Source organism: Rattus rattus, chromosome X, assembly GCF_011064425.1.
Source record: "Rattus rattus isolate New Zealand chromosome X, Rrattus_CSIRO_v1, whole genome shotgun sequence".
NCBI lineage: Eukaryota > Metazoa > Chordata > Mammalia > Rodentia > Muridae > Rattus > Rattus rattus.
The window spans coordinates 69,227,625-69,371,803 of NC_046172.1; the positions used below are offsets into that span (position 1 = coordinate 69,227,625).

At 36.4% G+C, this 144,179-nt stretch overlaps 2 protein-coding genes across 2 annotated transcripts; one reads left to right on the forward strand and one right to left on the reverse strand.

The window, feature by feature from the left end:
• Positions 1-10,147: 10,147 nt before the first annotated feature.
• On the forward strand, positions 10,148-74,076 carry Pof1b (POF1B actin binding protein). Its single transcript, XM_032890022.1, is given in 19 exon segments — positions 10,148-10,257; positions 10,340-10,674; positions 23,047-23,121; positions 31,252-31,332; positions 40,208-40,265; positions 40,268-40,308; positions 44,380-44,553; positions 49,552-49,682; positions 52,518-52,545; positions 53,802-53,876; positions 62,826-62,918; positions 63,734-63,847; positions 64,642-64,774; positions 64,777-64,793; positions 65,083-65,202; positions 67,490-67,618; positions 68,406-68,488; positions 69,706-69,820; positions 72,067-74,076. Coding segments are annotated over 18 exon segments (1,758 nt in total). The 5' UTR covers positions 10,148-10,257; positions 10,340-10,389; the 3' UTR covers positions 72,073-74,076.
• A 3,579-nt stretch (positions 74,077-77,655) lies between these two features.
• Positions 77,656-109,771, reverse strand: Znf711 (zinc finger protein 711). The gene is made up of 10 exons (XM_032889769.1): positions 108,720-109,771; positions 107,597-107,850; positions 107,139-107,243; positions 94,568-95,110; positions 86,836-86,991; positions 86,027-86,164; positions 84,195-84,329; positions 83,400-83,444; positions 80,985-81,128; positions 77,656-80,350 (listed from the first exon to the last, which is right to left on the reverse strand). Exons 3-10 carry the CDS (start codon positions 107,215-107,217, stop codon positions 79,173-79,175), a joined length of 2,418 nt encoding a protein of 805 aa, XP_032745660.1. The 5' UTR covers positions 107,218-107,243; positions 107,597-107,850; positions 108,720-109,771; the 3' UTR covers positions 77,656-79,172.
• Positions 109,772-144,179: the final 34,408 nt, after the last annotated feature.

A 144,179-nucleotide genomic window follows, 5' to 3' on the forward strand; every position in this document is an offset into this window, starting at 1 on the left:
TTGATTTCTAGAGTGGTTGTACCAGCTTGCAATCTCACCAAGAATGGAGGAGTGTTTCTCTGTACATCCTTGCCAGCATCTTTTATCACCTGAGTTTTTTTTTCTTTATTAACTTGAGTATTTCTTATTTACATTTCGATTGTTATTCCCTTTCCCGGTTTCCGGGCCAACATCCCCCTAACCCCACCCCCTCCCCTTCTAGATGGTTGTTCCCCTCCCCATCCTCCCCCCATTACCGCCCTCCCCCCAATAATCACGTTCACTAGGGGTTCAGTCTTAGCAGGACCAAGGACTTCCCCTTCCACTGGTGTTCTTACTAGGCTATTCATTGCTACCTATGAGGTTGAGCTCAGGTCAGTCCATGTATAGTCTTTGGGTAGTGGCTTAGTCCCTGGAAGCTCTGGTTGCTTGGCATTGTTGTTCATATGGGGTCTCGAGCCCCTTCAAGCTCTTTCAGTTCTTTCTAAGACTCCTTCAACGGGGGTCCCGTTCTCAGTTCAGTGGTTTGCTGCTGGCATTCGCCTATGTATTTGCTGTATTCTGGCTGTGTCTCTCAGGAGAGATCTACATGCGGTTCCTGTCGGCCTGCACTTCTTTGCTTCATCCATCTTATCTAGTTTGGTGGCTGTATATGTATATCACCTGAGTTTTTGATCTTAGCCATTCTGACTGTTGTGAGGTGGAATCTCACTGTTGTTTTGATTTCCATTTCTCTGATAACTAAGGATGTTTAACATTTCTTTAGGTACTTCTCGTCCATTTGATATTCCTCAGTTGAGAAATCTTTGTTTATCTCTGTACTCCATTTTTAATAGGGCTATTTGGCTCTCTGAAGTCTAACTTCTTGAGTTTTTTGTATATATTGGATATTAGACCTCTATCAGATGTAGGATTGGTAAAGATCTTTTTCCAATCTGTTTGTTGCTGTTTTATCCTAATGACAGTGTCCTTTGCCTTACAGAAGTTTTACAGTTTTATGAGCATAAGCCATTGGTGTTTTGTTCAGGAAGTTTCCCCAGTGCCCATGTGTTTGAGGCTGTTCCCCACTTATTCTCCTATTAATTTGAGTGTATATGGTTTTACATAAAGGTCCTTGATCCACTTGGTCTTAAGTTTTGTACTGGGTGATAAGAATGGATCGATCTGCATTCTTCTACATGCTGACCTCCAGTTGAACCAGCACCATTCCTTGAAAATGCTATCCTTTTTTTCACTGGATGGTTTTAGCTCCTTTGTCAAAGATCAAGTGACCATAGGTGTGTGGGTTCATTTCTGGGTCTTCAATTCTATCCCACTGATCTACCTACCTGCCTGTCTCTGTATAAATACCATGAAGATTTTAACACTTGTTGCTTTTTAATATAGCTTGAGGTCAGGAAGGGTGATTGTTTCAGAAGTTCTTATATTGTTGAGAATAGTTTTCACTATCATGGGTTTTTGGTTATATCAAATGAATTTGCAAATTGCTTTTCCTAACTCTGTGAAGAATTGAGTGGGGATTTTGATAGAGATTGCAGTGAATCTGTAGATTGCTTTAAGCAAGATAGTCATTTTTACTATACTATTCCTGCCAATTCACAAGCATGATAGGTCTTTCTATCTTCTGAGATCTTCAATTTTTTCTTAAGACACTTGAAGTTCTTGTCATACAGATTTTTCACTTGCTTGGTTAGAGACACACCAAGGTGTTTTATGTTATTTCTGACTATTGTGAATGGTGTCATTTCCCTAATTTCCTTCTCAGCCTCTTTATCCTGTGAGTCAAGGAAGGCTACTGATTTGTTTTAGTTAATTTTATACCCAGACACTTTGGTGAAGTGGTTTATCAGGTTAAGTAGTTCTATGGTGGAACTTTTGGGATCACTTAAGTATACTATCATATCATCTGCAAATAGTGATATTTTGACTTCTTCTTTTCCTATCTGTATCCCCTTGACCTCCTTTTGTTGTCTGATTGCTCTGGCTAGAACTTCAAGAACTATATTGAATAAGTAGGGAGAGAGTGGACAGCCTTGTATACTCCCTGATTTTTGTGTGATTGCTTCAAGTTTCTCTCCATTTAGTTTGATGTTGGCTACTGGTTTGCTGTATATGGTTTTTACTATGTTTAGGAATGGGCCTTCAATTCCTAATTTTTCCAAGACTTTTAACATGAAGTGGTGTTGAATTTTGTCAAATGCTTTCTCAGCCTCTAAACAAACGATCATATGTGTTTTTTTCTTTGAGTTTGTATATTATATAGTGTGGATTACTTTGATGGGTTTCCGTATATTGAACCATCCCTGCATGCCTGGGAAGAAGCCTACTTGATCATGATGGATGATAGTTTTGATGTGTTCTTGGATTCAGTTTGTGAGAGTTTTATTGAGTATTTTTGCATCAATTTTCATAAGGGAAATTGGTCTGAAGTTCTCTTTATTTGTTGGGTCTTTGTGCGATTTAGGTATAAGCATAATTGTGGCTTCATAGAAGGAATTGTGTAGTGTTCCTTCTCTTTGTACTTTGTGATATAAATTGGACAGTATTGGTATTGGTTCTTCTATTAATGTCTAATAGAGTTTTGCACTAAATCCATCTTGTCCTGGGCTTTTATTTTATTTCATTTTATTCTGTTTGGAAGACTTTTAACAACTGCTTCTATTTCTTTAAGAGTTATGGAGCTGTTTAGATGGTTTATCTGATCCTGATTCAACTTTGGTACATGGTATATGTCTAGAAAATTGTCAATTTCATCCACATTTCCCAGTTTTGTTGAATATAGGCTTTTATAGAAGTATCTGATGAATTTTTGAATTTCCTCAGATTCTGTTGTTATACCTCCCTTTTCATTTCTGAGTTTGTTAATATGTATACTGTCTCTCTGCCCTCTTGTTATTCTGAAAGGGTTTATCTATCTTGTTCATTTTCTCAAAGAACCAGCTCCTGGTTTTGTTGATTATTTTTATTTCTACTTTCTATTTTATTTCTACTCAGGATTTCAGTCCTGAGTTTGATTATTTCCTGCCATCTACTCCTCCTGGGTGTATTTGCTTCTTTTTATTTCAGAGCTTTTAGGTGTGCTGTCAAGCTGCTGATGTTTGCTCTCTCCAGTTTCTTTTCGGTGGCACTCACGGTTATGAGTTTTCCTCCTAGCACAGCTTTCATTGTGTCCCATAAGGTTGGGTATGTTGTGCTTTCATTGTCATTACATTCTAAGAAGTCTTTAATTTCTGTCTTTCTTTCTTCCTTGTCCAAGTTATTATTGAGTAGAGGACTGTTCAGCTTCCATGTGTATCTGGGCTTTCTGTAGTTTTTGTTGTTACTGAAGACCAGCCTTAGTCTCTGGTGATCGGATAGAATGCATGAGATTATTTCAGTCTCCTTGTGTTTGTTGAGGCCTGTTTTGTGACCAATTATATGGTCAGTTTTGGAGAAGGTACCATGAGGTGCTGAGAAAAAGGTTCATCCTTTTGTTTTAGGGTGAAATGTTCTATAGATATCTGTTAAATCCATTTGGTTCTTAACTTCTGTTAGTTTCACTGTGTCTCTGTTTAATTTCTGTTTCCATGATCTGTCCATTGGTCAAAGTGGGGTGTTGAAATCTCCCACTATTATTGTGTGAGGTGCAATGTGTGTTTTGAGCTTTAGTAAGGTTTCTTTTATAAGTGTAGGTGCCTTTGCATTGGAGAATAGATATTCAGAATTGAGATTTCATCTAGGTGGATTTTTTTCCTTTGATGAATATGAAGTGTCCTTCCTTATCTTTTTTAATTAGTTTTTGTTGAAATTTGATTTTATTCAGAATAATGTATTTAAAAGGAAATATAAAATTCTGTGTTCAACTGAGGGAAAAAAGAAAGAGAGGAAAAAAGAAAGGGAGGAGAAAAGAGGGGAAAGAAGAAAGAGACACAGAGAGACAGAGTCAGAAATAGATTTTTCTTGAATGTTTAATATTCTTGGGTGTTTTCGCTGTGCAAAGGTAATAGCTGTGATTTCAAACTGTTTTCCTATATTTCATTTTGTCTAATTTGTACTACTAGGTGATTTCCAAAGAATTGTTCCTTTCCTGAATTACACAATGTATATGAATAGAGTTGTTCATAGAATACCTAATTATCCTTTTAATTTCTGTAAGGTCAGTAGTTATATGCCTAATTTCAGTGTGTGTGTGTGTGTGTGTGTGTGTGTGTGTGTGTGTGTGTGTGTGTGTGCATCTCACCAGAAGTGTTTAATTATTAAAAAGGCTTATTAAAACCAATGTTTATACCATAGCTCTGGAGTCCGGAGAAGCTGGCTTTAGGATAAGGCATTAAAAGTTCTACAGTGAGATTGATGTTTTTGGCCCCAAAAGATCTCTCTTTAAGTATGACAGATATGCTTATATAGATGATCAAATCTTCTTTGATATGCTTTCATGATATGGTTAGAATTAAAAATCAAATATAGAATCTCATTTACTTTCTGAATCCATTAAAATATATCCAGAATAAAAAGTCATACAGAAATGAACACATACTATCCCATAAATAATATATTAGATATATTATACATAAAACATGTTTCATTATCAACAAAAGTTCGATAAATACCACACACTGTGGATCCACTTGAAGATACTATAGCAATAAACCTATTCTACAAATTATATATAATCAGATACATATTAAACTTAGTAGGTTATGAAGCATTATTTGTACAGCTGGTATTGTTTTTGACACACACTGAGAAATGCATCAATAAAAATCTTCCAGAATCATAAAGCCTATACCACTGCATTTGCACACACAAGAAGTTGGATAATCTGTCCAGAACCCAGGTCTTATTTTCTTTAACAAGGCAATTAATTTTAGATAGAAATGTATCACTAGTACAATGTATTTTAGGAAGAGAAATTGATACTCTGATGCAGTGATTCTATAAGTTTTATAAGGGAGTATCTATTTTCTTTTTGTTTATAAGTATTTGTTAGACAACTGGGACTTTGATATAGAATTTTAACTTGAACACACTTCAGATTAAACTTGTTTTAACAGATTTAATCCATGTCTAAATGCTGGCTTTAATTTTTGTTCAAATTAAAACAAATATCTTTTTCATACCTCATATCCTGAAACATTGCCCAGGCAAAAATTTCCCAACAGCAGTTAAACAAGATCCGTGTTAAGTCCTGTCAGAAGGCTGGAATGGAGTTCTGCCAGATCAAATGAATTGGGCTTAGTTCATAACACACACCTGCTTTCATAGAATCATACAATGGTCTCACCTACTTTGGGATTTACCTCCTTCAGACTCATGCTTGTTGACCCTTTATAACATGAACATTCTTCTCTTGGTCATAGAGAAGACAGAAGCAACATGGCTTAAGTAACTTTGTGTTAAATCTGTCTGTTGTTCTTGTATCATTAGCCCGAAGCTATGAGCCTGGGCTAGAGATAGATCTAAGCATCATTCTCATAAAACAGAAGGTGGAGTAAAGGATTAGTAATACATATAAAAACTGCTGATGCCGATGAAATGTATTTGGTGACAAATTTATAATTACTTTTGCTATTTAATTGTTTAATATAGCCCTATATGTCAATTTTGATAAATTAATTGTTGCTTTGTTTCATCTTAATGATTTCAGGTAGCTAAAGTTTCCAAAAATTAAGACCATACCTCACTGGAACATCTAATTTTATTTCCAAATTGACTAATTTACAAAAACCACACTAAACTCTATGAACAATGTGTTTTAAAATTCTATGCCTGGGCAGTATATTGCAAGCATTTATAGTATATATAGCAAGAATTTTCATATTGAGCCTAACAAGTTTATGAGATAAATAAGATATGTCTAGCACACATATATCCACATTTCTTCCTCTTTTCCTAGCACATAATTCCTAAAACAATCTTTGTTTTTGAAATGCTTAATTCATTGATTAATCACTGGCAGCCCTTAAGCAGCTACATGAAGATTGTTGGCCTCAGGAAATAATGAAATATAGAGAATAAAGGCTTTCAGACAATCTTGTAGGATTGAGCTTCCAATGTCAAAATTGATTAAATTAGAGGGCTCCCAGGTGATATCCATGGAAGAAACTACTTGCTTAACATGCAGGAGAAATCCCTACCCATCAACACACACACACACACACACACACACACACACACACACACACACCACACACCACACACCGGTGGTGACATGAGTGTTCTGCATTGTGTGACTGTAAAAGACTGAGTTTTCTGAATTTGTTTATCTCATATCCTCTATAGAGCAATATATTTAGCTGATGTTTCAATCCTTATGTTTACCATTAATATTGGAGTTTCAGTTTCTACTTTGTACATGTACTCTCTTGAATTTTTAACTTTTTTCTCTTTTATAAGTTTTAAACCATTTTATTTAGTATGTCTGAGTCTTTTCCCTGAGTGTATATATGTGTACAATGTGCATAGTTGGTGTCCTCAGAGGTTGGAAGAGGGCATCAATAACCCTGTACTTGTAGTGAGCCACAGTGTGGGTGCTGGGAATTGAACCCAGTCTTACTGCAAGGACAGCAAGTGCTGTTAACTGCTGACCCATCAGCCCAACTCCTTCAGTTACATGCTTAACGAATGAAATGTTTTTATAGCTAGGAACAGTGAATAAAAATTTTAGCTCTATTGTAATTAAATTATCTTCTAAGGGAATATCTGTTCTATTCCCCCAAATCAAACATTCTAAATTAGTTTTTTTGGTGCCAAATATAAAATATCGATATTACAGAGAAAGGAAAAAAAAGACTGCTGGAAATATAATCAAGAATTCTCTGAAAAAGCCTAGTGATAAAAATAAGTAATGAACTCTTATTACCCCATATACCATAGGAAAAAGAAGTACAATCATGAAGCTTGTAGAATACATTGTCAAAATCCATTGGATTTTCAATTGTGACATGGTGCACGTACCATTGTTACATAGATAAGTGCATGTATATTTATTTATCAATACAAATATTAGGCAGTGCAGATCATGACTTCACAAGGGAGTTCTCAGAGAAGAAATTGAATCTTTCTTGAGAATGATTGATTAAATTCTTGGCCTTGAACAAGGATGCTCAGTGTCTGCTTTGTAGTCAGATGTGATCTGTCTGTCAGGTAGTGCTTAAGTTTATTTTGTTCTTCTCCTCTGCTTCAAGCTGTATTCCTTATACCCAGGGATGGGAAGCAGTGATGTATGACAAAGATTGAAAGAACATATCTATTTCACACATTAATTGGAGCCCAACTACACCAAAGTTGATAGCCTGCATTCCTAAGAAATGGAAAAGGCAGATACAGTCAGCGTTTTGTTGGAACAATACTTTTCACTTTCCCCTCAACTTTACACAAGTTACATATTGACTGGCCGCAGACACTAGCAACAGTCTCTCTCTGTGTGTGTGTGTGTGTGTGTGTGTGTGTGTGTGTGTTAAATTCAGATTTCAATCAGTGTTAACTAGATAACACCATTTATACCCAGTCCTCATTCAGACAAAGCTTTGGCTAGCAATGAGTTATGGATCTAATATCATACTTGGTTACTTGGTAGGCTATGTATTTCTAATTTATCATTAATTGTTTTTTATTTTTGGCTTTTTGAGACAAGGTTTTAAGCTGTAGCCCAGATTGGACTGGAATTCATTGTTTAGCTGGTACTGACTTCAAACTCATGGCAACCCTTCTGTCTCAGCCTCACAAGTACTGGAATTACATACTACTAGGTCAATCTAATTACATTGATTTTTGTAGAACAACATCTAAATGGACAAGCAATGTGCATGATGAATACAAGATGTGTAATAAGAACAAGTTATTTTAAAGTGTTTTTAAAGGTTAATTTTCAGGTGTTTTGCATATACCTTCCATCCATAACAATTCAGCCTAGTTTTAAAGTCAGTTGTAACTTGTCATTTCTAGTATGTTTTTTTTTCTTGTCACCTAAGAGACTTCTTAGATGGCTATGTGCTCAAACACTAAAACTTTGTCAGTATTACTTAGTTCATAAAAGCTTACATTCTGATGTGAATCTCCCTATATTCAGATCCCAGATCCATGCCCCAACATATAACAAAGACACAGGCTCCACTATGTTCATCGCAGCCTTATTTATAATAACCACAAGCTGGAAAGAACCCAGATGCCCTTCAACAGAGGAATGGATACAGAAAATGTGGTACATCTACACAATGGAATATTACTCAGCTATCAAAAACAATGACTTTATGAAATTCGTAGGCAAATGGTTGGAACTGGAAAATATCATCCTGAGTGAGCTAACCCAATCACAGAAAGACATACATGCTTTGCACTCATTGATTAGTGGATATTAGCCCAAATGCTCGAATTACCCTATATGCACAGAACACATGAAACTCAAGAAGGATGACCAAAATGTGAATGCTTCACTCCTTCTTTAAAAGGGGAACAAGAATACCCTTGGGAGGGAATGTGGAGGCAAAGTTTAGAATAGAGGCTGAAGGAACACCTATTCAGAGCCTGCCCCACATGTGGCCCATGCATATACAGCCATCCAATTAGACAAGATGGATGAAGCAAAGAAGTGCAGGCCGACAGGAACCGCATGTAGATATCTCCTGAGAGACACAGCCAGAATAAGGCAAATACATAGGCGAATGCCAGCAGCAAACCACTGAACTGAGAACGGGACCCCCGTTGAAGGAATTAGAGAAAGGACTGAAAGAGCTTGAAGGTGCTTGAGACCCCAAATGAACAACAATGCCAACCAACCAGAGCTTCCAGGGACTAAGCCACTACCCAAAGACTATACATGGACTGACCCAGGGCTCCAACCTCATAGGTAGCAATGAATATCCTAGTAAGAGCACCAGTAGAAGGGGAAGTCCTTGGCCCTGCCAAGACTGAACCCCCAGTTAATGTGATTGTTGGGGGGAGGGCGGTAATGGGGGGAGGATGGGGAGGGGAACCCCATAGAGAAGGGGACAGGGAGGAGTTAGGGGGGTGTTGGCCCAGAAACCAGGAAAGGGAATAACAATCGAAATGTAAATAAGAAATACCCAAGTTAATAAACATAAAAAAAAAAGACTTATCTAACTGTGGGAAGATTTTCAACTTCTTTATACCTGTGCCTCAACTCAGCTTTTCACCCAGGAAACCCTTACAAAGTTGTGAACAGTGTAAAGCTTCCTGCAAAATTTCTTGAATGTGCCCTGGCACACAGTAAGTGACTAGTAAATTATTACCCTTTGTTTACTTACCCCAAAAAGATGGCTACCCAGGTGAAAGACATCACATTCTTTCTGAATTAGTGGGTCCTAAAATCCATACGCAGATAAGGAAGACACCCCTTCCCCTTAATATTAAAGAAGCATCAGGTAGGATTTTGTAGTTGAGTTTCTTGCGTGAGTTTCTTGCCAGGCATTACCTTGTGGGTAAATACCATTTTGATTGGATTTTCAAGTAGTTGTAAATAAGCGCTGAACACATTTAGATCTCATTTTGTCTCAAAAGGCACTATAAAGGTTTACAGTGCCTTTAACAACTGGAGATTAAAGAAGCAATGGAACTCCATGTTTCCCGAGGCAGAAAAAAGTCAGGGCAAATTCCTTTCTAAAACTGCAAGCGATTAAAAGCAAAAACCAACCAAAGGACTTGTGGAATGGTACCATTTTCCTCAGCCGTTCTTTTGGATACATCTCTGTCAATGTCTTTCAAAACACGTACTATGACTGGAGCCAGATAAACAGGTTCACAAATTAGAGAAAATTTCTTGGAGTCCCCGTGGCAATCTGCTTTATCTGCATTATCACCAGGGGTTTGTGAAGAATGCAAATTTATCTTTGAAACTGAGTTTGTCCCTAGGCTTTAATTTGGTTTGAGATTCTGGAATGAGTACTTAGGCTTGAAACCACCTTTGCTAAATTTACAAGCCATGGGAAAGTCGAGTTGTTTGCTCTAACAGGTTTTGACACTGGTATCTTTGTCTTGAAATTTCCAGTCCTAGGAGCTGGCTCCTGCCCTGAACTTCTGTCTCTGCTTTTTCTTGACTGCTTTACCTACTGGGAAGTCCTGTTGCTATCTCTGTGGCAAGGCAGGGCCTCTCCTGGCACGCAAACCTGCCAGGTGAATCCGCCCCTGAGGGGCGTGTCGGTTCCATTTCCTGGAGCAATCTCCCAGGGTGGCTCCTCTTTTCCTTTGAGCTCAAATACTTTGCTGTGTACTCGCAGCTGCCAGACCTGCTCCTGCTGCTGCTCGGGTAACTCATCTTTTAGGCACCACCAGGGATAAAAGGTGGTTGATAAAGGCCTTCTTTGCATGTCCTCGTGCCTGGCTTCGCTGTTATCACCTTTTCAACGATTTTTTTTTTCCTTAGGGAGAGCACCTGGGGAAACTCTGGGGAAACTGTTTCTGACCACCGAGAAGATGATGAGCTCAAGCTATTGGAGTGAGACCAGCAGCAGCAGCTGTGGGACCCAGCAGCCCACAGAGGTCCTGCAGTGCCAGCCTCAGCATTACCACTGCTACCATCAGTCAAGTCAAGCCCAGCAGCCTCCAGAAAAAAATGTAGTGTATGAGCGAGTGAGGACCTACAGTGGGCCTATGAACAAGGTGGTGCAGGCCTTGGACCCCCTCGGCTCACGGGAAGTGCTCTCCCCTCTCAAACCAGCCTCCTCCTACCAAAATTTGGTTTGGAGCGACCATTCTCAGGTAACAAAAGACAGCTATTTCAGATTATCGTGAAAAAGGAAAGCAAATCTTAAATCTCACTTCTCTTCTTTTCTGCTTCTTTTGCTGTAATCGACAAGGATAGCTGTTGGTTGGTTTTGGTTATGTATGTGTTAGACAGTCTCCCAAATTCTGTCTCTCAGCTCTTTTATTTTTTGTTTACTACGGCCTGTGCTTGGTTGGTTGCCATCCCGATGATTTACGTAACCTGACCAAAGTATAGGAAGGCACATTTTAAAAATTGAAATTGATTGAAAGATGTGTTCTAAATGGCAAGCCATTTTTGCCTTTAACGACAAAAGTAGTCATCAAGTTGAATGCAATAGGTTTATTTTTAGAACAGTTCCCCACTAATTCACATCATATCACTAGCAAACAGGTGTTTCGTGGCAAATAGAGTGATACAGAGACAATAGCACATATGGAGTGATGTGTAGTTATTTGCGCTCAGCTAATAGTATGCTGATCCCAGATAAGTGACAGGTGCACATGTCTTAGAATTATTTTACGTGTCAAAATGACACATTGATTCTTATACATACTAGCTGAATAATTTATGGAATGTTTGGGAGAAGAAAGGTTATAGAATTTGAAAAGCAAGAAAGGCAAGCAGGCAAATGCAAGTTACAAAGGAAGAATCTTTAAGAAACCCTTAGAAGTGAGATAAATTGTTTTTTTTTTCTTACCACCGATACCTGTGCTAATAGTCTTTCAAGAACATGAAAAGTAACGTGGAGAGATAGTATAAAATGACAGCTTAATGTCTGTTTTGATTCTCTAACTCCCTTTATATTAAGTGTACATACCGTTAAGCTTTCTGTGAGCTTCTATCCAAACTGAAATTGTATTTTCATGATATTTGTACTGTGAAAACCTCATAAAGGAATGACTGGGTCTTATCCTATCTTATATTATTATACCAACTGGAAACAGTACATGGCTTTTATTCTAAAACCCACAATTCGAGTAGAATATAAAGTAGCATCCTTAAATGTGCAGTGAAACTTTAAAAAATACTTCCTCAAAGATAGAAATGGTTTCCAAACTATAAGCACAATTATTTTACTATTATCTTATTTAACAGTTTAAAAGCAGGGAAAATACAAAACATTTAATACCAGTAATTTTCTGATTTTTCCTTTAACCCCTCCCCCCGCCGCCTCCAACTCCTCCCAACCAAATCCAGACCTTCTGTAGGTAGGAAAAACCTTCACCTGTATTGTGTTCAAAGGGTAGAAAACTATAAAGGTTAAAAAAAATCCCAGGTTGTATAAGTCATCATTCCAATATTCTAATTTACATCCCAATATTGCACATTAGCATGTCAACGAACAACAAACCAGAGACCATCTTAGATCCTTACTGCCTCCAAAACAATGGTTAAAAACGGCAATTACAATCATCATAGCAATGCTGAAGCCATGCTACTTTTCAGTTATTTCAACCCACAGCCTTCTTTTTTCATGTGAACATGCTAGTAAAAGAAGGATAGGTACACACTTAAGAGCAAACTTCTTTTTAAAAAGTAATACTGAATATAGGACAATTTTGAGAATTGTGTTTTATTTTTTTTCCCTTGGTTCAACTTTCATTCTTAATAATAATGTAAGGCTCAAACTAAGATGGTTAAGCTTTTTAAAAAACTTTCCTTCTTTTATACAGAATTTGCCAAATTGATCTCTTTAAGACTCTTTCCATCCTGAAACTTAGTTCCTTGTAGCAAAGCCACATATACTCTTATGGCCTAAAAGTGTGACTTTCAAAGTAGTTGAGATAAGAGACTAGAATGGAGTTCATTCCGAGGAATGGGGTTATTTATGACTAGAGAGAAATAAAAGTAATGAATGAATGGACATGAGAGAGGTGAAATTCAAGTTATATTATAGAGGGGAAGAATGAACTTTATTTCCTTGGTAGCAAACATAAAAAGAAACTTTGACTATAAAATTTCAAATGGATTTGGAGATAAATTACACTAAAAGGGACCACGACCAAACAGCTTTTAAAGACAGGGACCACAATGACGATGAATAGCAAGCTCATCTATTTTGTTTTCTACCTTCCTCTTGTTGCTAGGATGATATTATGGCAGTCACATAAAGTAGTCCTAGATGTGATTAAAATGATCTCCCTGCTTACAAAGTGACTCCACTGGGATGGTACCTTTCCTACATACCCAGGCACAAGGCAATAGAGATTACTCAAAACTCCTTTTACAGTTTCAATAAATTTTTTCTTAATATGTTGTGTTTTAGATGAGTTGATATGTGGCAATTATGCTAATTTCAGCATTTACTACAGGAGAAGGCAAGACAATGAGGATTAGCATTCAATTTCTGGCCACAATGGATTCAATGAAGCCTTTTACTTTGTTTGGGTGAATGTACGATGCTTAGAGAACTCAGATTTTAAAATAAATCTTGCCAGTTATAAAATATATTTCCTTTGGAAAACAATTCATGCTACTCTGCTTTGTTTCTCAAATCTTATGATTATTTAGTATTTTCTATCTCTGGTGTTTTACAATATGTTTTCTACTACTCTTCTCTTGTGTACTAAGATTCTGTTGATAGATGTAAACCTTTTTATATATCTATATGATATATAATGTTTTCATTTTCACCTATAATTGATGAAACATACTTATGGTCTTCTTGGTTATTGTTTTTGCCTGATTAATAGGGTATTTCTCAAATAAAATTAAATGTAGATACCAGTTTTACCCACCTTATCTGGATTAATAGTAGAATTTAAATTATTAGGTTTACCCACAAGAACAAGTATAGTCATACAAAGCCAGAAACACTTTTAAGCCCAATGTGGTTTTACAAATAAATGAATAATGTTCTCAAAGCTACTTAAAGCCAAAGAAAAACAATAACAACAAAACCCTTTAGAATTCAATCCTTAACGCTTAAATATTAAACCACCATAATTAACTCAAAATGGCATACTGCCTTAAATGAACAACACGGGTGTGAATTATTCATTGGACTTATATTTTTTCCTTTGGCTAATTTAAGTATTCATGAAGGTCAAGATATTTTCCATGAACACTGAGTTTTGAGAAAGGAAAATAGATCAAAATTAAATATGTTAAATTCCAGTCATTCAGTGAACAGATGCTTCTTAAGTGCTGGTTTTACAGGAAATGCTATGATCTGGATAAATACCATTTGCTTATCCAAGGAAAGTCCACTTGGAGGATAAACACACAGAGCCTGGATGTCAATGCCTATCTTTATAAAAATATTAGTTTATATGTTGTCACGAGGAATTTCTTAAATAAAATATTGGGTTTTAATGTATGACTTTTAAGGTTTGCCATTATTTTTAATTTGAAAACTTGCAACAAAAAAGTCTAACCTCAGAGAGTAGCCTAGAGGTAAATGTGAATTTGTAAATGACCTTCATGGCCAATAATTATTCACTCAGTGTATAGTTTTGTTTACATTTTATTTTCCATTGTCTTTGGTTGCAAAGACTGAGAATGACTTCCCTACTGTGGTAAAGTTTCTATTTACTAGTAGAAAATTTTCCTGTTCTGTGTAAAGGGGTGTGTTGCTTTGAGAAATTGTTGTTCAAGGGTGTGGTCAGTAAAGGAATGATTGTTCAGGGAAGTAGGTTGCCTGAATAAAGAATGAGGTCATGGGATAAAGGGGCTGGTGTTTTCAGAGTTGGTCATCCCCTTTGTGCTTACAATTAAATGAAGCTTTAGAAATTGTTAGTGCACCTAATTGCTGGGTGAAAATGTTCATGGCACTTGTCTCTTGTTGAGGCAGGTCTGATAAATATCTGGGCCAGTTTCAGGCTGCTGTGACACTCACAAGTTGTCTTTGTGATGTGCTGTTGGGCAGGGAATATAGCCAGTGGAAGGAGAGAAGACATTGTGTCAACTGTTCTTTCTTCACAATTCCTGGTGAAACTACTGAGATATTTGTAATGCTCTGAAGCTTCATTTAAGAGTTGAAGCCTTTCTAAATATATATATTTAAACTGACTTTTCACATCATCAGCTATTCCAGCAGAAGCTCTTTTTTTTTGCTTTTCTGGAGCATATATCTTAGTAAAAACTAAAGACAGAAAAGACAGAGAGCATACACTGAAAAGAGAACTGTATATTTTGTTCCCTCTCCATTTTATAGCTTTCTTTAAAAAGAAAATGAGCGAGCAATGGAGAGAGAGACAAAGAAGAGACTGAGAGACAGAGAGAGACAGAGAGAGACACAGGAAGAGACAGAGAGAATGACGATCAGAAATAAGAATCTTAAGTGAGAGATTTGGGTTTGAGAGAAGAAAGGAATGGAACCACTGTTTGTTTTCCTTTTATGAAAACACAATAATAGACTTCTAGTTTAATTGAATGAAGTGTTTGTCTCCTCTTTTAAAAAGATGCTGTTAATTTACATGTTTCTTATTTTATAAAGCATTGAAAAACATCTCAACAACAACTTAAGGCAGGTGTTTGATGATGCTACTGAGTTTGAAATGTTCTAACAAGTGTTCTCCACACTATTCAGGGACTTTATTCAAATAATAGTTTACCTTGTGAAATTCCATCAGAATAAATGTCAGGTAGTTTTACATATATTATGTTTTCAGACTTTGTGTTTTTGTGCTGGGTATGTGTTCCTAATCTTCTTATTTTGTTTTTGTACTTTAGTTTGTTATTTTTTAATTATTTTTTGGCTGTTTTTTCCAAAGGGAGAAAAAGAAAACCTGGAATTGGGTAGATTGGGAGTTGGGGAGGATCTGGGAGTGGATGGTGGAAGGGAAACTGTGATCCAAATATATTGTGCAAAAGAAATTATTTTCTATAAAAAAAGAACTATAAACATAAAAAATACTTCCTTTGAAACTATTGTTCCTATACCTATTCTAACTCAATATTATTACCTTCAGTGATTCTTGTAAGTATTGGGACTAGCAACAGGACCCATAACACTCTCTTAATCTTGGTTGGGAAATATCATATATTAGTCTTTAAGAAAAAAATTAAAATTAAAATTATGAAGCAGTTCCATATTTATTACAATATACTTCCAAACATATAAAGAAAAAAATCCATCCACTGTGCATATAATATTCTCTACTACCCAATTCATTTATTTCTTCTCTGTTGATTGAATATTTTGAGCTCTACAAATGGAGCCACCAAGAGATAAGTGAAAACCAGATATAGATCCTTGGAAAGGTTCAGATTTGACAGTCTAAGCAGCTGTTACAGAGAAAATCTATAAAATTGCTCTCTGTGGGGTGTCTTAGACAGAGTCCTAGGTACTAAATGTTCAGGTGGACTGTGGTAGAATGGAACTCTAAAACAGTGTAGCTTAGATTTGAAACGTGAGTTTAATACCTGGTATAGGAACTCATTAGCTGTATATGTCATTCTTCTCGTCTATAAAGTGGGACAACAATAAAAAGGAAGTTACAGGTTATTGCTACAGTTACAGGATTACATATAGTGGGAAACACATAGTTCAATGCCTGACATATAAGTAAGTGTTAAGTACTGTATTACATTGAATAAGTTACTGGACTTGTTAGAACCACTGATCATTTATTTAGAAAGAAAAACTAAATGGCTTTCAGATTTTAGTGATTACTTAATGAGGTAAATGTAAAGGTATCCAGTAAATGAAATTCTATTTCATTTCTATTTTTTACAGCTCAGGTCCATGAAGTGCAGAAATGTAATATAACCTTTGGAATACAGCTAGTGTATACTAAAACTGGGATTTAAATCTAGCAGTTAGTTGCAAGTCTACATGTGTATGCAATATGCAATATTCTTGGTGTGTACACTTGACTCATTAACATTACAAAGTTTGTGCTAGCTGATTCATTGTATTTCATCACCATTTTCTGTATGTACCCATTTTAAACCACCTAAGATAATGTAGATGAACATTAAAAAATATGGACTTGGTATAGTCTCCTCATTCAGGAGGCTGAGGTAGGAGGATCACAATGAATTTGTATCCAGTCTTACCTACATAGTGACTTTGAGGCCATCATAGGCTTTGTAAGAAAATATATTCTAAGAAAACATAGCATGAATGCCATTTCGGTTTGAAATATGTTATTTCTCGGAAACAAAAATTTTGTTGTTTTTAGGAATTAATTTTTAAAATATTCTTCATTAGTTTTGCTGATTTTTATCAAAATATATGATGATGCAAGAAATTAAATTTTATTTATTTCAAAGGTCCAATTGCCCTGGAATAACTTTGATGGAAATACTGAACCTTTACCTTCATTTGAAATTTATCTAAATGACAGAAAATGTCTTTAATAATGCCAAAGGAGCATCTAGGTACCTCCCATTCTGCTCTTTAGTCTATGTCCCATTTGCTCCAGCTTTGCATTCAGTTGCAGATACCCATATGACTGTTTTCTAAGCAAACTCACTTTGCCGTCCTTGCAACTTCCACCAATGTCATTTCTACTCCAGGTTCTGAAAATAATTCATCATGATTCAGATCTTACTTATCCCAGAAAACTGCACCCCAAAGTCATTGTTAGGGGTTTTTTTTCTTACCCTGCTTCCTTTTACCTACAGCCACTCCAGCTGTAGACTACTTTTACACCTAATAGTAGTTTGCATTAGCTAGAGGGTGATACACGTGTATTGCGTACTATAATACTTCTTTACTCTCTTATTCCACCCAGGCTTTACACCTCTTAAAGGTTTACACATTATTTCTAAAATCAAGACTCAATGACAAATGGAAATAAATGTTCTGACAAATAGAATGTGTACACTTTTTTCTCTTTATCCTGCTTTTCTGCTCCCTGCTTTCCTACCTTTCTCTTCCATCCCCCTGGTTTTTCTTCCTTTAATATGATTATGGCTTCCCTAAATTCCTGAATATGTGTTTTTTGTAAAGACACAGTTCTTAACTGGAACTGTTTCAGACTGTCACTCTTGCGCAGGCTCTCTTTGAAATTAAACTAGAAAAATCACATATTTTCTTTAAAAAAGAATCGAATGCTTAAACTAAACACAATAAACATTCGAAGTTATTCGATGAGTCAATTAGTTTTGTTTTCCAAGTCTTAGGTCTTATGAAGCATCTGAAATCAACTTGCTTATATTTGGCTTATGGTTTTGATGGATAAATACTTGTCACAATTGTTATGGCCTGTGATGTTAAACAACAGGTACTTTGACTGGTCATCACATCAGTTCCCTGAGACATTGTTGCTTGAAGACATTAATTACGTTGCTTTTAGATATGTTCCATGTACTTGTCCTGATAATGAAATTCTGTCGAGGTGAAGTGCTTTCATTTATTAAATTTTATTCCATAATCCTCTAATGGTTTGACATACTAGTTATGTGCCCAAAGTTTCTCTTATAAAAACTATTATAACTATTCATCCACACACACACTCCAAACTATATTTGTAATTTTCTAATGAAAGCTTTCTGCTTCAAATGGAGCACTTAATTACCCATTTATCTTCTTCCACAAACTTTAGCTTGGATATTATTGTGGCTTGATTCTGAAATAGCAGCCACAAGTTCATGTTGAAAACATCTATTCCTGCATTGGTAGCACTGTTTTTGAACATTCTAGAAACTTTAAAGGAAACGTGGCCTGCCTAAAGAATATGGTCCTTTTGGATAGGTTCTTCAGTGTATATTATTCCTAGTCAGTTCCTGAATCAATCTCTCTCTCCCTTCCCCCTCCCCCCCTTCCCTCCATCCCTACCTCAATTCTCACTCCTCCCTGCCCCCCTCTTTCCATCTACCATAGTGTGATCAACTTTCCTCCACCACAGGTTTTTCCACCTCGTTCTTCTTAATTACACACAACCAAGCATTTGTTAGCTTTCTGAAACTGTGAGCCAACATAAATAATTTTTACTTTAGCCTCTGTTTGTACTTGACCAAAATGATACAAAAGTGGCTATATCAAGTGTAAAACTTACAGCCTAAAGTTGTTTCAAATTCATCATAAATCAAATTATACCAAAAAATGTCTTTTCTAGAAATTTTCCTCAGGTTTTCTACAAATACCTCATCTCAAGCTTCTCCCTATTAAACTCTTGGTGATATTCAGTCTGTAAATTTCTTTGTTTGAGTTTCAGATCTGCTCCTTATGGACCCATTTTGTTAAAATCTTATTCTACTGCCCTGTGCTACAGACCATTCTCTAAATAAGGCCTCAGTTACCATACTTCTCACCAATACATGACAAAGCTCTAGAGACATTTGTTATGTTCCTCATATGTTTCTGTGTGAGCCAATCTTTAATTATCCAAGGTTTACTTTACCTCTTAACTCTTGAAGCTCCTGTAGTAACTCCTTATACTTCTTACTTCACTGTGATTTGCAAATTTTTATCAGCTACCCAGTTATAACTTTGACAAGAATAGAGAATAGACTCTGTTAATTCTTATACCTCTCTGTTATTTAACAGGGAATGTACTTTGCATGTATATAAAGAGGACTGGAGATATCGCTCAGGTGGTATAGAATGCTTGCCTAGCATGCATGAATCCCTGTGTGTGATACCCAAATAAACTGTGTGTGGTCCATGTGTACATTGGGGATTAGAAGTTCTAAGTTATTCTTGGCTCAGTAGGAAGTTCAAGACCAGCTGGGGTAACAAGATACACTGCTTCCTGAAAAAAATTCAAATTAAAAAATCTAGTATTCCAACAGTCCAAGACAATTTTGTCCAAGTTAGCATAGATCTTTTAAGAAATCATGAATCATTGAATTTAGAAACTTACTTTTGGGATTTTCATTATATCAATTGTCTATTTTAGTTCATTTTAATTATATAATAAAGTGTTTCACTTTAAACATGTTTCTATTTTTATTATAAGTCATTCGCTGACTATTCTATCTTTATCAACCTAGAACAGCCCAAAAAGATATTAGAGGTCAAAAACCTATCTATTCTGATTTTTTATTTCATTTCTCAACTAATCCTTAAGTTGAGAATAGAACCTATGTTTGTAGGTTTCTTATGTGTCTAGAGGGAAATAACAGCTCGCCAGCTTCTGATTTTCTTCCTTTTTCCATTGTACTCTGATGCTGAAAAGCACTGTGATTAGAGTAAATAACTGAGAAGCTTGGACCATTTATACTTCAACTATGTAACTCTGAAAACCACATATCTATTTTAACAGTTGAAAATGGATACATTTTTGTGAATAGTGAATTCTCTACTGGAAACCAAAGCTCTTGGCTCTGATATAGCATATACTAAGATGCAGAAAATTGTCTTGAGTGATGTGGTGAAATTCTCTCAGAAAGCCAACTGATTTTAACCCACTTTGATTTTAAAATTGCCAATGCCGTGCCTCCTTCATAAAAAGTAAATGGGGAAGAGGAAGAGGAACATGGGTACAACCGTAAACAGCAAAAAAAAAAAAAGCAATACTCATGACAAAACATACCGGGTTTCATACAAGATCTAGCCTATAATGATGAACATTGATTTTTTTACCAGACTTCTGTGTAAGTTAAGTTGAAAGCAAAGTAATGCTTATCATTTCTAAGGAGAAGACTAGATGACTCAATAATATAGTGTATATTTTATATGAAAGAGTACAACCATCCTGAAATATTAAGGGAATTAACTGACGTAAGTGCTAAAGAGAACTGGAGTGTGTTACTTGATTTAGGGCCCTGTGGCTATACTCTGCAAATACATCATGGAGCCTACAGATGTCCTTTGTTGAATTGAGAGCAGTTTAAATCATTTAATCAGGGCTGTCTCCTCATGTGATCACGTTTAAATAGGTGAGATGTTTTCAAAAGTTGCTTTGGAACCAGACACCTATGCAGCATGCTGTAATTAAAGCAGGGGGATCATGAGGCCAGCCTGGCATGCATACTCAACTTCTCCCACAGAACACAACAGCCAGGATACAGCTTAGTGGTAGAGCACTTTTTCCAGCATGCACAAAGACTCCTACTTATTCTCCAGTAGCCCAAATTCTAAGTGTTACTTTTCACAAGGACTAATTTGAAAGAGAGAAATAAAAATATATTTAGGCTCCTCATATAAGACCTAATCACAATTTATCTTATAAGTAGATCCTACAATTTGTCAACTGAAAATATAATCAAGCAAGTTATAAATGTGGCAAAATATAGAGTGATTACAAGCATGATTTCTGGAGTAATTGCTATTTTTGTTGAATTCTAGCATGTAATAATACCTCTATAATTATCATCTATTAAATTAGGCTGTTTTGTATAAAATTACTTATAATGTCTGGTAGAGTTATACTGGTACCTTCTTTATGAGGTTGTTTTAGGTATTGAATTTCAAGGCTCTATTAAAGATGTTTGCTGTAGGAAAGTCTTAATATTTGTTTGCACCATCATCGGCATTAGTAACATTCTCATCATCAAAGGAAAACAAGGTTGACAAGCCTAAAGAATTTAAAATTATTTTCTCAATATAGAACCAAAATGCAAAAATAAGTTAAAAATTATCTCCTTTGTTTATATAATACCAGAAATAGAACAGAGAATAAGGGCTGTCTAAACCACACTTACACACAACCATATGTAATTTCCTGCACGGAGAAACTGAAGCTCATGGAAGAGACATGAGATAACCAATATTACAAACTGAGCAGTACTATAACTAGGTTCCAATCCAAGGAACCTGACTCCTAGCCCAGGCATTAGTTCTACCATGATAACCAAGCACCTCATCTGTGCCTTACACTACTTATCAGGAATGAAAGGCTATCGAATTTAATGATTCTAATATGAATGCTCTATGTGATGTGTGTGTTTCTGTGTGTGTGTGTGTGTGTGTGTGTGTGTGTGTTGGAGAAACAGAGAGAGAGAGAGAGAGAGAGAGAGAGAGAGAGAGAGAGAGAGAGAGAGGTATTCAAAGCTAAACACTTAGAAAGTTTACTAAAAAAGAAATCCTTATTCTTGGTATGACCTTAAAATTATGACATGCTCTTCTTTGATTCTTTCATAAACATTTTCACTTTTTATGGAACAGGAAATGACTGCTTCCAGGATTAATAAAGGGGATAAATATATCTAAGTGCATTCTAGGCATGTGACTATCATGATGACATCACTTACTTTGTATAGTTAATATGCTAGTAAAACATCTCAGTAATCTTAAAAAGACAAAATTATATTCATGTAGAACAAAGCACAAAACCAAAAACCTCACTTTCTCTTCATGATCTGTGGACCTGATCCATTAGCACATGGTTGTATTTGGAATCATTTTTTTCTGAAGTGAAGGATATGTGCCTGTTTGCCTTACAGTCCGTAATTGTCTGTAATTATCTGAAGAGTTTTTAGCTTCCAGCAGGAAATCCAGGAACCTATTTAGAGGCATCCAGAAAATACCAGATCTATACTATTCGAAGTTAAAATTAAAAAAGGGGAAGATGACAAAAATAGTGCCCAAGTGTCCAGAATATTCTACAGTTTGAGCAAATATCTTGGTTTCTTATAAACCTGCCAGTGTTAACCTTGTATACCTGTGATTCTGATTTTAAGTACCCCTTTCTTAAAAAAATTTTTTTCAGTTTGTGGGAAAATATCCTGGAGGCATGTCAATCCTTTATAAATGATAGGAATGTGTGAAGAGCTTGAGTAATACTATCAACTCTATGCAGTCTAGACTTGGGGAAGTTGCTCAATGGTAAGCGCCTGAGTAACATATGACATCTTGGATTTGATCCCCAGTACCATGAAAAAAAAATCTCTGCACACACTAATGAGGCAGTACATCTTTCCTAACTTGGGAAGAAATATAAACAATGATAGCATAGTAATCATTTTGACTAATTGTCATGAATACCACCTTTATTCACTTTTGTGAATGACTTTAAAACAGTCCTGCTGGCTCCGGAATTAAGCTGGTAGCAGGGAACGTAAAGTATAAAGGAGTCAGCTTTAAGGAAACTAAGAGTAATAGTCAACTTTGCAAAGGTAGCTTCATCTGTTAGTTTGATAATATTTTCTTTGCTTTTGCTCAACAAAATTTTCATTTGCTTCACAACAGACATATTATACTATTGTGGTATATATTAGCACACTTGTCAAAGAAGGGAAAAAAAGAAAACTTCATAATACAAGATGGTGTGGCTAGAAAAGTGCCCTAGAAATTATTTTATTATTAGGTTACTTAAAAGTTGTCCAAGTAATTCAGTAAATGTGTCCTTTGGATAGACATCATCAAAGAAAGCCTACGCACAATGTTCTTATTTGTGACTAATAAGATTATTATAAAAATAAAGGGCACCTCATCCATTCAACTGAATGGGTTAGCAATCCCAGTAACTGAAGACTTTCAAAGTGCAGTGGTCAGAAACAATTTCTGAATGTTTTGTTTTTCTCAACAGGAGCTCCATTCTCCAACTCTGAAAATATCTACTTGTGCACCAAGCACTCTCCATATAACACAAAATGCTGAACAGGTAAACAAAGATGTGTGTTACATTAGACTTAGTTTTCTTCTTTTTACATTAAGTCTTGTTCATATGTATGGACAATCTTTAAGTCTTTATCGAACTACACTGCTACGAAATGTCAGTGCTCACAAACAAAGAGGGTATTCTCATCTGTGAATATAAATCCTGCCTATCGAAAGGTTGTACCGCAGTGCCATGAATTACATTCTGATATCCATTATTCTCTCACTCATAATGTTTTTAGTCTAAGTGGAGTTTAATTTTAGCTGACAATCTTCTAGCGAATGCAGATATTTTAAGGGTCCTTGCTTTTAATTCCAATAAAATACGTGAAATTGGATTGACAGAGGAACTGACTTTGTGAGTGATAGTACTTTAAAATGTATACTTAGGGGGCAAGTAGTCTTATTGTGAGTTTATGGTTTCAATGGCACACAGACACTTATTTCCTTTCAACTTTATGGCCTAATAATCCTAGTTATTTTATGAGGTTTCAATGTAAGTATTGTATATTCAAATGTGAGTTATAATAATAATTACTACTGTAATAAAATATGTTTAGTTAATTGGCATGTGTAAAAAATTAAATTCCAAGGGAACAAAATATAAAGCATATTAAATTTGTAGTTACATGGGAGAGGAGCATACAATTTAGGGTATTGACAAGAGTGAAGTTTATGGAAAACACAAAGTATTTTGTAGTTGTTAAACTCTAATTCCTGGGGTTGGGGATTTAGCGCAGCGGTAGAGCGCTTGCCTAGGAAGCGCAAGGCTCTGGGTTTGGTCCCCAGCTCCGGAAAAAAAAAAAAAGAAAGAAAAAAAAGAAAAAGGAAACTCTAATTCCTACTTTGCTTGAATAATTCGAGGTTTATTAACCATTTCCTTTAGCGTCATTTTTAATTGAGAATTTCATACTGCGTATAATGTGTTTTGACTGAATCAGCTACCTATTCCTTCCCCTTTCCTCGAAACACCCCTTTCTCCCACCTTCATATACTTTTATTATTCTTTTACACAGAGACCTCTAGGTGTTTTCTGTATAAGCATGGGTATTGAGCCCTCTGCTAGAGCCCAAGTAGCATTTTAGGGGCCACATCCATGACAAAAACAGTCTGCATCCCCAAGCATTATTCAGTTCCCGGTAGATCCTTAGATAGGGGAGGGACATCATGATTCCAACCATGTTGGTGTTTTGGCCAGTTTGATTTTGGACAGATCTTATACATGCAGTCAAAGCCACTGTGAATTCATGTGTCCAATGATTTTGTCATGTCCAGCAAATAATGTTCTGTGGCAGGTACCCATGATTTTTGGCTCTTATGATCTAACCACACTCCTACCTTTTCTTTCAAAATCCATGGCCCTTACTTTATTAAAGTATGCATATATCTGATCATTCTCCTATGAATTTATAGATCTTTTCTCATTGATGTATAACAACACATATTAACAATGTTGACTTTTTTCATTAAAAGTTCACAAATGACATTGTTCTAATGTTTTCTCTTTCTCTTTTTCTTTCATTTCTTTCTCACTTTCTTTCTTTCTTGATAGGACAAAGTCTTGTTTTATTCATAATTTATATATATATGTATATATATCAAGCTAACTTGGAAAACTAGATCCTCTTGCTTCAGTCTCCTAAGTACTATAATTACAGGCCTGCCTCACCACATACAGGTTTTCTGTTTCTTTTAATGTCTATGGCTCTCCACCTCCAACCCAAGGAATATTTAAAGGTGTATGCTACTATGCCCAGATACAGTTCAAAAAGTATGGAGAGGCACCTAGTCACCAAACTGCTGCTGTTGCTTTTGGAGTTACTCTTGATCACACTATGTGACCTCCAATGTGCCTGATGTTGCCACATCGGATATCTTTAGCTGAAGAGTAACCTTATTCTGAAAGTGACTCCACATCAGAAAAGGCTTTCACTCTCCCCAAAGAAGCACCAGAGGACCATGTGACCACTGGGCAGTCACCATCATCCCTTCTCTAGAAAGCAAATCAGACAAGAGACTCTCCTTGATCTATGAAACTTTCTAGATTTTTGAAAAGCTGCTATCAGTGGGAAGAGTACAACTATGCAAGTCATTGTAAAGATTTCAAAGTCCTTCCTTGAAAACCTTTAAATATCCCTATCTGGGACCTAAGATAGCCAGTCTCATTCTTTGAGTGGCTGTGGGAGTCTCTACAAACACCATAGCCAGCAGGATGTCCCTGTGAGAAATTCTGGTTAAACATGACTCAGTAGCTCGTTAAGATTCAAACTTTTAGAATCTGACAATGGACCGTTTATTTTAGACATATTTAAGCATAGCACAGTTTGAAAAATATTTCCTGGTGATAATTAAACCCAAGCCCATGTGTCCAGCAAAGCTTAAAACATGATTACATTGAAACTCTTGTAAACTACAAGTGACATCTGCCATAAAGATGGGTTCTATAAATTAGCTAAGGAAGAGGGCTCAAGGTAAACAATGCTTGTGATAAGGGTCTCTGGGAAGACAGCATCATAGATGGACTGAGATAAACATAAGTCTGTGGGAGCCAGTGTTGCCTGGCCATACAGATAAAGCAGATGTCGTCAGGCTATTAACCACATCCGTTCCCAGCCTTCTGGCCTAAAAAAAAAAAGGCTATACATCTCTCCTTTTGAAAAAAATAACTCTGCATTTTTAACTGACATTCCTGGTTCCTCTAGTGCTTATCTGTGAGCACAAGTACCTACGTGCTTCCTACAACTTGCAAGTCTGCTGGCAGAAGCCCTTCTCCTTGGTGAGGGAAAACAGTGGGGGCTGGGTCTGTAAGGAGGAATGATAATTGTTTACATACCTTATATTAGTGTTATTTGTCTGTTGCTATGAAAAAAACAGGCTAACCAAAAGTGATTTAGAAAAGTGTCTTAATTAATATTACTATTGCTATGATCAAATACCATGACCAAAAGTAATTTGGGGAGCAAAGAGTTTATTTGGCTTATGCTTCCCCATTACTGTTCATCATCAAAGGAAGTCAGGGTGGGAAACCAAACAGGGCAGGAAGCTGGAAGCAGGAGCTGATGCAGAAACCAAACTGTGGAGGAGTGCTGTTTACCCTCTTGCTGCACTGGCCTGCTAAGCCTGTTTTCTTATATAACCCAGGACCACCAGCCCGAGGGTGGTCCCACACCAGTCAGTAGTAAGGAACATGTCCTACAGCCTCATTTACAGCCCGATGTTATGGATGAATTTTCTCAATTGAGTCTCCTTTCTGTCTAATGAATCTGACTTATACCAAATTGGCATTAAACTAGCCAGCACAATGGACCTCTTGTCAACTTGAAACATAAATAACTGTTAAGCCACAACCTTCCTTTTCTTGTCCATCCCCAAGACCACACATTAATTTGATATTATAGTACTAAACATTTTACAAACTTAAAAAGTCCTACAGTCTTTAAAAAATCAAACCCTTAAACAGTCAATTTAAAATACCCAATCTCTTTTAAAAATCAAAAGTCTTTTAACAGCAAATGTCTCTCAATTGCAGGCTCCTAAAAAATAATAAAACAATATGTTAAGTACTTCCTTACCTCAAATGAGTATAACCAAGGTATATAATGACTATCTAAACCATGCAAAAACAGCCTCCAAATATAAATAACTTGGTCTTCGATGTCTGGGGTCCACACATCATCTTCAGGGCTTCTCCAAAGGGCTTAGGTCTCTTCTCTGGCTCCCCTGTCTGCACCACACATAGCTGGAACATAGGTTCCAGCTGGCTCAACTCCACTGCTGCCTCTGTTCTTGGTGGTTATCCCACAGCACTGGCAACTCTAAAATGCGGGGGTCTCTTGCTGCAACTAGGTAGTATTTTCACCAATAGCCTTTTTGAGGCTCCTCTCACAGTGCCAAGCCTCAGCGTCTTTTTATGGCCACTGAAATTCTGTGGCTCCAACTGTTACTAAGGCTGCATCTTCACCAACGGACACTCCTGGCTTCTCACAGTGACAAGCCTCAGCTGTTTTCTGTGACCCCCCTCCATGCCTTGAAAACCAGTGCTACCCTGGAAAGTCTTGTACCATACTGTCAACCTAGGCCACGTCTAAAGCACAGCTTCTCTGTGCTGCCTCTTAGGGAAACACTTCCTAGAAGACTTCTTATCAAAGATGCTGGTCTGTTCTTGATCACAGCTGATTCTTCAGATCCAGCTGACCAGCATCCATTGTCACAACAACGTAAAGGTTTTACCATAGTAGTTCTGGTCTCTTGTTTAGTCACAGTTGATTAGTAAGCTCCATCTGACCAGATACCACAGATCCTTCTCACATATGACCTGATAGAAGCTTTGCTTTTCTCTGAGGCCAGGCTTTCATCATATGCACTGCTCTCAACATTCTTATCATTCAAGTTCTGGCAGAAGAGCTCACTGAGCTCTCAACATCCAATGACATTTCTAGCCTAAAGTTCCCAAGTCCTTCCACAATCCTCCTCAAAACAATACAGTTAGTTCTTTTGCAGTAATAATCCACTATCCTGGTACCAACTGCTGTTTGTTTTTTAGGGTTACAATAACTGTGATAAAACACCATGACCAAAAGGAATGGATTTATTTGGTTTTCATTTTCACATCACTGTTCATTATTGAAGTATGTCCAGGCAAGGACTCACACCGGACAGGAAACTGGAGGCAGGAGCTGACACAGAGGCCATAGAGTAGTGTTGATTATGGGCTTGCTTCCCATGGATTTCTCAGTTTGCTTTCTTTTTTCTTGTTGTTTTTTCTTTTCTTTAAAGACCTATTTATTTAGTATACTGTGTTCTGCATGTATATATGCTTACGTACCACAAGAGGGCACCAGATTTCATTATAGATGGTTATGAGCCACTATGTGGTTGCTGGGAATTGAACTCAAGACCTCTGTAAGAGCAGCCAGTGCTCTTAACTCCTGAGCCATCTCACTAGCCCCTTAGCTTGCTTTCTTATATAGAACCCAGGACCACCAACCCAGGGGTGATTGTCTTAGTTAGGGTTATATTGTTGTGAACAGACACCATGATCAATGCAAGTTTTATAAAGGACAACATTTAATTGGGGCTGGCTTACACGTTCAGAGATTCAATCCATTATCATCAAGGTGGGAACATGGCAGCACTCAGGCAGCCATGGTGCAGGAGGAGCTGAGTTCTACACCTTTACCTGAAAAAACCCAGGAACAACAGACTGAGCATCCTAGGAGGAGATAGGAGGAGAGTCTCCAAGCCCACCCCACAGTGACTTACTTCCTCCAACAAAGTCACACCTTCTAATAGTACCACTCCCTGGGCCAAGCATATGCAAACCATCACAGTGATGGTCTCTCCTGTAATATACTGGGCCCTTGCACATCGATCACTAAGAAAATGTCCTAAAGGCTTACCTGCAGCCTGATCTTAAGGAGGCATTTTCTCAGTTGAGGCTCTAATGACACTAACTTGTGTCAAGTTACAGAAAGAGTTCATTTGGCTTATAGTTTCAGAGGGAGAGTTTATAATTTGAAGAGAGCCATGACAGCAAGTTGCTGAAGGAGGAAGCTGAGAGATCACATCTAACCACAAACATGTAACATAGAATTTCCTGGAAGTACAGTGAGGCTATAAACCTTCAAAGCCCATCTCCTATGAAGTACTTCCCGCAGTATGATTCTTCTATCTAAAGATCGTGTAACCTACCCAAACTGTACCATCAATTAGGCACAAAGAATTCAAACACCTGAGTCCATAGGGGAAATTTCTCATTTAAATCACCAACAACTCCCCAAGATTGAGTCATCTACAATCAGGCCAACAGATCTTTGAAAGCAAAGAACATCCAGAATATGATCCCACAGGCAACCAACAAGTGTGAATGCAGTTTTTGGTCTGTCTGTAGTATCACCTACAGTAGTTGCAACCAAAGACATCTCACGTCTGATGTGCAATGAAGACATTGCAATGAAATTTAGAATTTTGATGATCTAGCTTGTTCATGAAATGAAAGCATTTTGAATGGAAATGGACCCCAAAGTGTTAGATTTGGGAACTCACTAACATTTTGACAAAGAACACAGCTGTAAGTGATAGATGACTTGAAAAATTCAGTTCTTTTTTTTTTTTTTCTTTTCTTTTTTTCGGAGCTGGGGACCGAACCCAGGGCCTTGAGCTTGCTAGGGAAGCGCTCTACCACTGAGCCAAATCCCCAACCCCGAAGAATTCAGTTCTTAAAGAAGTAAGAATATATAAGTCTAAGCATATAAAGTAATCAATGAGCTCCCAGTTGCCCCTGATCCTTTCCAAGCAAGTGGCCAGCATGGGTCTATTGGTATCTTTGACCATATCAAGCCTGAAGACCTCCTCTGAAGGATGCTGTGAGGGACAGTAAACACAATGGAGATATTCATGTCCATGGGCCAAGACTGCATCAGCTTCGCTTTGTTCAGAGAGAGAGTGTCAGAGTGGCTGCCTAGTGCTGTTTCTGTGGTAGCAACATGCAACTCACAATCACAAAGCAAGTAGGTGAGAATTCCTAACCTCTTCAGCACCGAGTTCTCCACTGAACTCTCATACACAGTAAAGATTCAGGTATGAAGTATCTGGAAGTAAACCAAAGCATGTATGTACAAGCAGGTTTGACTTCTAACATTAGACAGAAACATAAAGAGACTTCTTTAGATGATGACTACATTGAACAGTTCCAAGAAGCCAGCAAGTAATAAGTAGTCTGACTTTTGGACATAAGCACGCTGTGCTATTCTGATGATTAGCCCCACTTACATTTTTGTGTATATTTGCATATAGTGCATAAGTTAACTTTTATTGATTACATTATGGGTATGTACTAGACCATAGGGTTTGCCACATGGTGCTATCCTTGTGATGTATGAAGACTGTCTATATCCTTGGAAATATTCATAGTAGCCAGATGGGCGGTGCATGGAAACAACAACAAAACAAAACAAAGTAAAACAAAGCAAACAACAACAAAACAACCTTCTGAAGATCCTAAAGCCATAGCTGTTTGATTCATACCGAGATCCTACATCTCCAAGAGAAAAGCAATTGAAGTCATAAGAATTGAGTAGTTTTTATATAGAACTTATTAATTCTTATTAGGCAATTTATTTAAGCTTAACTTTTTATCTAAACATGTCAATGTAACACTAATCACTCTGAGAAAGTCTAGAAAGAAAGGGGTTAGTAAAATAAAGGAAAGGAAATTACATAACAAATTCCTTAAAAATAAGTATGCCCAGGGAGAAACCCATGTCAAACAAAATATCATGTAGATTCAAGGCATCTTGCTGGATTTTTTAATTTTCCAAATTCTCTTACCCCAGCGTGGGTAGGAGGGAAGGATGCAATTGAGGCCATTTTAGGGCAATTCTGAGGGTCTTCTGTATAAACAGGCTTTGAAAGAAAACAGAAATAATCCAGTGCTATGATTCTATTCAACTTTCATGACCAGGAGCATTTTTGCTTGTGTATCAGATGGTTCAGAAGACTTTGGAAAACTCCAAACTTAAAAATAAAAACAAAGGGCAACAGTGTTCCCGAATGGGGAGCAAGAAGCACAATACAAGGGAAACTGCTGTATTTCATTTAATCTGCTTTAGCACAATTTAAGCAATTTTTCTCTACTCCAATATATTCTCAGTATGAAAATATAAAAATGAGTTAAGAACTTGAATCTTGGATATATTAATTTTTGATTATTTATGAAAGAAAAATAGTTACATAATTTTTGTATTTACTGAGTAAATGAATCTAGAGAACTAATCAGACTCAAGAGGTAGAATAGAACTTGAAAACAAGTAAACTCTGTCCTTATAGAGTTTTTACTTACCAAACTTTGTTAAACACGAATAGATAATAAAACCATAGTAAAATGTGGAAAAGTATGGTAAAAATAGAAATTAGTATAATACAATTACTTACAATAGAGCTGAGCAAATTCTGCTTTGCAAAAGTACTTTCAATACTAACATTAAATGAATTATAAAGTCATATATCATTGTTCACAAAAATGACTTTATAATGTTAATGATGAAAAATGTTCCTTATTTTTATTTTTGATAACTCCAAGCTACCAAGTAATGATAGTTTTATGTAGTTATATGGATTTAATTTTTCTTCACAGGAACTCCATTCTCCAACAGTGAAAGTTACTACATATCCACAAACCACCATTAGAAGATACATAGTACAAAATCCTGACCAGGTAAGGTATCACGTGATCTTTTTTTCCAGTAGATAAAGTAAGTTAGTTATCAGATCCTTAAATGCAGATCACTGGCCTATCTTCCAGTTGGAAAGTGCACCTCTAATCATTAATATAAAACTCTATTTTTAATTTCAAGGAGCCATATACCCATACAGTCTGACAAAGAGACCGAAAGTTCCAAGCGGCTTGGCTGTTATAAAACTTTCATTTCTATAGCCCCACCCTGTGCACTGTAAGGGACTTTTGTGCACTTTGAAGCAGAGCAAAAAGGGACAAAGGTTTCACCGGCTTCCCATAAAATCTACCAGCCATCGCATCAGGAGTCAGAAGATTTAGATTATTTGGATTTGCCTTTCAGATGTGGACTAGGAAGAAGAAAATTAAAAGTTAAAAGTTCAAAAGAGTTTCATTTGCTTGTAGCTAGTGAGGTATGAATTACATACCTACAAATAAGCTTTTAAAAATTTTACATTGTTATATTTTTACAAAGATAAATAACTATATGTTTTTTTTATAAAGTATGTATTCTTGTCTATCTAATTTGAGAAGATTATTAAGAAAACATTTTCTATAATAATAAACCTTCTTGAATGTACACACATACATGTGCATGCACACATATATCTATAGTGGCAACAGAACGGGTTTGTTTTGTTGTTGTTTGTTTTGAGGAATCAATCTCACACAAAAAAGCACTGTGGTGTGGATAAAGATGTGACATTTTTTCCCTTTACCCTTTATTGCTCCATTACAACAGGAAACAATCTTTCTGCTGAAAGATTCTGTACTCCAGCTGCAGAAAGAAAACAGTTAATCCGAAGCCTTTCTCATTTGCCACTGATCTAGGTGGTGTGGGGGATCTACTTCTACTACTACCTTTTCCACCCCTTATTTTTTAATTTACTTATTAAAATCATGTTCCCAGGCCCCCTTAGCTGGGGAAGCTGCTAGTTGCGAATGCATGTCTGTGTGAATCTGTGTACACAGAGGATCTGAGGAAGGGGATGATTGCTTTGGATATTTGCTTGAGTTTTCATAAATTTGTGTAAACATTGAAAGAGGATGTGATTATAGCTAAAGCAGTTGCCTGCTCCTTCTTTTACATAATCAAATATTTAAGCAGTAAGGCTGAAAACAGGGGCAAGGTGGCTGGACCAGGAGCAGTGAGGAGAACCGTAGTAGGGAACATATATTTCCTTACCTTTGTCCTCTACCACTCCCCATCTCAATATCACATGTGATGGGACTTGGATGCCTTCTATCTGAATCCAGCCTGTAATATTGACTTCTTACAAAGGCAGCATTTCTTGTATGTTTTGTACTTACACACATTTTATCTTCTGTTTTTTTTATCCACAGAGTTCTCCTTATATTTATATAAGTACATATCCTTGTACATGTGTGTTTATGGGTATTCATGTATGCAAGTACATGGGGAGGTCAGAAGTTAACATCAGGTGTCTTCTTTAACCACCATTTGCCTGTCTTTTTGAGACAGTCTCTTACTGAACCTGGAGCGCATGTTCAAGACTAGCCGGCCTGGTCAGTGAGCTGTGGAGCCTGCCTGCCTAGTGAGCTCTGGGAATCTGTTTGTCTTTACTTCCTCAGGGTTAAGATAATGGATAAGATAACAGAGCCAGAGCTCTACTGAATGTTGGGCGTCCATACTCTGGTTTTTATGTTTACACAACAAGTGCTTTATCAACTGAGCCATCTCCCCCAGTCTGGAATGCGAATTCTTTAAAACATGTTTTCTTAAGTCTTGAGAAAACTTAAATTCTTAAGTGCTGTAGGAACACAGAGCTACAAAGTGACAGTGTTGGAAATGGATTTGAATAATGCAGTATAAGAAATAGCAAATTAAGGGCAATGCACAATGGACCTTAAATGAATACCAGATTAAATTATGCAGCTACATATTGACTTATACACTGTGTTGTGTACAAAGGCAACAAAATTAGAAGTGTGTGTATAAGTAAGTACATGTTAATAACACCAGGCCTGCTCCTCTAAGAACTCATTATCTCAGGCTATTTTGAACTTCAAACATTTTCTCAGGAAGATCTAACAGAAGAATGAAGAAAAACAGTCATTTAAGGATTTGAACTCTGTCCTTTATTGAGCAAGTTTCAAGCCACATACTTTGTAAACAAAAATAACCTAACTGGTTTTGCAAACTATTTTCATATAAATATATTTATATAATATATATATATGTGTGTGTGTGTGTGTGTGTGTGTGTGTGTGTGTGTGTGTGTATTCCTGTTTTCTTTTTAAGTGTATTTCTTTTGTATTTTGTACTTTTAAATCTCCCAGGGAGAACTCTCAGTTTAATTGCAATGTTTACAATAAGTTGAACCTCTTAAATTGTAACCTTGCCCTCTTTTACTTCCTAGCTAGCTTTTCTAAGCTTTACTTCTAGGAATTAAACTGAACTCAAGCCACGTCTCTAATTATGATTTCTTCTATCAGTATTCAGTCTTTTTATTTGAAGTTGCTGCTAATTTTCTTTATTCTCAATTTGTCTTTGTAGTCATAGGTTTTATGAATGCTGATTTACTTTTTTATCCAAAATGAAGAAAATACACTCATTTCATTAGTGGATGAAATCCAGCTGATATTTATCACTTTCATTAAGTTTCTCATTGTAATACTTCTGATGTGGAGAAGATACTCAGTAGCAGCGGTTCTTAACCGTCTTACTTCTATAACCTTTAGTTCTGGGTACCAGTATGTGAGTGTATTTGCATGTGGGCAGTCCCACCTGGAGATGGATGGAGGAGCAGTGTCTCAGTTCCCAATACATTGGAAATATATGTTTTCTGATGTTCTCAGGTGACCCCTGTACAGGCCTACAGTAGTAATTTTATGGGGGGGTTGCTACACCCCTTTTTGGTCATATATCTCCCAAATTAAAAAAAATGACTTAGAAACCTGCTATTTTTATTAACACACTGCAAAACTAAACTGGATAGATCTGAGCTATTCTAACCTACATCCCAGCCATAGACCCCATGAAACTTGTCAACTGAGTTTTGCTCTGTTCCATGTGTGTCCTCAGGGAGAGCTTCTCTCATGCCAAAATTCTCCTCCTTTGCTCTTTCTTCTCCTGGTCCCTACCTGAGACCTCTTCTACTGGATCTAAAGTTCTAACTTCCTCTCTCCCCTGCCCAATCACAGGCTCTAACTTTTTATTTGCCAGCCAGAGATTATTGGGGAACATTTTTACAGTAATCAGTCAATACAATGTTCATATTTAGACTGTAACCTGATGTTGGGGTATAGAACTAAGCATCTGAATACACAGCACACAAGACCAGCAGGGGTCATAACCCACAGGTTGCGTCAAACCACTGCTTTATAGCCTTAAAATAGGAATAGGGAAATAAGACATTTTTTCTAAAGCAAAGTTGCTTTCATTTTTCTTTTGAGAGTGTGAATGAAGTAGGGTATGATCATAAATAGCTGTGTAAAATATATTGCAAAATACATGGTTGGGTAGGTGATAGATACTAGTTGAGAAATATGAATTGTCTTAGTTTACTGTTGTGACAAAATACCTTAACCAAGGCAACTTATAAAAGAAAATATTTAATTGGTGGCTTTAATATAGTTTCAGAAAGTGATTCCATGACCATCTTGGTAGGAAGCTTGGCAACCAGCAGGCAGGCATGGTGTTGGAAAGCTTATAACTTGCTGGGGTCTTACCCTGAGGGTATCTACCTACTTTTATTGAATTTCTCCATATCTCCCTGACATCAACTTCTGTTTTTGTTACTTTTCCATTGTCATGATAAGACATTATTACCAAAGCAATGGTAAGAGAAAGAGATTAGTTTGGTGGCTTATAGTTCCAGAGGGTGAGTCCATACCCATCAAGTCAGGAAGTTTGGCAATAGATAAGCAGTTATGGCAGTGGAATAATAGCTGAGAACTTACAACTTATCCACAAGCAGTAGGCAGAGGGAGGGAGAGAGGAGGAGAGAAGAGAAGAGAAGAGAAGAGAAGAGAAGAGGAGAGGAGAGAGGAGAGAGGAGAGAGGAGAGAGGAGAGAGGAGAAGAGAAGAGAGAGGAGAGAGGAGAAGAGAAGAGAAGAGAAGAGAAGGACAGGGACAGGAAGAGAGAAAAGAGAGAAGGAGGGAAGGAGGGAGACAGAGAGAGAGAGGGAAAAGAAAGGGAAAGGGAGACAGAGACAGGGGGAGACAAGGAGACAGAGACAGAGAGACAGAGAGAGACAGGGAGAGAGACAGAGACAGGGAGAGGGAGAGACAGACAGAGAGAGGCAGGGAGACAGAGAGCACTAACAGGGAATGGTGTAGCCTTTTGAAAGCTCAAGGCTCATCCCCAGTGACATACCTCCTCTAACAAGGTCACATCTCCTAATCATTCTCAAATAGTGCCACTGACTGGGTACCAAGTATTAAAACATATGAACCTAGGGAACCATTCACATTAAAACCACCACACTACAGTTTGACTATAGATAACAAATTTGCTGTGTGTGGAAAATCAAGGCACGATTTGTTTTGACATATAATGTATTCGTACAATTAACATGTTAGAATCATTATACTTATAAGGAAATTAAAATTCAAATAAGCGTGCTTTGTTCAAATCTTCACAAATTCTTTTCTTTTCTGACAGCTAACCTGGGAATAGTTTTAACAAGATTTAAAAACTTACTGGCTAAGGAGGCTGGCAGAAGAAAAGTTAAATGGGGGCCTAAAGGATTGATAGGCGGGGTTATGGTGGCTTGAAGGAAAAGATTAAGAAGAGATGTGGACTAGTTGGTTTATTAAAGAGAAATAGTGTGAAATTGGCTTGAGCTAGTGGGATCTGAGGTACATAATGGAGTACTAGTAGATATTTAAAATGACACCACCAAAGGACACATCTGAGATAGAAGTAAGAGAGTTGATATCTAAATTTTATCACCAAGGATAAAGGCAGGAGTAGGATTGCTGTGGGGTAATGGAGAGAGTTAAGGTCAGAACCTTGAGAAATGTCTGTTTCAAGTGAATAGAAAGATGGACCCACTGAAAGAAAATGTCTACTCAGAGAAGGTTCTAAAAACAGAATAACTGAAGCAAATAGATGGAAGTATGACTAACCATATGAAATTAACATAAAACCAAGGAGAACAGGTATAAGAGAGCTTTGACAGTTAAGAAAGTGACAGTGGTATTTAAAACAACAGATTTTTTTTTTACTTTTCTTGATTATTTTATTTATTTACCTTTCAAATGTTATTTCCCTTCCAAGTTTTCCCATCCCCCTGCTCTATGAGAGTGCTCCCTCCCACCCACTCCTGCCTCATCACCCCAGCATTCCCTTATGCTGGGGCATCCAGCCTCTACAAGATAAAGGCCCTCCCCTCCCATTGATGCCAGATAAGCTGGATCCATGGGTCCCCCCATGTGTATTCTTTGTTTGGTGGTTTAGTCCCTAGAAGCTCTGGGCAGGGATGGAGGTAGTCTGGTTGGTTGATATTGTTTTTCCTATGGGGTTGCAAACTCCTTCAGCTCCTTCAGTATTTCCCCTAACTCCTTCACTGAGGTCCCCTTGTTCAATCTGGTGTTTGATGGTTGTCTGTGAGCATCTGCCTCTGTATTTGTCATGCTCTGGCAGAGCCTCTCAGAAGACAGCTATATCAGGCTCCCGTCAGCAAGTGCTTCTTGGCATCAGTAATATTGTGTAGCTTTGCTGACTGCATATGGATGGATCCCTACGTGGGGCAGGCTATGGATGGCCTTTCCTTCAGTCTCTGCTCCACTCTGTCCCTACATTTCCTTTAGACAGGAGCAATTCTGGGTTAAAAATTTGAAGATGGGTGGTTGGTCCCATCCCTCAACTGAGGGCTCTGCCTAACCTCTGGATATGGTCTCTACTGGTTCTCTCTCCTCTTTGTTATTTCAGCTAATGTGATCCCTGTTGATTCCTGGGAGCCTCTTGCTTTCCTGGTATCTGGGAAGTTCTGGTTTGAATATGCTTGTGGGAGCAAAATCCAGCTGCAGGAATTTTATTGGTAGACTTCTTAAAAGGAAGTAGAGGAAATAAGTGGGGGATGCTTTTCTGAAAAGCATAGTGGTCAAAGGCAAGAAGGAAGATATCACTAGAGGAGAAAGCTGGATCTTAAAGACCCTGGAAGACTTGTAGATAGAATGACTCAGTAATGGGGAAGGAAAGAGACAAATGAGATAACATTGTAAAAGAGAAAAGAGGGGGTAAAATTCAGGTACATATAGAAACACAACTTTAGGAACTTAAAGGTATGAATTCCTCTTTGAGGAGCTGGAAGGAACAGAAACTAAGGAGTAGTTTTTGCAGTGTAGAGAAACATAGTGAGATCACATAACTAGGTTTTCTTGATTTCCTCTGGAATGAGAGGAGCGGAGGGAGCAAGCTTGAGGACAGGGGTTGTGGAAAATAAAAGGCTTTAGAACCACAGTTATGGAACTTGAGTAATCCAGGTATGATCACAAAGTATGGAGGTGATGCTTGAAACTGAATAATTTGAGCTCGTAATCAACAAATTTTTATTTTGGTTTCAAAAAAAGTTTCTCTATTATAGCTTTGTGGCCTGGGAACATTGCAATAGATGTTGTGAATTACATACTTTGTTAAATGTGAGAACTACTGCCAGGGGTTTTGAAAGTAACAATTAAAGTTATAACATCAACCGTTTGGAAAACACCTGCTAATTTTTAGGGTGGATTTGGCAGCAAATCAAATGTAGAGACTGAAGAAAAGAAGATACCAAAGCAGGAACAGTGTTGAGCTCCTCAGATGCTAAGAACTCTAAAATGCTTGATCAAAGTTATTTAGCTGTTTTTTTCGACAATAATTATTCATGTGAATATTTTTACCTTATAAATTTGGTAATGTAATAATCCAAATTTAGTTGAATTCTTATTGTCGTTTTAAGTCTTGCAAACACTTAGACAGATTTAAAATGAATGGCATTTCACAGAGAAAAAAATCTTATATTTTCATGAATTCATTTTTATGTTTTAGAAAATTCTAAATCACCAAGATCAGAGTAATTACCAGACCTTTTCACTCAATAATCTGTTGTCTACTATGAAATATTTAGGATTAATAATTTCTTTGCCTTTAAAACAGTCTATATTGTATAATTTAAATTGATTTCCTAGAAATATTACAACAAGTTTTCCAGAAAGCATTTTAATGCATTAAAATATTGTGATACTACATATTAAAAAAAATCAATGTACAAAATTTGATGGTACCTTAAAATTATTTCACTTGATCCAGGATACTGTGTATATTATCCTTGTACACTTAGCTTCAGAGACTGTTAATGCCTTACATGAATCCACTGCATCTAGATGGAGAAAGAACTGTAACTTTTGTTTTATGACATCATACCTTCCTTTTCTAATTGGCCTGCTTCCACTGATTTTTTTTGATGGCAGAGTCAACTAAAATCAAATCTGCTTTGTAGTTCTTATCCACTGATGTTTGAAGTATTTTATGTTCAATCTCTTACTAACTTGCTGAAAATTTCTCTCTCTGATTTTTATGGCATTTTTTTCTGTCTTGATTCTAAAACTTCTAAAGATTTCCCTAGTTCTTGGCATTTTTTCTTTTTGTATTCCCTCATATTCCGAGCAGTTGTATGATTACTAACCAGAACTTCTAATCAGTTCATTGAGAAATCTGGGTCTGCAGACTTGAGCTGCAGAATTTCTTCCCTTCATAACAGACTTTTAGGTCAGTTACTTTAAGAACTGAGAGTAATTGCAATATTTTCCAATAAACAATATTTGTCATATATTAGCAGTTTTATCTACTATAGATACATTAAAAATAAATTCATACATTTTGTTTTGTATCAAATCAATGAACAAAACAACCTCGTGACTCAAATGAAAATCAGAAGAAAGGAAAAAATGGGAATGGTCACACCTTAAATTCCCTGGTACTTGGAAGCAGAGATAGGCAGACAATCTGAATGGGAGGCCAGGAAGATCTAATGAGTTCTGGGGCAGCCAGGGAGGGCTATAGTGAAACCCTTTATCAAAATGAAAAAAAGGGGGAGGAAAAAAAGAATGTGATGTACATTACATTTATGTTAGACTCCTTGTCTGATTTTTCATTAGTCTTTCAATCTAAGACACATCACAGGCCTTTATTTCATTGACGGACATCTTCTAAGCACTTGCTTAATACTATAGCAATTTAGTTGATTATATGGAGATACGGTGGCTCTTAAAGCTTCTGCCCTGTTCTCAGTACTCAAAACATATGTTGTACTGAGAATCTTAGTCTTGATTATCATCACAAATAGGGATTGTACACTTCAATGACATGCAAATTGAATCCTAGAGAAAATAGTTTAATGTAGTTCTACCCACTTTATGGTTTAGTAACTTCTATGGTTTAGACTGAAATCTATTTATTCTAAATTTCTCCAATTTCTTTACATAGAAAGATACCTCCTGCCTGTGACCCCAATTTATATGTTGTCAACTTCATGCTAGACTACCTTAGAAAACAGATATTTTTTCTCGTGTCCTGCTTTAGAGCCAATAGGGTTACAGCAGCTCAAGCCCAATCTAATTTCTACTTCTCACCTGTTTCCTACCCAGAAAAATGAAAGTTATCTTTCCTACTTCCTTTAGATCTCCTCTTGAGAATCAATAAAAAATAGGAGGAATTAAATTGTTCTCACTGATGGACTATTTTTAAAATTCTTTCTTTCTCCTTGAAGAAACTTATTGATGAATCCTTCCATTATCTTCCTAAAATATGTTACTACCTCAGAGTCTAGTAGATACCATGTTTTTGTTGGAGTACCTATGGAAACCACACCTTCCAAATTAAAACATATTATTTAATCTCTTTTTAGGAACCATTGTCCCCTTTCCTAAGAGGAGGTCAATTCTTCCCAGGAAACAATGTCATTTATGAAAAACAATAAGAAAAGTGGAGAAGCTAAACACAGATCAGGTGAGTAATATTTATTTTAAAACTTTAATTTATAAAATTTTGAATTATGAATATTTTAATAGAATTGAAATGATACTTAATTATCAAGTATCAGGCAAAACTACTATGAGTTATAGTATGTCATCTTGTCTATGGTCCTTCATTCTATCCTTAATAAGTTTATGTTTTATTATGAACTCATTGTACTGAAAGGGAATCAATCTGAAGTCTCATAAAAAGTTAATAGTAGAAATTGAACCTAATATATAGTATATATTTTCCAATATATATGATATCCATGACATATGTCATATATATAATAAAACTTTAAAACTAGTTTACAAAAAAGGCTATAATGGGGGCTGGAGAGATGGCACACTGACTGCTCTTCCAGAGGTCCTGAGTTCAAATCCCAGCAACCAACCATCTGTAATGGAATCTGATGCCCTCTTCTGGTGTAGCTAAAGACAGTGACAGTGTGCTCACCTAGATACATATAATAAATAAATAAATAAATAAATAAATAAATAAATAAATAAATAACATCTTTTTTAAAAGGCTATACGTTCTCTACATTATTTTAATATGTTCAGATTTAAATTAGTAGTATATATTATCAGGTATGTAAAATATTCTGAAACATGTAGAAACCTGAAGCTCTAAGTCATATTTGAATTAGTTGGTTCAAGGTTAATGAATTGTGTTGTCTTACAATTTTAAAAAGCAGAAATCAAAAACTACTGTGTGGGACAGGACCATCATCATCCTTCTGGAACTGTCAGGGAAGAAACCCTTTAATTCTTGGTTTATTTAGCTTGTGGCGCCCTCAGGCATTCTTTTGACTGCATACTAACATTCCAAACCCCCTCTTAGCACATAGTGCTCTACACGAGCATCTTCACTTCAGCATCTCTCTCTGTATGGCTGTCTCTGTGTAAAATCTCCCATTTTTTAAGGGACATTGCTCATATTGAATTGGATCTCATCCTAGTAGCCTTACTCTAAATGGATTCTATCTGAAAAGACCATATTTTAAAGAAAAGTAAATGCTATATTTCTAGAACTTAGAATACCAGCATAAATTTGGAGTATGGGTAAAAATTTAGGGTATAATAAGTAGTGAAATATTACAAAATCAGTCTGGAAAAACAAAATTATCTTTCTCATATGTAAAGAAAACACACTGAAGATATGTTGGATTTTGCTTTAAAACTTCTTGGCATGAAAACATGCTCTATTTTTATAAGCACTTATTGGCAATTGTTAGTAGACTTGTAGGAAATAACTTGTCATATATCAAGTATTCCACATTTGATGCCTAGTAAAGATGAAATGACATAAATTTTCAGAATGATAACACCAAAATGTTTTCCTTTTGTTTTGCCTGTTATGCTGAATAGTGTCTAAAGACCTGATAAATTAAACAAAAGTGTTTTTGAAGAACAATCCAACATTATGCTATCAAGTAGAAAAAAATCACTGGTTGCTTTTGATCTTCCAAATAATAGTTTCTAAAGCTATTCATTTACATTTACATTTATTTAACCAGGCTATCAAAAATGATGTTTTGTACTTTTAAGTAGTATGGGAAATTTTGGGGTACATGCTGCTTTCAAGTTTCTGTTTTAATGATAATGAATAGTTTTTCTACTTTATAGCCTCTAGAATATAATATTCACTATAATATAGATTGTGTTACTATCCACACACTATAATATAGATTGTCTTACTACCCACACAGCTTAAAAAATTAAGGAAGAGATCTTATTAAGAACACTGCTTTTGCTTACTGTTGACACTAGTATTTATTTGTGCTAATGTTTTTTCACTAATGATTTTAATCATTTGGGAGTTTTCTAACTACCATGTATGCTGTGGAACAAAGCACACATTTTTGTTTTGTTATTTCCTCAGTGATAGGGGCTTTACCAAGCATGCTAGATGAAGCCAAGGTCCATACAAACCAATGTACTGACACTTGTCCAAGAATAAAGAGGCTTCTGTAGTAAAGTTAGTAAGGTAGTTCTAGTAACAAGTTAATTATCCTTTCAAACTATTTATATTTTATATTTTTCTTTTTCTTCCTTTATCTAAAGGAATAACACATGAGACATCATAACTGTTTGATATTCTGTACTTTTAGATTTAAATTATGATATGCTTCAAAATATGATCACAATATGAATATTTTCCTTTAAAACAATGACTTCAACACTTGAGTATAAGCTCAAAAGTGGGCACTTGCGTGGATGAAGCTCTGGGCTCTGAGACCTTAACATCAAGACTAACAGTAAATACAATTCTTTTTTAATGTCCCAACACTACATAATGACATTTTATAACATAAAAGAAGAGATAATATATTTATCTGTTAATTTGTAGTAAAGTTGATTAAGGCATATGGTTAGTTTTCTGAATTTTAAAGCTCTCAGTGCTATCACACTGGTAAAATGAGTCATACTTAGTCTAGAGAAAGGAATGCCAAGAACTGATTCTATGGCCTTTATATATCTACAGAGGGAGTTTCTAGTCATGCTATATGCCTCTTCATATATTTTTCTTTATTCCAAAATATTTCATGCACATAAGATGCAATTCATATAGAGTAAGAAGTTTCAGACTACAAAAAGAATATTTAAAACAATACAAATAATATTAATGGTAATTAGCTTCTTGATTTGGGCCTTCATGTCTCTAGTTTCTTTTTGCAGATAACCACTCTTAGAAGGTTATCACTCTATTTATATAAAAGGAGATATATATATATATACATATATGTGTGTGTGTGTGTGTGTGATGCTTGTCATATATACATGTAGATTATTTTACATGTTAAACCAAAGGGGGGATACTGTATTCATTGTTCTGCAGTTTGGTATTGTTTTCATCTGACATAGTTTGAAAAATGTTGCATCTAAGAGTCTAAACTGTTGAATTACATTACTTTTCAATAAAAGTCACTTTTTTACAGTCAAAAAAGAAAATTTACACTCAATTTATACTTTCAAACTTGACTATATGTAAGCGAATGTAACATTATGACTAAAACTTAAGTGTTTTCTCTTTGAGAGCAGGCTTTTATTAGCTGTCTCTTTTCAAAGCAGAATAATAACAACATACTATAGAAACATTCAAGCATGCCTGAAGCCCTCCTAATGGATATATGCAAATGTTAGTTCCTCCCTGTTCAGTAAAACAAAGACCTGACATAAACAGGCAGGTAAAATAGATTGGGTTTAAAGGAAAGTTCCAGTTTTTCCTGCAGTTAATATAAATGACCCTTATACCCTTAGATTCCAAGGAACAAATTATGAATTCCAGTCACAATTTTATCATTATTAATTTTTTCATTAGAAGTACATAATCTGACTTTTGTCATCTTTGAGAGAGTACTAGTTTTATGTTCAAATTTAGTGAGATAAATGACAATAAAATTAAAGTTTATTGTGACAGCAATGTTATAATAATACTAATATACATTTCTTACAGACAGTTCATTTACTCCACATAAAAACTCTATAAAAGCAGTATTTGAATAAAAGTATCTGGTAGAATTAGAGTAAGGGTTTACATTTCCTGGATCAAAAGCACCAGTCAATGATTCCCAACGTTTTTTAAAAAGCCTTTTCTCAAGTTTCATAGGCATGAGTTCTTTGCCTCCCCAACAGGAATACAAACCTGCTTCCTGATATTGAAAATCACTGTATTATATTTTTCCTAATGTTGAGTTCTTTTTCACCTTCAGCATCATAGAATTTTTAGGTAATTAGGTAGTACCTATTGAGCTATAAAAGAAAGCTTAAAATATTCATAATAATTTTAGATTTAATTACAACTAAAATATCAATTTAATTAGAACATGATATTTTATGGCTTATTTGGGTAAGTATTTTGATGGCCTTAGCTATTGATCAAATAAAAACAAATTCTAATAAAGTTTTCTTAATGTATAGATTAAAAATATCACTAGTTAAAATTACAAATTATACACCTAATTCTTTGTTGTGGTTTTCAAATCTGTTTCCAATCTTGTCTTGATTTGTAGTAGTTCTGATTTTAGATGGCTCTTTTTGACAAGTATATTTGTTTTAGGAATGCTGTCCTCAAATTCAATGCCATCATCATGTCATCCAGCAACCCCAGATCATCCACTCACCACATTGTCAGCAGTCCCATTCTAGCCATCAGATCCAATGTATAACAGAAAATGATTCAAATGTTGGGCATGAACTCTGTCATGGTGGGCCAAGCCAAATACATGAACAGGTAAGGTCAATCAGTTCAATACGTACTGAATTAAGTTCTTAAACATGTCTTACTCCACTAGTCTAACACTCACATTCAATTTTAATCCAAACATTGGAGAATTATACCATTGATATTTGTGTTTTTACAACATTTGGAAAACAACTATCCAGACTCCTTTCAAAAGATAAAAATCGTGCAGGTTCATTAATTAAATGGATGAAGTTATGAGTCAATTCATGAATATTTAATTGTGACTGATAACTGATCCTTATAAATGAGTCCAAAGGTTGTTCAGCATTACACATTTTCACGAGATATAATATTCAAATGAACAACAAATTAGAAATGCTGTCATCTGAGATGATTGTTAATGATAGCATTTCACCAGCTTGTAATTAGTTGCTGTATATATTCTTTGAGAATATATTATACTAATTCAAGTCAGACTATACTTATACTTTATTGTGCATTATAGCAAAATAGAAAGCAAAACATAGTTGCTAAGGAGAAACCTCCCTGGATACAATCTTGAGTGACTAATTTATGTTGTGAAGACTTCGGAGTCTTGTAAACATCTGCTACACAAGTGATAATAGAAAAAACATGATTTTCTTCAATCTGGTAAAAGCTAACAATAATGACTGAAATAATGGAGAGTCAAACATCATTTGTACTTACTCCAATTTCAAATTGACCTCTCTCATAGACTTTTCTTAAAAGATAAAAGAATAAGGAAAAAGAAAGTAACTTCTAATACAGGAATTTGTATTGTTTTATATTAAATATCCATGGTATTATTTCTCAGGACTGATGCTTAGAAATACATATGTTGGTCATATTATTTTCTTTTGGTTCCCATGAAGAAACTAAAACTTAAAGAGGCTATGTTACTTAGAGTCTTATATAGCTAGAATGTTTTAGATCTAAAGTTCATACAAAAAGTAAGAACATTCTGACGCATGAGATATATTGGTGATATAATCGACTGGATTCCTTCTCCAGCACTTTATCTCCTAAGTTATTTATCTTCCTAAAATCAAATATGTCTGCAGCATTCTCTTTAATTAAATTTTATTAGTTATATATACCTCACAGAATTGACAGAAAGACTAAAAGAAATATATGAGGAAACATTTTCATAGAGATGAAGACATATGGGGAGGGGAACACCCATATAGAAGGGGAGGGGGCGGGGTTAGGGGGATGTCCGCCCGGAAGCTGGGAAGGGGAATAACAATCAAAATGTAAATAAGAAATACTCAAGTTAATAAAGATAGGGAAAAAAGAAAATGAAAATAAAACTCTTACTAACTCTAAAAAAAATGAAGACATATAAAAATATCATAAAGGAAATTTTTGAAAAGATAAAACCTAAATTAGATTATTGATGATACAACTACTAGAAGAGACAATTTTCAAAGATAGAAGCAGCATTATAAGATTCAGGATTTTGGCTATGAACAACAGTATTACATTGATATTCATTTACTCACCATTTAACAAATAATATATATGACCAGCTGCTATTATTATCTACTTAGAAAATAGCCATCATATTTAGGTAACTAATATATCTCCTTCAGCTTCATTAATTACACCATAGTTTACAATTTCAGTATACCCTTGTGAAGATATCGAGTACATTTTATAAATAGCTTTTCTGTCTGATCACAACTTTATGAGGATAACCATGAGATAAAGGAAAAAGGAAGGTCTTGATACTCACATGTCCTCTGTAGGTGTGATATATATTTGGAAAGATCTCCTGAGAGCTTGTGTTTGGAATCCCAGCTCTCGGGAGGCAAAGATAAGAAGATATATAGGGCTTTCTGACTAGTATTCTAGCCAAATTAGTGGGCTATGGACTCATTGAGAAACTCTGTTTCCAAAATTGAGGTGCAGAGTAATTAAGGAAAACATATTGATTTCTGGCCTCCATACACACATGCTCACCCCCACATACCTATGTGCCTGAACATACACATGCACACAAGCATAAATAGAAAATTTCCTACAAATGGGAAATGGGAATCATGAGGAACTGAACTCTTTTCTGTTTACCTTGAGCCTTCTGAAAAGCATTTTTGGAGTCATGGCAGGTTGTAAAAGGAACAGGCCCATTCACTTGGACAGAACTTTTATTAAAGGAAAGTTACTCTATCTAGGAATGCATTGCCTTTAAAACTTCAACTTTGCTTAACATCAATTATAGCATGTCTTAGTGTTTATATCCTTTGTCTGAAATGTCTTGAGGAAGCTTTTATATTTTTATATAGAGTATTATTTTCATAGATCCAGGTATATAATTTGTATATTCTATGACATATAAGCATACTGTGCTATATTAACATTACCTGTTAACTTATGCCCATAATGACTTAATATAAAAACTTTACACTGTTAAACAACTTTTACTTCTCTAGGGAAGCAACTCAATAATGTATATTATAATCAAAATAACTAACAAAATAACTAACATTGTGGATTATTCATCCAGACTTTTTTTGAGCATGTATTCATTTATTTACTTATATGTAGAGGAGGGCATACACATGCCTGTGGAACATATCTAGAGGTCAGAGGGCAATGTATAGAAGCTCACTCTTCTTCTACCATGTGGCTCCTGGGGATTGAACTCAGACCATTGGGCTTATAGGCAAGTGCCTTTAACATTGAATCTTCTCAGTGGCTCTGACCTCTTTCTTTTTATAAGAGTCTTGCTGATTTCGAACTTGAGACACCTGAGTCATTTGCCAACCCCCCACAAGCGGACTTTTCAAAATAGGAATGTATATTCCTTTTAAGGAAATCCTGTTAAGGAAAAACGAGAGGTCACATGAGTAGGAGAAACTCCAAAGAAGAGCTAAGGACCATTAGTATATATTATTTATAAAAGTATTTACAATATACTGTGATTGATATCCAGAATTTAATTTTTGCTGATCAATGTACCATAAACAGATTTTCACTGTATGGGTGTAGTACTGTATACCCATTCTTACTTGCTTTCTAGTCCTTGCACTCATTTCATAAGCGTAGACCTTTAGTGTATTCTTCAGAGGTTGAGAAGAAAGTATCAGTCAAATCTGATCCATTTATCGCTTTAATCCATGTTCAATATTAAAACGGTATAGAGTATGACCTAAGCTATTGCTCTCCCGGCAGTGAGTCTTTGGATAATAGACAAGATAGTCAACAGTATTAGAAAGATAAATGTCAAAGAAATGAAGACAATGAAGTATGTTTGAGTTAGGACAGTAGTCATAATAAATTGTGTCAAAGAGTTTAAATGTCTTTTAGGTGTATAATTTTTTTCAGTTGGCCCTGAGCTACTTTTTTCAATGTCTGGTTGACTAGATATTCAATCCAAACAAAAAGCAAAGAATTGGACCAAAAATACATAAATGACATTATATTGAATAGTTTTCTTCATCCAACCTTAGTATACACTAACAAATCAAGTGGGCATTCATCAAAGTGATAGTGATTTTTCTACAGTCAGCATAATTAAAGTAATTCACATTATATTTACCCACAGCAGGCGTATAGCAAAGAAATGTTGTGCTGTTCTTGTAGAAGACCTGAGTTTGATTACCATTACCCATATTAGGTATACCACAACTGCCTGAAATTCCAGCTCAAGCGATGTGACAATGTCTTCTGCCTCCAAAGGCCATGCACCACCTTTCCCCAACACACACACAGATAAATTATAAAATTAAGAAAAAGAAATTGAGTAATAATTGGAAACTCAGTTTTGTTTGTTTGTTTTCCTGTATCATGTAAGCAACTATATTCAAGACTTTACTCCAGAGGGGTTGGATTGCACTAAGGAAACAAGTCCTTCTAAATAGAGTAGTACTGGCATACACATGAACAGAGAATGTAGCAGCATGCACATGGCCTGCATAGGTCTACACCAGATGGGATGCCGGTGCTGAGAGAAGACATGGATACAAACCCCCATCCTTAGCCCAGAAGCTATGTCCAATTGATAATAACTCACAAATGAAAATAAATCAGTTTTCTCCAAGGGAGTCTCAACAGTGATACAAAACACTCTTAGGGCCAGGATCCATGCCTAGCAGTAGATGGCCAACACAAAATGAACTCAGTAGCATTTTTGAAGGTTCTTTGTAACATAAGATATATATATATATATATATATATATATATATATATATACACATATATATGTCTTATAAGCATTCATATATATACATATGTATATATATATATATGTAAACACATATATTATAGTTTTAGGGGATTCCTATGTGTCCACACAAATGTTTCTCTGGATGTACATATACTCATGTTTTCCTTTGACTGTTTTTAATTCTGTTTTGTCCTACTCCAGTTGGTTAGTTTTTAAAAATTATTATTTATTTTATTAAATTATTATTCTTAAGATAGATGTTTGTTTTCTAAGGAGAGACAGAAAACATGTAGATTCTAATGGGAGGGAAGGTGGAAGGAATTTCAGAGGAGTTGGGGAAGGAACAGCCATGGTCAGAATATATTGTATGAAAAATACCTATTTGCAGTAAAAGAAAGAAAAAGTAATGTTTTCGAAGTTTTGCATTCATTATATCATTTAAACTTGAGTGAAATTAAATTGAAAATATTTCAATGTTGATGTTTCCCTTAAATTCTTTACTTGTTGAAAATATGCACATCTAATGCATAAAAAATTTGGTGACTTGATTCAAGGGATGATTTCAATAGTTTTTTATTCTTTAAAATTTCAAGCTTCAGTGAGAGAAGATACACCCAACTCTTGAGAGACATGAGGCTCCAGGGAGTTGGGACACCTGGTGGGATGGGTGGTGGGGACATCCTCTTGGAAATGGGGGAGAAGGTGTGGGATGGGGAGCAGATGGGGGCAGACCGGGAGAGGTATGAAGTCTGGACTATAAAAAAGGATTAGAGAATAAAAATAAATAAATTAAATAAATATATCTATGAACTTAGAAAATCAATATTGCTTATAATTGTATTTCATATTTGCTTCAGTTGATAATTCAGGATGATGGCCCTGAAAAATTGGATCCCAAATATTTTGGAGAGTTGCTTGCTGACCTAAGCCGCAAGAATACAGACCTATATCACTGCTTGTTAGAACATTTGGAGAGAATTGGAGGAAGGTACTACGAATGGATTTTTTTGTGTTGATGTTGCAGTTGTCAAATATTTAAGTTCAATTTTGTAATTTTACAAATAGACATTTAAAGATTTATGTGCATATGTATGTGCCTCCATGAGTTTATGTGCACCACGTGTGTTTGGGTGCCCACACAGTCTAGAGGAAGTTCAAAACCTGGAACCATGGAACTTGAATTACACACAGTGGTGGGCTTCCCAGCATCATTTTGAGAATAAAACTTGGGTCCCCTCAAAGAGCAGGATGTGGTCCTAACCACTGGGAAATCTCTCTAGCTCTTAAGAATGTCATTTTGAAAGAGTACATTCAGGTACACAGCAGAACACCAGTACTCTTAATGAGCAAATAATGTGATTATATGAGAAAACTGAGCAAATGTTTCTATAAATATTATATTTTATACATCATTCTCAGTATATTAATTTATATAGTATATTATATATATATATAACATACATTGTGGAGGATTATGTATTTGAAAATAGGAAACTTTGCATATGTATATATTTATATATATTTACCTTTTTATTTGTACATGTGTGTCTTCATATTATATGTACTGCATGACTACAGGTGTCTACACAGACAAGTAGCATACTGATTCCCTGGAAATCGAGGCTATTTATTTGTAGATGACAGCTCATCCTATTAAATGAGTTACTTGACGCTAGATAGTCAAAGCATGGACATGACAACAAATTCAAAATAATCTAGAAGCTAAAGGAATGTCAATAGAGTTTCTTTTAATTCAAAATTCTCACTGACTACATTCTTTGGCTTCTAGATAAATATTTTTATTATAGAGCTTATATAGTATATAAATATGGAGTGTATGACACAATATATACATTTTTGTATTTTTTTAAGTTAAAGAAGTCATATGTTTTCCAAATCAATATTTAATATATTCTTTTCATCTCATAGCTATCTCTTTTCTTTAAATTTTATTATCTTCTTACAGCCATTCTCTTACCATTTTCCTCAACTATTTTCTGTTCTTATCTAATTGTCCATCCTACTTGGCAAAATGCTAACTTGAGAAGTATAGTCCTCTCGTTTGGCTCTCCATTCCCGACCTCTACTGCCATCTGTGCTATCCACCTTCCACTGTGTACTAGCCATAGAATTTACAGTTATACAAGGGCCATTTTATATAGTTCGGAATTCATGTTACTTAATGCAGGACTCAATATCTGTTGACTAAATGTATGCCTTCCATACTGTTAATTCACTCAAGATACATCAGAGCAAACTACAACTAATTATTTAAGTCTATTCCATTATAAATATGTGTGTTTTCTCTTTTGCTAGGTTTTGATCATTATACCTAATCAACATCTTCTTGCATTACCAGAAAAACTCTTCTCTCCTATGACCCAAAAAAAAATACTTCATGCATTCAATTATTTTTACACAAGTCTGCTATCTTAATATATTTCTCTTCCCCTCAATAGCCTATTGAGTGACCATAATGTGCCAGAAACTGTATGCTTATCTATATTATAAACTTTGAAAACTAACCTCAGAAAATTTCAGATAAAGTAATTAATTAAGAACACATAACTACCAAAGACTAGAGAGGTATTCAAACAGTTTTGGGTATTCTTTTACATACATATAAACTATCATTCGGCTTTTCTACGATAACATTCTTCTTTTGTTTTAGTTGTACTTTGTGGATATTTCATTTCCTCCCTAGGTCTGTCCCAAGATATCTATTTGGCACAACACAACAAATACCACATACATACATTCAAACTCTTTTACATGTATTAATCATGCCTTAGGAATGGGACCTGGAGTTCTTTTTCCATAGTAGCATGCACATTTCTATAAATGTATGTAAGTGGCTTTTCACAATGACCCATTTATCTCTATAAGCAAAATTTTGCTCATAAGCAATTACATAATGGGTAAACGTAGGGACTAATGTACTAAAACTAATAACTTAAAATACTATTTCTGCCTTCCTGTCAAACATGTACATTTCTATTTGTTTGACATGTCCACCATACATGTTCATATCTCATTCTTCTACTGTGTGGAGAGAAGTAATTAGACAAAAAATAAAAGGTTGGTCTGTTGCCCTTGACAACACAGTAACTGTATTTTTTCAGTGTTCACAATTCTTACAGCAGCATATTTCAGACTTGTATAACCACTGACAATCCCATAAGATTTGCCTTCTTAATTTGGCTCTACAAATACTCACTCAACCTCTAAGTCCAAATACTCATCTTGCTGCTAAAAAGTCTATTATGAAACTAAAATTTTGACTGTATTGCTTTGTTCTGTGTAGATTCAAATCCATTCTCCTCCTAGCTTACATAGATTAAGTGAGTTGACCTCTTTTTAAAAGCTTTTCTTTTGATAAAATGAAATAAATACCATGAAAATAGTAATAGAGAGAAACTAGCTCAAAACTGAAAGTGAGACCCAGAGAGGGAATATGGAGGAAGAAGGAGAGAAAACCTGTAATTGTGATTTGGTTCACCAAACACCACTTGCTGTCAATCATTTTTACATCTACCCTCAGATGGACTGGTGAAAATGGATGATGTACTATTTCTGCATATATTATTAATTTTTATCTAGATGTTACTCATTTTACTATATCAACTAATTCCAGAAAAAAATTATTTTAGTCAAACTAAGTGAAATTTCCATTTTTGATATTTCAATTTCTTTATTTGTGATTCCAATTTTCATCAGCACTATTATGATATGCAAAGTCTAAAATAAGTAGAACAAGAATGTTTGTATGTGGTTACTGAATAGATTTTTTCTAAAACTGTTTTTTTTTTTTGTCATTTTGCAGCAAACAAGATTTTGAGTCTGCAGATACAGTAAGTCCAAAAGTCATTCAATTAGAGAACAATGTACAGTTTGATTGTGGTACTAATACTAACCCTTTATTTCGTTTATTTATCAGACTGGAAACAGAAATTAGTGAAAAAGCTAATGTTTATATCATCGTAATGACCCTAAAAGTAATAATCACAAAGAACATTTTATGACTATAACTAGGATTTACATTGTAATTGTTTAAAATACATTTAAAATTTACCTGATAACAAACTGTCTTAAAAGACAAATTTATACAATAAAAATAAATGTTATCTAATGTTTCAAAACCATGTGCAACCCTAACTTGGAGTTAAAAATATCTTTAAGTATCAATTCCATTACATTTGTAATTTTGAAAAACAATTTTAATTTAATAAGCAATCATAATTTTAGCACATAAAAGGAATCAAATCTTGTTTATTAATTCTACCATTATTTCCTATGTATTGCTATTATGTATTCACTAAAGTAGTTTGTAAGTTCTAAATTGCCTACGAAAAGCACTTATTTTGGCTTCTCTCTTACATTTAGTTGAAGCTTAAAAATGTTGCTGTGGTAACATATAATCTCTCAAAAGTCACAATAGCCTCAAGAAAAATTTCTTTAAGTCCATAATACCTATAATTTTATTTCACAGCTTTCACTATTTAAAAATTAAGCTTCTCAAACATATCTACCATCCAATGAAATTTAATTTTGAAGGATACAATGATGCTATTTCAAGTAAAATTTGAATCCCATATTATTGTTTTCTCCATCATCATTATTACTTGTTCTTATGAGGCAGGAGGTGGCTATATATCATGTCTTAGTCTTGAACTTATGTGGCACATGCTAGCTTTGATTCCCTTACTGTAGACACTTAGGTACTGCGAATATAGGCATGTATTACTACATCCAGGTAAGTAATCACTTTGTTTTAAATTGCTATTGCACCCACCGCCTTGATTCTGGAGTTCAGACAGGATGTAGAATGCTATGCAAGCATTGTGCCTCTCAGCCTTAGCCCTAAACTGTTCTTCTAAAACAAGTGGAATGTTTGACTGGTTGCCCAACTCTTTTCTCTAACAATCTCTGGAATTTAGTATTATTTCCACGTCTATGTATTGTAAGTGAGTATTTAAAGGTGGAAACTATTCTTTGAAAGGTGATTTAATCTGATGTCCTCCCAAAATACGTTATCTGTACACAAACGTCTATGAAGTGCAGCCCATAAGATCAAAGTGCTGATGTTATAAATTCCATTTGCTTACAGTCAGAAGACATTGAGTCATTGATTCCCAAAGGACTGTCAGAGTTTACAAAACAGCAAATTCGTTATATTCTGCAGGTAAGATGGGATCAGTGTCCAATTTCGATATAATAGTTTTTGTTTCATCGTATTATATTTCATTTTGTCATGTTTGGTCGTTATCTCTAAGAAGCCTGCTGTTTTATAATGAGAGATGAAAGGAAGCAAATGGAGAGAGAAGGGAAGGGAAGGAGGAGCTAGGAGGAGTAGAGGGAGAGGAAACTAGAAACAGGATGCATTGTATGACAAAAGAATCTATTTTCAATTAAAAAAAAATTTAAAGTAGTAACACTACATTTCAGATCATTTTATTACATGTATTGATTTTAAATATTTCATAATAATCTTAAAATGTGTTTTTTAAAAGTAATCAATCCTAGGAAACTGCTACTTAGCATGACTCTCCTAAGAATGGATAGCTTCAAATAAAAGCCATGGTCCACAGGAGTTGATTATATTTTAATTAGATAGGATCACCTTTTAGCTCAGTCACACCACCAAGACTTGAGTATCTAGCATTCAGAAAATCGACCTTGAAGTGTTGCCTGCCGTGAATTGTTCTTATCGACTCTTCCGCACTTTAGTAGAACCTGATTCTAAATCAGTCTTTCTCTTCTCTTCCTCATGCACATTTCATACTCTACTTCTCCATGTTCCAAGTTCAGGTGTTGCCTTCTCTTTCCAGTGTTGTGCAAGGATAGAATCCAGAGAACAGGAAATTTTCCTGCAATAAGGAAGCCAAGGAAATATGACTGAACATAGTATGTATATATCTAGAAAAAACAAATGCTAGCCAGGATGCAGAGGAAAAGGAACCCTTATATATGGCCTATGGGACATGCAAAGTATCCAGACACTATGGAAATCACTAGGAAGGTTCCTCAGAAACTAAAATAAAACTACTCGCAGTTTATTTTACTGTGATGAGGCTGAATTACACTTTGCACTTCCAAGTAACAATCCATCTTTGTAGGAAGTCAGGGCAGGAACTCAAGCAGATGACACGAACAAATACTGCTACTGGCTTACTGCCCCTGGCTTGCTCAATCTGCTTCTATTTCTTTATTTATTTACATCTCAAATGTTATCCCCTTTCCCAGTTTCCACTCCGCAAACCCCCTATTCTATCCCCCTGCCCCTGCTTCTATGAGGGTGCTCCCCAACCCACCCACCCACTCCCTCCCACCTCACTGCCCTAGCATTCCCTGTACTGGGGCCTAGAGCCTTAAATCTGCTTTCGTTTTTTTTTTTTTAATTTAATCTTTTTTTGTACAATCCAAATATTATCCCCTCCCAGGCCACATCCCATGCCTCCTCCCCCACCCCACTCCAGGAGGATACCCCCATCCCTCCATTCCCTACTCCACCAGACCAGCCCCCTCCCTGGGGCTTCCAGCCCCTTGAGGGTCAGATGCATCTTCTGTGACTTTTGCAGTCCTCTGCTGTCTATGTGTCGGGGGCTCATCTCAGCTCCTGTATGCTGCATGGTTGTTGACTCAGTGTCTGAGAGATCTTGGAAGTCCAGGTTAGTTGATACTTCTGGTCTTCCCTATAGGGTCAGCCTCTTTCTCATTCTCTTCCAACTTTTCCCTAATCAACCAGAGGGGTCAGCAGCTTCTGTCCATTGGTTGGTTCAAATATCTGCATCTGATTCTTTCCAGCTGCTTGTTGGGTCTTTTGGAGGGCAGTCATGATAGGCCTGTTTTTCTGAGCACTCCATGGCCTCAGTAATAGTGTCAGGCCTGGGGCCTTCCCTTGAGCTGCATCCCAATTTGGCCTGTGGCTGGACCTCCTTTTCCTCAAACTCCTCTCCATTTTTGTCCCTGCAGTTCTTTCAGACAGGAACAATTCTGCGTCTGAGTTTTTGATTCTGGGTTGGCAACCCCATCCCTGTACCTGATGCCCTATCTTTTTACTGGAGGTTCCCCATTGTAGGGCATTTCATCTAAGGTTCCTCCCTTTGAGTTCTGAGAGTCTTTCACCTCCCAGGCCTCTGGTATATTCTAGAGGGTCCCACAACCTTCTACTTCCCAAGGTCACCTGTTTCTATTCTTTCTGCTGGCCCTCAGGGCTTCAGTCCTGTTCTCCCACCCAATACCTGATTATGTTCCCCTCCCTGTCCCCTTTCGCATCCAGGTTCCTCCCTCTCTCTCCCCATCCTGTGAGTGATTGCTTTCTCCTCCCTCCCAAGTGGGATTGAGGTGTCCTCACTTGGGCCCTTTAGCTTTTTAACCTTCTTGAATTCTATGGATTGTATCCTGGGTATTCTGTACTTTTTAACATCAATATCCACTTATTGGTGACTACATACCATGCATGTCCTTTTGGGTCTGGGTTACCTCAATCTTCTTTCTTAAATAACTCAATATCACCATCTCAAGGGTGTCACTTTCCACAGAGATCTAGGCCCTCCTACATCAACCATTAATTAGTATCCCACAGACTTCTCTTCTTTTTATTCTTTGTTCTGGTTATTTATGAAATACATGGCATTACAGAATTCCATTTAGATTTGTTATTATTATTTTCAGGTACATCCGTTTTAGTAGTTTCTTTAGCTATCAGATTATATATCCATTATTTAATCTCCTGTGTAGATCTGAGCGCATTTTACCAGTTTCAGAAGCTGTAGAAAGCTTTGAGGGTTTTATGCCTCTTTACCATTATATTTATATTATTCTGAAACCTTTCTTCTCCAATCATAAACAACATATTTGTACCATAAATTTTGTTTCATCTATCAAATATAAATAAAAAGTTCAACAAAATTATAGCCTGTTGTATTTACCCATATAACTTTTTTCCTTCTTAATACCCAATTGCTTTAGAATTTTATTCTATTTAGAGAAATTCCTTTAGCTAGTCTAAAAGTAGGTCTAATAGTTATTTGTTATTTACATTTCCTAGGCCTGAAAAATACCATGGTTTGTTCTCTTCATCTGAAAAGGAACTCTATTTCTTTTTTTTAATAAAATTCATAGTTGACATTTCTGTTCTTTGAGCATTTTATGAGTTTTTTCCCTCTTTTTAAGTTTTATTTTTAAAAATTGTTTTATATATTTACATTCCAAATGTTGCCTCCCCATCCCTGTCCATGCTCCAAGAGTTCTTCACCACACCCACCCCTTTTCCTCTGAGAGGGTGCTTCCCCACCTGCACCCCAACATCCCTATTCCCTCGGGCATCAAGCCTTTAAAGGATAGGAATATTCTCTCCCACTGAGGCCAGAGAAGGCAGCCCTCTCATACGTATGTGAGGGGTGGTGGGTGGGGGAAGAGGGGACTACAGACCAGCCCATGTGTGCTCTTTGGTTGGTGGTTTAGTCCCTGGGAGCTTTGAGGTGTCTGGTTGGTTGATGTTGTTCTTCGTATTGGGTTGCAAACCCCTTCAGCTCCTTTGACCTTCCCCTAACTCCTCCAGAGGGGTCCCTGAATTCAGTATCTGCATCTCATTGCCATTATTTCTAGGAGAACTTGCTATTGTTTTATGGTTTTCCAATAACTAAGGCTTTTCTTACACTTTTCGGTTTTTGATTTAAGTAGTTTTTATTTTGATTTCTCAAGGAATAGATTTCTTTGAATATATTCTGTTTGGTATTCATACTTTTTCTCCACCCCCCTCCACCCAACTCTCTCTGTATATACAGATATATTAATGAAGATTGCTAATACAGAGAACTTATTAGCCACTACTTCTCTGAATATTCTTTTAGTTTCTGCCTTTAATTCCAGGGTTCTCATTATGTGGCCATTAGATATGCATAAAGGCATAGAGGACTCTTGGATCAATTTCATTATAGTAATACTTTTTTACTGTTGCTTATATTATGAACTTTCCTTTGTATGTTACTTTTCTCTGTCCTTTCTCTTCATTTTTATAACCCATTCATTACGATTTTTCTCGTTGCTATTTTCTTGTTTATTGGGATTATTCTAAAATTTTTGTTCAGTTAATCTTTTTATTACCCATTTCTTGCCAAGATTCAATGGTCTGTTGTAGAATAATCTGTTTTAAGCCTCTTTTTCTTTTTTTTTAATTATTATTAACTTGAGTATTTCTTTTATTTACATTTCTAATGTTATTCCGCTACCCAGTTTCCAGGCAAACTTCCCTAATCCTCCCCTCCCTTTCTTTTTTATGGGTGTTCCTCCCACCTCCCCCATCATTGCTGCCTCCCCAACAATCACGTCACTGGGGTTCAGTCTAGCAGGACCAAGATTGCCTATTTCTTAATTTCTTTTTTCTTTTTTTTTATTATGTTTTAATTTTCCAAGCATTTAATTAATGAAGAAAATAATTTCATTAGGAAATTTTCTTTTCTTTTCTTTTCCTCCTTTCTTTCTTTTCCTCCTTTCTTTCTTTCTTTCTCTCTTTCTTTCTTTCTTTCTTTCCTTCTTTCTTTTTAGCAGTACTGCAACTTATTTGATGTTAAACAGGTTCATTTTCATCCACATTGACCATCTGTAGAGTGTTGAATGTGATAACAGGCACGTAAGTTTCCAATGTGAGCTTGTTTGGTGAATCCTCATCCTCATTATGTTTTCTGGACAAACCTACTCGGATGCGATATAGAACATTCCTTATTTCCTTGGCCCAGACAGCTTTATCGAGCCTGGTGTCAATACACTCACTTGGATTCCCCATTTCCTTCAAGGGGAATTTCCGAATTTCTTAGAGTTCCCAAGGAACATGCTTCTTGAAGCCCCCAATGGATGCACTTGTGAATGTTGATGGTGTTTTCTCGGGTCACCATCTCATTGATGGCAGAACGGTCCTTCTTCTAGCCACCCTTCTTTGTGGGAGCTATTCTACTGGGCTCAAGTTGGAAAGGAAGGGTGCAAGGGATTGTGGGATGGAAAGTTGTGCAGGCCATACAACTTTCATTAGGAAATTTTTCCGTTTATCTGCCATTGTACATATTTATCTACCCATTCCTCACTTTTGTCCTTGATCTTCCCACAGGTAAACCTTCTACAACGCCCCAAAAAAACCCTACTTCTCCTTCTGATATGATTCTTTTTTTCCATGTTAGAGAACACACAGACACACACAGACACACACACACACACACGATATGTACATACATTTTTTCCATGCATAAGAGAAAAAAATATAAAGTCTGCCTTGTTTTGCTTAAAGAATCTGCCATTCTAGCCACTGCTCAAAATAGCAGTGTTAGTCTTTATGACTAAATAAAACTCATATATACATAGTATATACCTAGGAGTATTGTGGCTGGATTATATGGTAGTTTTTTTATAATATTTTGTGAAATCCTCCATTGATTTCCCTAGTGGCTACACAAGCCACACTCCTATCAGAAATATATTTACATCGCATCCCCCGCATCCTGGTCAGAGTCAGTTGTTTGTATGATAGTTTAAAACAGAAATGTGATAGAGTAATTACTGGATGCAGTAATTAAATTTTATAATTTGAAATTTATTGGATCATGATTTTCTATAGTTTATATTATTTTGTTTAAAGAGACAATATTTTTGAATAGCTTTGCTTCTGTAAGTTAAATGTCAATATTCTCTTATGGCTTTTAATATCATGAGAACTACAGCTTTTGTGTTTGTGTATGTCTGTCAGTCTGTCTGTCTATCTAGAACTGATATTCAGTCACATATTTTGTCAGGCATTCCTGGTTTAATTGATGGAAAAAATCTGTGACTTTCTCTTTCTCAATTTTTGTAATTTCTTGCTAAAGGATTTTATGGTTGCTTAAAAGCTTTTGTTGGGAAATTCTAAAAATTCCTTGTATCTTGATATTGATATCTATCAATTGATTTTCCTTATCTACTTGAGACTTCTTTTTAGTCTTTCAGTGAGTATTGAATCTAGCTGAAAACCTGAGCACTTGGTTACTGTGTTATGAAACTTTTAACACATGAAAGTCTTATTCTGATATCTTGTTTTGGAAGGTTACCTCCTGTGGTAAACATTCTGAGGAAGTGGGACAGTTTCTATTAACTGCCAAGTTGAAGTGAATGTTCTTCTAATTGGCCTGATTACATATGATACAACGGAAGGCTTTATGATGTCACTTGATATGACAGAGCTTGGGGTATCATTTTTGTGCTGTTAGAATGAAAGTTTCATCTCTCGACTCTGCTTTTCCTGACACGAACCTAATAAATAGTGTTGGTGTATCTCTTTAAATCCAGATAATGGCAGAAGTCTGAGCTCATTTCTCATCCTTTTATCCTTACGTGAGATAAGAGTCAGAATTTCCCCAAACCAACCTGTTGTGGAGTTTGGTTTGAGTCAAATATTGTCTAAAGGTTTTGTGCAGTATTTCTTTCATCATCTTGAGCTTTCAGTATGTTTTATGTATAAATGTTTGTGATTTTTCAGTCATACGAAGAAACCATTAAACTATGAGATCCAAAGAAGTCTAAAGGGCTGAGAGCTTATACAAATGCAATGAGAGCCATTTGAGGTAGTTAGGGAAGATATTAAGAAACTCTGTCCTGAAGGAGTTTTGCATGACAAAATCTCTCCAAATTCTACATGGTTAAATGGGTATTCATGTCCTACTAAACTCCATATGAGGCCATCACAACTAATATCAATGACATTCAAGCATGCCAGGAAGATAGGACTATTATGAGCAGTAGTTCTCAGGTCAGATCTGAAAGTTTATCATTTGTTGATGACATGATGCATATACCACATGATCTGATGATATGTCAATAAGCCTGCACCCATTAGTGTGAGGTTCACTACCTTTTATATGTGTCCATTGCATCATTATTTAACCTGGTGTGTATGATAGCCATTTAGACATGGGTTTTGTTTTATATGGTTTTGATATGTCTATATTTCCACGTATTCTTAATTTAATTTTAGTTGTAGAAGTTCATAGGTGGTAATATTTGACTCATCTAAATAAGTAATTCTGAACCTTCCTAAAGTTACTTTGTTGCTACTTCATAACTCTAATTTTGCTACTATTATGACTTGTAATATAAATGTCTAATATGCAGGATATCTGATATCCGACTCCCAAAGGGATCACAACCCTAAGGTTGAGAACCTTGACAGATGATCTTGTCCCTTCATAGTTCTTTTTTTTTTTCTTTTATTGGATATTTTGTTTACATTTCAAATGTTATCCCCTTTCCTTGTTTCCGGTCCATACATACCTATCCCATCCCCCTCCCCCCGACTTCTATGAGGGTGCTCCCCAACCCACCCATCCACCCACTCCCTCCTGCCGCCCCGCCCTGTCATTCACCTACACTGGAGCATCTAACCTTAATAGGATCAAGGGCCTCTCGTCCCACTGATGTCCGATAAGGCCATCCTCTGCTACATATGCAGCAAGAGCCTTGGGTGGCTCCATGTGTACTCTTTGGTTGGTGGTTTAGTCCCTGGGAGCTCTGGGGGTTCTGGTTGGTTAATATTGTTTTTCTTCCTCCTTCAGTCCTTTCTCTAACTCTTGTATTGGGGACCCTGTTCTCAGTCCAATGGTTGGCTGTGAGCATCTGCCTCTGTATTTGTCAGGCTCTAGGAGAGCCTCTCAGGAGACAGCTATATCAGGTTCCTGTCAGCATGGAACGTCTTGGCACCCGCAATAGTGTCTGGGTTTGGTGTCTGTATACGGAATGGATCCCAAGGTGGGACAGCCTCTAAATACTTTCTTTCAGTCTCTGCCCACACTTTGTCTCCACAGATTCCATTAGTATTTTGTTTCCCTTTTAAGGAGGAGTGAAGCATCCACACTTAGGTCTTTTTCCTTCTTGAGCTTCATGTGGTTCTGTGGATTGTATCTTGGGTGTTCCAAGCTTTTAGACTAATATCCACGTATCAGTGAGTACATACCATGTGTGTTCTTCTGTGATTGGGTTACCTCCTCCTAGCTCTTGCTGGGTAGGCAGGTAGTTATGTGCTTGCAACAAACAAAATGGTGTAGTTGGCATCAGGGTTTGCATTCAAAATGCAGCCATCTCGTTCTGTTCACTACTCTGCCTCAATAGCCTGTGTGATTTTGAGGGCAGCACAGATGAACCACTATTTTGTATAGTAGAAAACCAAGGTTGAGTTCCAAGCACCAACATAGAAGTTAAAAACATTCAGTAACTACACTCCCAGGAGATTTGATAACTTTTGACTGCCTCCGAGAGCACCAAGCACTCATGTGATGCATATCTAAATATGCAGGCAAACACTCATACACATGTAAAATGAACACATCATTTTAAGAATTGTGTTTGGGGATAGCCTACATTTCAAACTTCTCAACGAATTGGGGGATGGGGTGGTGGTAGTGTCACTCAAGGCAAATTACTGCCTTAAAACTCCAATTGGAATAGCTTGGGGCAAAGTGCCTTGTACTCCACATAAAACTTAATTCTTCACACCTCAGGCAGAATCCATGGCCATCACAGCACACTTAAGCAAGTTCTTTATATGACTTGAAGATTAAGTGTCTCATATTTTCCATAATCATTTAAGTAAAGAATAAAATCAAAAGTGAAAATTTGATGATACAATTCTGCCGTGTGCAGGAAATAGTACTGTTTTCACACAAATGAAAAAAAAAATGTTTCCAAAGGCTTAGTTAAAACCTTTGCAGGAATGTTGCTTGACTTGCTTAAGAGCATAGTCAGAGGGGTTCTAATGTGAGTACAGTGGAGGGTCTAGAGGGAAGGAAAAGGGAAAGTGATCGAATTCTTTTGATTGGAAACATGTATAAAATGCTGGGTGTGGTGGTGCACAGGCCTTTAATCCCAGCATTTGGGAGGCAGAAGCTGGTGAATCTCTGGTGTGTTCAAGGCCAGCATGCTTTATCTACAGAACAAGTTCCAAACCAGTCAAGGTTACACAGTGAGCAACTATCTCAAAGCATTGTATTAAAAATAAAAAAATCTAAAGTATTTTTGTAACAACAGAATAAAAATACAAACAAGCTACACTTGCTAGTGTTGCCTATTTTGAAGCATTAGTAAAAACAAACCCTCGATCTTTATCTTCCTTCAGATGAGGGGTATGTCTGATAAGTCCCTGCGACTAGTGCTCTCCACATTCAGCAACATACGGGAGGAACTTGGACATCTTCAAAATGATTTGACAGTAAGATTTAAATATTTTAAATATTTTGATATTTCTTTCTCCTGTATTTCTGATAATTAGCTTCTTAACACAGAAATGAAAATGTTCAGTATACTTTTTAAAAATATATTGTAAAAATAGCAATATTAGCCAGATCCATATACATGAATTATTTTGTGAAACAGCTAATTAGCATCAGATGAGAAAGGAACTGTCCCATGAGTGCATGGAAATGTTGATATGCACAAATCATTTAATATCCCACTAAGGTAATTTAATGCTTAAAGCCAGAGTTGTCTACAAAATTAGAAGAACTATAGTCATTTAATAAGAATTTCCTTCTTTATTGTAATAATAAAACATATTTTGAATTTCTCTTTAAATAAAACAACTTGAAGACCCCTTTCTCTGATAAAATTTCACTCTACCGAAAAATACTTTGAGGGCTTTGGAATGTTTCCCCCTACTTTTCTAGTTAGTTTCTGTAGTCTCATAAAGGTAGCTGGATTTTAATTTGAAGATTCTCCACCTGCTGAGATTAAGAAGTCTTTGTAGATTGAAATAAAACGTAAAAATTATTCAGAGCATTCTGCTTCATGGCAATTGGCAGTAGCCAATCCATCAAAATAGTCCTTTCAATATAGGTTTTCAAAGTCCGTGTGTTTGTATTTTATATTTCTCTTGATTTTGAAGAATTCTACTTTGTTAAGCAGTTACAGATGAAACAAGTTTTTATTTAAATTTTACAACATAATCAAGACATTACCTGTAACAATTTTATATAACTCTGAATTATTGCTAATTAGTTATTACTAATAAGTAATTTATGCCTTTAGTCACTGGAAAATGACAAGATAAGACTTGAAAAGGACTTGGCATTCAAGGAAAATCAAATAAAAGAGTATGAAGAACTCTTGGCATCAGTGAGAGCAAATAATCGCCAACAGCAAGTAAGTTGATTGTGTTTTGTAGGTGATGCTCTAGAATGATAGCTTTCCATATGCACAATTACTGACACGATGAAGTCCTGAGAAGCAATTCAAACGGTATTACAGTGTGACGGAAGAATCTGGCCATCTGAGAATTGGACAGCTTTACATATTTTCAACAACTGAATATCCTCTCAAAAAATAGGCAACCTTATGTATTATAAAGCATACAAAGTACACAGTTCTCTATATTTTGGGACAACAAACTTGTCACTGAAAATCTAAGTTGACTCAGTCATTTAATCTAATGATGTATTAAATGGGAAAAATTGTACATCTTATGTTTGTGCACAGAATAGACAAAGGAATGAACTTTATAGGCATTCTGTGTTGTTTGAGCAGAGATGGTTCTAACCAAACTATGATGAGCCTTCAGAGTTCATTCTCTCAATTTGGTCTCATGACTTTCCCAAAGTTTTTACAAAGTTAATCATCTTACCACAGTGAAAGGCAAGCTCATTTTAGGGACTGCTAGGATAGTATGATATACTCAGACAAACAAGGATCTAATAACTAAATTGGGACTGAAACTTTTACATAAATGTTATTCCTTTTTACTCAAGTTAGACACATAAGATTAGGGAAAAGATCAAAACGTAGTATGATGTTTAAAATATCATCTAAAGGCAAGAATTTAAAAGATTTAGTTTGAAATTTTTTTTCTCCATATTTCTCTATGAATCTCTAGTGTAAAAGGGCACTTACTTTGTAAATTCAAAATGCATTCTTCTTATGGACTTGTACTTTCTTTACAGCAAGGACTTCAAGACTCAAGCTCAAAATGTCAGACATTGGAAGAAAATAACCTTTCTCTTCGACATACACTGTCGGACATGGAATACAGACTAAAAGAACTAGAGTATTGTAAACGTAATTTAGAGCAAGAAAATAAAACCTTAGAATACAGGTACTATTTTTTTATCGTATTGTCCTCGTTATATAGCCATAAAGCTACCATTTTTAGTAGAATATATAAACTTCACCTTGGGACATATTTGGACGCCTTTTGGTTGGCCTTCAATGAAAGTTGTGTTATGCTGATACTTGAGCTTTATCAAACAGCCTGTCAAGATCATTTTTATTATTTCAATATCTTATTTAATCACATGGTATTCATGTCTTAATAAATCCTGAAACCTAATATGTATTTCCTTCATAACAATCCAATTACAGAAAGTTATTTTGGTTTTGTGTAGGTGTCTGAGACTTGCACGGGCTCGATGCTACAGGGTAAAATGGATGAGATTGGCAACCATTATATGGAGATGGTCAAAAACTTGAGACTTGAGAAAGATAGAGAAATCAGCAAGCTAAGGGTATGTTGATCCTGCATTGCATAAAATTGTCTACAGAAACTTTTTTAAAACCATATTGATTGTTGGGCCTTGAGAGATAACTCAGAGGTTAAAGAGAGTTTGGATACCATCAGCCATGTAAGAAGCCATGCATGTCCTCCTTCAAATGCTTGTAACTACAGCTCTCTTAGATCTATTACCTCTTTCTGGCCTCTGCATACACATACAAGCTTGCACATTTATCATGAATGTATGGACAAGTTAATAAGACAATTTTTTATTAAAATATCATCACCATCACCACCACTCCTCTACTCGGCCACTATTAAAAAGAAAAATAAATTACGGTTACAATTTTAAAGTACTAAAGGAAAAATAAATTGAAGACTTTAATATTTTCTAAAACCTTTTCTTATAAATAAACTTTTGTATCTTAAAAAAAAACAGTGAAACTTCTAACTGGTACTTCAAGTTAAAAGATTTTTAGACTTTAAGCTATTTTTTTCTCAATTGGCATAAAAGATATTAAGTTCACTGTCTTGATTTTTATTAATTTTTAACAGCTTATGTTTGGGAGATGGGTGAAGGATCTTTCATAATATTGCTTAATGCATGTTTATTTGCAGAATAATAATATATAAAATTGTATAACTAAGCCATAGTTTATCTGGGTGATATTTTGGTTACTTTTTTAATTAAAAATTAATTATACCATTCCCCCCTTTTCTTTCCTCTCTCCAATCTCGCCTGTACATCCATTCATTGCTCGTTCTCCAGATTCTTGCCTTTTTTCTTTAAATATTATTATATATTTTTATAAATGACTAAATACATAAATACAACATGCTCAGCCTATTTAGTGTTACTGTATAATTTTGAGGCTAACCATTCAGTATAGAATAACAAATTAGGGGATGTATACATACAGAAAGCTGTTTCCCCCATTCTCTGCATTCCTAAGTTGCCTGTAGTTGTTTGTTTACAGTTTTCTTTCTGTGTTAGCATGCTGATTGACAGTATCTTTCTGCAGGTCTTGTTTAGGCAGCAGTATTGAGGTATCGTGGGTGAAATTTCCCAGTCATTGATAGAAAGGTCAATCTCACAGCACATTTACTTGTCTTGTGGCTTGCTTGCTTGCTTACAATCTTACTGTCCCCTCTTCCTTGATATTCCCTGAGCCATAGGTTCAAGAATTGTGTTTTACATGTATTAATTGTGGCTAAACATATCATGATCATTTGTTCTCTGCATTTTAATAATTACACATATTAAGAATTTTGTCACTCCTGATAAATTATGACGGACTATGCTAATCTATAATGGACATCAAAATTAGGATATTTGTTAGAGTAAATACATAGTATCTTGCCTTATAAGTCTATGTTGAATTGATTTAACTGATCCTTAATTTACTGTGTCCTAAAGGTAGAAAATATATTTAAATAGCTTATGATTTATTTATTTTTAATTTTTGTGGATTGTTGTTTTGTCTCCATGAGGATATTGAATCCCCTGGAACTGGAGTTTAAAGACCTTTGTGAGCTGCCATGGGGGTGCTAGGAATTGAACCTGGGTCCTCTGGAAGGGCAGGCAGTGTTCTTATCAGCTGAGCCATTTCTCCAGCCCTGACATTTAAATATCTTGATGGATGAAATGGCCAATTATTTTTCTTTCCTAATATTAGTGATTTTTTCTAAAATAAATTTTAAAAAAGTTTGTTAATGGCCTCCTGATCATTTCTACCAAATTCCTTTCACTGGTTTCTTTTTTCCAACCTAATGTTTAATAGCACTTTAACCTGGCAGCTTCTATGTCCACATATGTGGAAGTGAGGAAGACGTCTGCCTCCAGATCTTCCCTTTGAGTTGCAGCTGTTACTATATTATTCTGGATCATTTCTGAGATGCTTATCTCCCTGGAATGCTATGAATATTCAGTAAAGACATGGATCAAAAGTCATTTTGTGAACCGAAGGCCACTGTATATAACATTAAGATTGAAGGTGCCTTAATTTGTTTTTGATTGAATCTGAAGTGCCTCTTTTCTTAGCTTTATTTTATTGCTATGGCCTAAAGCAGTTGACAAGATACTTAATCACAAATCTCAAGCACAGATTTTTAAGATGAGAAACTTGAAACTGGCATTTCAAATTATGTTTTATATCAATAAAATTCTATAGACATTTATAGAAATTGATATATTATTTTTCATTTAATGACTAGCTATGTGGCTTGACTTAACTATGCTATATTAGCATTAAGTTGTATTTTTAAAAGCATGATAATTATTATTATTTCTAAATCCTTAGTCTCAATTAAACCAGTACCAAAAAGATGTTTCAAAAAGAGAAGGAAGTTGTAGTGATTTCCAATTCAAACTTCATGAATTGACAAGTTTGCTGGAAGAGAAGGATTCTCTTATAAAGCGTCAATCAGAGGTAAGAAAAGGGAGAGAAAATGCAAGGTGAAGAATGGTACAATTATGCTCTATATAATAAATAATTCCCATGGATTAGGAAAGGACACATTGAGAGGGAGCGATGGTTAAAGGCTCCTAATGAAAACACCAAGGAAAGGACACATCTCCAAGATATAATTTACTATATATCAATGTATGTATATGAATTTACCCATAATGGAATAAAAGAAGGAATTGAAGTTATAAAAAAAAGACAGGTGCTGTACATTTACTATTTCTAAGACACTGGATTTTTATTTTATTACAGTGAAATTCTCTAAAGCCTGTGAGCTCATTCTTAGATCATGAACTCCTCCTTCACAGTAGTCCTTTAGAACTTAGCATATACTAGATTTATTGTGTTGTATTGGTACCATGTAGCCCAGAATCTAGTATATACTAAGTTCTAAAGGAACTACTATTATTTTAAAAATGGCACTCACAGTAACATTCATAATAAATTTGTTAGGACTCTGAATTTACTTCCTTATGGAAATTTCACCATTATTATTATTATTAATTTGCCTTCATTTTCAACTGCTCAGAACAAAAAATAAATCACATCTTCATACTGACAGCCATGTCCATCCAATTGTCAGCATCCTACCTCAGTTAGTGGGGTTCTTAAAAGGCATGTATAAGATTTTGGCTACTGTGGATAAACATTAGTAGAATTACAAAACAGGAGGCATGATGGGGTTTCTTAGTAAACATCTTACCTAATGCTTATATTTCTATTTAAATGATTACTGTGCTTTATTTGCAAGGAACTCTCAAAGTTGAGACAAGAAATATATTCATCCCATAACCAATCCTCTGGGGGTGGAAGGACTACAATCACCACAAAAAAGTAATGTACTTTAAAATGACGTTCTAATGGGCCAAGTTATTACAAAATTTAAGTTATTATTCTCCTAGTCGATGTGTGTATTACTAAAAAGGGTTTGTATCTTTTATTTGTCAGCAATTTTACTACAGAATGAATGTTCAAAAAAGGCATTGATATCATGGTCAGGATAATTGTGTATCATATTTACAGTATGTTAAATACTATAAAAATAATAACAAATCAGCTTTTTTATGAAATTGGGGCTATCAGTTGATAGATATTTAGTTGTACTAAGTTGTGGAAAGCAATCTTTACCTTGCCCTGATTATTCAAATTGAGATTAGTAACCCTTTATGTGAAAAGCATGTTTCACTAATTAAAGTTTATGCCTGAAACCTTGGATAATATAAACTCTTATATAAAACTTTGATTTTTATTTGTTTTTAAGCATATATTATCAAGGTCAGCATATAATTTTTCCATTATTAAGTACAGTTGTTTTAAGTATGTTGACTTAAAGAATATATACATCTGAACTTTCAGCATCAGTAATTTTGTGCTTTAGGAAATAAAATGGTTATGTGTGCTATCACCAGTTGAACTGATAGTGAAGAAGGCTGAGTCAGTGACTGAGTAGCATGTAAAGTACGGATACATTAAGGAATAATTTGCATGCTGATTGTAGGACAACAGCACAAGGTTTTATTAGCCTACTCAGTGTATAACATTTGTAACTTAAGAATTATTTATTTGGGAAAATTTTAATTAGTGTTTTAGAATGTATTTAGGAAAGAATATCAGGAAGTGTTGGTAATTAAGGCAGAGGCAGGATACTGCTTTTTTCTATGTATAAAAAAGCACTATAGAGTTCTACCACACAAGATACGACTGTGACATACATTACTGTGTCACTTTAATAAACTTTCTAGAATCCAGTTGATTTTTCTTTCCCTATCCTGTAACCATGAAAACCTCTGAGTGGTGAGCTCAGCAATTATGGTACTTACTTTGTTTTTATCTTTTCTGTGTATTATAGTCCTGTGCTACCAGTGACCCATCATAATCAGAAGCGCGTGTTCCTCCCTTTATTTAACATAAAATATGCACTTTCATATTTGGGAAGGCATTTCATTTGAAGTCATTCAGTGATAAATTTATTTCTGCAGGGGAATAGGAATGGGAATGACTACAAATGAAAGTTATTTCATACTACTAGTAACTCTGTTTTTGGTGTATAGGTACAGAACACAGTATCCAATCCTAGGTCTCCTGTACGATGACTATGAATATATACCACCAGGTAGTGATACACAAACTATTGTGATCGAGAAAACAGAAGACAAATGGACTTGTGTAAGTTTATTTGGGTATTTTTAGCCTATTTTAATTACATATTTATAGCTTTTAAAAATGAGGTAAAATATCAGATGTCATAGACAATTTGAAGTGGGACAGAACATGAATGTGAATGGATCAATAGAATTTATCTTGTAACCTTCAATGAGGATACTTGTTACCTTTTATTCCTTTAAAAATGGAAAACAGATTTGTGTCTATTTTCTGACTAAACTGTAATATCTTCCAGTTTTAAATTCTGGGGTTTAATCTGAAGCCAAGTAACCATGCGAATAACATCTACTCAAAAATTTACTTTTGTCAACTACCTTCTCTAACATAACCAGATAACATAGATATCAACGCCATTCTAAATAATTCAACTCATTACTACAGGGCTGATTGTTTTACAATCTCTTCTTGTACATGGATGCCAGCTTCTTTCTTCAGATGTTTACTGCTTTCTTTGTTAACATTTAGAATAGTGATCATCAAAGAGGAAGTATTTATTCCCCAGCACAATAGTTCTCTCCAGTGGCATCTACTTTCCTACTCCAGAATTTTTACTATATTTGGACATTTTCAGTTTTCAGTATTCAGAGGTCAGCAGTATTGACATCAACTGGGTATAGACCAAAGTGCTGCCATACATCCTATGGTGTGCAGGGTACTCTTTACAAAAGATCATATGATCCCAAACTTTAATAATGTTGACCTTGAGAAAACTTGCTAATATTAAGAAATGCTCTTGAGTTTTACTTAATTATATACTTCTACAATCTTGTAAGATATTTTAATAGTAATTCACTGATCATGAGTGCGGGAATGTGAAACTTTCTTCCTGCACAATCGACAGAGAAATTTCAGAATCTCAGCTCTCGATCCATACATAATTTTATTCAAAACAGCAACTTTAGTGTTGTTATCGTCTACCTGTCATATGGCTTATATAGTAAGATGAAGAAAATCCATGGTTAGTAAACCCAAGAAAGTGCTTAGTCTGAAAAAGTAGAGGTGGATTGAAAGAGAGCATGAGGAGAGCATTCAGTTTACTAATAATGCTTTGTTTTCTGAGATTTGTGATTTTGAACGCATGTGTGGAATTTGGAAACAAAGGTTTAGAGTATATATGTTTTGCATTTTTATTGTACTTTGATACATATATGTTGAAAAAGAATATTATACCATAAAATTACAGGGCTACATAGTGTAACCTTCTCTTGGGGAAAAAAAGGTGTGTGTGTGTGTGTGTGTGTGTGTGTGTGTGTGTGTGTGTGCGTGTGCGGGGATGAGGGGACAAAAATAAAAGAAAAATATATATCTTTTGGCCAAACAAGCTAAAGTACTTCAGTAGTGATAAAAGTCATGATGGTTTCAGTTCTAATGTTCCTTCACAGTAGTAGGCATCCATCTTTTAAGTAATCAGTGAATGTAAGCAGTATGAAGTAAATCTCCAACAAAAATACAAATACATGAATAGTTTAACCCTTTTAAAATCATTTTCAGACCATCAACTTGTTGAGAAATATTACTAATTATCAAATGAAAAAAGTACTAATAACTTAAGTATCAGATTCATAGCAAAATTATGTCTGCACAGGATACAAATTTTCCCTAAAGGATAATTTGATCCTAAAAGTTAAGAGTCAAAAAAATTGCTTGATGGGGTTGGAGAGATGGCTCAGTGGTTAAGAGCCCTTAACTACTCTTCCAGAGGTCCTGAATTCAATTCCCAGGAACCACAAGGTGGCTCACAACCATCTGTAATAGGATCTGATGTCCTCTTCTGGTCTGTCTGAAGATAGCTACAGTGTACTCATCTATATAAAAATAAATAAATCTTTTATTTAAAGGGTCTAGTGTTGTAGCCATTTCGTCTGTCTCTAATGAAATATATAATTAAGGTGGGAAAGGAGTATAGAGGAAGAAGTTCCAAATATATTCAAGTAAGTTCATAAATGATAGGACTGTATTTATTGGCTGACATATTTTACCATATATTTAACCTCTAAATATGACAATAACAACAAAATGTACCCAATGTCCCCACTCTTGCCTTACAGTCATTTAAAACACATTCCTTAAGCCAGAGATTATCATTTTATTGAGTACTCTATAAAATAGTATATAAAAGTGTGATACATTTCTGTTAACAGTATACATACCCAGCTAAATATTTTTAGTAACTATGTACCTGTAATAATGGTAGGATTTTAAAAAATAATTGTGAACCAATTTTAAAATACATATTTTTTCTTTTGTAGCCATGAATGGATTCGTTCTACAACACTACAACCCAAAGGAAATTTTCTTTGTCTGCATGAGTATTTTAATTGTCATTCTTCTATTGCTAAAGTGTAATCAAATTGTGAATCATGGTATGGATCTAATGGAATGATTTAATTCTGGAGATGAGTTTTCCCAGTCATTAAGGAGACCTGAGTCCTTCTTTTACACACTGATGTATTTGATATGACACCATGCAAATGGGAGAAAAAAACCTTTGTGTTTAAACTCTGATTGCAGACAGTATAGACCCGAACTTGCTATTTTTATATAGGGCGCTTCCTGTATGTTGAACTTATTCATACAGTAGAGTCTTTACAAGTTATTCTGTTAAATGTGCAACTCAACTACAGGATTCAGTCCTGTTTTTTCAGCAAAACGGAGACAAAGAACAATTAAATGTAAAAAATGGGTTAACTAGAACATGAAATAGACAACCTAAATGTACTTTTTTCACATTAAGCTTGTGACTAAAAGGAATACGGCAGTGCTAACATATCTTGGAAACAGCTAAGTCAAAGGTGGAGGTTAATTTTGTTAATCATGGAAGTGAGCTAATATCTTTTAAATAAATGCATTAATTAAATTATACATTGTGCAACTTGGTTCTAAGTACATGTCAGTACCTGGGAAAATCTGTTCTTTTAAAAACTATTTTCTGCAAGTGACCCCATTCACTTTGCAAAAACCATATAATACTGTACTGTAGTAGTGGGGCAATATGAATGTAGAATTTTTCATAGTGATATACAAACATATTGCATAGTCATCTTAAATAACGCAATTAGCAGTAAAAGATACTTGATAGCTGTTTCTTACTTGGAGAATATTTCATAATAGAGTCTGATATATTTAGAAATTTGTTAGTTGAATAACAATGACTTTACAAAGTGATACAAATATTTGTTTATTACATTACAAAAATGAAATTTCATAATATAACCCAATTAAAGGTATAAAAATTTGTTCATCAAATTAGGATTAATGTAACAAATTTATTCAGGTTACATGTTTAGTTCATAGTTTTGTAGTAAAATGTCTACAGAAACCTTTATAAAATTCTTCAATGGTTTGTAAGCATATTCTAATTTTTCTAAGAAGCAGTTAATACAAGCATGGCTGTGGCACTGTATGAGCTAAAACTATGAGTTAGAAATATTTAAAAGTCTTGATATGAAATTAAGAGTCTTATTTATATTCTTATAACACTTAAGATAATCATTAAGTTCTCTGACATGAATGTCTAGCTTATCAACATTTTATGATATAAAATGTTAATGTTTCATATTCTTACAATTCCCCTTTATTTTATGATCAAATAAGTTTCTCCCTCTGCTACCTACTCTTATAAGCAATTATGGCAAAAGTATATTGTTTTCCATCTATTACAAAAGTTACAATGGAATGCTTTAATTATCTTAACAGAAAATGCCATAATTACAGTTTGAAAATGAGAATTAAGTCTTTTTCAAAATTACTGAAAGCTAATGATATCTAGAATTAAACAGCAATTAAGAAGACAGTTTGTTTGATCTAAGATAGTGAATTAGAGTCATATAAAAGTTTCTCATTATTTTTACTAACATTTTAAGATCAATAGAAATAAGAGGGGAATGTGATATTAATTAAATTATACATTTAAATCTGGAGATGTTTTCCCCGAGTCGTTCAGGAGACCTGAGTCTGTTTTTTATACATTGATATATTTGCTATAATGTCATGCAAATGAGAGGGGGAAAATAACCTTTGTGTTTAAATTCTGATTGCAGACAGAGTAGACCCTAACTTGCTATTTTTATATAGGATGCTTCCTGTATTCACCAATCCCATGTAGTTACTCAATGCAAATTCTTGTGGCCTCAGGTGAAGATGTCTGTTTATCTCATTTCTATTTCCTTATGTTTTCACTTTAGATTTGTCAAATAAAATGGAGACTGGAGAGTGTCATGCAAAATATTCTTATGTCTAAATAAAATATGTTAAGCAACTGTATTGTCTCTGTGGAACTTCCAATAGGAAAGGCTTTTTAGCTTAACTTCCCATTTTACTGGGAACTTTTTTATCCTTTGATAATTTGCTTACAAATTTAGTTTTCTAAGTCCAAACATGGTTTGATATTTTCTTCCCATCTTGGTATTGGTGCTTTAGCCATATTACTGTTTTTGAACTTGAACTGTATGAAAACAGCAAATTTTTAAAAATTATTTAACTCTCAAATTTACATCAATTTAACAAAAGTCTTTGCATTTCTTTCTCATTATTGTAGTTTATAAAGATTGCATTTCTTTGGAAAATAATGGAATTTTGAAAGTAAATGTTTTCAAATTATTTCCTCAAATGACACATCTTTTCCATGATACACTACTACAAAATTTACTTGATTTTGTAGTAATTTTTGTTCAACTGAAAAATGCATTTTTTTCATGCTTACTCTAAGATTAATAGTAAATATAGTATTTCAGGGAAGAGCAAAATAAGCACATCTTTCATTGATAAAAGTACCTAATATTTACTCCAGAACAACAGACCTAACTCTTTTTATTCTACAAAGGAATAATGGGATTGTTATGTGACACAATTACATGATACCCAGTATCAACTGTCATTCTCAGTAATTTTCTTGAATTCATCTTATTAAGAATGTGTTTATTATTCCTGCTTAAAATATTCTGTAGTCTCTTGGTAGGTTAAACAGGGCTTTGTTTCTTTCTAATTAAAATGGCAAAGCTTTCCACATTCTTATTGAATTTAATTCCCAGAATATCCTATTAAATAGGTGGCTTCCAATTCTGCAAATGCGAAGAAGCAGGTACAGTGAGGTAGACAGTAGAAGACCAAGTCATAGAGATAGTGATTAAGGGGCCAGGTTTGCATCCTATGATACTGACATCAGGGCCCAATCTCAGATGCTCACCTCCTGCATCAAAATATATTAGACTAAATTTTATAGCAGTGAAATAGAGTTTGTTTCACTGGGTGGATCTATAACATATTCAACATTACAATGGCAAATTGGTGTGTATCATATGTACCAGATACAGCATTTAACTTAGATTACTATACCATATATTTTTAATAACAAATGTTAACCTCAATAAAAAATGTTAAACCACAAAAAGAATGTGTTTATAAAAGGCAGGTATGGTGGCATATGCCTTTAATCCCACACTTGGGAGGTAGAAACAAGCAAACCTCAGAGTTTAAAGACAGCCTAGTCTACAAAATGAGTTCTAAGATAGCCAGGGCTACACAAAGGAGCCATGTCTCAAAAAAATTTTTAAAAGGTGCTTATAAACCTTGTTTTCCCATACCAACATATTAATGTTTGGAGATTCATGCTCCAGAGTTCCTTTAAGAGGAAGACTTTACAAAATAATAATGCCTTATTTCTATACTGTGTTTGCTAATACAATCAGTGTTGAATACTCTGTATGGGTCAAGGACTAACAAAGCAAATACAATGTGTTTAAATGAAAGAATATATAGGTATTTTAATGTACCTTTCTAAAAGAGTCAAATGAGATAATCATACTGTGGAAAATATATGTTCCTAGAATGGCAGTTTGTAAATCAGATGGGAGGTGTAAATCACATGGGAGGATACTGCCTCATGAGCATGATACATGAGGCAGTATCAATACTGCCAACTGGCTCAATTTTTTAGAGAAAGAAAAAATCCCTATGAAATTGAAATGTTACTTGAAAATTTATAAAGGAATAATTGTAAAGTTTATACACCAGATATAATATTCATCTTATAGGTTTACTGCTACATAAACTCGACCTTTCTATTTCTCTCTGAATTCTGGCTGGCTGGTTCAACTCAGCTATAGCTGTTCTGGCTCAAAACTCTCCAAGCTGATTCAAACTGGCTTCTCTCGGATTCTGACTGAGTTTTTCTGTTTTCCCTCAAACCAACTCTGAACTGTACAAAGTGAACTCAACTGAACTCCACTGTATTGCCTGAACTCAACTGAACTGCACTCACTGAATTTCCCCCACTCCTTACTCACTTTGCACTTTTATGTAGCCTCTCTTACCTTCCCTCTTGAAGCTGGACATATCCTATCTCCCACTCATTCTGTGAAGTCTTTCTCAGTTTAATCACTTTGCCTGCCCCTCTATTACATTACAAGGCTGCTTCCTTCTACAAATTAACTTTACCTTCATTGTTTGGGGAATAATATGAATGAAACAAGCTTTGTCAAGTAATGTTAATCATTGAATATGTGGAAGTGGGTAAATAAAATTTATTCTTGAATATGTGTGTGTGTGTGTGTGTGTGTGTGTGTGTGTGGTACAAAGTTGATATTGAAAGTTTTCCTACTTGAGACCTGAGTAGAATTTAAGGGCTATTTCTGGGAAAATAATTCCTGAAATATTGTTCATGTCATGGATCACTTAAAAGTGAGAGTTGAACAAATCTATCTGCACATAATGGCTATAAACCAGTCTGCTAAAGGGACTGTTCAGTAAGTCCCCTACAGGTATTTAGGGTATCCATGTGCCGGGAAAACCTTTAAGGACAATCTTTAATTTATAATGTGATTTCTATCTTGTGTGGACTAAATCTTTTGAGGGACAATTTCTAAGTAAAGAAATAGAATTTATTTTGTTAATTCCACTATAACCATGAACAACCTCTTATGTGGTACCTTGCTTCCCTCAGCAACTGTGATGATAGTATTTACACTCTCCAAAATGATCGTTGAATCTAAACAAAACAATGTGTTCCCTTCTTTTAAACCCATGATGGCTTCCTAGTTGAAGTGTCTCAGACTCCATCTCTTATCAGTCCTACTCACTCATCATTGTCTCACAACAGGTTATTTTATCTTAGATTATTTGTATCTACACATTTTCTTTTCTTGTTCTTAATGGCATGTCCTTAATATGGAGATTCTTTATCTACTTACTCAATTATTTAATCAAGGGCACCAAAATTTTCTAGAATTAAACTAGATGCTTTTTTTATCTAACACTTATTACCCAAAAGCACGACAACATGGAACTTGCTAGAAATGTAAAATTGTACTCACTACACTGAATTCAAATTAGTAAGATCTCTAGGTGAACCTTATAATTTGTGGACCATTGGTCTAACACATGAAGGTAAGAGATTTCTTCTGCTGCTAATGGGCTTTAAAGAGTAATCATTCAATTGGCAAAATTTTAACTACTGGTGATATTGGAAAAAGCAACTGATTTTATGTTTATTTTCAGAAACAAATACTAAATAATTAAGTCAATATTTTACTTTTGAAATGTATATTGGGAATATAACTAAATAGTCCATTTCCCTGAACTCATGTAAATAGTTTAAAAATTGTTAGTTTCCTTTCTAGTAGAAAATGAGTACCTTTATTTATAGCATTTCATCATGGTTTTATCAAATGATGACTATTTTTGAGGAATAAACATGACATAATCATAAATTCATAACTCATATTAACACAAAAATTCAACAAGATACTTTTAATGATCGAACTGCCTAAGAGAAACTTTAAATGAAAAGTCTTTAATACAGAATGAAAATTATAACAGAACTTTAAATAAACGTATAAAACTTTGAAGTGCAATAAATGCTTTTTATTGTATGCTCATTTCAATGAGTAACATTTAGAAATAATAAGTCCACATAACAGTAACAATCTTATTTTACAGCGTGTACATCATTTACAGCCACATAACACACAAGTTTAGTAATTTTCCAAATTTAGTATCCTGAAGTTAAGAAAGATAAAAAATTTATTTTCAAGTAACTGATTCTTATCTGGTGCAAAAACAGAAAGGTGAATATTACTTAAAACACAAAGTCACAATATAGCATGAAGTAAAATTACACATTAATTATGCTGAACATCTGAATATAAACTAAATTAGGGCAACTAAAACTTAAAAGTACACATCATATGCATTACATTTATGAACAGGATTTTCATTAAAATTCCCTACACCAGGTTTTAATATTAAGCGCCATTTTGATTTGCAGCATGCTAACACAAAGCGTTGTTAAGGGATGCATATTTTAAATTTATACACTGTAAACTGAATACCCACCTCCAAACTCTATTAGCAGCATATTGTTCTGTTAAATACTGCATAAATACCACCTCACTGAAAATTTATGTTAAGAATATGGTATATAGATTTTAAAAATCAAATTTTTCAATAATGGCATAAAATTGCACCTTTAAACATTATAGCAAGTAAGACTTGAACAGTCATACTTACTAAAACTGCCCTAAAAATTCTAAATATTTTAATATTTAAGAAAACTGTTCTCTCAATTTAACATTTAGATTATAAGAAACATAGTATTGACTTTTGAACATACTTGCATCCATTTCAGAAAGCCACATTTGACTCAAATACACTTTTATCATATATACCATACTGAATCTACTTGAACATCAAAACTGGAACTTTTTATTTCTTATATTTCACTTCAGTTTTCAGCACAGAATGCTATGTCTTAAACTTCATATCCTGTGATAAAATATCAACAACTCTGAAGTTTTTTCGTCTTTTTTAACTAGGACTGAATCAATGTAACTTGTTTTTTCAGATTAAGATTCCTTGTAACAAATACACAAAACATTTGCCATTTCTGGAATCCAATGTCCAGGTACAATATAAAAGGCTTAATGATTAAGTGACTGATGGATGACTGTATTTTCTTTCCCCACCCTATTTCTAAAATTGCATAAAAGTGAGGCTGCTTGCTATAGCAATGCATTTCTAAATCATTTATGTATCCTCCTTTCAGAAACACTTTATCTCTAGTGTGACCAATCAAATAAGGTGTTTTAACTTTCTCCCTCTGTAGTAGAGTTATGCATATAATACTGTTAAATACAGTTAAGTCCTCTGTAACCATCCTATGGTACGTCTTAAAATCTTTAGGTAATTTTCAAAGGGCTCTGAGATTGCCTTTTTAGTCCAAGTATTTTAGGATCTTTAGTACAAAGAGTGTAAATTTATGATTTAATATCAAGCTTTGAAACCAGATAAAACAGAGAGATTTTACTCCCAAATAGTATATATTATTCTGTAAATAATTTCTTTCTTTATATCAATCTTACTATATAAGAGTCTCCTTGTGGTGCCTCATTATATGCTGATTTTTTTCTGATGGCCTTCGGAAGCCCTTCTTGCAGAACTCACACCTATGTGGATAGTCTTTCGTATGTATTGAAATCACATGTCGTTTGAAGCCAGATGCGTCTGTGGTGCTGTATTCACAATATTCACATTGGTAAATCTTCCTTCCAGTATGAGTCTTCATGTGCTTTTTCAGCTCATTTTGTTGCCTGAATCCTCTCTTGCACCTTTTACACTTCAATGACTGATCCTTAGTATGAACTGAAAGGATATGACCACTAAGAATGAATGGATCTGATGTTTTAAAGTCACAGTGCCTACACTGATGAATCTTCCTACCTTTATGAATATCACTATGTTTTTTAAGCTCTGAAGGACGATGAAAACCTTTATCACAGACTTCACATTTGTGAGGAAAGTCCTTGGTATGGACAGATATGATGTGCCGCTTAAGGTCACTTGAGTTGGTGCTCTTATGATCACAATGAGGACATTGGTGGGTTTTATGTCCTTGAAACAAATCCAGATGGCGTTGAAGCTCTCTCTCATCACCAAATGATTGAGGACAATGCTCACATTTATATGGCAAGTTGTTACCATGCTTAGACTTAATGTGAGTTTTCAGGTTTGATTGATCGGCACACCTGAACACACAATACTGACACTGATATGGCTTCTCACCGGTATGGGTTCTCATATGTTTCTTGAGTTCAGAAGGATGACGAAAACCCTTTCCACACTCAACACAAACATGAGGAAAACTCTTGCTATGAACAGCCAGCAAATGTCTATTTAACAGTCCTTGTTCAGCAGTTTCATAATCACAGTACTTGCACTTGTGCATCTTCGGTTCCTTGTCTCTTAAAATGAGTTTATTTGAACTCAGAGGACTAGCTTCTCTGTATCTTCGAGTGTATTCTGTAAATTCATGGGTTTTATCAACTTTGTTTATGAGCTTATGGCTTTCTAAGTGGTTGTGGAAACTCACTTTCTTGTTAGTTGTAAAGTCACAATCTGTACACTGATACTTCTTTCTCATCAAATGATCGGGATGATTTTTCATGTGTCTTTTTAAGAATCCCCTGGATTTAAACTTTTTTGTGCAAATATGGCAAGGGTATACTGTCAAGGGCTGTCCATCAGGACCTATTATAACAGCTGGAAGAAGGAAAAAAGGAAATTGTGACATTTTATCACACTTCTTTAAAAAAATGTGTAAAACAGTTTCTTGAAACTAGCTAAAATTCACTATGGGAAAATACTAGTTGAATAAAAGCCTTATATAATAAAAATGCATACTATAAAATATTTCTAGTAAAGTTGTTTACCGAGGAGTAAGTGGCTCTCTACTTTAGACTACTCATCTATGGCATGAAATATAAAAAGAATCAAGAATATTTATGATTTAAACCATCTGAAAATTGTCTTTAAAATACCTTTTGAATTAGGAAAAATATGCTTTTAAAAGTCGCAATCATATACTGTTAAATATAATTATCAGATCTGGAGAATAACTTGGTGATTAGGAATACTTGATGCTCTAGCAAAGTATCTGTTTGGTTCTCAGCACCAATGTCAAGCAGCTCACAACACACACACACGCACGCACGCACACACACACACACACAATGTGACTTAAAATAAATCATAATATATATGTAATTATATATATATAGTATACAGGGTTACATGGGTGTGTAACTGCAATGAAAACATTGATCTTTTTCCTCCTTGTATTAGATAAAATTGCATATAAATTTATTGTAATATTTATAAAACAGAACTATCTTACCTGTTTGCCACTGCCTTGTTTCTCCCCTCCGCCTCTTCTTGATTTTTTGTTTCAGTACTTTATTTGTGTTCACGCTATCACAAATTTGAAGGTACTGCGCTGCTGTCGTGCTTCGGTTTTCTAATGCAGAGTCAAAAGTGTTTCCTGATAACAAAAAGAAAGAAATACTGTTCAACTGCACATATTTGTATTTGGGGGTGGGGGTTGGTAAGCAAATTACTTCAGGTGACACTTGCTAAATTATGGGGTTAAATTTCTAAAAGTATACACATTTTCTCACTAATTCTCATTAATTTAATTTATATGCTCTTGTGTACATGCAATCACATTGGTACAATAGTAATACAAATTAAGTTATTTCACCATGACCATCCTAAAGGAATAAACTGGTAAAATTAACACAAGAAACATTATTTTAAGAACCTATACAAAATAATGGCATCAAATCAACTTTTTATAAATAGAACCTGATAAAAATAAAAGAATTTGGCAAGGAACATATATAACTAAGTTAGCCAATATATATATATATATATAAATGAATTTTAAACCAGCAATATGGCTACTGTGGCAAGGGATCACATCGAAAGGCCGTCTAGGTCTCTGTGATCCAGCTGGAATGACACGCCTTTAGTTCTTATGACTGGAATATAGACACATCCTTAGTATACACCTTTTCTCCTGAACAAGGAAAGTAAGGTTAACTGAAGAAGGACGCAACCACATTTAAAAGTGAGGGACAGACAAAGCAATGAATCAGAGAAAGTTCTGAGACAGAGTAAGAGAGAGAGTATGCCCAACTCTCAGGAGAATAGCAAAGAAATGAGAGGCTACTTAAGAGAACAGCACGTGTGAGGGAGGCCATTTAAGAGAACAGAGCATAGAGGTAGGGAGAGGTGGCAGTTTGACTAGGACACTGTTACAGAGACAGGTGGCAGGTGAAGAAAGAAGAAGCCAAAGAATAGGGAGCCAGAAGATTAGAACAGATTGCCAGAATCAGGTTGAAAGTTTAGAAAGAACTAGAAATGATGACTTTACTCAGTAGTAAACCTCCGAGAGACAATTACAGCTGTCAAATAAAAATTACTTTTACAAACGCAGTCATGGTTGTTATATGTAAAACAGATGATACATGTATATTTTAGAATAATGTATATGATATGAAATTTATTCTTTAGAGTGACTTCTCAGATTATAACAAATATGACAAGAAATTTGCTGCCATTTCCATGTGATTTGTGCATACAAAATAAAATACATAGTAAGACCAGTTCTTGAAAGTCATTCTATCATGTAATTACATTGTGGTGGTTTGAACAAGCATGGCCTTCATAGGCTATGCTCATAGTTATTTGTGAATATTTGGTTCTCAGTTAGTAGAATTAGAAGCTGTGGCCTGGTTGGAAGCAGTGTGGCCTTATAGGAGAATGTAGAAGTGGGCTTTGAGGTTTCAAATCCCCACACTACGGGCAGTTTCTCTCTGCTCACCTGCCTGCTTGTAGATCAGGATATAAGTTGTCATTTCCAAGCTTGCTTGCCTATTTGCCTGCTGTCATGTTTCCTGCCTTGATGATATTGGACTAAGCCTCTGAAACCATAAACAATTCTTTAATAGCAATTGTCTTAATCAAGGCTGGAGAGATGGCTCAGCAGTTAAGAACACTGACTGCTCTTCCAGAGGGCCTGAGTTCAATTCCCAGCAACCACATGGTGGCTCACAACCATCTGTAATAAGATCTGATGTCCTCTTCTGGTGTGTCTGAAGACAACTACAGTGTACTCATATACATAAAATAAATAAATCTTTAGAAAAAAAGAATTACCTTGATCATCACTCTTCACAGCAATAGAACAGGAACTAAGACACATTAATATTTTAAATCTACAAAACTGTCAGCCTAGAATATATGCTCTGATGTACATCTTTTTATTTATATTAAACCTACATTTAAGTTTAGAGTCAAACTACCCAATGGAAGAAACAATAATTACAGACTTTGTCATGAAAAAAGTCTCCTTTAAGGAAAATAAATCAATCTATATTGGAATAACACTAAAGTGTATTAAACTTAAAGTGTTATTAAGCTGGGACGTGGATTTGTAATATATACATATTATGTTTGTCATGGAAATTAAGAAGACACTTTTCTCCAAGAATGACCTTAGTAAATGGTTGATATGAACACTTGTTCTTTTCCTCTTCAAGTAATTTGTATATTTTTTGATAACAACCTTTTATTGCCACCCATGTGGTAAATTGTCTAATTAATACATATGTTTGTTGGTTATTAAAAAGAGGCAAACTCCTATATAAGTTGTATAATAGGTGAAGTCAATAAATTTGTGTAGAGTCACAATCTAACTAGTGTTACTCGTCAGGCAGTACATTTATGTCTCCTACACATGCTCTCTCACCTGTTGCTTGACAATCTTCATATCTTCGGGAAACTCGTCTTTCATCTATAAAAAAGGACTAGTTATAAATTGTTATACTGCCCACAGAACTACTACCAGATTATATTTTAATCTATAAAATTTTACTTTTGCTACAAATTTCTCAATAAAATATATTTATTATTGAAAACTTCAAAAAATAAATAATCCCCTCCACTGAAAATAGGGACTGTTATCTGCCTCCATAGAATTGGTAATATCGAGAACAGTTTCTGCAGTGTAGCCTTAGCAATGAAGATGCTCAAAACATGCATGACTGCTGAATGAAATAAACTTCAAGAGAACTTTAGATAAAATAATGCATTGTACAGTAGAAGCAGGAAAAATGGAAGTTATATAAAAATAATGAAATTAACAAAAGACATAATGGGATAAAAAAGGAATGAATTAACATACATTTGATTTTTTCAGAACTTCCATTTTATTATTTGTATGTCAACAATTGAAATATATTTTTGTAAAGGAGGAAGGATTAATTTTTAAAGGTCGCTCCTATTTTAGGAAACTAAAGTATTTTATGTTGTTCACTTACACAGGTAGGATTTAGAATATATTCTAACAAAAATGCATTAAGCAAGGTTTAGTAGTATAAGATGTGTGAAAAAGTCATATAAAGTAACTGGTGATGAATCAATTCACTGCAACGTATTTTATTCAATTAGCCAACATCGTGGCATCATAAAACATAATATTTAATTGCTCAAAGGCATATCAATACATACTTTCCGTACTTAGATAAAAATACTAGTGTCCTACCATATGATGCAGGATAGACAACAGGGGAACCTGTTTTATTAACATCAGAGTCCTCAAGCTGAATCTCAAGGAGATTTCTTTCCTCTTCCCCTATAATGACTTCCATGTACATTTCATCTGATATTTCAGCATAACCTACATTTTGGAAATAATTACTTGTTTATAATCTTAAGTATCAAACAACTTAAATCTTTAGGTTTTAAGATTTCATCTTAGTTGATTTGTGTGGTGATTAACAATCAATATACTAGTCATTGAATAAACTTTTTAAATAATTATAATCATATGTGATTATAAATATATATGTACATACAAATATAATATAAAATGCTGTTGTTCAAGAATCAGTAGACTCTCTTCAAGAAGCAATACTTTTAAGTATACTACTGAGAGAAAAAAGAACATATTTAAAGGTAATAGTATTGAGGTTTAAAATATTTAAACATAAAAGGAAAATTTATATACTCTTGTGAAAAAATATTTCTATTTAGTCATAAATATAACATCAAATGTAATTTATGCTTTTCTCATATTTCAAAAACTTGTATCTTCTATTTACTATAAAAGAAGTGTATAAAAACAAGTGAGGAAAGGTATCTTCTTGTTTCTCCTCTCTAATAACCACAGATGCTGGTCTAGGTTTTCCATGTTCCTATCAAATTATGGCATTAGATAAACCTATACCTCAGTTTCCCATATACTATCATGCCTCTTATTTAATTAGTGAGTTAAAATTTTTAAGATTTATGATGAAACAAACTTAACCATTACTTAAATAAACGTTTGTGTTCCCTACTCCGTGCTATATACAGCAAGTCATTTTGATAGTTTCAGCTGTGATATGAGGCGAAGTCAGCTCTCTGGCGGTTGCTAGAAAAGACGCGAGGAATAGCTGTTGGAATTAATAGCATAAATGAAGATATGGCACTATCGAGGATAATTGTGTGAAGAGCCTCTTGCCCTTGTGTGTGTGATAAAATAGTGTTTTGTCAGGATGGCAAGGAAACAAATACAACCTCAGACAAGACTAAATAATGAGATGACAACAATGTAGGAAAAGAATAAAATGTTTTGAAGAAAAATAAACAAAAAGCATGGAAAATGACAAAAGAAAGCAAATCTGAGTAGGATATTTTACCCTGTGGTCCTGAGCCCCAGGAAACCCTATAACAATTACCCATGAACAGCATAATAAATTACCATCCTAGCAGAACGGCTTGTATAAAATATTTACCCACCCAACTTTTTCAGTGATAGATCAACCAGTTAGCCCTTTCACTGCTAAATCTAGATAGGACAGAAGTGCTTACTGCCATGTAGAGAAAGCGCTGGCAGTAGAGTTAGACAAGTGCTCACGTCTAGTGTTGTGAAGGTCTTGAGCAATTGATTTTCCCTGAGGATTTACTTGTCTTATAAAAAATGAATAATACTTTCTACCTCTGAGGTTAATTATTAAAATGAAACAAAATTTAACAGATCCAAATATTTTTAAATTTATGCCTGTCTGTATGCCTGTGTGAATTTATGTGCACTATACATGTATATATTTAATATATACTTTGCATTCTATGTATTTTGAATTTCATTAAATCAAACCTATAAACTCTTCATCTCTTTGTAACACATTATTTGAAATGTATGGTTATGTATTCTTATCTCAGTAATATATTGGTTCAAGAACGTCTAAAAGGACCCATACTTCTAAATATTTGCAAGAATAGGCTTATTGTTTTTAACTTAGCTGTTATTCAGTACATATATGGCTGCTATCAATTGTTTTTAAAGTTGTATTATTGCTTCTTCTAAGTCATTGCAGTGCCCTTTTATCTTACTGATATCTTCTTCTTCTTGGGAAGAATCTTTCACTGCCATGTAAACCATTTTCTCTCGCTGCATTCGGCTCTGGTCAAGCACTCCAGCTACAGAATGTCCACTGGTGTATTCACTCTCAGTGACAATTTCTGTCCCACCTTAAAAATTAAAACATGTATAAACTAGATTATATCATGGAATAAATCCCTCAATTGATAAGGATACACAGGGAATATAAATATTCTAACAAACTTCAAAGTGTCATTAAAATGCTCATGTAAATTATACCTTAAACCTTTATCACTCATTTCATTTAATAATTATATCACATTTATAACAAGCACTATAAAAGATATATATATATATATATATATATATATGGATATACATTACATATATATCCAATCATTCCTCATAAAAACCTTATTATGTCATTGTCATTATGGTCATCATACAGATTTGAGAAAACAAGGTAGTAGAACATACAAACTATTGAAGGTTTTTCTCAGTTAAGTGCTAGAAGTAGGTTTAAAATCCCAAATACATTCCTGTCATCCAATGCTCTTACACACTCATCATAATTCATAATTCTTATTCTAATACAAATTATTTTCATTTGTTTTAAAATTTTCTGCCATAAGTTTCATATTTGAAAAATTCTGAGTGACATTTTCCCAATTCCCACTTTATATGTAGATATTCATATACAGTTTTAAAAATACACTAAGAAGCCTATGAACATTTTTGTCTTTTGAGAATTTTAGATAATCCCCATGAAAGATAAGAATTCTAATGTCTCTTATATCATGGAATTAAAATAGTTTTGTACCTATTTCAACATCATCTTCAGCCTCTGCTTTAAATATATATACTTTAATCACTTCTGAACCAAATCCATCTTCTTTAACATCTTCTTGTGAACCATCACTACCAATTTTTAATGGTGTGTTCCCCATATGCTCTAACTTCTCTCCCACATCATCCACTGCAAAATATAAAGGAAATAATTTCAGTAAAAGCAACACTGATAATTAATGAGTGTTAAGCATAATGGCAAAATAATGTTTTAAACACCTACCCACTATATTCCCTTAGTGACCTATTTTGCAGTCACTAAAAACGGTATGTTTCATGGAAAAATAATACTCAAGATCAGCTATAACAGGATCAAAATTACATCATTTTTTTAAAAAAACGAATATTAACCAAACCCTGTTTCTGTATAAGAGGCACTGAAATTTAATATAGCAAATATGTATTTCTGTAGGTCATATTTCTTGAATATGACTTGTAATTTTGGCAGTTTATGAATATCTATTCACTACAATTCATAAAAATTGCCCCGAGGATATTAATGTAATTCTTAAAATTGCCAAAAATACAATTTTAATATAAATATAAGTGGTGAATTCAAATACTATGTCTTTGCTCTTTTGTATATGATGTTTTTATATTCACTGAATCATCAAACTATCTAGTGAGGTATTTGCTTCACATGCAATTAAAATATAAAGCATAGACTGCATTTTAAATAAAATCTTATCTCTAAGATCAATAACAGAAAAAATACATGTCATAAAGTAAGTTCACATGAACAAATCCCAAATTAAAAGGCAGTTATTTCTAAAGCCAATTAATGAATCAAACCTATTATTTTAAATGATAAAAATATGTCCTAATGATTTTATTAAAAAACACTTCAGAAACCATCAAGAAAATATTATCTAAGAGTTCAAATTTCTTTTGAAGCATTTGAAGAAAACCACAAAATCTTGTGTATAAATTTGTATGTGCTTTGCTTTAAAAGTATAAATAAAGATACTTAGCTGCATGGTATTTTTTTCCTTATGGAAAACCTGGTGCTTCAGAGCATATTAGAAAAGTAATACAAAAGATAAAGCAACCATGTTTGAGACTATTACTAAAGATTTTCATATACATATACAATCTTATTCTGTTCTACAGTCTCTGGGAATGAATTGATATGTCACCTGAATACTATATATGAACTATGAAATATATATTCTATTAAACAATCTTATAATAACCATAAGTCATATTCAAGCAACATACCTGTAAATATTCTCAAGCATTTTAATTTCAATATTGTTCCTGTAAAAACTAAAGCATAATCTAAAGCAAAATCATGCTATTACATATTTCAGAATACCATACTTGAACCATAAAATACTAAAGCTCTTGAATATATCTAACATTTTTAAAACTATGAAAAATAAAATTCATTAAAGAATTATAACCTTGGTATTTAAAAATTTATGCAGATCTAAATGAGTTGAAGTACACATTTTCCCTCGTTAACTTTCACCTTTGATATGTCATCAAAAATGTTGTTTTCCCCAAATGAAATGGAAAACAAGACATTTCACAAATGATTTAACTCTGAAAGGCTTTTTTACCTTGTCTAAATATAAATTATTCCATTCTATTTAAAAGTTTGAAAATTCTATTGCCAATGAAAGCTAGCACTTAAATGACACAAGAATGATATAAATATTTCCATCCCACTATAGCTCCTAACCATATAACTACACTCTTAGCAATTCTGGGATGACAATGTCATGAATTAAGATGATGAGCTATGTGATATTGTTTAAGGGTTTTTCTTACATATGTCAAATGATATAATGAGATCATAGAAATACAAAAACAAATAAAATATTAAGGAAAAGGAAGTTGCTCATTCATCGATTTTAAAACAGTACTTATTAAAAAAAAAACTCTCAAAAGGTCCAAAATAGAAATTGTGGAGGTTGGAGTCACTGAAAGTTGACAATACTCACTTAACAAATATTTCATTATTACATGTAAATAGATTGAGTGAACATATTTCCTTCTATATAACACTAATTTAAAATTATAGTTGAAATGTAAGGTTCATGAAATAAAATAGATTTGAGGGGTAGTTCTAAACTATGCACCAAAATTTTAGCTTTAAACATTGAAATTATAGTTGATATACCCTCACTGCTTTTTCTGTTGGCATATTTTCTGAGTTTCCTTCTACTTTTAAAAAAAGCCTCATACATTAAGTTTAATGTATTCACTGTTTTCTGCTTAGATAAAGCATCTCAGAATGAGCAATTTTTAAATGTATGGAGCAATTGAATTTCTTCTGTATTTTCATCTAATAAATAATAGATATTTTTCAAACTTGTGTGTACTTTGAAGAGTTTAGCTTTACCAATATTTATTTTGTATTATTAGTTAGGGAAACTATATTAACAAAGTTTTACTAGGAGACCAAATGACTTAATAAATTCACAAATATGTTTCTTCCTATTTTGGGACATAGAGCTATTTCTATGTAGCCCAAGCAGGATTAGAGCTTGCAAATTTCCTACCTTGCCTGTCTAGTACTGAGATTGTCAGACTGTGCTAGGAATAGCACTAGACTTTTCAATGACTGTTCTTAAAATGTAAATACTTAATATTCGAGCTTAAATTTTTGCTTATCTTAAGGCATATCCCAAAGTATTGATTATTGACCCATCTTTAAGTGAGCAATATCACATCCCTAAACAATTCTATTAGCATTAAAGTCAACATAAGTAAAGAACACTGCTTGGCAGCACTGAAAAGGCTGGGAGTTTTCTATTTTTTTTTAAGATCACTGGCACAATTTGACTAAAATTTTATCAGAATATACAGCGTAATACTAATTTTGAAATTTTAATTTAAATGTAATTGCATTGTTTCCTTCATGCCTCTTCTGCCCCCCATGTCAACCCCCACAGCCTCCTAAATTAATGACCTCCTTTTTAAAGTCATATTTTATAGACTTTTGAATTTGACCCTGTTCATACTATATCAATAAAATAATGCTGTGGGTAATATATAACTATTCAGTATACTAATATGCTATTGTGATTAAACAATAAGCAAAATCTTTTTATAATGCAGAAAAATGAGAAAAACAAAAATCACATTTAAATTTCAACGATACAGCATGATCAGGTACACAGCCAAAAGAAGTCAAAATATTTACCCCCAGGAAAACTTGTACACATTTTTCCTATCATCCTTATTCACGCTAGTTAAGAAGTAGAAGCCATAATAGTATATACGTCAACTGATAAATGGGTGAACAAAATTAGTATACATGTATAAGAGAATTCATTTAGTAATAACATCAGTGTCACACATTACCAATACTATAGGATCTTTGAGAAACACTAAGAAGACAGAAAGGAATGGTCACATATTACACGATTCCATTCATGTGAAATATATAAATAAAACAGGCAAAATTTATATACCAGATTTACTGTTGCCTGAGAATAAATAGAGTAGGGAGTAACTTTAAAAGCTCATCAGATTTAATTTTGGCATAATTAAAACCTTTTAAATTGTTTGAAGTGGTGACAATTCAATTGTTGATATATGAACAAACAATTTAAATCTTTAGATGAGTGAATTTTGCAGTATATAAGTTCTATCTTGGTAAACTAGTTATATTTTTAATGATGCAAAGATGTCAACATTTTTCTTTTATTATTAAAATGTGTGAGGTTTAAATGGTATTTTCCCATATGAATTCACTTTCAAAATTAAAAAGTCTTAGTTACATTATAGTGGATCATCATAAAGAAGATTCCTCATTCCAGTGTGTAGGATGATGTCATACAACTGAAGGCAGGTACAAGATAGAATGAGGCCTGTCATTGGACGAGAAGGAAGGATGGGCGGGAAAAAATTTTGAGGGAAGAGGAGGATTCTGGAATGGAAGGAACTAGAGAGGAAGCTGCAGAGAGAACATGGAGGCTGATGTCAAGATTCGACTCTGTATTTAAGGGTTGGTATGAATATTCTTAAAGGATGGAAGTGTACAGGGCTTTGTATGTTTAGGTGGGAAATTATATCTTATCAATTGGATTAGAGGTTTATTATGTTGTGTGTTCTTTCATGTGGCAATTTAAGTGTAAGAGAGTTTGTGGTGGTGGAGACACTGGGCTGCCCGGAATTGAGATGTTTATTTCTGGCATGGTGGCAGCCTGCCTTGGAAAATGGATGGGTAGAGTGATTGTTGCCAGGCTCAAAGAGAGGCCATCAGCTGTGTGATATGGGATGGAGCAAAGTGGGTGAGAGGCTTTGCTGACTAAGATTAGGATGTCTACCAGATATCTTGGGCACTGAGGTGCCAGACCTGAGTGGGGTAAAGACACATTTTTTATAATTTTACAGCAACACCAGTGGCTTTTCTCAAATAAAACAATCACCCAGACATGTCTTAAATATATTAGATTTTAAAAAAATTCAACTGAAACGTTAGACAAAGATAGTTACTGTATATTAATTTCAAAGATACATAACACAAGTGAACAATGCTAGCCATGTGGTCGGATAAAGAAGGTATAAGCTTTAGCTTGAAAATGGATTGAATTCAGATGCAGAGAAAAACAATTCTCTAACTCTAAAGCCTAAAATACAAGATCTAAAAGTACCCTAACAAAATTAAAATCTAATAAAGTCTTCAACTTCATTTAAATATTTTGGAAAGTCTATGCTTTGGGGCCAAAAACTAAAAGGACATCTTGGTTTAAAATGGAGTTTTTCATGGCAATTTGTTCTATAATTCTTGAAAGACTTGATGGCCACTGGACACCAAAAGGTAATATAATGAAGATTTAAAAGGAGAGAAAAAATATTAAGAGTAACTAGTTTGGTTCAAATGTAAGTATAACTATTAAAAACAGTCAAAATTTGGGGAAATTCTGAGTAGTCAGATCTTAGATGTTTTCTATGATTTTATCAGCAATTTTTTTTCTGAAAAAAAGTTTTCTCAACTGGATTTAGAAGCACATACCTAGAATCCCTACACTTGAGGGTATAGGTATGAAAATCAAATGTTCATGAATAATATAAGTACTTAGTTTTTGTTTATTTGTATATACAACTTATATAATTTTATTAGTACATACTAATTTTAAAAAGTAATATATTTCAAAACATTTCTATATACATATATAATATACTTTCAGCATATTTATACTCTCTCTATCACTTTAAGTAGTATACCACATTCTCTTAAAGAAAATGTAAATATTTACTGGCAAAGTATTTCCAGGCTGGGCTTGATAGCATATACCTACAATCTTAATGCTCCAGACACACAAGCAAGAGTTCCACATGTGGGGCAGGCTCTAAATGGCTGTTCCTTCAGCCTCTGTTCCAAACTTTGCCTCCCTATTCCCTCCCAAGGGTATTCTTGTTCCCCTTTTAAAGAAGGAGTGAAGCATCCACATTTTGGTCATCCTTCTTGACTTTCATGTGTTGTTCTGTGCATCTAGGGTAATTCGAACATTTGGGCTAATAATCCACTTATCAGTGAGTACATACCATGTATGTTTTTCTGTGATTGGGTTACCTGACTCAGGATGGTATTTTCCAGTTCCATCCATTTGCCTATGAATTTTATAAAGTCATTGTTTTTGGATAGCTGAGTAGTATTCCATTGTGTAGATGTATCACATTTTCTGTATCCATTCCTCTGCCATCAAAACTAGATAAGATGGATGAAGCAAAGAAGTGCAGGCTGACAGGAACCGGATGTACATCTCTCCTGAGAGACACAGCCAGAATATGGCAAATACATAGGCGAATGCCAGCAGCAAATCACTGAACTGAGAACGGGACCCCCGTTGAAGGAATCAGAGAAAGGACTGGAAGAGCTTGAAGGGGCTTGAGACCCCATATGAACAACAATGCCAACCAACCAAAGCTTCCAGGGACTGAGCCACTACCCAAAGACTATACATGGACTGACCCTGGGCTCCAACTGCAATGAATAGCCTAGTAAGAGCACCAGTGGAAGGGGAAGCCCTTGGTCCTGCCAGGGCTGGAGCCCCAGTGAACAGGATTCTTAGGGGGAGGGCAGTAATGGGGGGAGGATGGAGAGGGGAACACCCATATAGAAAGGGAGGGGCAGGGGTTAGGGTGTTTTTGGCCTGGAAACCGGAAAGGGAATAACATTTGAAATATAAATAAGAAATACCCAATTTAATAAAAATGGAAAAAAAAAGTTCAAGGGTAATCTTGGATACCTGACAACTTTAAGGCCAGCTTGCACTATGTGGAACTCTGCCTCAAAAAATATTAATGGAATAGAATTGAAGACCCAGAAATACTTATGGATATTTGACTTTTGACAAAGAAGCCAAAAATATACAATGGAGAAAAGAAAGCATCCTCAATAAATGGTGTTGGTATACCTGGTAGTCAGTATATACAAAAATGAAAATAGGGGCTGGGGATTTAGCTCAGTGGTAGAGCGCTTACCTAGGAAGCGCAAGGCCCTGGGTTCGGTCCCCAGCTCCGAAAAAAAAAAATGAAAATAGATCCATATTTGTCACCTTGCACAATGCTCAATACGAAGTGGATCAAGGACCTCAACATAAAACCAAATACACTGGATCTACTAGAAGAGAAAGTTGGAAAGAGCCTTGAATTCTTTGGCAATGTGGAGGTAGGGGCATTTCCTGAACAGATCACCAATGGCTCAGGCTCTAAGATCAAGAATTGATAACAGAATCTCACAAAACTGAAAAGCTTCTGTAAAACAAAGGACATAGCCAATAGGACAAATCTAGTTTGTGCTTTTAGTTTTCAAAATCACTAACACGAATAAATCATAGTCATTTTACAAGTACACAGGCACACATAGAGACTTTCTACATGGTGATTCCCTTCCCGGTATTTTATTTTTATTTTTAAAAGGAAAAAGGCTATCTTTTGGAATGTTAAAATCCTTCATCTAATGTTTTCTATTTGTAGCATGATTCCTTCAAAATTTATGAAGAACATATCCACTCTTTTTGCACAAGCCTATGTGCATTCACGTGTGTGTAGGCAGTGGCATTCAAGGCAAGTGCTCTACCAGTACTCCCTCCTTTTACAAACATCAAAGCATGAGGTTTTGATTATCTTTGATAGATTGTCTGGCAAATCTATCACCCAAAATGATAGTAAAATATTTCTACTTCATTCTTTCAAATGGAATGCTGTAAGACCTCAGAGCAGTCTACAGTAAATGCATCAAATAGTTTTGCATATACTACACATAATCAATCAAAGTAGAACATAAATCTGGAAAGAATGGTAGAACACTAAGTTTATGGTTTAACTGAAACATTTTAAACATTCATATGACCTTTATCTACACACCTGCTTAAGTTCTTATGTAAATGCTTATTGACAATATCAAAACCCACTATGTTTTTAAAAAGCAAGATAACATAATTTTCTATTAATTCTAAAATATACATAATTAATCATTAAAATTTTGTATCAGTTAATGTTTCTGTTGAGCCTGTCAAATACAAACTTCGATTCTAAGACACTGACTTCCACTTTACTCTGGTGTGCAATTTGAGAGTATATTAAAAATATAGATAAACTCAAAAAGCATCTCAACACCACAACTTTGAAATTACTTTCAAAAAGATTTTTTCTATCATTTCTATTAAATCTATCTTTGATTCTGAAACACCTTTCCATATTATTGAAATTAATATCTCAAGCAATTGATTTTGTGTTTCACTTACAAGATATCATTAAGTAGTCTTCAGAAGTGCTCTTGACATCATCATCATCATCATCTTCGGTTTTTATGGTAACAGTAGAACCAGGAACACCACCAGCTGCTTGAATCACAGTTTCTGTATCTGAATTAGTTACAAGAACTTCTTCTGATACCATTGTGGGAGAGTCAACACCTGAAACACAATCTTGGACCACATGTTCCAAATGTCCATCAGGACCAGAAACAATATCAGCCACAAAAACCTGTTCAGGTACCCTAACGGTTTCTGTAATAAGCTCAGAAGTCAAGATATGATCTCCATCATCTTCCTCCAAATCTTCTTCAATGGCAACATCAGCTTCAAGTACAGCTTCAGGAACAATCACCCCTTCTGTTACTACATCAGTCTCTGTAATAATATCAGGCCCATGGACAACTTCAGCTGCCAGGCCATGATCGAGAGTTATCCCATCATCTGTGACAACATCAGAAACTAATACAGCTTCAGGAACTGAAACTACAATATGGTCTCCATCGATATGTGCAGTACCAGCCATTCCAGCCACTACAATACAAACAATTATTCAAAAAAGGTAAAGTTATTTTATTAATATAATAGTATATTTAATTAATATCTACTTGCATAAAATAGTTTAAATACGTACTAGATATCTTGATTAAGAATTTAAAAGCACTGTTGATAACTGTACTAAAAAAAAAATCATCACTAATTTGGAATTGGGCTAGAGGTCAGTCTAAAAAGGCCGAAAAAATCTAAAAAGATATTAAAAGAAATTTTTCCTTTAAAAGCAAAAATGTCAAAATGAGAAATCACTACACTCTAATTAAAATAACTAAAATAAAACCCAAGCTTGTAAAGATAGAGAAAATATGCCTCGTATATATTTGGGTAAATGCAAAATGTTAACAGCCATTCAGAAAAATAGTGTTTGACAGTTTCTGACAAAACTAAACATTCATTTTCTATATAAACCAACTATTGCAAATAGGGCATTTCTTCCCAGCAAATGTAAAATATGTTTACACAAAAACTACACTTAAATATTCACAATAGTTCATAATAGCTGTTATTCATAATAGTAGAAAATAAACATTATCCAAATATCAGTCCATCAGCAGATACAAGTTTGGTTAAATCGACAATGCCACATATTTTCCACAGAATTTATTACTTGGTAATGAATGTAAGTAAGATGCTGATACAACCAACAACCAGAAAAAAAAAATTCTCTGGAAACTTATCCTGAGTTGGACCTGCTACTTAAAATGAAGAAAATAAATGACAGGTGTTGGTCTACCTATCCCTAAAAAATTTACTCAAATCACCACTTCAAATGCCAGGGAAACATTAAAAAGGAGGTGGCTGGAGATTTAGTTGTATGTAAGATCCAAAGCTAAGGTGAACTGTTGCAAAAACATTAATTAGACTACTGTAATCCTTAACTCTCATAACCTGTATTGGAACACACAAGACCAGCTATGTCAACAATCAAAGAAGGGAGAACAGCACTTGGGGATCTATCCTCTACTTCTGAACTATCAGCTAGGTATAGAATATGGGAGAAGGAAGTTACAATTTTAGTTATTTAACCTTTCCTCAGCTTACCAGACTATAAACGATAGCTCTAAACCCCATCACACAGATGGCTCTGGATAATCTTGGTGGGTCATATTGTGCAATAAAAAGACATGAATGTAAGAAATTTGTTTCGAGGAAGAGTGAACAGGGGTGGTAGGAAGTAAGAGGTAACAATAGTCAGAATGAAAGTAATACATATGTGAAATGATATAAAAGAGTAAGATACAAACAAAAAATTAAAATTGAGACACAAATAAATGGCCATCTTACCAAAAGCAATTTACAGATTCAATGCAATCCCCATCACAATTCCAACACAATTCTTCACAGACATGGAAAATTTTATATGGAAAAACAAAAAGTCCAGGATAGCCAAACTGATTTTCAACCATAAAAGATCTTCTAGGGGAATTGAAATCCCTGACCTCAAGCTGTACTACAGAGCAATGGTGATAAAGACCACATGATGTAAGTACAGAGGCAGACAGCTGGATCAATGAAATAGAATAAAGACCCAAACATAAACCCATTTACCTATGGACAGTTGATTTTTGATGAAGACAACAAAAACACAGAGTGGAAAAAAGAAAGCATCTTCAACAAAAATCATGCTGGTCTAATTATCAGTCTATGTAAAAGAATGAAAATAGTTGCATATTTATTATCTTGCACAAAGCTCAAGTCCAAGTGGATCAAGGACCTCAACATAAAACCAGATACAGTGTGAATCTAACAGAAGAGAAAGTGGGAAAGAATCTCCACGTCACTGGCACAGGGGGAAATTTCCTGAACAAAGCAGGAATGGCTCAAGTTCTAAGATCAACAATTGATAAATGGGACCTCATGAAACTGAAAAGCTTCTGCAAGGCAAAAAAAAACAGGCAATAGGACAACCTATGGATTGGAAAAAATCTTCACTAACCCTGCATCCAATAGAGGACTATTATCTCCACTATCAAAAACAATGACTTTATGAAATTCATAGGCAAATGGATGGAACTGGAAAATATCATCCTGAGTGAGGTAACCCAATCACAGAAAAACACACATGGTATGCATTCATTGATAAGTAGCTATTAGCCCAAATGTTAGAATTACCCTAGATGCACAGAACACATGAAACTCAAGACAGATGATCAAAATGTGAATAAGCTTCACTCCTTCTTTAAAAGGGGAACAAGAATACCTTAGCAGGGGAATAGAGAGGCAAAGATTAAAACAGACACAGAAGGAACACCCATTCAGAGTGCCACACATGTGGCCCATACATATACAGCCACCAAACTAGATAAGATGGATGAAGCAAAGAAGTGCAGGCCAACAGAAACCAGATGTAGATCTCTCCTGAGAGACACAGTCAGATTACGGCACATACATAGGCGAATGCCAGCAGCAGACCACTGAACTGAGAACGGGACCCCCCGTTGAAGGAATCAGAGAAAGAACTGGAAGAGCTTGAAGGGGCTTGAGACTCCATATGAACAACAGTGACAACCAACCAGAGCTTCCAGGGACTAAGCCATTACCCAAAGACTATACATGGACTGACCCTGGACTCCAACTGCATACGTAGCAATGAATAGCCTAGTAAGAGCACCAGTGGAAGGGGAAGCCCTTGGTCCTGCCAAGAGTGAACCCCCCAGTGAATGTGATTGTTGGGGAGAGGTGGTAATTAGGAGAGGATGGGGAGGGGAACATACGTAGAGGAGACGGGGAGGGGTTAGTGGGATGTTGGCCCGGAAACCGGGAAAGGAAATAACAATTGAAATGTAAATAAGAAATACCCAAGTTAATAAAGATGGAGAAAAAAAAACTCAAAAAGTTAACCTCCAAAACCCAAATAACCCAATTTAAAAAGTGGAGTACAGAGCTAATCAGAAAATTCACAATAGAAAAATCTCCAATGGCTGAGAAATACTTAAGTGTTCAAAGTCCTTAGTCATTAGATATGCAAATCAAAACAACCCTGAGATTCTACCTTACACCCATCAGAATGGCTAAGATCAAAAACTCCAGTAACAGTACACATGCTAGTGAGGATGTGGAGAAAGAGGAACACTCCTCCATTGTTGATGGGATTGCAAACTGGTACAACCACTCCGGAAATCAATCTGGAGTTTCCTCAGATAATTGGAAGTAGATCTACCTGAACACCCAGCTATATCATTCCTGGGCATATACCCAAAAGATGCTCTACCACACCACAAGGACACATGTTCTGCTGTGTCCATAGAAGCCTTATTTGTAATAGGCAGAAGCTGAAAACAACCCACAGGTCCCTCAAAGGAAGAATGGCTACAGAAAATGTGGTTCCATTACACAATGGAATAGTATTCGGTTATTAAAAACAAGGACATGATGAATTTTGCAGGCAAATGGATGGAACCAGAAAATATAATACTGAGTGAGATAACCCAGACCCAAAAGGACATGCATGGTATTCACTCACTGATAATTGGATTTTAGCCAAAATGTACAGAATATCTAAGAGTTTGCTTCAATCCTACTTAGAAGGGGGAACAAAATAATTAAAGGAGGTAGGGACCTGAGTGGGAGGGATAGAAGGGAAAAGGAAAGATCAGGTAGGGGGAGGCATGAGAGAAGCTCAGAGAAGCAGGAGGATGAATGGAAATATGCAGCCCAGGGGGTGGGAAGTGGGAAATCCTCTACAAAGTACCAGAGACTTGGGAGGTGAGAGACTCTCAGGACTCAGTAGAGGTGACCTTAGCCAAAATCCCCAGCAGTGGGATGAGGGAACTCCAAGAGTCCACCTCCAGTACAGAGACAGGGCCTCAAGTGGAAGGATAGGGTTATTAACCTACAGTCAAAATTTCTGGCCCAGAATTGTTCCTGTCTAAAAGAACTACACAGACAAAAATGGAGAAGAGACTGAAGGCGATCCAGTGACCAGCTCCATTTCATGGAGTGGGGAGGGGGTGCACCAAGGCCTGACACTATTACTATGCTGTGTTGTGTTTACAGACAGAAGCATAGCAAGGCTGTCCTCTGAGAGGCCCTACCAGTTCTGACTGAGACACAAGTAGACTTAAACCCAACAATTGAATTGAAGTCAGTGACCCCTGTGGTTGAATTAGGGGAAGGATTGAAGAAGCTAAAGGAGTGAGTAACCCCATAGGAAGACCAGCAGTCTCTACCAACCCAGACCCCAGGGAGCTCCCAGAGGCTCAGCCACCAACCAGGAGCATACATGGGCCAGTCTGAGGCCCCTGGCACATATGTAGCAGAAGACTGCCTGGTCTGGCCTCAGTGGAAGATGAACCTAGTCCTAGAGAGACTTGAGGCCCCAGGAAAAGGGGAAATCTGGTGGGGAGTGGAGAGGGAGAAACTACCTGTTGGAGGTAAGAGGGAGGAGGAATGTGATGAGGAACTGTGAGGGGAGACAATGGCTGGAATGTAAATAAATAAAATAATTTTAAAAAACAAGATATAAAAAAAATTAAAATTCACACACAAATATATGTCCAAATGATGGAAAATGAATGAGGTATATAGTTTTAAAGAACAGGAGTTATCTAAACTTTAATATTCTGGGTTTAGTATTGTACTAATAATGTTAAATAGAGAATACTAGCATTGGGGAAATGAATACTAATTTTTCCCACTTTCTATGACTATAATTTTTGAAAAAAAAATAGAAGCAACAGGATATTGTTGTAAGTTAATACATTATATGACAAATTAGAAGATTATATAACTACAGAAGTCCCATAAGTTCTTTAACTTAAAAGAATTGCTATATCACTTAACTTTAGAACCTTTCAACACCTGATTTACTCGCATTATACAATTTAGCTTGATAACATTAGTAAGTTTGAAAGAGGCATGAAAGGTTAATTTTTCTCTTAAGAAGCATAGTAAGCACCAAGTCCCACCTGCTTTGTAAATACTGTAAAAGTATAAATTCCCTTATTGAAGAATTTTAAATTCTGCCACCCTGAGGTGGTACAGTAAATGAATTGAGTTTGTAGATCTACTTAAAATGAATTATCTACATGAAATGACCCAGTACATAGTCTTTTTGACCTAATGATCACTTTCAGATAAAGTACTATCTGAAAGAATGTAAAGATAGTGCTATCAAGATTTGCAATGCTATTTATAACCAGTTCATCAGGAAGTTAAAAGCAGCTTATAGTGTCAATGATAAAAGGCTAAGGATGAAAAAGGCCGATTTTTCAACCGAGATCCTGGGATCATCATTATCATTGTACTGACTTTTGAGACAGGGCTTCATGCAGTTCAGGCTGGCTTTAAACTGGCTATGTAGTCAAGGTTGACCTTGAATTCATGATTGACCTGACTTTGCCTCAGGGGTTCTGAAATTACAGGCACATGCCAACACACCCAACCTCCCTTTCAGCTATTCTAAATCTTTTTCAACATTCTTAAATTTTTACTGAAATCCTAAATTACATCAAAAGAACATAACGAGAGACATGGCAAAATAGACACAAGGCCTTACCCCTACACAAGGGACTATAGGCAAACTAAGGAATATTCACAGACTGGGAGAGAAATAGTCTTTCTCTCAAAGAAGAGCACATCAATTGCTTACCCAGTGCCAAACAGTCAGCCCTGAAAATATATATACAAGTAATATTACAGAGACTTAGCAAGCTATATTTAGAAATATACATACATGAAAAATATTAGGAATATACATCAATAAAAAAGGTATGAATTTGAAAGAGAGCAAGGAATGATGTAGGAAAGGGTTTAGAGGGAGGAAAGGGAAGTCAGAAATAATAAAAGTAAAGACTTAAATATAACCCTACAAAACTGATAGACAAAGAAAATATGCATGGGGGACAGAGGAGGGAGGGGTCTGGGGGAGAGGAGAGAGTGAGGGGGAAAAGGGGAACATGATCAGGTATTGGGCATAGGACAGGAGTGAAACTCTAACCCTAAGGGCCAGCAGAAAGAATGGGAACAGGCAACCTCAGGAGGTAGGAGTGGTGGTGGGGGTGCCCTCTAGAATATACCAGAAACCTGGGAGGTGAGAAACTCTCAGAACTCAAAGGGGGGGACCTTAGATGAAATGCCCAACAACAGGGAGAGAGAACTTGTAGAGTCTATCTCTAGAAGAAAGACAGATGGCGTTGCCATCCCACAGTCAAAACCTCTGACCCAGAATTGTTCCTGAATAAAAGAACTTTTCCCTGAGGAAAAGGAGGCCCAGTGAACAACCCCAAATCTGGATACAGATCAAGGGGAGGCCCCAAGGCCTGACACTATTACTGAGGCTATGGTGTGCTCAGAAAAAGGGGCCTATCACGACTGCCCTCCGAAGACCCAACAAGCAGCTGAAAGAGTCAGATGCAGATATGTGCACCCAAACAATGAACAGAAGCTGCTGACCCCTGTGGATGAATTAGGGAAAGGCTGGAAGAAGTTATGGAGGAGGAGGAGGATCCCCATTGGAAGACCAGCAGTCTCAACTAACCTGGACGCCAAAGATCTCTCAGACACTGAGCTACCAACTAGGCAGCATACAGGAGCTACTCCAAGGTCTGGACACATATAGAGCAGAGGACTGCTGGGTCTGGACTCAGTAAGAGAAGGGGTACCTAACCCTCAAGAAACTTAAAGCCCCAGGGAGTGGGAAGGCCTGGAAGGGGGGGATGGGGCAGGGTGGGTGGGGTGTCCTTTTGGAGACAAGGGAGGAGGAATGGGATGAGGAATTATCAGAGGGCAGAACAGGAGGGGGATAATGACTGTGAAAAATGATTAAACATAATTTTATTTTTCACCTTTTTTTTTTTTTAGTTCCAGAGCTGAGGACCAAACCCAGGGCCTGGCGCTTGCTAGGCAAGCACTCTACCACTGAGCTAGATCCCCAAACCCTTAAACATAATTTTTAAAAAATTTCTCTGTCATTTAGTACTCCAGAAACTTTAGAGATAAGCACAGAGTAGGGTTTCAAATCTTGCATTTATCCAGACTGAAATATGATGGCTTTTAATAAAGAAAAATTAAATATTAAACATATTAAATTCCTAATAATGGTATCCTCTATATGCATTTGCGAAGTTTATTACTTCATAAAATATTTTCCCAAATCAATGGTTTGATATTCAGGAAATCACAGTTATTTCAGGATATTGTTGGGATTGGTCTGATTTCTGATTAAGTAGTGGGGAAAGAAGGAAGAATAGAATAATGCTAGTGTTGACTTATGCTCAGATTAACCTGGTTCAGCTGATTCTAAGAAAATAAAAGAAATTATTCCATGTTCACCTATCCTAGAGTAGGTCAAAATCAATCAAACCTAAGCCAAAATGAGCCATAAATATTCCTTTTTACCCTAAATATATTTCTTAAATCTGAACCAAATCATCTTAAAGAACCTACACCAAGAACTAATGAGTACAGCAGAGTATTGTCAATTAGCCCCCAAAAAAGTCCATATCACTTAATCTGTTACACTTTATTAGATTCCAAAACAAATTCAGCTATATATGAGCGATAATTCCTTTAAAATGTTATTTATTCAGATACATGAGTAATATTTATTATGCACTAATAATGATTAAGCAACCTTAGCCTATGTGTGTGAGGGAGCAAATATACATATCCATATAATCTCATTTAATACTTAAAAAAATGAGCGTTATTTTATATATGAAGAAGACATATTTTCCTTTAAAAACGTATCCATTATTGTTGTGTATATAAAATTGGAGGAGAACCCCAAGGAGAACTTTTTTGGAGTTTGTCTCCTTTAACCTTTACGTGAATTATAGGAATTGAATTAGGCAAGTACTTCACCTGCTAAACCATCTCACTAGCCCCCAGAAACTGTATTTTAGAGAAGTTAGCTGTATTCATTCTTTGACTCAGAGTTGTATGGTTTTTTTCCTTCTTCTTCTACTCACCTAGGAGCATAAACTTTCATTTCTTACCCTAGATAAGTTTTAAAAGAGAGACTTATAAAGTTAAGCAAATAGAGCATTATTATAGTAATATTTTGAGAAGAATTTTTAAATCCTAGCATATAAAACTAATTTAAATATTATTTTAAAATTTATTAAGCAGCACCTAATGGCCTAAAGCATTTATCTTATTAGTTTAAAACATTACAAATAATTATCATCTTTCAAATGTGAACCAATGAGATAAACATAGTAATTAACAGTAAATCCAGACTGCAAGTATTTTCCATTTTATGAAAATTATTTGTTCAAAGGTTATCTGGCACTCCACTAGAGTGATAGCAAAAAAATTTCTTTCTTAACACTGTTTTCTTGGACCAATGTCTAAGGCCATTTTCCAGTTTAAGTTTCAAAGCAACATTGACCTTTTGTGACACTAAAATCTCAAAACAAGTATAAAACTCAATGCCACTGACTGTAAGTACAATACACTATACTCAAATATCAGCAACAATATTATGTAAGACATAGTATTATTTTAAATCCCAACCATCCTTCAAAAGAAATTAATCTAATAACCTCTAAATAAGGTCTTTTAATTTTCTATATATTAATCCCATAGTATCAATTGAAAACCTTACAGAATTTGGAGACCTTATGACACACTCTATGTGCATGGCTGTCTATACAAATTTCTATATTATATAACTTCAAAGATTTAAAAATCTATTTCCTAGGGACAGATGGAAACCTAGCATATTTTAGAAAAGCAGCATCACAAACCAAATCCGTGAGCAAACTTTGCTCATATTAGCAATTCGTGATTTCACTATAATTAAGGAAAACAACCTTACCACATTATAAAACTTCAATCTGCACTGATTTACATACCTCAATTTAAGAAATCACAAAATGGATCCTAAAAGAGTTTATCATTTCAAAAACATACCTAAGTTCAATCATGAGTAGGCATATAACAACAACAACCACAACAAAACAGTACCTCTAGACTATTTGCTGGCATAAATAAATTTATTTACTCTATTAATTCACTTTAAAAGAAGACTTCAAAAAACTATGATAATGCTAAACAAAATTAGAAGTAGTTCTCAACATTTCCCATCTTCTTAACTCCTTCCTTAAACAACATGGAATATACAAAATGAATTTTCCATAATATATTATATATTTATAGATATTACATAGCTACATAATACACTATATAGCCACATACATATAAATATATGAAAATGACCCCGAAGCTCTGATGTTTATCTTATGGTTTCAAGTATGCTTTGGCATACTGACACATGCCTAAAATAGAAAGCTTCAAGTCAAATACAAAATTGATCTAAAGCACTGAAGTATTTCAACAACCCAAATATCTACCAACGGGGCAGGAAACAAAACTATGAGTATCTATAAGCACAGAAAAATGTGTTAAAGTAAAAGAATCTGTGCATGAAAGACCATATATTACATGATTGTATTTATAGGAAGTTTTTGGAATAGGTGAATCTATAAGTTGAATTACTGGTTGTTAAGGATTGGTTGAAAAAGAATGGATGGGTATATATGAGACTTTATTTCATATATATTATTTTTGAAATTATAAGTTCTAGGATAAGAAATGTTCTTCTAAAATTAGACTGCATAATTCTTTAATTGTACCAAAATATGTAATTATAAACTTTAAATTAGAATCTGGAGAGATGGCTCAGTGGTTAAGAATGCCTGCTGCTCTTTCACAGGACCTGAGTTCAGTTACAGCATCTACTTTAGGTGGCTTTTTTCTGCCTGTAACTTCAGCTCCAAGGGATCTGACACCCCCTTTTCTGGCTTTCACATGTATCAGCATAAATGTGGCACACACACACACACACACACACACACACACACACACACGCACGCACGCACACGCACGCACACACACAAAGTAAATTAAAATAACTACCTCAAAATAATCTTAAATAAAATAAACTTTAAGAGGAGAGAACAACCGAATTACATATCTCAATTAAAAGAAATATGTGTGTATGTATACATACATACATACAAACATACATATTTCAATATATAGTTCCTATTTCCTAAGCAACTAAAAGGAAATAAAATATTGCATAAAGGAAAATCTTAATACATTAAGGTCATAAATTTGACATTTAAAATAAAAACATTTACTATATTAAAATTCAAGTATCTGTCTATTCTAAAACCTAAGTTGAAACTTAACTGGTTCCAGCATTCTAAACCCTATCAACTCTCCAGCCCACAATTTTAAGAACAAAAAAAAAAATGTCTCAATCCTGTAATTCTTTCTGCCACCCTTTTTCATTAAAGTGATTTAAACATGATAGAAGAATTTCAAGGATTCATTTTAGCTCATAGTTTCCAAGATTTCAGCCCGTTTCCATTGCTATGTGCCTAAAGTGAGAGGCTGAATGCCATGGCAGGGAGCATTTAGTAGGGCAAAGCAGTTAACCTCATGGAGAAAAGGAAGCAGAAGGAAATTATGCCTGTGGTATCAGGCATTCCCTATTCTTCCTATTTTATCACATGTCCTAAGGTCCCTTGTTTTTGGATGGTGATGCTCATATGTAAGCTAGGTCTTTCGTCCCACTCAATCCTCTGTAAAAACACACCAACAGATATATGCAAGCATGTGCTTTGATAACCTCTAAAAATCCTCTCAGACCTGTCATGTCACCAACAAAGATTAATTATCACAATCCTGTACTTCTTTTACCCACCCAAATCATTTCTTAATCATTCATAAACAACAAAACCCACTCATCTTTTAGGAGAATAAACCCATAACTCCTTCATATATCACCTTAAAAATCATCTCAATCTTTACTAAATTCAACCTTAGAGGTACCCAACTGTATTATTGTGACAAATGTCAAATAATCATAGAAGAGGACCTTACTAGCTTAGCCTCATTATAAAAGTTGATTAGTAATTCAGCCAATAACATCACTGTCAAGACTAGAATACAATTCTTCTAATTCTTGTTACTGTGAACCTTAATAGTGCAGCAAATGGCACATTATAGGATGCTGAGAGTAGTAGCAGCATTTTCTTACTTGAGCAAAGTATTACTAGTTCTAGTCCCTCATCAATGATTTCAGTGTCATCAACTCCACATCAAGCTATGTGTCGTTCTTACACCAATTTATTATTTCTATTTTCATTTATTCCTGTCTCATCTTCAATTCTTAATATCCCATCCCTGCCTCTGTTAATTTGGATACTTCTATCTCCTCTAAAACTCAGACTAAGCTTCCCAAAATTTAGGGTTTTTTTTTTAAACTATTAATGTAGTCTTAGTATATTCATCAAAAAATGATTACTCTCTTAAGGCTACTAAAAATGGACATAAAGGTAAGGAATCTTTAATTAGGGGAAAAGGTGGGCTAGAGAAATTGCTCAATCCTTAAGAGCACTTGCTTTTAGAGGACCTGAGTTCAGTTCTAAGCACCCATGCAGATATCTCACAGCAATCCACATGTCTAGCACCAGTAGATTCAATGCCTGCTTATTGACTATCTGGGTACCTACTCACATGTAACACAGACAGACAGACAGACAAACAGACAGACAGACAGACACACACACACTCACACACACACACACACACACAAGTTTTTTTAAAAAGAAATGTATTCTATTGCTAATAACCTTGAGGAAATGATATCTGAACATGACTGCCAAGTATATGATGTACTTTTATTTCTATAATCATCTTAATTTTTTGTATTGACAGAAGCATTTCCTTTAGAGCACTGTGACCAATGTAAATTTAATATGTTTTAACATTTTCACATCTGTAAACTAATGTATACTAATCACATGATACAATTTAGCACGTATGCATAGTTTTTCATTTCTACTAAAACACCACTTTTATAATCAAAGTCTTTATTTCAACCTTCTCACAAAGTATTTAACCTTAAATAGGTTGTTTATCTATACCTTTAAAAAATGCTGTACAATTTTATTTTCCAAGTTAAGAAACTAATTGTAATCATAATTCCTTAGTTTATTTTTAATATGTTCTTACTTTACAATAATTAAGTACGACAAAGAAAATGCTTTACCAAAATCCTGCATAATCATAGTATGAGCCATTCTAGCATCTGAAGTGTGCAATCCAAGACTTCCACCACCTGAATCCATCCTTAGCAAAGCTCATTCACAAGGACCTGTAAAATAAATGGGTTGAAAGGGAGTTTAAATGCATTTATTTCAAGTTAGTTGTTTTGAGAAAAAATACAATAGAAAATATGCCTTTCAACCAGGTATGCAAAGCACATTACAAAAGAAAAGCAAAAATTCAAAACTGCTCAGATGCTTTACGTGAGAACCGTATGTAAAAGGGGCAGGTGGAAGTAAAGCCAAGGTAACAGAAAATGAGGCACAGTTATGGTAAAGAGCCATAGGAATATGACTTAAAAACCAGCAAAAGAACAAAACTGCAAGACTGAGGTCCAGTTAAATTATACTTAATAAATAAAAAGATGACAACAGATTAATAGTTGTGATATTTATACATTACTAGAGGACTCAGGTGTCTAGTATTAGTGAATTTCATCCAGTAGCTCTCATCCATTTCTTCCAGAACCAGATCAGCCCTGCAGCGGAGCTCTGCAGATATTGCATTCACCTCTGGTTCCTGGGGTTCTACTTATAATGCAAAATGTTCTATCACAAGTTTCCCCGGAGTTCTTTGAACCAGTAAGGACTTCTGGCCTCACTCTACTACATTCTCTTGTCTCACGGTTTTGAGGACGCATGAAACATGACTGCTTCCTAAATATGGTAAAGATAAGATCAATCATATACAAATATTTAGAATTGTACACTGATATTTCAGTAATGTTAATAAAATAATGCTATTCTTGTGGAAATTTTTAAATAGCTGAACCTGTTTCATTCTTATAATATGGCAACCAAGCAAGTGATATGCAAGAGAAAGCCAGAGGTTGTCACTCAATATATTACTTATACTTGCATATCTGATGTGCATTACCCTAGCAACAAAAGATTCTAATCAAACAATAAAAAAGTGTGTCTTTGTAGAGGTATTTGTCTTACTGTTACTCAGAGGTGTTTGTTATATTGACCCATACCACACAAAGGTATGTCCTTAATGAAAATTTTAGACCAAGGAGACACAAAATAAGTTCTTAAATACTAGGGCATGCTATGCTTTTCCCCTTGCTGCTGTAAAGCAACAGCCACCGAACAGGCAGAAGAATTTGGAGTTCTCTTTATTAAATATTTGAGCTGTATACTTTGGACACAGAGAATATGCTATTATCAGTGGATAATTATGTCTAAGTATCAAAATAATTAGGCAAACTGTGTGAGAGCAAAATTATTGGAAGAGACTTCTTAGCTGTATTTTGCTTTTCTTTCAAATTAGTATGCTTTCTGACTTGCAGTCATCCAAGATGAGGACAAAAGGCCAATGAAGTTCACATTAATTAAATTGTATATCCTTATATTTAAATAAAAATACCACAATTATTTATTTTTGAGACTTAAAACTATACTATGTGGACTAAAATTGTATCATTTGCATTCTTTATCAGATAACTAATGCAACAATTATAAATGCCATTCTGTGGTTTAACTTTTTATGTAATTACTGAAGAAAAGAACAATTTGTTAATCACCTTTTACAAGTGGGCTGAAGAAACTGTAGGTTTTCTTATGGATTCTAAAGTAAATTTTGCAAAATTTCTTATTTTTTTCCTTCAAAACTATGCATTTTCCTTGGGAAAACGGTCTTTACCTATTATGGAAATGGAAATTAGATACTTCAAGACATTTTTTAACCAAATCTCTTATACAGCTTAAGAATGTTTTTCTTTACTCTTCAACTTGTAAGGTGAGATTTCAAAAAGCTCACATGCTCAAATCTGTGTTTATCTAAAAAGCAACCAAAGGGGTGCCACCAGACATCCCCCAAAATAAGTACTACTATATAAAAAAATATTACATTTAGCCTTCAATTGCTTGGCTAAGCTAAAATCTTCTTTAAATTGGGTTTTTATAAAACACCTTATTTTGGAAAGTAAAGAACAACTAAGAGCAAGGTTTATCTTGGCCAAATCCACACAGAAAAATCTGCCCTAGCACTCAATGAAGTGTAAAGATTACAACATACAAGGCAAGACAAGTATTAAGGGAAGTACCACACTTGTTCAAATAGCAAAGAAATAAAGTGGAATACTTTTTCACATACAGCAAGTTTCAATAAGATCAATAATAACGTAAGGGAACAGCAGTATGGTATTTAATAACCAATAGATAGCTAAGCGTCTCAGCCTTCTCAAGAGTACCACAGACTCTTATCGAACCGAGATAAACCAAGCAAGTACACTTCAAGTAAACACCCTTCTATCAATGCACGGGAAGCAGAAAACACAAAAATCAAATTTTACTCTCTTGTGTCTCCTCTACACAGCTTGTTGGGGAGCGAGCTTCTCCGTGCTGTCAACAGGGCGAGGGATAGAAGAGAAATGATGGTAAGGCGGCTGGGCAAGAGAATGGGAAAGTAGTATTTGCGGAGATAGACAAAGGAGCCCTGGCAAGTAGCAATATTGCAGCTTTGGACGCTGCACTCTTCCCGCAGAAGTCTCCCTTTCCCACGACCGTGCCAAGTTTCAATCATTTCCAGCAGAACGCACACACGTGCCCTCTCCGCTGTCGCCCAGCGGACTGATGTTCCAGCGAACAAGAACAAGAGAGCCAGCGAGCGAGCCGGCGAGCGAGCCGGCGAGCGTTCGCAGCGGAGCGCTGAGACCCAGCCTAGGAGGCGTCCCCCGCGGCGCCCTCCCGCTCCCCAGCGGCGCAGCGGTCGCCGGCACTGCCCCCGCCCCGTGCCGCCCAGCCGGCTCACCGCCCCTCGCTCCGGCAGCCCCGCTGTACAGGGGAGCCGGCCACCAAGCAAAATGGTGGTGATAAGACTGAAGCGACTGTTGCCGCACACGGCACCCCCCACACAACCCGGCTCTGACGGCTCCAGAGCCCTGCTCCCTCCTACGCCCGGCCCTGGCCACTTGAGCGGCGGAGCCTGCGCCCTCGGGCGTGCCGAAGGCCCTCGTCAATCGCCGCCCGCCGCGAGCGGCTGCAACGACGTGGGGCGCGGACGAGTGGAACATGGAGAGGGTGGGGGGTGGGGGGTCGCCGAGAGAAAATGCCAAGGGGACGCCGCACTCTCCACCGTTTTGTTTTCCGCCATTTTCCTGTCACCCTAAACCACCGACGGCCACAACGACGGCTCTAGCTTCCCCCTGGGGCTCCAAGCTAGGGGAGGAGAGGGCTGACTGGGGAGGAGACCCTCACTTCCCAACCTTTCCCTGGCCTCTGGTGGCGGAGGAGAAGGAAGCCGGGGCTCCCGAGGCAGAGGTGAAGCTCGGGGACTAGACGCCACTTCCATTGTTCCCTTCGCCCTCCCCGAGACGCTGGGTGGGAGCCTCTCCCCTCACCGAGACACGCTGAGCGTGGCAGAGCCGCCGCTCCCGAGTTTCTCCTCAGGAGTCTCCTTACCTGTCACCGCCGCCCCGGGGCTGCAGCCACCACCGCCTTCCCCGCCTCCAGTCAGTCGGAGGCCGCGCTCTCAACTGCCGCGGGGGGCGGCAGCCGCGGACCTGGAAGGTCCTGGCGTTCGGGATTCCGAGGTTCCGCAGCTCGAGCCAATCACGAGCTACTTGGCAGGTCTGAGAGGCGCGCCGTCTGTCCTGCTTTATAGCGCCCACATGCTGAGGCTGCATACGCTCACGCCACCCTTGCTGCAGGGTAGGGGCCAAAGGGGACTCGCGCACGCGCGCCACGCCGACCGTGGAGCCCGCGCTGGGTTCGTGCAAGGAGACCCCGCGGACTCGCAGCGAAGGCTGCACCGCCGGTGGAGTCCGAGTGCGCAAGCTCCGATCTTGGGACGTCCCTGAGGAGTTTCCGTGGGAAGATTTTGTTTTCCAGGTTTCCCAAACGGGATGAAAAGAGGGAAAAGCGAAATGACCACTCGCTGAACCTCTAGTAGCTATTAAATGTTATTTAAAACTCTCTCTCTCTCTCTACATATTCTCTCTCTGTCATTTAAAACTCTACTCTCTACTGCTCTGTGTGTCGCGTACACAGCCTACCCTGTAGACCACAGAGTCATTGCCAGTCCACCGATTACACCGATGTGATTTGCGGGTTGCCTCCATTCACCCCTTCATTACTTTTATAATGGAGCTAGTTTGACACACAAAGTTTTTAAAAACGCAAAATAAAACGGTAGGCAGGGGAACTAAATGAAGTGACCACTGAATAATTCCAGAATAAGACACGTTTAGCTTCTGTCTGCATAAAGTAGAAAGATGGAAAATTTAAGGATGTGCAAAAAAAAAATGATGAAACGTGACAGAAAAGGAAGTATGAAGTAGGTTGTAATTTTAACTTGTCTTATATTCTGAGAATTAAGCCTTATTACATGATCACTCACTCTAGAACACTCTATAGCACAAACAGGAATAAGGAAGGGTAACTTGTAATCGTTGAGTAAATAATTTAAAAACAAAAGTTTTTTGTTCTAGATAATGTTGATCATTTATCCAGTTATCTAGAACTATATACCTATAGAGTTTTTAGAAGATGTTTAGAAAGATATGACACTCTTAAGTACTATCTGACTATGAGGGAGGAGGATGAGGAGGGAAAGGAGGAAGAGGAGGAAGAAGAAAATGATACTTGTCCACGTCCAGATTTGATTTATGGGCCATGGATTGCTCATCCATTTAGCTGTCTTTACACTTCTATTTTTCTTTCCTAGATGAAGAAAGGTATTTTTATGAGTGTATGTAATGGCACTTTTCTGTATTTCATACTTTGCCAAATACTGCTTAATGGTCTTTTCCTGTGAAAATTCCAACTGAATACTTGGAAGAAACTTGGAAAGAAAGTGTGGTTTTGTGGTGTTTGTGTGTGTGTGTGCGTGTGCGTGCGTGCGTGTGTGTGTGTGTGTGTGTGTGTGTGTGTGTGTGTGTGTATCACCTTGTGAATGGCAGCACTCTGATAAATAATTTTGAAAAACTTCAAATCTGTCTTTACTCTTCTTTCCTTAAGCATCTGGCCAATCGAACCGTCACGAGAATTCTACCTCCTTAACATCTGTAGAACTCATCAGACTTTCCCCATTTCTAAAATCATCCTTTGTTCCAATTCATGTCCCATCTCCTTTGCATTACTATAACACTATGCTAAGCAATCCTTTTGTGTCTGTTTAGTTATGACATCCCAAAATTTCAAGGCAGAAGAAACATACAGAATTGAGTCTCCACACTCTATTCTTAACTTGATGCTCTCACCAAGTGAGATCATTGTAATGATTTTCTGATTTGTTACTCTTTCATATTTTAATAAAATAAAAATATAATCAAATCAAAACATAAAAGATACTCATTTAAAGGAGGAAAGTGACTACTATATGGGAGAAAAAAGAATGAAGCAGAGTTTTTTGTGTATGTGATGTTTTCAAAATTGTTAAATGTTGCTTATATGTTGATAGTTTAGTGCCTCTACAGTTTCATACTAGCTCCAATAATATAATTAGAACTCATAATAAAATCAGGTTCTATAAATTCTATAATTTATAGTGTGCTTTGCTTTGTAGATTGTCCAATTCACTCCCACTGATTTCTTCAATAACCTCAGCCAACTAATAGTGAATTGCTACGGTACATTTAGAAATCAAATATTTCTGTCTCTTTTCTTCTTAAATGATTCTGCAGTCACAGTTTGTCATCAGTTATAGTCCCTTTAAACTGAATCTTATGTATGAACTGTATTTCTCTTCTTTCTTTCACTGTAACCTAGGCAACTCCCACAGAATAATACAAAATGAATGAACATAAGCAAATTCTGGGTCACCTAGAACACTTTACAAATAAATACTGTCATGCACTGTCAACATTCCCATTTATATTTCTATTTACAAACATGTTGACACTAGATAATACTGTTTTAATTGTTCTGGGATGATTTGAAACAAGAGTCAGAATTCATTTGTAAATTATATGGTACTACCCAGTGTGATGTGCATAATAAAATATCGTGGTGCTTAGAGTGATGGGTGGGAGTGAGTCATCTCATACACACAATAGGGCAAGCCACATCCAATATGCCACTGCAGTCATGTTCATGTATGAGCTACAATTTAGTCTCACAAAAATATAATGTGATATTAAATTAATGCTGTTCAATAGATTTTTCTGTTTGTTTTCTGAATTGCATATACACAAAACCCAAAGAATGCATTTCTATATTGCTCCAGTTTTGCTCATGTTTAACTGACATTAGAATAAACCTAAATCAACACTAAATAATACCACTTTTCTGCAAAATAATTTAGAATGAAAGCTATAAATTATACATAAAAGTTAAAACCTATCCTCCACAAATGGTACCAGGAAACCTTGGGGAAAATAGCTAACTCCAGGTTTCAGATAGGAAATGAATAAGAAGAGGCTTTTGTCACTGTGTTATAATAAAGAGGAAACTTTCAAAGACTAATATGTTCATGCCAAAAGTACACAAAAGCTCCCAAACATAATAGGTGTGAATGATGGAAACATATTAAATACAGAATTTTCTAAGTTGAGTCAAGATCTAAAAAGTGATCTCCCACTCCTAAACATAAACTTCAGTGGGAACTATTTTTCTTGTATCCATAGAAAACCAACTTACATACTCTGGAAATAAACAATCAAGAGAAAATAAATCAACGATTTATTTTACTTTTACCACAAAAAAGTATTTCAACACCACAAAATATCCCTAATATGATCAGAGAAGTTTTTTTTTCTTGCAAGAAAATAGTAAATGGAGAAAAATCAACATTTTTAAATTTTCAAATGTAACAACTGACAAAAGCAACATCACCAATGGATGAACCAGACAAAACTTTAACAGAATGAGTCAGAGATAGGATATGCCCAACTCTGAAGAGAACATCACATAAAAGAAAGGAGACTTCAGAGAGCAGTGCTGAGAAAGGGAGAGAGAGAGAGAGAGAGAGAGAGAGAGAGAGAGAGAGAGAGAGGAGGGAGGAGGGAGAGAGAGAAAGAGAGAGAGGGAAGGAGGAGGGGAAGGAGGGGGGAGAGAGAAGGAGGAAGGAAGGAGGAGGAGAGAAGGAGGAGGGGAGGGAGGGAGGGAGGAGAGGGGAGGAGGAGGGAGGGACAGAGAGAGACTGGAGGCAGTTTTGCTGGTACAGTTTTACAGGGACAGGTTGCAAGTGAAGACAGAATGAACCAGAGAATGAGCCGAGATTAAAACAAACTCCCAGGGTTGGTTGGAGGCCAAGCAGAGCAATCAGTCTGAAGCCAAGAGAAGCCAGTTTGGATCAGACAGCTTGAGGAGGAATTTTGAGCCCAAACACCCAGTTTTCTTTTAACTAAATTTCCCTGCTCTATCTCCACTTGATCTTCCTGTTCCAACATTCCTCATTCATCCAGGTAAAAACAACTTTTACTCACCAGATGTAATTGTCATTTATGAGGCTTACTAATAAATAGGCTCACCCTTTCTAGTTCTTTCTGAAAACTTGGGGGAAAACAGCTATAATTAAGAGGCGTTTGAAGGATAGTATGGCAATCTAATAGAGTAGGAACTTTCTAAAATATATACATGCAGAATGGTGACTCACATGAAATCACCCTATAACGGGGAGTCAGAGGCCAAATGAAGATTTCAGTACCAGGATTGTGTTACAACTAATTGAGTTGTTAACCAGGGAGGTCATATGGGAACCCCTAAACAACTCAGACTGCTGTGGATTTCTTGCCACAAATTGATAGCAAGGCCCCATTATTTAAAACAACACCTATACAACTCATTGAACTTGGAGAACTGGAGCTGGTACCTACATTGAGCTTTCACTCCTATGTACTAACAACTTTGGTATAGGAAGAAAAGTAAACTTTAAGCCAGTCACAAACCCTTTGATCTACAATGTTGTCCTACCTGCAAGATATGCTAGGGAATACTGGCACCAAATTATAGGAGTAACTTAGCAATATCTGATTTGACTTAAGGTCCACTCCATGAGATGAAACCTATACCTGACACTGCTTGGGTGACCCAGGAACCAGAGACTAGGTAGTTCAGGGACCTAGGGTAATACCAAATACAAAAACAAACAATCAACAATAAATAACAGTACCTTACTCAGCCATCCTCAGAGAAGTTTCCTCTTGCTTCAGAAGGAATATATACAGAAACCCACAGCCAGACATTATCTATAGAATTGCAGACCTTGAAACACCTAGCCATAAATGGGATGTCTCCACAAAACACTGCCCTCAGGGCTCAAGGAAGCCAGCCAAAGAGGAAACAGAAAGAATGTAAGAGTCTGAGGGCATGGAGGACATCAAGAAAACAAAAACCTCTAATATGACAAAGGGTAATGGGCCCTTGTCAACTCAAAGAGACTAAAGCATCATGCACATGGTCTGTACCTGTCTGCACCGAGTTCTAGATATTTTGGCTTCAAATTTAGTTTTGTTTGGTTTGTTGTTTGGGGAATTTTTTTGTTTTGTTTGTTGTTTGTTGGTTTTGTAATTGGATTCCTGACTGTGCAAATGAGTCTGTCTCTGATTCTTTGCCATTCCTTGGGCTTTTTTTCTTTCTCTTGGTTTGTCTTATTCAACTCTGATGTGATAATTTTGGCTTTATTTTACTGTGTTTTGTTTTGTTGTATTTTATTATTATATCTTAGGAGCCTGTTATTTTCTAATGAAAGACAGAAGGGAAATGTATCCAGATGGAAGAGGAGGTGGGGAAGAACCTGGTGGAGTAGAGGGAGGAGAAAACATAATCAGGATATATTATGTGAGAAAAAGAAACAATTTTGAATACAAGGAGAAAAGTAACAAAAAGTAGACTTCGTTTTTATTTTGGTTGTCAAAGCAATTGTTGATATACACCCAACTATGACTTGTGCTGGCTTATACTGAACCGTTACTTACAGAGTTATAAGAGGTACACAATGGCTTAGCCATTTCTATATTTAAGAATATATTTTCCCTCTAGATCTGAGTACATATTTTTCCAATATTTATGGGAAAAGTATAATGTTAATGTAGTGACAAATCTAATTATATTTGTTAATCTAATACTTTGGGCATTGAAATACTAGCTAGCTATAGGTAGCAAGGGAATTCTTCAATATCAATAATGAGTTCATCAGTGAGTAGTAATGTTCCTACAAGGAGCCCTGGGACACAGTAGTAATTTAATATATACTAAAATACACTGTAAAAAATGCAGTTTTACAATGGTAATGTGCGTGAGTTACAGCTTATTATATACACAGAGAGAGTCACACACACACACACACACACACACACACACACACACACTGAGTTGTTAAAGTGTGGAATTCCAATGAGAAATCTTAATGCATATGCCAGCTCTCTGTTTGAAAAGTTAGTACGTTATTGTCAACTGTGACCTTTCTGAAATAGAAAACAATTTTGTAGAATGTGGGCTTTTGGCAAAGAGGTTCTGTCTTTCATTTTGGAGACAAATGAACCCTTTTCTGTTTAGCCTAGTAAAATTATCAGGACTACAGATTTTCAAGAACTTTTTGAAAGGATCAAACAGTCTGATTTCATTACAAATGCTAAAAGTTCTACATTTTCATCATCTGTTCTCACTGAATTTGGAGCCTGCTTGCTCCATGGGGGGAATACATGCCTGTTACTATAAATCTATTCAAATGCCAGTAGCTGGGGAGTCACAGACCCATGGGAAGTTAAGCATCTACTACTCTTGCTTAAATGAATGGATATGTGGTCAAACTGCCTTCTAATATGTATGTTTATGTATGGAAATTTGTACTGATCTGAGCATTGGTCAGAGGGGGCTGTGATTAATGTAGAGACCTATAAATGATCAATCTGCTGGCCATAAGGGACTGTTGTTGAGTGTCTTCCCCTAAATAATACATCTATATAATACCTTAGAAGACTAGGGAATTCCCCAAAGAGGGAGCAGAAGGAATATAAGACACCAAGAATGCAGAGTACTTGCTATAAAATGCTGTCTTTTTGAGACAGGACCATTGCAATCGTGAACACAAAGTAGCTGTAAATGTCTGAAGAAGTCTTACCCAAAACTGAGCCCCTCAACACCCCTTATGCACAGATGGGCTCATGTGGCCTCATCTTACCTGAATATGATTGTAGTTAATGGCGGCTGGGGAGGAGGAATCATTTTTTTCAGTGTGTAGCCTAGTAAGTTACTCAAGATCCAGTAACCGACCTATCACCAATTCTCAGGAAAGCAATTCTAATTAAACTCAGTGAATCACACACAAAAAGAAGACAAGAAAACAGGATGGGAATTAATTGGAGAGAACAAAGGAACAGGAGTAGGAAGGGGATAAAAGAGAGTAATCAGGACTGAACATGATCAAAAAATATGTACACAGATATGAATTTGTCAGAAATTAAAAATAAATATGAGGGAAAAATCTAAATGACTGAAATAGCAGTCATTTCTTGGGAAATGTGGAAACCTAGAGCAGTGGAAACTTTCTAGAGCCTTTTGAAGGTGACCCTAGTAAGGACTCCTAATAAGAAGGATAAGGAGTCTGAACTGGCCATATTCTGTAACCAGGCAAGGCTACCAGAGGTGGTACTGACTAACCCAACCATGAAACTTGGACCCACACCTGCCCTGCCTACAGGATGTGTGGCAGGCCATGGTGTCTCAGAGCCTCTTAGAGTTTGACTTATCTAACTTGAGGCCAAAGCTACAAGAGGAAGCCCAGGCAGGATACTGCCTGAATGACCAAAAACCAGAAGCTGGATGGTTCAGAGACCTAGGGTAGAACCAAATACTACTGACCAAAAAAGAAAAAAGAAAAGGAAAGAAGGAAAGAAAGAAAGAAAGAAAGGAAGAAAGAAAGAAAGAAAGAAAGAAAGAAAGAAAGAAAGAAAGAGGGAGGAAGGGAGGGAGGGAGGGAGGAAGGAAGGAAGAAAGGGAAAGGAAAGGAAATGAAAGAAAAGGAAAGAAAAGAAAAGGAAGTCATAGATTGGTTCCTATGCTCAATCATCATCAGAGAGGCTTCCTCTGGAAGCTGATGGGAGCAGATACAGACACCAACACCCAAACATTAGGGGATATGCAGGTAACTGTGTAGAGGAGGAGGGAGGACACCAGGAGAACACAGCCCACAAAATCAACTAAGCAGGGCTTACATGGGCTCACAGAGACTGAAGCAACAATCACAGAGCCTGCATGTGTCTGAACTATATCATCTGCATTTATGATGTTGTTTTGCAATTTGGTGTTCATGTGTGACTCCTAACAATGGGAAAGGGTGTCTCTGAAACTTTTGCCTGCTCTTAGAACCTTTTTCTCTTACTGGGTTACCTCATACAGCACTGATATATGGATTTGGTCCTAGTTATAATTGGTTATGACATATTCAGTTGATATCACTAGAACCCTGAAAGGAAATGGAGGAGCAGTGGATCCAGGAAAGAGGTAGATAGGAGGAAGACTGGAAGGAGTATAAGGAAGAGAGGCTGTGTTTGGAATGTGTTATATGAGAGAAAAATAAATAAAAAGAAAAAAGTCATTGATAAGAAATGTATGAAATTTATATGTACAAAATAGATATATGTATTTTGTTGTATGTACATAGGATGTATTTTGATTATATTCACCATTGATCCAACTCTCCAAGATACACTCTCACTTCATAATCACCCAATGTGTGTCCCTTGAATTTTCACCCCTCAAGTGCAGTCCATATATGCTTGAATGTGGGACCCTCACTGGAGAATTGTAGACTTATTACAGATAGTAGGTCTTAAACAAAACTGTCCATCCCTTTATCAGCAGTAATTAAGTGTCAATAGCACCTTGATGATGGACTGGGTTTATGAAATTTGGTATGGCCTTGTGCATGCTGTAACGATGTCTGTCAATTCATATATACAGGTGCTGTGTTTTGATTCCCTCCTCTGGCTCTTATAGCTTTTCTATTTCACCTCTAAATGATCTCTGAGCCATGGAAGGGAAAATATATGAGATATGTTCCTTTTAGGGATGGACATTCCAAACTTTTTGTTAATTAATCATTTTATTCATCTTATTTGTTTACATTTCAAATGATATCTCCTCTTCCTGTTACCACTCCAAAAACCCACCATGCTATCCCCAATCTTCTCCCTCCACTTTGCCACTATGATGGTGCTCCTCCACCCACTCACCCTATCCTGCCTCACCACAATAGCATCCACCTACTCTGGGGCATCAAGCCTCCACAGGACCAAGGGCCTCCTATTGATGCCAGATGAGGCAATCTTCTGCTATATATGTATCTGGAGCCGTGGGATCACTCCATGTATATTCTTTAGTTGGTGGTTTAGTCCCTGTAAGCTCTGGGAGTCCAGTTAGTTGATATTGTTCTTGCTATGGGGATACAATTCCCTTCAGCTCCTTCAGTACTTCCCCTAGCTCTTCCATTGGATCCCTGGGCTTAGTCCAATGGTTGGCTATAAGTATCTGCATCTATATTGGTCAGATGCTGGCAGAGCCTCTGAGCAGACATCTATACCAGACTCCAGTCAGCAAGTGCTTCTTGGCATCAACAATACTGTCTGAGTTTGGTGTCTGTAGATGGGATGGATCTACAGGTGGGACAGTCTCTATATGGCCTTTCTGTTGCTTTCTGTTCCACTTTTTGTCCCTGTCTTTCCTTTAGACAGGAATATTTCAGGGTTAACAATTTTGAGGTGGGTAGGTGGTCCCAACCCTCATCTGAGGTCTGTGCCTACCTACTAGAGGTGGTCTTTACATGTTCTCTCTTCCCTTTGTTTGGCATTTTAGCTAAAGTCATCACAGTTGGGTCCTGGGAGCCACTTGCTTCCCAGGGACTTTTTAGTGGCTACCCCCAGGTCTCCATCCCCCACTGCTATATATTTCTATTTGATTTTCTGATTCTCTGTACTTCTCTCCTGTACCTTCCAATACCTGATCCTGCCCCCTTTTCCTTCCCCATCTCTCTTCCTCTCAGGTCCCTCCCTCCTTCTATCTTTCCTGGTTATTTTGTCCCCCTTCTAAGGAGGATTGAAGCATCCACACTTTGGTCTCCCTGCTTCTTATGCTCCAAATGGTTTGTGAGTTGTATCACGGGTTTTATGAGCTTTGGGGTTAAAATTCACTTAACAGTGAGTGGATACCATTTGTGTTATTTTGTGTCTGGGTTACATCACTCTGTATGATATTTTCTAGTTCCATTTATTTGTATGAGAATTTCATGATTTTAATAGCTGAGTATTACTCCATTGTGTAAATGCATCACATTTTCTATCCATTCTTCTGTTGAGTGATATACATTGACAAGTCTCTGTATCAGTCACCATTTACTTCAAAAAAACCAAACTAACTGTTCTGATGAGTAAAGAGGAATGGAGTAATCTATAGTTATAATGATATGTGATTGCTGTTTTCATTTAGCTGTTTTTTCTAGGGTCCACAGCCTATCTAATCTCAGGTTCTTAGCCTCATTAAGAATGTCAGATATGGCTTCCTGTTTGCATCAGCACCCAGGAGCATACCTGTGATACAGCCCTCCCCACCCCAATCACACCCAGCACGACAGGTGACCCCAGGAGTGCTAAATAACCAGGCTCAGGTGAGTCCACCACCACTCACCAATAACTGGCCTAACTGGGATGCGCCTGGAGCCCTGGGGACACAGGAACCTCCACCCATCAGGGGACAAGATCCATCAAGTTCATATCTGCCCTGGAGCTAGCCTCATGCTGAAGCACTCCCCAAACATACCCAGAGACAGCTTGACCTCCAGGAGTTCTGACATACACAAGCTCACAGGCTCACAGGATCACAGGCTCACAGGAGGGACAGGTTCCAGTCAGACACAGCAAAGCCAGGGAAGACCAGAGATAACCAGGTGGTGAGAGACAAGCACAAAAACATAAGCAACAGAAACTAATGCTACTTAGCATCATCAGAATCCAGTTCTCCAACCACAGCAAGTCCTAGATATCCCAACACACTGGAAAAGCAAGATTTTGATCTCATGAGGATGAAAGAGGCCCTTAAGACATAAATAACTCCCTTAAAAAGTACAGGAGAGCACAGGTAAACAGATGAAGACCTTAAAGACACAAATGTCTTTTAAAAATTTTCAGAAAACACAACAAAACAGGTGAAGGAATTGAACAAAACCATCCAGGATCTAAAAATGGAAATAGAAACAATAAAGAAATCACAAAGAGAGACAAACCTGGAGATAGAAAACCTAGGGAAAGATCAGGAGTCATAAATGCAAGCATCACCAACAGAATACAAGAGGTAGAAGAGAGAATCATAGAAAACATCAACACAACAGTCAAAGATAATGTAAAATGCAAAAAGTTCCTAACCCAAAACATCCAGGAAATCCAGGACACAATGAGAAGATCAAATCTAAGGATAATGGGATAGAAGAGAGCAAAGACTACCAACTTAAAGGGCCAGTAAATATCTTCAACAAAATTATAGAAGAAAACTTCTGTAGCCTAAAGAAAGAGAAGCCCATAAACATACAAGAAGCCAACAGAACTCCAGATAGATTGGACTAGAAAAGAAATTCCTCCTGTAACATAATAGTCAAAACACCAAATGCACAAAATAAAGAAAGAATATTAAAAGCAGTAAGGGGAAAAGGTCAAGTAACATATAAAGACAAACCTAACAGAATTACACTAGATTTCTCAACAAAGACTCTAAAAGCCAGACAATCCTGGGCACATGTCATACAGTCCCTAAGAGAACAAAAATAAAAGCCCAGGCTACTATACCCAACAAAACTCTCAATTACCCGAGATGGAGAAACCAAGATATTCCATTACAAAATCAAGTTTTAAAAAGATCTTTCCACAAATCCAGCTCCACAAAAAATAATAGATGGAAAACTCTAACACAAACAGGGAAAATACATCCAAGAAAAAGGAGGAAATTAATCTTCTTAAAACAAAACCAGCCAAAAAGAGTCACAACAAACTAATTGTACCTCTAACAACAAAAACAACAGGAAGCTACAATCATTGGAAATTACTATCTCTTAACATTAATTCCCAGATAAAAAGACATAGACTAACAGACTGGATAGGTAAGCAGGACCCAGCATTTTTCTGCATGCAGGAAACACACCTCAGTGACAAAGACAGGCACTACCTTATAGTAAAAGGCTGGAAAAAATTGCCAACCAAATGATCTAATGAAACAAGCTGGAGTATCCATTCTAATGTCAAATAAAATTGACTTTCAACCAAAAGTTATCGAAAAAGGTGAGGAAAGACACTTCATACACATCAAATGGAAAATTTACCAAGATGAACTCTCAATTCTGAACATCTCTGTCACAAATGCAATGGTATCCACATTTGTAAAAGAAACTTCACTAAAGCTCAAAACACACATTGAATCTCATGTAATAATAGTGAGAGAGTTCAACCCCACTTTGAGCAATGGACAGATTATTGAAACAGAAACTAATCAGAGACATAGTGAAGCTAAGAGAAGTTATGAACCAAATGTATTTAACAGATAGTCATAGAGCATCTTAGCCTAAAATAAAAGAATTTACTTCATTCTCAGCACCTCCTGGTAACTTCTCCAAAATTGATCATATAATTGGACACAACACAAGAAGATTGAAACAATCCCATTCACCTATCAGATCACCACAGACTAAGGCTGCTCTTTAATAACAACAACAACAAAACAGAACAAAACAAAACAAAACAAAAAAACAAACCAGAAAACCCACATACATGTGGAACCAGAACAACTCTCTACTCAATGATGAATTCATAAGGGAAGAAAAAGAAAAAAATTAAAGACTTTTTAGAATTTAAAGAAAATGAAGGCACAACAGACTCAAACTTATGAGACACAATGAAAGCAGAAGTAAGAGGAAAACTGGAAAGAATAGGAATTCAAGGCCCATACCTAAACATAATAAAAGCCATATACAGCAAACCAGTTGCTAACACTAAACTAAATGAAGAGAAACTTGAAGCAATCCCACTAAATTCAGGGACAAGACAAGGCTTCTCACTCTCTCCCTATCCAATATAGTACTCAAAGTCCTAGCCAAAGCAATTAGACAACAAACAGAGGTCAAAGAGATACAAATTTTAAAGGAAGATATCAGGGCATCACTATTTTCAGATGGTATGATCTTATACTTAAGTGACCCCAAAAATTCTACGAGAGAACTCCTATAGCTGACAAAAAACTTCAGCAAAGTAGCTGGATATAAAATTAATTCAAATAAATCAGTAGCCTTCCTCTATTCAAAGGATAAACAAGCTGAGAAAAAATTAGGGAAATGACACCATTTACAATAGTCATAGATATTATAAAATATCATGGTGTAACTCTAAGCAAGTGAAAGATCTGCATGACAAAAACTTCAAGCTTCTGAAGAAAGAGATTGAAGAAGATCTCAGAAGATGGAAAGTTCTCCCATGCTCATGATGGGCAGGATTAACATATTAAAAATGTCCATCTTGCCAAAAGAAATCTACAGATTCAATGCAATCCCCATCAAAATTCTAACTCAATTCTACACAGAGATAGAAAGACCAATCCTCAAATTAATCTGGAAAAACAAAAAACCCAGGACAGTACAAACCATTCTCATTAACAAAATAATTTCTTGGAGAATCACCATTCCCGACCTCAAGTTGCACTACAGAGCAATAGTGATAAAAACCACATGGTATTAGTACATAGACACACAGGTAGATCATTTGAATAGAATTAAAGATCTTGAAATAAAACCAAATAGCTATGGTCACTTGATCTTTGACAAAGAAGCCAAAACCATCCAATGGAAAGGAGGTGGCATTTTCAAGAAATGGTGTTGGCTCAAATGGAGGTCAGCATGTAGAAGAATGCAAATTGATCCATTCTTCTCTCCTTGTACAAAGCTTAAGTCCAAGTGGATCAAGGACCTCCACATAAAACCAGATTCACTAAATCTAATAGAAAAGCAATTGGGAAAGTGCCTCAAACTCATGGGCACAGGGGAAATTTTCCTGAAGGGAACACCAATGGCTCAGGCTCTAAGATCAACTATTGACAAGTGGGATCTCATAAAAATTAAAAACATCTGTAAGGCAAAGGACACTGTCAATAGAACAAAACAGCAACATACAGATTAGGAAAAGATCTTTATCAACCCTATATCTGATAGATGGCTAATATCCAATGCATACAAAGAGCTCGAGAAGTTAGACTCCAGAGAGCCAAATACTCCTATTTAAAACTAGGGTACAGAGCTAAACAAAAAATTCTCAACTGGGAAATCTCAAATGGGTAGGAAGCACCTGAAGAAATGTTCAACATTCTTAGTCATTATAGATATACAAATCAAAATGACCCTGAGTTCCCACCTCACACCAGCCAAAGTGGCTAAGATCAAAAACTCAGGTGACAGCAGATGCTGGCAAGGATGTAGAGAAAGAGGAACACTCCTCCATTGCTATTGGGATTGCAAGCTGGTAGAACCACTCTTGAAATCAATCTGGCTGCTCCTCAGAAAATTTGAGATAGATCTACCTGAAGACCCAGCTATACCACTCCTGTGCCTACACCCAAAAGTTGCTCCAACATATAACAAGGACACATGCTCCACTATGCTCATAGAAACCTTATTTATAATAGCCAGAAGATGGAAACAACACAGATGTCCTTCAACAGAGGAATGGATACAGAACATGTGGTACATCTACACAAGGGAGTACTATTCAGCTATTAAAAATGAATTCTTGAAATTTTCAGGCAAATGGAGGGAACTAGAAAATATCATGTTTAGTGAGGTAACCCAGATCTAAAAGAACACACATGGTATGTACTCACTGAAAAGTGGATCTTAGTCCAAAAGCTTGGAATACCTGCAACACATCTCATAGGTTATATGAAGCTCAAGAAGAAGGAAGATCAAATTGTGGATCCTTCGATTCTACTTAGAAGAGGGAACCCAATTATTGGGGGTAGTAGAGGGAGAGAGTGATTTGGGAGGGAGAGAGGTGAGGAAAAGAAGGGGGCATGATCGAGTATGTGAAGAGAAAGGAAAGAAGTATAGCGGGTCAGGAAATTGAACAGAAATATGTAGCAGTAAGGAATGGTGAACTGGTAGCCATTAAAAGTCCCAGGTGCCAAGGAAGCAAGAGGTTCTCAGGGCGAATGACATTATCTGAAATATCCATCAAAGGGGGTATAGAACTGTGGAGACCATATCCATTAGATAGGCTTGGGCCCTAGTTGAGGGATGGACCACACACTCACCTCAATAATTTTAACCCTGAATTGGTCCTATCTAAAAGAAATGCAGGGACAAAAATGGAATAGAGTGGAGAGTGAAGGAAATGGCATCCAGAGACTGCCACACCTAGGGATCCACCCCATCTGCAGCCATGAAAACACTATTGTTGATACCAAGAAGCACTTGCTGACTGGATCCTGGTATAGCTGTCCCCTGAGAGGCTCTTCTAGCACCTGGCCAAAACAGATGCAGATTCTCACAGCCAACCATCAGAGTGAGCACAGGAACTCCAGTGGAAGAGTTAGAGGAAGGAGTGAAGGAGCTAAAGGGGATTGCAACGTCATAGGAAGAACAAAAATATCAACTAACTGGACCACCCAGAGCTCCCAGGGTATACGTGGAGGGACCTATGGCTCTAGATACATGTATAGCAGAGGATTGCCTTATCTAGCCTCAGTAGGAGAAGAGGCCATTAGTCCTGTAGAGGCTCAATACCCCAGCATAAAGGGATGCTTGAGTGGTGAAGTGGAAATGGGTAGGTGGGTCGGGGAACATGCTCATAAAGCCAAAGGGGAGGGGGAATGTGATGGGGGTCTTTGAAAGGGAGACCAGGAATGAGGACCATATTTGAAATGTAAATAAACAAAAAACAATAAAAAAATAAAGGATGTCAAATATGGTCTCCAACTCAGTAAGCAACCTTAAGTCCAATTAAGAAATTGATATTTAATTCCATTAACATTTGTACCATTATTATACAAGCAGATATATCTTGCAGCTAAGTCAATATTGTAATTAGCAGAGTTCTAGCTGTGCGAGATTAATGATTAAATTTCTGCCTTTATATGTGTAAAGTAGAGTACAAAATCCAGCTATACCACTCTTTGGCATATACCCAAAGGATTCTACTTATTACTACAGAGATACTAGCTGGTCCATGTTGACTGCTGCTTATTCATAATTACCAGAATCAGACTACATATTTACCATTTAATGAACAAGTAATAAAACCATGGTACATTTACATAATATAGTATTAGTTGGCTATTAAGAGAAATTGAAGTTATGAACATTTCAGGTAAATGAATGGAACAGTAAAGGATATCATGGATAAAGCAACACAGACACAATAAGAAAAACATCTCATTTTTCTCTCATATGTTGATGTTGGCTTTAAGCTTTAGATATGTGTATTTCATTTGAAATATTCACAGAGGTTTCGTTACGAGTAAGAGGCTGTGGAAATGAGCAAGTCTTCTGAAGATGGGGAAGCAGAGCATAGTGTTATAAATGGATAAAGGGGCAATGAGAATAGAAGGATTAATGGTGATGGGAATGTAAAAGCAATAGAAGCTTCATATATACTTGTGAAAAATGTGTGAAATGTAAATGGAATTACCATTTAATGGGGAAGACCACGCCCTATGCTATGAAATGATACTCTCAGTACCAAGAATGGGTTATATATTTTTCATTTGTTGACCAAACCATTACAGGCTACTGCCAATACAACTGTTTACCCTCTACAACCTAATATTATCTTATTGCTAACAACATCATATATTTGTGTCAGTATACATGGAGAAATCAAGCTGTCATTTAACTAGAACCTTCTCCCCTACTGACTGCTCCTACACCAGTAAGTTTCCATATAACTTTTTCAAAAAGCCTTTAGTATTACTTATCCCTCCCCATAGTCCCTAATCTATTAGTTTTCATTCTACCTGTATCTATTTGCACTCCCACCAGCAATGAATAAGTGTTCTTCTCTCAGGTCCATGCCAGCATTTGTCGTCATTTTGTTTTAATCTTAACCTTTCTAAATGGGGTGAAATAAAAAAACCTCAAAGTAGTTTAATTTTCATTCCCTTTATGGCTAATAATTTTGAACAATTTCCCAATGTTTTGCAGGCATTTGTATTACATCTTTTAAGAACAAACTGTTTTAGTTAAATGCCTAATTTTTGATAGGATTGCTTGTTTTCTTGATGTTTAGGGATTATTTTTTAGTTCTTTGTGATGTGTTTATAAAAAGATAAAGAGAGGGAGGATATGTTGTATGGAGGTGTGGTGAGGTGGGGAAGGGGGCTGCCTCAGCAGGCCATGCTGAGACACCCCCCCTCGAGAGACTCAACCACAGGACTGTGTAGTATAGAATAGTTGAGTTTATTTGGGGCATGGGGAGAGGACGGAGAGGGTGGTAAGACCAGAAAGGCAGGGAAGAGAAAAGCCCAGGAGAAGTGAGAAGAAGCTGCCCATGAGCACATGGGAGAGAGGGAGGAAAGGAGCAAGAGGACAGAGCAGGAGCAGGAAGGCAAGAGGAAGAGGAGAAGGGGCCAAGCAGCCCTTCTTATAGTGAGTTAGGCATACCTGGCTGTTGCCAGGTAACTGTGGGGTGGAGCATACCTGGTAGTTGCCAGGTAACTGTGGGGTGGAGCATACCTGGTAGTTGCCAGGTAACTGTGGGGCATTGCTTAAACAGAATGCTAACATTCTCCCGTTTTGGTTTAATTAAAAAGGAAAAAAAATAGAAAGAGGTGACAGTGAAGCAGGAATAGGGTTGTCGTGATCTTTAACTATTTCCTGCTGAGTTTGGGGCAACATGTCTCTAGAGAACCTAAGAAAGTGGGTATGGAAATGTTGGTCCAGTCTTAGGAGAGTTGGCTGTTTCCTTGTTCTCCAGGATCTATGGAACTGTCTGTAGATAGATCAGAAAGTCTAATAGAAGCATCTGTGTCTCTGGGAGGAGTTTGAAGCATCTGGAGGTCGCTTCTCCAGAGCTGTCCTGGATATAGTAAGCACCTGGACTTGACAAGATGCTGAAACACACACACACACACACACACACACACACACACACACACACACACACACGTATAAAATAGGTAGAGAATAAGATTAAGTATATTGCTTGGGATAAATAAAAAAATTTCTTAGCTGTACATTTGAAACCCTGAGGAATCCCATTCTCTGGAATAGGTAATAAGTGGGAACTTTAGGGTATTGATCATTAGATGTACTTATCTGGACAGAGTCTATTTGGTCCATGAGAAGTAGATCTGAGTGAGTTTCCTGTAGCTTATAAGTTTACAAAAGAGATAACAGCATGAGTTAACACATGAACATTATTTAAGATGAATCTTTTGTGGAGATTATACAGTTGGATAGTATATTGGAATGTTTCATTAGAGTTGGGCAAATTTATAGGAACTCAAATATTGTTAGGACAGTGGTATAGCAAGAAGAGGAAATATGAAGCATTTAATCAATAGAAACTGTGTTTAGGTAAAGAATTACATCTGTGAAAGCTTACATCTGAACTTGGATATCATTTATCATGAGATCTGTAAGAAAGTTGGCAGTCTTAGCTAGTTAAGGAATTAATGAGTAGATGTAGTGGTGGATTACCTTAGTGTAAGCAGCTAGGTCTTTTTCTAGCTGTCAAGCTACAGTTACCTTAGCTGTCAATGTAGTCAGAAATCTGGGGAAAAATAGTTTAGAATCTAAGGTCATATATTAATTTAAAAAATGACAGAGTTCATCTATAGTCCAAACAGTTCCCAGGTACCTGTGGTCTCCATGGTGACTTGGGTGGAGTCAGTCTCGCTTTCAAGACCAGAAGGCAAAGAGCCTTTTTCTCTGTGGAATGAATATGTGCGACACGAGAAATGACTTACCTTGATTTAGGTAATCAAGGTAAGTCATTTGACTCTCAGGGTATCCAGTTTTGTCCACTGTGTTTCTCAGTGATTATCATACCACAATCCAGGCAGTCTCTTGTAGCTGTGTCCAAATCTTCTGAGACCTTGCGGGGTAAACTGTTAGGCTTTGGGAGATCCCGTCTTTCATAAACGTAAGTATATTAATAATTAGCAGAATTCTGGCAAGGTTGAGGGCTAATCAATTGGTTATATCTGAGTTATATAACTTGTGTTTGTTAACTTACATATTTGAGAATGTATATAGTAAATATAGGACACTAAAATTTAGGGGCAATAGTAAAAATCATTTACCAAGGCAGGATAGGAACAAACATCTTAAGTAACTTTGACAGGTTGCACAGTATAGAAAAACACATTTTGCATTAGTAGAGGAACATTTGGCTTTGCATCAGTAGACAAACACTTGGCTTAGAGTTGGTGCGTAGGAACAGAATAAAAGAATAAGAAAACTGGCAGCGGTGGCATAAGATCATGGTGACAGAAAGTGAGTTTGTCTAGGTGGGTTCAGGCCTATGACACAAACTGAACTGGCAGACAAGCCACGGGAATGGCTAGTCTGAGGAGAGAGAGACAGGCATACACGCTCACGCACACACATGCAGTTGAGGAACCAGATATGTGCTTAGGCACGGGTGGGGGTGGAATGAGTGTGCAGCCTGAACAGCACAGATAGCGAGGAGCAGCAATAATGGTGTGAGCCCCCAAGGGAGCATGGGGCCATGGTGTGGCTGAACAGCAGCGGTGCCTGCACCAAAGGTGTCGATGTCGGAGCAGTTCTGTGGTGTGCCCAGCTTGGACACAGGTAGGAAGGATAGGGTTTCCTCCTGGCAGCTTGAAGCCCTGGCCCAGTGCTTCCCGCTATGGACTGGTACTGCCCCGCCCCACAATGGGCAGGTGTGGGCAATGAGGGAAGGAGGAGGGGGAAGCCTATGCTAAGGATCACTAGCAAGAGAGTTGTTTAAAACTGGCAGTTTAGTGGCCATGTAGAGGTATTGCTTTCAGCTTACTGTGAATTAGACCAAGACATCTCAGTTAGTAGGGACAAGGTGGCGAAGACAGACCAATGCGTGAGAGAATAGTGTTATTAACTGCCCCTACCAGCATCCAGGCCAGACCACCAGGTCATCACGTGGTGGCTAGGGACTAAGCTCTGAGCCAGTGCACTTGAGCTACAGAAAACAGTTGACCCAGGCCCAGGGATTTCTCAGAAGCGAACAACTGTCTCAAAGGAGAGAGGAAAATCTCACCCAAGGGAAAAAGTCCTAGAACGAGCATCAGTGAAAAGACTGAATATCTCCATCCTCAAGGGCAGCACTGGGGACCATGAGCTCAAGAACTCTCCTCTGGGACCATGGGGACATTTACTCGGACCAGTTGTGGGAGGGAAATTACCAGTTCTCTAAAGTTTCGGCTCCTGAACATTGGATCTCCAGGTGGTAGTGGGGAGAATGTAAGCCTGCGGAGTTTCTAGATCCAAGTCATGGAACGATATAATGTGTTTATAAAACGATAAAGAGAGTGGGGGTGTGTTGTATGGAGGTGTGGTGATGTATGGGGAAGGGGGTGCCTCCGAGGCAGTTTGGGTTTTTGAAGGCAGAGAAACAGATCTGCCATGGGAAGGATTTATTAGCTGGATCGAGGGTTGTAGCATCATCTGATGGAGATTTCATGGTTAGAAGTTGGCTTGGGGAACAAAAGGAACACAAAAAGGACTTGGAGCGAAAATAACTAAACGCTTGGGCTTAGGGGGCTTCTTTCCATTTACCAGACTACTGGCAGTATGTATGAAGATCCCATAAAATAATTTGATCTCATGTGCCACTAAGTGGACATTTAGAGTTGTTTTCTAATGGGTACCGAATCCAGACCTTATTGCAAATGCATACTAGCTTTGATACCCTCAAGTCGGGTGTTAACTTTAGAGATTTAAGAGTGTCTACCTAAGCTTAGGTTTTCTGAATGGCTGCAAGAGTCCAAGGGGGTGGGGTTAAAAACTGCTCCTTGAGGGAAGTCATCCTAGGGTCGAAGTACTACTATCTTGTACACAAGCTAGAAGGTTGGTCATAAGGACCTTGGCTGTGAAAGGCCAACCCCTTAGTCCATAGATTCTGGACAGGACTTTTCTGGGAAATCAGGTCCCTTCCCATTGACTGGAGGAAAAACCTTACCAATCTGCCAATGTTTATGCAAGAATTTTAGCAGTCTGGTAGCAGGAAAAGTGAAAATGTACAGTGGTGAGCCTGTCAAAATGAGGTTAGGCCTGTGGGACTTAACCCATGTGGCAGAAGTTATCCCACATGTTGGACTGAGGTGGCAGCAGCTCAGTTGGTAGAAATCTGCATGCAGGTGTGGTGGCAGAAAGCTACGTGGTGGTATTGGCTGTGTCAGCGGCTGGGGGTGGTACCAGCAGGCAGATCAGCTGAGTCTGAGGTCAAAAACCCACATCGTGTGCGGCGGTGGCAGCAGCTGCAGTAGAAATGCATGCAGTGTTATGATGGCAGCTTTAGTGGCAGCAGTTGCAGTGGTCAGTCAGTCAGTCACAGTCAGTGGAGGTCACCTTGTCTCTGCAGCACTCTTGTATCTAGAGAATGCTGTGTTAGAATCATGGCTCATTCGGACATACCACACCAGGCCAGAACAGTTACATGTAAGAGAAGTTTACTGTGGGGGAAAGGACAAAATTGAGTGACAAAGATGAAGAGGGAAAAGGGACAAAGGTCAGGAAGGGTCTGCCTTTTATTTGGGCTGTGGCATAATTGCTTGCAAGTAAAGGTAGGAGGTGGACCAGGTGGATGCTGGGAATGTATGGCAATTGCCATGGCAACAGATGCACAGGTCCCTGTCACTTATGCGTGACATCACTGCCATAACTGGATTCAGAAGTGACTTGCAATCATAAAGCCAGTTTCTGATTATAAAGCCAGTTCCTGATGCCAACACTTTGTAGATACTAGACCTCTTTCAGGTATATAGCCAACAAAAATCATTTTTCCAATCCTCTAGATTGCTTATTCATTTGAATGATGGTTTTCTTAGCTGTACAGAAACATTTCAGTTTTGTGAGGTACTATTTATTAATTGTTGGTCTTTATGCCTGAATTACCAGAGTCCTGTTCAGAAACATGTTTCCCATGACAATGACTTTAAGTTTATTTCCAATTTTATTCTCCATCAGACTGAGAGTGTTATGTCTTATGCTAAGGTCCTTCATCAATCTGAAGTTGATTTGTTTATTTATTCATTTAGCAAAATGAAAAATAAAGAATGGCAAATAGGATAGTAAGCAGCGAAACTATCCTTATTTATAGATGATATGGTTCTATATGTAAAATACCTCAAAGATGCCACCAGAAAACTACAGCTGACAAACATATTAAACAAGGTAGTAGATACATAATTAACAAAAAGTCAATAGCTTTCCTATATTCATATGACTTATATAGAAGAAAAAATCAGGGAAATAATACCATTCATGATAGCCTCAAAAGTATCTAGAAATATATCTAACAAAAAAAATGAAAGATCCATGAAAATGTAAAGAGAAACTGAAGGAGACACCAAAAGATGTAAAGATTTCCTATATAAATTGGTTGGATTAATATTGTGAAATTGGCCATCACACCAAAAGCATGTACAAATTCAGTGTAATTGTCATGAAAATTCCAGTATGAGTCTTCACTGAAATTGAAAATAACAACCTTAAATTTCATATGGAAACATAAATGCCCCAGGATAGCCAAACAATCTTGAAAAATAAAACATACATACACACACACACAGAGAGAGAGAGAGAGAGAGAGAGAGAGAGAGAGAGAGAGAGAGAGAGAGACTATTAGAGGTATCACCATCCCAGATTTCAAGTTATACTACAGAGATAAATAATGAAAAAGACTATGACATAAAGACCTATCTGATGGAACTAAACAACGGGTTTCAACAAAATCACATCATGCAAAGGGTCTCATGTGGGAGGTTTATTAAAAGGGAGGGGGACAGAGGATGCTTCTGGAGTGAGGAGGGAAGAAAGGGAAGAAAAGATGGGGGGAGGAGAAACAATCTTTTATAGGGGCAGTGGTACATGTGCATGCAACGGGGTGACAATATGTCACCTCTGGGCAGCTAGCAGTGATATGTCTTGTTATGAGCTGGTTAGGTAGATGCCCGATTGTTGACATTCCTTTCTTTTTCTTATCATAAAGAGGAGAACTAAAATGGGAGTGATGGTGAGGCTGGGATGGGACATCAGATTTCTTAAACTGCTCCTGCTCCCTAGGTGTGTTGTCAAATGTGGGGTGCAATTGATTCTCACTATCAGGACACATTTGACAGTTGTTGGCATCAGGATCCTCTGTGGCCAGTGATTAGTTCTTGTAAGAGAAATTGATTAAACCTTTGGTTGGAAATTTTGATTTGTTATTGGAGGAATGTGGAGAAGAGGTTGATGAAGCAGGGTGCAAATATTTTACAGGAAAATGAGAAGAATGGGGGGGGTAGGAAAGGCAGTGTCCATTTCCATATGGGGTTTTCAAAGGCCCAGGGAATCAGAAGCATTGAGTTATTCCTTACATTTTTGGAGGTCTCTTCGGAATTGTTGGATTTTGGTTTTCACTATACTCAACTAGTTGACATAGAAACAGCATTGTTAGAATAAAAGGCAAAGGCCACCCTCTTCAACTGTAAGAAGGTCTAGTCCCCAATGATTTTGAAGTACCACTATTGCCAGGAAATTAATCCATACTGGAAGACTGAGCATGGTTTGGGCCATCTGCTGAAGATCTTGAATAAACTTTGAGGAGAACTGATGGTATAAGTTTAGGGAAGGGCCAGTCCTGCTGTTCCTGTAAAACCCATGGTTATTCCTGCACAGCCAAGAGGGCAGGATTTGAATTATCCTTTTCTTGTACAAGGCTATTGAGTCCATACAACTAGGATTGGTGGGGGCTCCTCTCTGTGTATCACCCCAATTTGGGGAAAGAAACACAAGTGTACAAAATCCTGAGCAGCTGGAAGGTAGAAGATTATATATCACAAAGAATCGATGTGGACTGTAGGGCATTGTGGTAGATATGAGGCATCAGGAACTTAATGTTCATACAGAATGTGTCCTTGATGTCTTAATGCAGCCTGCCATGCCAAAGATGATGATATAGAAAAGGTAGGGAACCATGGCAACACCAGCGTCAAGGCAGTTGGTGAAGGCGAAGCAAGGCTATTTGACAATGTCACTGGAGAACATGTAAGTGGCCATTATGAGCCTCTTTCAAGGGGCTACACACAGGCAGCAATCTCCAAAGCAGCCAGGTTGGGTGACATTAAGAAGATGATAGGCCAACGTCAGAATCTGGAGCACAAGTGAAAATGACAGGTTAGTATTATTTAGGAGAGGGAATGCCAAAGAAATAATTACCTTGGAGGAGTGTTCAATTACTACTCCTATTTCTCCCATCTTTAGAGTTTGGATAATTGAAAAATATTTTCTCTGGATATGAATCATGCTTATTGGGAACCCAGATTTATTGGTGCTCTAAAGTTACCAACAACTCCCATTTCCCACCTGGGTTTACATGGGTCCTGGATATATAAGAAGAGGGTCTCATATCATAGGAAGAAGAGGCAATTGTTCTGTGATGTCAACATATGTAATTGACAAGACCGATATAGGCAGCCCCCATATCTGTCCAGACATTTCTTACAATAGTCCTTTGACTAGTCAAAAATGAAGCAAACAAAAGGTCATAATACTTAGAAGGAATGGTAAATATAGGGGTGATGAGAATTCTGATAGGCTTCTGGCATGTGGTTATAAAGCAATTCTCTGACCCTATTTGGAAAGACTGTCATAAGTGAGGGTTTTTCGAACTTTGAATCTCCATATGTAAGGGTTACCCTGGGTAGAAATGAATAGGACAGGGAGGAGGAGAGACCCATGTCTCATCCAGTAGGTTAGAGTGTGGCTGCCAAAGTGGAGCCTTATTCTTTTGGAATTGGGGACAAGTTGGCTGGTCCCAATACCCCTCTGAAGTTTAAAGGATCAGGGTCTTGTTGAGGTCACTGTGTAAGAAGAGTTATTTTGAGCTAAGATAGATGAATCTAATGAGAGAGTCCCTCAAGCTTAGCACTGTGGGAGTCACAATTACCTTGAAAGATCCATGTCATTTAGAAGAAAGGGGTGAGGGATGATGGTTCAGAGGGAAGAGGACTTGACCTCAATGGACTAGGAGGTGAACAGGAGATAGTGTTAACCAGAAAGTGGTGTGTGTTCCAGAAGAAAAATGAACAGTGAGATAGAGGGTTTGGAGGAAAGACGAGGAGTCAGAAACCAGTGGTCATATGAGCTCAAAGGGGTGAAATGAAAAAGAGGTCCAAAAGCCTGTAGCCTGAAAAGAGCCAGTGGTAGAAATTTTACCCAATCAAGATGAAGTTCCTGTGACCGTTTGACGAGAGTAGTTTTTAAGGAGCAATTAGTCTATTCTATCTTTCCTGAGTTCTAGGGACGGTATGGAATATGAAAATACCAAGAGATGTTGAGAGTTTTAGATAGGGTTTGAGAAACTTGGGAGGTTAATTTGGGACCATTATCTGACTGGAGGGAGCTGGGATTACAAACCAAGGGATGATCTCACAGAGGAGATCAGAGACTGAGCCCTTTTGTTAGTGGTTGGGAATGCCTCCACCCACCCTGAGAAGGTGTACACCAAGACCAGGAGATACTTGGCATGTTTGATAGTGGGCATGTGGGTAAAGTCAAGTTGCCTGTTGGTCCCAAGGAGGTACCCCTAGCCTGGTGGGTAAGAAAAGGGTCACTACGATACCTGCAGTTGGGTTCTGACATCCAACAGATACTGTAATAGGCAGTGATATATTTTAAAAAATCTCAAGTCCTCAGGTGCAGGCTGTAGGTGGGTTTTAATAAAGTAAGATAAGGCTTGACTGTTAGAATGAAAGAACTTGTGTAGACAGGACAGAGTTTGATGAGGGGAAGTGGGTTGTAGTGGGAGAACACCCTGGGGTGGGGTGAAATGAGTCTAGGCCCCTAAGGGCCACAGCTCTAGCTGCCTTACCAGCCCAGTTCTTACCCTTAGAGATGAAAGAGTTGTCCCTCTGGTGGGACCTGTAGTGGACAATTCCAATGGCTTTGGGGAGTTGGGAGGGTTTTAGCATGGACATAATTTGGTCTGCGTTAGTTATGGATCCTTTTGTTGTAAGTAATCCACACTTTTTCCAGATATCAGCATGGGACAAAAGCATATGGAAAGGTATATTTAGAGTCTGTGTAGATGCTTAGGAATATCCCAAGCTTATTGAAAGTTACCGGTAAGGGCTATTAGTTTAGACTGTTGGTTAGTGGTATGGGCAGAGGGCCCATGCCTCAACCACCTCCATATTAGACACTATAGCATAGCCAGCTCTTTGAGTTGCTTTATGTATAAAGAAGATGACCCCTGTATACCTGGTGTAGATGGCCTGAGGCAATGTGTCTTCCTCTATGCATGAGGAATAGGTCAATAGTTTTTCTAAGGTTTCAGTGAAGGAATGAGGTAGGGAGTGGCCAACTTTTGGTCGAGAATGAATATCTGAGATGTTGAGAGGTGGGCACAATTGAAAAGTAAGTATAGAATCTTCTGTTAGAGCTACCTAATAGGGAAGATCCCTAGAGGGAGGTCAAGTTTGTAAGTCTTTGTAAATTAAGGGATGGGGGCAGGTTATGAGAGGAGAAGATGGTGATAAGTGACCCAAAGGTTAGTTTTCTTAATTCTTGAATAAGGAGCTCAGCTGCTGCTAAAGCATGTATACAAGGTGTCCATCCATAGATAGTCAGTTCTATGGTTTTTTACAAGTGTGCTACAGGTGCAAAGGAGGGTCCCAGTTGGTGACCTAGGACCTTAGGGCATATTCCTCTTTTTCTGTTACATAGAGGGAGAAGGGACATGTTAGGTCCTGGAGATGTGAAGCAAGGACGTGAAGAAGGACCTGTTGAAGCCTTTGAAAGGGCTTAGTAACAGGTTTGAGAAGAGATTCTTGTATGGAGGCTAAGGCTGCTTCATATAAGGGGTGGAAAAGGAGAGAAAAGTAAGGCATCCAGGAACAATAAAAAGCCAGTTAGATATTCATAGGAATGATAGAATCTCCTCTTTAGTAGAGGGGACTACTAAAGACTGGATTAGGTATTTTCTGTCTATGGTTTTCTTGATTGGAGTAATTGTTAGTCCCAAGTAGGTGATCTGGGAGATGGACAATTGGACCTTAGAAGGTGAGAGTCTATACTTGGCTGGACAGGAAATTTAGAACAACAGAGGTAATAGTTTGGCTAATCTCTGATTCATCAGTTTTTTCCAAGGTCCACATTTTTGGCCAAGAGGTAAAATGGGACCTAAGGACAATAAGTTTCATTGCTAAAATGCTGGCCTTTTGACTTAGCAATCTCAGTCTGTAAGGTGGGGCAACAGATGCTGTATTTTTCTTTTGTAACTGCTTCTGGCTGACAGTCAGACATTGTCTTCTGGGAGGTCTGGGAAGGCTGAAATGCTAGTCAAAGGCAGTGGGGCATTTATCTGAAGCATCTGATTAGTTGATCCAGCTGGAATACAGGGAGCAATCATCTCCATTAGACTGGTTAATATCAGCCTTCAGCAACTCTGAGTTCATTAGCTCCATAGGTGATCCTTGAATGGAGTCTGTCAGCCAGGTGAAAATCTGCTGAGACAAATAAAGACTAGGGACAGAAGTTAAAATTGTCTAGTAATTGGGGAAGGTAAGGGATTCCAAAAACAAGAGGGAAAAAAAATCTCATTTTCAAGAACAGGCAAATGTACTTTTCTGGAGTACAGTTGATCTGTGGCAGGTGGATCCAAGTCTTATGACTTTTTGATTTCTTGAAGTTTTTGTGAACTTTAATTAACAAAAGGATGTACATTAGTGTTTACCATTATATTGAAACTCATATTTTTTTTTTTTTTGGTTCTTTTTTTCGGAGCTGGGGACCGAACCCAGGGTCTTGCGCTTCCTAGGCAAGCGCTCTACCACTGAGCTAAATCCCCAACCCCGAAACTCATATTTTAGAAAAATCATTTAACATGTGTCTGCAAGACAACAGGAATAGACTTGTGCTGTTGAGATTTAGTAAAACTACACATTTGTGTTAAAAGGCACAGACGCTCTTTCTTCAGTCCAGAGGTTAGATATACAGATTAAACAGAGATGTTTTTAGCATGATGAGAAACACTTTTAAAGACAACCAAAGAGGGATTTAAAACCTTGAGCTCGAGACCCCTTATGCACAGCAATGCCAACCAACCAGAGCTTCCAGGGACTAAGCCACTACCCAAAGACTATACATGGACTGACCCTGGACTCTGACCTCGTAGGAAGCAATGAATATCCTAGTAAGAGCACCAGTGGAAGGGGAAGCCCTGGGGCCTGCTAAGACTGAACCCCCAGTGAACTAGACTGTTGGGGAGAGGGCAGCAATGGGGGGAGGGTTGGGAGGGGAACACCCATAAGGAAGGGGAGGGGGGAGGGGGATGTTTGCCCGGAAACTGGGAAAGGGAATAACACTCGAAATGTATATAAGAAATACTCAAGTTAATAATAAAAAAAATAAAACCTTGAGCTTGTGGAATGAATTGTAAGTAGTGGTGCTCCGTTAAGCTTATCAGAATTTCATTGATCAATGTTAAAACTATGAACTTTGAAATAACAATAGCATTTTTGGGGAAAATGAGGTACACACCCATACACATGTATGTATATATGTTAAATTATGTTTTATATTTGTACAACATGTGTTTACATATCTTAAAATAACTTCTTAAACCTTCTAGTCTTTATAAATTGCAATTATTAAACTTAAAATATCATTTAGATATTTTAACATAACTTTGATTTATCAACTTTAAAATATTTTTCATCTGAAATTATTATTTTTTAAACCACAATAAATAAATCAGAATGTTTTTAAAACAAAATATATACTGTGATAATTTCAGCACTTACTAACTTGAAAACAATTTCAACTCTGAACTTTTGTTAAAAGAGAAGGAATATTCATATGACTCAGTTTTTCCCACGTAAGGCATAACCTAGAAAGCATAGTTGTATTAGAAGGACAAGGGGGATGCTTCTTTGTCATGGGTCTTTGAAATGAAGGTGGTGTAATGACATCATCTCTGGGCATTCTACTGACAAAATTATCAATTTCATGGAATATATTAAACTGATCTAGGGAAATCAAATCTTTTAAACCTAGAGATCTCCAGTAAACAGCTCTTTGAAGAATTAACTCAGTACAAAAAAGAGAAAAATAATTATGGGTCCTTGGACAGTTAAGGCCATCCTCCACAAATGAATAATTATTTTTATTTTGGCAACTTGGGCATGTGGTATATATCCAACTTTAGTTGGGTTTACCTAAACTTAAATTCTTCATTCATGAAAGCTAAGTTCACTGGGTTATACATTTGTATATAGTCTGTTACTTCCTTGGTATCATGTGTTGATTGATATAGACTGCAAAATATAACCTAGGCAAATCTTTCATTTATGCAGTTTATAAGAATTGAGCCCTCACATGTCGGTCTAATTCTCTGGAAGGAGTATTTAATATTGCCTTCAGCAAGATGTCCTTCTTTACTATGTTAATCCTTCCCATCTTTCCATCTACTGAGGTCTTCTTCAATTTCTTTCTTCATAGGCTTGAAGTACTTCTCATACAGATCCCTCACTTGCTTGGTTACAGTTAAAACAAGATATTTTATATTATTTGTGACTATTGTGAAGGGTGTTGCTTCCTGAATTTCTTTCTCAACTAGTTCATACTTTGTGTAGAGGAAAGCTACTGCTTTGTTTGAGTTAATTTTATATCCACCTACTTTGCAGAAGTTTTTATCAACTGTCAGAGATCTCTTGTATATTTTTGGGGGTCGCTTATGTATGCTATCCTATCATCCACAAACAATGATATATTGACTTCTTCCTTTCTAATTTGTATACGTAGAATCTCTTTTTCTTATCCATGTTCTTGCTAGAAATTGGAGTGTTGTGCCTCATCTTTCATGATCAGCGTTTTCTGAAAGTCTATTACATTATAATGTCTACTGAAACATGTTTTCTGGGACCATTTGCTTGGAAATTTTTTCCAGCCTTTTACCCTGATGTAGTTTCTGTTTTTGTTGCCGAGGTGTATTTCCTGTATGCAGCAAAATACTAGGTCTTGTTTATATGTTCAGCCTATTAGCCTATGTCTTTTATTGGGGAACTGAGTCCATTGATGTCAAAAGATATTAAAGACCAATGATTGTTGCTTCCTGTTATTTTTTTTGTTAGAGCTGGAATTATGTTTGTTTGTAGTTCTCTTTTCTTGGGTTTGTTGTGAGAAGATTAATTTCTTGTTTTTTCTTGGTTGCAGTCTCCCTCTTTATGTTCCTTCTATTATCCTCTATAGTCCTGGTTTAGTGGAAAGACATTGTTTAAATTTGGTTTTGTCATGGAATATCTAGGTTTCTCCATCTATAGTATAGTAGCCTGGGCTGGCATTTGTGTTCTCTTAGGCTCTGTATAAAATCTGCCCAAGTCTTCTGGCTTTTAGAGTCTCTGTTGAGAGGTCTGGACTAATTGTGACAGGTTTGCCTTCATATATTTCTTGATCATTTTCCCTTACAGCTTTAATATTCTTTCTTTATTATGTGCATTTGGTGGTTTGATTATCCTGTGATGGGAAAATTTTCTTTCCTGGTCCAGTTTATTTGGCATTCTGCAGGCTTCTTATACATTTATGGGCATCTCTTTCTTTAGGTTAGACAAGTTTTCTTCCATGATTTTGTTGAAGATGTTTACTGGCCCTTTGAATTGGAGATCTTCATTCTCTTCACCCATTATTCTTAGGGTTTTTTTTCTTTTCATTGTGTCCTGAATTTCCTGGATGGTTGTAGTAGCTTTTTGCAATTTGTATTTTCTTTGACTGTTCTGTCAATGTCTCCTATGATATCTTCTATGCCTGAGATTATTCCTTCTATCTCTTGTATTCTGTTGGTGATGCTTGCTTCTTTGATTCCTAATCTCTTTCCTCAGTTTTCCATCTCCACGGTTGTCTCTCTTTGTGATTTCTTCATTGTTTCTATTTCCATGTTTAGATCCTGGACTGCTTTATTCAATTTCTTTACCCATGTAGTTGTGTTTTCCTGTATTTCTTTAAGCAACTTGTGCGTTTTCTCTTTAAAGACATCTACCTGTTTACCTGTGTTCTCCTATATTTCTTTAAGGAAGTTATTTATGACCTCCTTAAGGTCCTCTATCATCTTCATGATATAGGACTTTAGATAACAATTTTGCTTTCTGGGTATGTTAGGGTATCCAAAGCTTGCTGTCATTGGAGAACTGGGTTCTGATGTTGTCAAGTGGCATTGGTTCCTGTTGCTTATATTCTTGTGCTTGCCTATCATCATCTGATTATTTCTGTTGTTAACTCTGGCCTTGCTGTCTCTGAGTGGAACCTATTCCTTCTGTGAGCCTGATTATTTTGGGCCTCCTTGGATAATTCTGTCTCTGAGTGGAGGAGGGGGTCTCAAGTGCAGGGCATGAGGCTCTATATCTTCTGGGGTGGGTGAGGGGAGGTTCTAGTTAGGTCAGTAATCGGCCAGGGAAGGGGACTCATCTGTGAGCCTGGTAGTGTCAGAAATCCTGAGGGTGTGTCAAGCTGTCTCTGGGTGTGGGCCATGGGGTGACTGGAACACATGATCTGCTCCCAGGCCCAGTTTCAAATCAGAAACCAAAGAGACATTTTTAAAACCTGTCTTTTATAAGTCTGATTTCCAGGGCAGAAGTTGCATAACAATATTATCCCAATTTGGCTCGAGACCCCTTATGAACAGCAATGCCAAGCAACCAGAGCTTCCAGGGACTAAGCCACTACCTAAAGACTATACATGGACTGACCCTGGACTCTGACCTCATAGGTAGCAATGAATATCCTAGTAAGAACACCAGGAAGGGGAAGCCCTTGGTCCTGCCAAGACTAACCCCCAGTGAATGTGATTGTTGGGGAGGGAGGTAATGGGGAAGGAACACCCATATAGAAGGGGAGGGAGAGGGTTAGGGGGATGTTGGCGAAACCAGGAAAAGAATAACAATCGAAATGTAAATAAAATACTCAAGTTAATAAAGATAAAAAAAAAATTGTCCCCAATTTAAAAATATCTCAAAGAACCTGTCCAAGAGAGGTATGGTTTGGCTCATGCCTTGAGTTTTTGTACAGAATGGCTTTAACCTTGAGTTGTTTTAAGTCAATATTCCATTTCCAATATTATAGATGATTAACTGTATATCATAAATTATAAATCAATATTTTATAATCGAGACATGCAAAACATAGTGTGACTTTATATATTCAAGACTGGTCAGAAATAAGTATGCAGTGGCCACATACATTTATACATTTAAAAAAGAAATAATTTGTATTTGTTTTAGCTATAATTTTAAGGGAGGAGCACCTTGCTACTTGTTGAATCCAGTTCTCATAGGCATAAATGTTTTGTAGCAGAATTATCCATGCAGCTTTCTTATTGGAGAAGCTGAGAAGCTTCTGTACCCTTCATGAACAGCCCGCACAGAATCCTTGGATTGCTGCTAGCTTGATCCAGGCAGGAGGCAGGGCTCCAAGGGCAGCACCAGTTTATCAGTTTTTGTTGTGCCAATTCAGCTACTTTTTTCCTTCTAAAAATCCTTGAAATGAGTTAAAACTAAGTCAAGGGATGAACAATCAGCAGGGGAACTATTGACCGTTTTCCTCCAAACCCAGATGTCCTATAGTACAGGAGTTAAAGATAGAGGAGAGAGGCACAAAAACCAAACCAAACCAAACCAAAACATAACAAAACAAAAGAGGTGATGGACCTGATGGCTATTTGTTACTGCAAAAGATGGTTAGTTTCCCTGACTGTGTAGTTAAACTTAGATTCTCTGTCATGCATTTGAAATCATTTAAGTACAATTGGACTAGGTCCAGCAGAGCGGAACTTTCGGTCTGCCCCATGGTGTCTCTCAAAGGTAATAGGAGAGAACAAATAAATCACAAGCACATAAACACAGACTAAACCTACAGGAATACAAAAAAGAACTCGAATGATACTGATGGCTGTGTATCCTCTCTAAGGCTTTGCTTGTGAGGAACAACCTCATAGCCTTCATGAAAACCTGTACTTAGCTGGAGTTCTCTGACTCCCACTGCCACTGGGAAGGCTCTCTGGCACTCAGGCTCCACCAACTACATCCATCCTGCAGGCCGCTATAAAAATCTGGTGCTAATTATACAAATGGGAGCTTTTCACCTCCAACACATGGGTTTCAGAAGCATCCTTAGAACTCCCTCAGCAGAAGGGAATCTGTCACATCTACCCTGCCTCCAATGGCCTCTAGGTTGTGCCTCCCAAAGAAACAGAAAAGAAGAAAAATGACCCTCCCACAAATACTGAACAGAGCAGACTCCAAGCAAGACAAGACAAGGGACAAAAATCACAAAGACACAGAACACACAGAGGTGCCTCAACTCATCGATTGGTGAAGAGCCAATTGCTCCCCTAAATTGCTCTACTCTTGGTCACAGGTGTTCATAGCGATGTCAGACATACCTCCAAATGTTAGCGTCCATGAATTGCTGAAATAAGACCTCATATACAAATACTATGGAAAGGCAAAGAAAGTTTACCACCATGCAGTGGGCTCATTCATCAAAATTGTGTCCCTGGAGGTGAGCTCTCAGGCTCAATTTAAAGCTGATTATGGGAATTCGAGAGAGGGGGCAGTAACCTTTATCTTGATTGGTTTGCTCTATCTCTAGGTGTCTCTGGGATTGGCTATGGTTCTAAGGGATTTCTATATCGTTGCTGGGGGCCTGGGGAATTTCCAGAATCATTGCTGACTGGGTTCGGTCCCCAGCTCTGAAAAAAAGAAAAAAGAAAAAGAAAACAAAACAACAACAACAACAAAAAAAAACCCAACAGAATCATTGCTGACTAACTATTCTTAGCTTGTTACGGTCTGACACCCCCACCCCCATTAGCTGTAATCATTTTGTTCCA

Bases quoted from the DNA above. Each gene is read 5' to 3' on its own strand.
- Znf711 (XM_032889769.1), bottom strand. From the start codon at position 107,217: ATGGATTCAGGTGGTGGAAGTCTTGGATTGCACACTTCAGATGCTAGA. The intron at 86,165-86,835 runs GTACAAAACTAT...TTAATTTTTAAG, and splicing joins TGAAGATGATGTTGAAATAG to GTGGGACAGAAATTGTCACT. The intron at 84,330-86,026 runs GTAAGATAAAAG...TCCAAAATGTAG, and splicing joins CCAAGAAGAAGAAGATATCA to GTTATGCTGAAATATCAGAT.